Source organism: Sorex fumeus, unplaced genomic scaffold, assembly GCF_029834395.1.
Source record: "Sorex fumeus unplaced genomic scaffold, SorFum_2.1 ptg000232l, whole genome shotgun sequence".
In the NCBI taxonomy this organism is placed as follows: domain Eukaryota; kingdom Metazoa; phylum Chordata; class Mammalia; order Eulipotyphla; family Soricidae; genus Sorex; species Sorex fumeus.
This window is the reverse complement of record NW_026606289.1, coordinates 119182-243410: the sequence shown is the minus strand read 5'-3', so window position 1 is coordinate 243410 and position 124229 is coordinate 119182. Positions and strand designations below refer to the sequence as shown.

The window sequence follows — 124229 nt, the reverse complement described above, 5'->3', positions numbered from 1 at the left end:
AGGCCTCCTTTGTAAAGCCTGAGCTTAGCCCGTTGAGCGCTCTCCTATTCGAATGGCGTCTAATAATCTTCCATAAAAGCTAATGTTGCTTCAATAAAAAGGAGATTAATAGTATATTTAACAACAACGGTATAATGTAACCTAAGCCTGGGGAGAGCAAAAGGAGAGATAGAGGAAACAGCCACTTCACCTCAGCGTTGGACAAAAGGGCTACGCGGAACAAATTGGAAATAAAAGACCTCTAGTCAGACAGAAAGCAATCAAATTGGTCTATTTAGAAGGCATCGTCTGGCTCCTGTGAGCTGAGTGATCCGCTCAAGCCCACTGAGTGCGTCCACGAAGTCCAGGTGGAGAGGGCAACGCGCAAGAGCCGCCTGTGTTTCTCCAACGCAGAATTCTGCAGGCCGGAAAAATGGTGCAGCGGGGAGGGCATCTACCTCGAAGGCAGCCGACCTGGGTTCGATCTCTGCCGCTCTAGCTGCTTCCCAAGCCCTGCCAGGAATGACTCCTGAGCACAAAGCCAGGAGGAAGCCCTGAGCCGTGAGCACCACCAGGTGTGGACTAACCTCCTCTCCCCAGAATGAACAAGTTCTGCTGAAAAGATAAGGATGTTTAGGGATAGAATTCACACACAAAAGTGTAAGACTTGGGCCCGAGAGATAGCACAGGGGCGAAAGGGCTTGCGTTGTGCACAGCTGACCCTGGCTTGATCCTCAGCACCACTAGAAGTGACCCATGAGCGCAGAGCCGTGAGGAAGCCCCGCAGTCCACCATGCCTAGCCCCCTCCTCAAGAAGAAGTGTGAGCCTTGTACATGGAAAACTACAGGAAGCAGTGAAAGGAGAAGTGGGATCAATCTTCAGCACTGCAGGAGGAGAGAGAGAGAGGGCTGGAGAAAAAGCACAGTGGGTGGGGCATTTGCCTTGCAAGCCCCTGGCTGAACTTTGATCCCCAGCACCCCATATGGTCCCCCAAGCCCACCAGGAATATTCCCTGAGTATAGAACCAGGAGTAAGCCCTGAGCACTGCCAGGTGTGACCCAACAAATCGGAGAGAGAGCGAGAGAGTCCTAAGGACTGAGCAGAGGTCCAGGTTCTAGCCTGTCCCTGAATGGTCCCCTGAGTACTTACCAGAAGCGACCCCAGTAACAGAGCTGGGAGTAGCCCCTGAGCACTGCTGGGTATGGCCCTCAAACCAAGAAATTAGTGGCGCTCTATAGAAATTGAAAAACATTTTTCGTTTATTCTGGGGGCCACACCTGGTGGTGCTGGGCCGATCCCTGGCAACATGTTCGGGGGCCATTCCCTGTGGTGTGTAGGGATCCGAACCTGCAGCTCCTGCAGCAAAGTGTATGCTCGGGCTTTAAGCCTTTCCTTGTCCCAGAAAGATGTCCTTCCTTGCCAGACGAATTTTTCAAACTAATTTCTAATTTAGGTAGCACTAAAGTGTTCATTTATAACACTATGGTTATAACAGTGTTACCATTTATGACTTCCTGGCTCTGTGCTCAGGGCTTATTCCTGGTGGGCTCAGGGGACCACACACGGTGCTAGGGATTGAACCTGGGTCAGCCATGTGCATTCTGATGTACAAAGGTACGGAGACACCACGAATAACAAAGAATCCACAACCCTCTGCCTCTGTCACTATCACCCCTAGTCTGCCTGTTCCTCCCTCCCTCCTCCCCTGCTGCTCGCATCTCAGATATTTTGGTGGTGCTCAGGACTCACTCCTATCTCTGCGCTCAGGGATCGCAGTCCTTGGGGACCCCTATGGGATACCGGGAATCAAAGCAGCATTGGCTGCATGTAAAGCAAGTGTCTTTCCTGCTGTATTATCTCTTTGGTGCCTCCGTTTGGATTTTTTGGGGGATGGGGACACACCTGGCTGGGTTCCTGGCTTACTCCTGGATCTGCGCTCATGAGTCACTTCTGATGGTACTTGGGGGACCCTATGTGGTGCTGGGGGGTTGAACTTGTGTGTGCAAGGCAAGTGCTTGAAGCCCTACATTAAGTAAGCTCCATTTTGTAATCATCATTTGCTGTGTGGAAAGACATCTTTTTAATCAGAGAGAAACACAACAGGACTCTCTCTCTTTCTCGCTCTCTCACAATTTATTTTAGGGAATTAGCTCATGTGATTGTGGGGGCTGACAAATTGGCAAGTCCAAACTTTGTAGGACAGGAGACACGGACAAGATTTTTCTGGTCTAGTCTTGGAGAATTCCTACTTGGCTGGAAACTTTCATTTCTGAGCTTAAGGACTTCGACGGAGCGACCAAGACCCTTACCCCCCTCCACAAATTATGGAGCGTCGCCTTTATTAAAGCTCAACTACTTGTAAATGCTGACACACCTGAAAAAATGCCTTCCCAGAAACACCACTTTCAGTGTCTGATGAAATCAGTGCAACTATAGGAACGTAGACCCAGAAGCTCACCTCTTGTATTTCTCCTTTTCCATGGACTCTGATTTCATATTTGTCCATCAGCAAACTGCCTCATTTTCTCAGGAAGAACCTCTGGCCTGTTTCTTAGCTTCTTATGCACATGTGCTCGTCTCTTGTGTCGCGTGCCCTGACAAGGACACCCTCATAAGGCCTGAAGAGCCAAGAGCCTTGGAAAGAAAGAGGAGAGATGTGGAGGATGGGTCTTTTCCCCGAGTCTACACTGTGACCACATCGCTGAGGACGGGTTTGCACCCTGGCACACCGCCGTGGTAGCGTCATGAGGGTGGCCATACTGAGCAAGGGCACCAGCTCCCAGTGCAGGTTCTTGTCTGGTGATTTTGTGGAGTATTTGTGGGGAAAGAATCGTCTTGTCAGTAAACATGGGGGACAGCTGTACTGTCATCATGGGCAAAGTAATGAAGTTGCAGGGTGGGAAGAGGGCTCGTGGCACGTGCCAGGCCCTGAGTTTGATCCCCAGCCCCAAAAGGCCCCCAAAGTATCAGTCACTGGTCCAGGTTCTGCCGGGCATGGCCCCAGGCCTATTTACAAAAACAAACGAAGTTGGGTCCCTAACTTACATTGCAAACAAAAACTAACGCTGGGGCTGGAGCCACAGTCCAGGAGAGCACTCGCCTTCGTCTGACAGTCCTGGGTTCAATCCTCACCACCTGTTACTGTACTCCAAGCCTGCCAGGAGGGATCCCTGAGTGCAAAGGACCGCTGGGTGTGGCCCCCTCTCCTCACGAAAACCTAATGCAAAAGTCATCAGAGACCTAAATTTAAGAGGGAGAACTTTAAAGCCCTTATAATGAAATTTAGTGGTGAATAATTATAACCCTGGTTTTAGCAGCGACTTTTTTATTTCTTTATTATTATTTTTGGATTTGGGGACTACACCACAAGATGCCCAGGGTTTACTCCAGGTTCTGTGCTCAGGCATCACTCCTGGTAGGTTCAGGGGACCATCTGGGGTGCTGGGATGGAATCTGGGTGGTCCGCATGCGAGACAAGTATCCTGCCCACTGGACTACCGCTCCAGTCCCTAGCAAGGTGGGCCATTCTCCATTTAAATGGAGAACACAAGAAAGGCAAATTAGACATCAGCATTTGAAATCTGTGCCCAAGCCAGCAAAGCTGCTCAAAGACGTTGCTAGCAGGAGGCCCAGGGTTGAGCCTTGGTACTGCTCGAAAATCCAGGGCCAGAGCAATAGTCCAGTGGGGAGGTGTTTGCCCTGCACGCAGCAGATCTTGTTTCGATTCCTGGCATCCCATAGGGTCCCCTGAGCACCGTCCAGGAGTCATTCCTGAGTGCAGAGCCAGGAAGCTACCCCTGAGCATCACTGGGTATGACCAAAAAGTAAAAAAATATTGTGCGCCTGAAGATACCATCCATAAAGTAAAGAGACTAGCCACAGAATGAGAGAAAATATTTGCAAATCATTTCTGATGAGAAATTTATATTTAGGACATATAAAAGGTACGATTCAGCAACAACTGAACAAAACTTCAATTGAAAATGGGGTAAAGATCTTGATTAGACATTACAGCTAATTACATTACATTACATTTTTATTAAGATACCCTGATTTACGAAGTTATTCATAGAATTTCAGCAATACAATGTTCCAACATCAAACCCAGCACCAATGTCCACTTTTCTCCATCAATGCTCCCAGCCTGACTTCTTGGCAGGCGCATGTATTTTTGTTTTGGGCCACACGGCCCAGGGCTTATCCCCAGCTCTGCACCTGCGAAGCACTCTTGGTGGGCTCTGGGGGCCATATGAGGTGCCAGGGATTGAACCCAACTCAGCTGAGTGCTCTCTCTTGCCCTGGCAGGCACATTTTTTTAGTTTGGCTCTTGTAGTTGGGATCTTATGCTTACAGTGTAGTGGTTTTTGTGGTTTAGAAATACATATATATCTATATATATCCCATATACCACACCTCTCCTCCCCCATGTACCTGGTTACTCCCCCTTCAATTTCTTTGCTTCCTGGTCCTCATTTCTATACTCTGGATTCATGGTATTCTATACTCTTGACATCCCATCCTGATACCTTGCATTCCTTCATTACTCTAAATACCACATATGGGGCTGGTGAGGTAGCACAGCGGGGAGGGTGTCTGCCTTGCACACAGCTGACCCAGGTTTGATCCTCGGCATCCCATATGGTCCCCTGAGCACTGCCACGAGTAACGCCTGAGTGCAGAGCCAGGAGCACCCCCTGAGCATTGCCGGGTGTGCGCCCCCTCAAATGCAGATAAGTGAGATCATTTGGAATTTTGGAGCTGCATGGTATTCCACTGCGTATATACGTCACAGCATGATCCACTCAGATGAAGCTATCTTTTATCAGTAAAGACAGACCGATGACCAACAAGCTCCTGAAAGTAAGTTCCACCTCATTGGCCATAAGGGAAATACAAATTGGGGCTAGAGAGCGACTAGGGCATTGCGTTGCACGGGTTCCATCCCTGCCATCCCATATGGTCCCCTGAGCCCCTCCGGGAGTAATTCCTGAATGAAGAACTAGAAGTAACCCCTGAGCATTGTGAGGTGTGGCCCCAAAACCAAGAAAAGGGGGAATGCCAATCATCACAGGAGAACCCTACACTTCTGCCATAGCTCTGGGAAGGCTGAAAGAAGCCAGGGCCCGGGCACTGCTGAAATTCAGGGCTGCAGGTGCTTGGGGCTCTGGGTTCTGTCCTCAGCAGCGGCAGAAAAAAGTCACTGGTGACTTTCACGGAGGTGATGGAAGTACTGGAGCCCTCACGCACTGTCGATGGGCATGAGATCTGGTGCCGTTTTGGGAAAGAGGTGCCTGTTGCCTGCCTTTCTTTAGTCCGTGAGGGCAAGTGGAAGTGAAGCCGCATGAACCAAACCATGGCAGAGCTGAGACAGCCACCACTAGATTACCTGTCGGTTTCCCTGCTTGACAAGGGGTTTACTGTGTGTGTTAGGGGTTAGGCTGGGACCCGTGGCTCTGCATGAAGGTGTTAGCGTTTGGGGGCTGTCCTGGACTTTATGTGAACAAAATGGGCACTTGGTCTAAGAGTGGGGGGACTGTTTGAACATCACTTGTTCAGCTTTCAGATTCTCGTGTGCTGGTGTGGGCCATGCATGTCACCATGGTCAGCTCTGTGTTCTGGGTGCCGCTGTGGGGGGCCTAGTGCAGATGAATATCCAAGTTCCGCAGTTACAGGGGCTCCCCACACATCTGCACACAGCAGACAGTTTCCCAGGAACACTTCATCCTTGCCAGCTGAGACAGGCAGTTGTGTGGCGGTTTGGGTGTTAGCGGTGGGCAGACAGCAGCCCGCCACCTGATCCCTGCGCACTCGGCACCACGCACAAGAGGAAATGGCTTTTAAAAGTGGCAGATGGGGCTGGAGACAAAGGACAGGGGTCACAGTGCTTGCCTTGCACCAGCTGATGGGGTTCGATCCCTGGCACCCCATATGGCTCCCTGAGCCCCACCGGGAGCGATCCTTGAGAGAAGCCAGAAGTAAGCCCTGAGCACCTCTGGGTGTGGCCCCAGCTTGGTTCCCCACCCCAAGTGGCAGATCTTGGTAGTGGACCTTCTTTGGCCGTTGGGTGATACAGTGGTGCTGGAGGAAGTGGTGGGCAGTGGAGGCGGCTGCAGTGCCCAGAGCGGGCCAGCCTTCCTCCCAGAGGTCGTGGCCCCGTCCAGGAGCAAGTGCGGGGTGCTGGAAGTGGCCAGGGTTTTGATCCTGTGGCTGCTTCTCCGACGTGCGAAAACGCCCTGACTGGTCCAGGAGACACAAGAGACGGGCGTGCCAGGTGGGTTCCAGACCAGGCAATCAAGCCGTTGACCAGGGAGAAAGCGAGGCCAGGCGAAGCCGGGGTCGAGGTCAAGGGCCTGGGTAGCCTCGCGTCCCCGTGCAGTTCCGGCGCGCCATCCGTCAGGAGAGGGACTCGGGACGTGGGTTCGGGGGCGGCGGCGCCCCGCAGCAGGTGGCCCCGGGCGCGCCCCCGAGGGCGGGGCGGGGCGGGCACGCGCGCCGCCGCCCGAGGGGGTGTGGCGCGGGCGCGCGCGGGCGGGGCGGGCAGGGGGAGGCGCGGGCGCGGGCACGGCGCGGGCCGGGGTGGGGGGCTGCGCGGGGGCCCGGGGCGGCGCGCGGGCGGGGGGTGTGCGGGCCCCGACGCGCCCCCGGCCGGCGTGCCCGGCGCCCCCGCCCCGCGCGGTGGTACGGTCCGGGTTTAAAAGGCCCCGGCGGCCGCGGGCCGGCCCAGTGTGTGGGCGGCGGCGGCGGCGGCGGCGCGCGGGGCGCGGGGCGCGGCGGCGGGGGCGCGCGAGCCGGGCAGGTGTGGGGCTCGGGGGCGCGTCCACGTGGCCGGCGGGCGGCCTCCCGGAGCCAGCGGCGGCGCAGGGACAGGTAAGCTGGCCGCCAACGCCTGCCGCCCCGCGGGTGCGCGGCCCCGGGCTCGGCGGGCGGGGACGGGGGCCGAGCGCGACGTGGCCGGGGTCGGGCCCCGCTCCGGCCCCCGGCGCCGGCCGGCCGCGGGGGCGCCTTTGTGGCGGCGGCGGAGGGGTGCCCCGCGGGGGGCAGGGCCCACCCGCGGGCAGCGCGAGCGGTGTCAGCGGGCGGCGGAGCAGCGAGGGGCCGGGGGCCGAGCCGGCGCGTGTGGGTGGCCCGCCCCACCTGTGCCCCGGCTCCAGCAGCCGTGGACCGGCCTTTCTTGCGTGGCGCTGGCCGTGGGGGTGCGGGAGGTGGGCCTGACAAAAGAGCCGGCAGATGCGGGCTGAGTGGAAACTTCGCGGCTTCCAGCCGGGCCTGCTCCTCCCCGGAGCACACGCTCCGTGGCCCCTGCCTGCCCTCCCCGCTGTGCTTCCCGCACCTTCGGAGCCGCGTCCCCTGGGCCCGGGAGTGACAGGAGCGTGCTGTGCCCTGCCTCGGTGGCCGCCTTTGCTGCCAGGGACCGGCTGGAGAGCCGGGTGTGGCCGGCCGCCGCTGTCTGGGCCCCCCTCCCCCTGCGCCCTGCCGCCCCAGCCTCGATTGTGTTTGGGGTCCGGGCTTGCCTTCCAGGGGCTCGGGGCACCCGTGCCCAGCCGGGCCGTCTGGCTGCTCGGGCTGACCGCCGTCGTCTGGGCGCGTGCCTGTGGGGGCAGGCGCCTCTGGGCTGGCTTTGTGTGGCGGCAGCAGCCCTGGACCAGTGCGCCGGAGGCTCCTGGGGCGAGGAGGCAGCTGAGCCGGGAGTCGGGTCGCCTGAGGCGCGGGTCCCTCCTGGGCTCAGACCCCAAGCCCCCCTCCTGTCACCCCCACCTATGATTGTTCTCTGGCCGCCTTTCCCCTCCCCCATCTGGGTTTGGGGGTCTCTGGCGCTCCCCGATGTGCTGCAGGGGCTCGTTATGCGCGTGGCTCTGCTGCCCCCTTGGGTGTGGCCCAGCTGACGCCAGGCCTCCTGGCTCCTTTCCAGCCGGCTGGGGGCTGGGGGGTGATTGATGGCCCCCAGACCACTTGCTTTCATTCCCCGCTCCCGGAGCCCAGCTCCCGCTCTGTGCCCCCCCGCAGAACGCCTGACTCGATGCCCTTTCTTCTCCGCCCGTGTCCCCAGGTGCAGCCTCCGGCCATGCCCCCGGGCTGCGTCCTCTCCGGGCTCCTCCTCATCCTCCTCACCATGGAGGGGACCCTGGGGAGCAGCAGGCCCTTCCCCGCCTTCTCAGTGACAGACACCACGCTCACCCACCTGGCCGTGCACCGGGTGACTGGGGAGGTGTTTGTGGGCGCCGTGAACCGCATCTTCAAGCTGGCCCCCAATCTGACCGAGCTGCGGGCGCACGTGACGGGGCCTGTGCAGGACAACGCGCGCTGCTACCCGCCTCCGAGCATGCGCGTGTGCACCCACCACCTGGCGCCGGTGGACAACGTGAACAAGCTGCTGCTCATCGACTACGCGGCCCGCCGTCTGGTGGCCTGCGGGAGCATCTGGCAGGGCATCTGCCAGTTCCTGCGCCTCGACGACCTCTTCAAGCTGGGCGAGCCCCACCACCGCAAGGAGCACTACCTGTCGGGAGCCCAGGAGCCTGACTCCATGGCGGGCGTGATCGTGGAGCAGGGCCAGGGCCCCAGCAAGCTGTTCGTGGGCACGGCCGTGGATGGCAAGTCCGAGTACTTCCCCACCCTGAGCTCCCGCAAGCTCATCGACGACGAGGACAGTGCCGACATGTTTAGTCTGGTGCGTGGCCAGTGTCGCCGCAGGAGCCCGCGGGTGGGAGGGCACGCTGGCCCACGGAGGCTGGCCGGCTGGGGATCCTGCCAGGGGCGATGAGGGAGGGGGCTCCCAGGGGCCTCATGCGGTGCATTCTGTCCCCTCAGGTGTACCAGGACGAGTTCGTCTCTTCTCAGATCAAGATCCCCTCCGACACGCTGAGCTTGTACCCCGCGTTTGACATCTACTACATCTACAGCTTCGTCAGCGCTTCCTTCGTCTACTTCCTGACTCTGCAGCTGGACACTCAACAGACGCTGCTGGACACAGCAGGCGAGAAGTTCTTCACGTCCAAGATCGTGCGCATGTGTGCAGGGGACTCAGAGTTCTACTCGTACGTGGAGTTCCCCATCGGCTGCTCCTGGCATGGCGTGGAGTACCGCCTGGTGCAGAGTGCCCACCTGGCCAAGCCCGGCGAGCTGCTGGCCCGGGCCCTAGGCGTGCCGGCCGACGAGGACGTCCTGTTCACCATCTTCTCTCAGGGCCAAAAGAACCGGGCTAGCCCACCGCGCCAGACCATCCTCTGCCTCTTCACCCTCAGCACCATCAATGCGCACATCCGCCGCCGGATCCAGTCATGCTACCGTGGCGAGGGCACGCTGGCCCTGCCCTGGCTGCTCAACAAGGAGCTGCCGTGCATCAACACGGTGAGCTCGGCCGTCCCCCTCCTTCCCCCCAGCCCCTCCCCTGCTTGCTCCTCTTCCCAGCACCACCCCGGTCTCCTGTGCGTCTTGTTCGGTGGAGGGCGAGTCCCGAGTCTTCCAGAATCAGCCGTTGGATCTGACTCTCACCCTCTCTTCAGCCAATGCAGATCAACGGCAACTTCTGTGGGCTACTGCTGAACCAGCCACTGGGCGGCCTGCACGTTATCGAGGGTGTGCCCCTGCTGGCCGACAGCAGCGACGGTATGGCCAGCGTGGCCGCCTACACCTACCGCCAGCACTCTGTGGTCTTCATTGGCACACGCAGCGGCAGTCTCAAGAAGGTGCCGTTCCCTGGCCCCCAGCCACCCTGGCTGCTGCCCATGTGGGGCTGATACTGCCGGGGTCTGGGGGACTAGATGAAGGGGCCAAGGTGGATGCATCCCTTATCATGTCCCTCTCTCCTGCTATGGGGACACAGGCTGGGAATGCGGAGTAGAGCTTTCTCGGATTGACAGCGTGGACGCGCTGTCCCTGTTTGGGGCCATGTGGCCACCAGTGCTGCTCCTGCCAGTCTCTCTTCATCACCCCAGCCCCACTTCCCTCTGCTGTGTCCCCGAGTGCCTCTGCCCTTCCTGGCAGGGGTCCCTCCTGGAGTGTGTGGGGTGGTCTGCAGGGTGCCACGGGGATGCCAGGCTGGCTGCCAACGCTCCCGGACTCACCCTCAGGTGCGTGTGGATGGCTCCCAGGATGCCCACCTGTACGAGACGGTGCCGGTGGTGGATGGCAGCCCCATCTTGCGGGACCTGCTCTTCAGCCCCGACCACCGGCACATCTACCTCCTGAGTGAGAAGCAGGTGGGACTGCGTGGCGGCTGGGTGTGGGTGGACACGGAGCCTGGCGCCAGCTGACAGCCCGACCCACAGGTGAGCCGGCTCCCGGTGGAGACCTGTGAGCAGTATGTGAGCTGCGCCGCCTGCCTGGGCTCGGGAGACCCGCACTGCGGCTGGTGTGTGCTGCAGCACAGGTGAGGGCATTGCTGGGGTGCTGTCCTGAGCCTCCACCCTGCTCATGAGCACAGCCTCGCCGGGAGGGCGTTGGTTGCCCTGGGACCCGCAGGGCCCACGCCCATACTTGCTGCTGGGCCTCCACCGCCCCCTCTGCTCTGGCCTGACCCCCACAGATGCTGCCGCCAGGGGGCCTGCCCTGGTGCGGCTGCCCCGCAGGGCTTTGCCGAGGAGCTGAGCAAGTGTGTCCAGGTGCGGGTGCGGCCCAACAACGTGTCAGTCACCTCGCCAGGGGTACAGGTGAGTGCATGGGTGGGGGGCACGTGTGTTGCGGGACCCAGCGGGCTCTGAACCCTCGGCCTCCTCCAGCTGACACTCGCCGTGCACAACGTCCCGGACCTCAGTGTGGGTGTGAGCTGTGCCTTCGAGGAGGTGACACAGAGTGACGCTGTCCTGCTGCCGTCGGGGGAGCTGCGCTGCCCAGCGCCATCCCAGCAGGAGCTGCGCGCGCTCACCAGGGGTCACGGTCAGTGGTGGGGGGCCCTGGGCCAGCTGGGCTGGGGGTCCTCTCTGGCCGCCCTCCTCCCTGGCTCATCCCACATCGCCACAGGAGCCACCCGCACGGTGCGGCTGCAGCTGGTCTCCAAGGAGACGGGCGTGAGGTTCGCAGGCGCCGACTTCGTCTTCTACAACTGCAGCGTCCTGCAGTCGTGAGTGCTGCCTCCCTGAGCCCAGGCCGCCCGCTGGGCCCCATGAGCGGATGGCAGCAGCTGGCCTTCTCCCACAGGTGCATGGCGTGTGTGGGCAGCCCCTACCCCTGCCACTGGTGTAAGTACCGCCATGTGTGCAGCAGCCACCCCCACGAGTGCTCCTTCCAGGAGGGCAGAGTCCGCAGCCCCGAGGTGAGATGGGTGGGCAGTGTGCGGAGAGCGGGGGGCTGCCGCTTGGCTGCTCGGGGGCGGGCTGATGGTCCTTTGCCCTCCAGGGCTGCCCCGAGATCCTGCCCAGCGGGGACCTCCTGATCCCCGTTGGCGTCATGCAGCCGCTCACCCTGCGTGCCAAGAACTTGCCGCAGCCGCAGTCGGGCCAGAAGAACTATGAGTGCGTGGTGCGGGTGCAGGGCCGGCGGCAGCGGGTGCCCGCCGTGCGCTTCAACAGCAGCAGCGTGCAGTGCCAGAACGCCTCGGTGAGCCCCTGGGCCCCGCTTGTGCCAGCCCAGGCTCCCCACATCCGCCCCTCCATCACCCATCACCTCCCCCTCCCACAGTACTCCTACGACGGTGAGGACTACGGGGACACCGAGCTGGACTTCTCCGTGGTCTGGGATGGAGATTTCCCCATCGACAAGCCTCCCACCTTCCGAGGTGAGCAGTGCACATGGCCCAGAGGGCCCCTCACTGAGGCCAGCAGGCAAGCTTGCGTCAGGGCCCTCGGTGCCATGCTCTCTGTGCCCACAGCCCTCCTGTACAAGTGCTGGGCCCAGCGGCCCAGCTGCGGCCTCTGCCTCAAGGCTGACCCCCGCTTCAACTGCGGCTGGTGCATCTCCGAGCAGAGGTGCCAGCTGCGGGCGCACTGTCCCATGCCCAAGGCCAACTGGATGCACCCAAGCCAGAAGGGCGCCCGATGCAGTCACCCTCGCATCACCCAGGTCAGTCCCCGCTCCCCAGTCACCGCCCACAGCCACCCGACTCCGGGCTCACCCTCTCGCCTCCGCCCTGCTCCGCAGGTCCATCCACTCATGGGCCCCAAAGAGGGAGGCACCCGGGTCACCATCATGGGCGAGAACCTGGGCCTCACCTCGCGAGAGCTGGGGGTGCGGGTGGCCGGCGTGCGCTGCAACCCCCTGCCCGCCGAGTACGTGAGTGCCGAGAGGTGAGTGCCCGCATCTGTCTGCCCGTCTGCCCGCCTGCCCACCTGCCAGCTGGCCCTGACTTTCTGTCCCCCAGGATCGTGTGTGAGATGGAGGAGTCACTGGTCCCCAGCCCGCTGCCAGGGCCCGTGGAGCTCTGTGTGGGTGACTGCTCGGCCGATTTCCGCACACAGTCCAAGCAGCTCTACAGCTTCGTGGTGTGTAGGCCCTGGGCCCCCATCTTTCGGGGGTGCTGCTCTCCCCTAGCCTCCTCCCCAGCCTCTGATCTCCCCTCATGCCTCATGTCTGCTTTTCTTGCAGACTCCAACCTTCCACCGGGTGAGCCCAGGCCGGGGCCCGGCCTCGGGGGGCACACGACTCACCATCTCTGGCACCTCCCTGGACGCTGGCAGCCGGGTGACAGTAGCTGTGAGAGATGGCGAGTGCCAGTTTGTGAGGTGGGCTGTGCCACGGGAGGGCCGGCAGGGCAGGGGCTGGTCTGGGCCCAGCAGCCCCAAGTGTCAGCTTGCCTCCCACTGACAGGAGAGATGCCGAGGCCATCGTGTGTATCTCACCTGTGTCTACCCTGGGCCCCAGTCAGGCCTCCATCACCCTGGCCATTGACCGCGCCAACATCTCCAGCCCTGATGTCCTCTACACCTACACGCAGGACCCCACCGTCACACGCCTGGAGCCCACTTGGAGCATCATCAAGTGAGCCCGTCCGCCGCTTCCCACGTGCCCCACTGGCAGGGCTGGGGTTGGGGTGGGAGGCCCTGGGCTCAGGCACTGGGGCCAGCTGGGATGCGGGAGGGTGCCTGCAGCCCCTCACCCTGTCCCCAGTGGCAGCACCGCCATCACCGTGAGTGGTACCCACCTGCTGACTGTCCAGGAGCCCCGGGTTCGGGCGAAGTACCGAGGCATTGAGACCACCAATGTGAGTGCCAGCTGCCTTGCCCTGCCCTGCCCCTTCTGCCCGAGGTCACAAGTGCCCAGCTACCCATCTTTGTCCCCCCAGACGTGTCAGGTAATCAACGACACTGCCATGCTGTGTAAGGCTCCAGGCATCTTCCTGGGCCGGCCACAGCCACAGGCCCAGGGCGAACACCCAGACGAGTTTGGCTTCGTGTTGGACCACGTGCAGACAGCCCGTTCTCTCAACCGCTCCTCCTTCACCTACTACCCCGACCCCAGCTTCGAGCCCCTCGGGCCCTCGGGTGTCCTGGATGTCAAGCCCGGCTCCCACGTGGTGCTGAAGGTGCCAGCGGGCCTGACCCCAGGGGTGAGGGGCTGGAGAGCTGGGACCGCTTGGCTGAATGACCCCCTACTCCTGCCAGGGAAAGAATCTGATCCCTGAGGCTGCGGGCAGCTCCCGCCTCAACTACACGGTGCTCATTGGTGGCCAGCCCTGTGCGCTTACTGTGTCCGACACGCAGCTCCTGTGCGACTCGCCCAGCCAGACTGGCCGGCAGCCCGTGATGGTCAGCGGCGGGAAGGGAGGTCAGTGTGGGGCGGAGGTGGGGACGGGGATCCCCTCATGCTCGCCTGTGCCCACAGGTACTGGTGGGGGGCCTGGAGTTCTGGCTGGGCACGTTGCACATCACAGCCGAGCGCGCACTGCCACTGCCCGCCATGGTGGGGCTGGCGGCAGGGGGTGGCCTCCTGCTGCTGGCCATCATGGCCGTGCTGGTGGCCTACAAGCGCAAGACGCAGGACGCCGACCGCACACTCAGGCGGCTCCAGCTGCAGATGGACAACCTGGAGTCCCGGGTGGCGCTGGAGTGCAAGGAAGGTACCTTCCGGGGTGTGGCAGGCGGCGGGGGCGGGGGAGGGGCCTCCATAGGCACAGCTCACGCCAGCACCCCCCTCGCAGCTTTCGCCGAGCTGCAGACGGACATCAACGAGTTGACGAACCACATGGACGGAGTGCAGATCCCCTTCCTAGACTACCGGACCTACGCCGTTCGGGTGCTCTTCCCGGGCATCGAGGCCCACCCCGTGCTCAAGGAGCTGGAGGTGGGCCCCCCGCCTGCCTGCCTAGTCTCTGTCCCCCTCCCCCAGGCCACATTTCCCCAAACCTCGCTGTTCCCCCAGACGCCCCCCAACGTCGAGAAGGCCCTGCGCCTCTTTGGGCAGCTGCTGCACAGCCGTGCTTTTGTGCTGACCTTCATCCATACCCTGGAGGCCCAGAGCAGCTTCTCCATGCGCGACCGTGGCACTGTGGCGTCCCTCACCATGGTGGCCCTGCAGAGCCGCCTGGACTATGCTACGGGCCTGCTGAAGCAGCTGCTGGCCGATCTCATTGAGAAGAACTTGGAGAGTAAGAACCACCCGAAGCTGCTTCTGCGCAGGTATGCCCGCCCCCGGGCCCCGGTTCTGCCTTGGCCTGGCACTGCAGGCCCCAGCACTCTTGTCATCCTAGGACCGAGTCGGTGGCTGAGAAGATGCTCACCAACTGGTTCACGTTCCTGCTGCATAAGTTCCTGAAGGTGGGTGGGTGGGGCATGGCACGGGCGCGGGTGTGGGCACGGGCACCGGGGCAGACAGCCACTGTGCCCGTGTGCCAGCAGGAGTGTGCGGGGGAGCCGCTTTTCCTGCTGTACTGCGCCATTAAGCAGCAGATGGAGAAGGGCCCCATTGATGCCATCACGGGTGAGGCACGCTACTCACTGAGTGAGGACAAGCTCATCCGGCAGCAGATCGACTACAAGACGCTGGTGAGGGGACGCCGGGGCTGGGTCGGGCAGCGGGGCTGCAGGGGTTGCTCGGGCCCACTATATGCTGTGATCGCCCTCAGACCCTGCACTGTGTGTGTCCGGAGAGTGAGGGCAGCACCCAGGTCCCGGTGAAGGTTCTCAACTGCGACAGCATCACCCAGACCAAAGACAAGCTGCTGGACGCCGTGTACAAGGGCATCCCCTACTCCCAGCGCCCCAAGGCCGAAGACATGGACCTGGGTGAGGCCCCGTGTTCATTTGGGCTCTGGTTTGTGCAGAGGGAGTACAGGCTCTAAGGGACACTTGTGTGTGACCCGCAGAGTGGCGGCAGGGACGCATGGCCCGCATCATGCTACAGGACGATGATGTCACCACCAAGGTCGACTGTGACTGGAAGAGGGTCAACTCGTTGGCCCACTACCAGGTAAGCGACGGGGGCCCTCCACCCAGAGCCTGCTTGGCAGCTGGCCGGCTCGGCCCCCTGTGCTGCCCTCTGTGCTGTTGGGTATCCAGGTGACCGACGGTTCTTTGGTGGCACTGGTGCCCAAACAAGTGTCTGCCTACAACATGGCCAGCTCGTTCACCTTTACCCGCTCGCTCAGCCGCTACGGTAGGTGTCTGGGCCACAGCGCCCCGAGCCCTGGCCAGGTGGGGCAGCGGGCATCGGGGGGCACCCTGCCTAATGGGCACCACTGCCCTCCGCCCCAGAGAGTTTGCTGCGCACGGCCAGCAGCCCTGACAGCCTCCGCTCGCGTGCGCCCATGATCACGCCCGATCAAGAGACGGGAACCAAACTGTGGCACCTGGTGAAGAATCATGAGCACGCGGACCACCGAGAGGGGGACCGGGGCAGCAAGATGGTCTCCGAGATCTATCTGACACGCCTGTTGGCCACCAAGGTGAGGGTGTGCCCCACACTGCCGTAGCCTCAGCCCACTACCAGGGCCGTCCCTCCCACTCTCCTTCGCTGCTCTCTGGCAGGGCACGCTGCAGAAGTTCGTGGACGACCTCTTCGAGACCGTGTTCAGCACAGCACACCGGGGCTCAGCCCTGCCGCTGGCCATCAAGTACATGTTTGACTTCCTGGACGAGCAGGCCGACCAGCGGCAGATCAGCGACCCCGATGTGCGCCATACCTGGAAGAGCAACTGGTACCCTCCTCTGGGGACACATAGGGGCAAGAGTTTGGGGTGTCCGAGGCAATAACCTGGCCTGAGGCTGCCATTGACCACGCCGCAGTGCTGATGTTGTGGGTGCGGGGCTCGGCTGCCTGGCTGCGTTGGGGGCGGGGCGCGCGGGCTGTCTGCTCACGCATCACTGCGGAAAGCCTCCTGGAGGCACGCCCTTTAGTTTCGTGCGTGGGGCCAGGCTCAGAGCTGGGGGCTGCTCGTTCGAGCCACAGCCTGGACCAGAGCGGCACTTCCAAGCTAATGACCACCTGCCACCTGTCAGTCTGGCCACCTCTGGGCAGAAGTACAGAGGGGAAGGGGGCAGCTGCTCACTGGGTGTCGGGCGTGTCCCTCCGCCTAGCCTGCCTCTGCGCTTCTGGGTGAACGTGATCAAGAACCCGCAGTTCGTGTTCGACATCCACAAAAGCAGCATCACGGACGCCTGCCTGTCGGTGGTGGCACAGACCTTCATGGACTCCTGCTCCACGTCCGAGCACCGGCTGGGCAAGGACTCGCCCTCCAACAAGCTGCTCTACGCCAAGGACATCCCCAGCTACAAGAGCTGGGTGGAGAGGTGGGTGCACGCCCCACCCAGGCTGGGACATGGCCGCCCTGAGGCTTTGCTGGCCTGTGTGTGACCTACTCAGGGTGCTGCAGGTACTACCGAGACATCGCCAAGATGGCCTCCATCAGCGACCAGGACATGGACGCCTACCTGGTGGAGCAGTCCCGCCTGCACGCCAGTGACTTCAACGTTCTGAGCGCGCTCAGTGAGCTCTACTTCTATGTCACCAAGTACCGCCAGGAGGTGCGTCTTGGCCACGGGTCTGCCAGTGGCAAGGGTGGGGAGTGAGCTGGGCTCAGCTCGTGTGTCCCTGGAGGGGGCAGAGGGGACATGGAGCCTGTGTTTTGGGAACTTGCCGGCAGGCCTCAGGCAGCGGGGATCCCAGGACACGACCCAGGTGGGCTGGGAAGCAGAGATGGGAATGAGCGGTTTGGCAGCTGTGGGCAGTGTCAGTGACCTTACTGACTGCAGATGCAGGTGTCTGGGTTAGACCCAAAGTGGGAGCCTGGGGTTGGCAGAGAAGGGGGGCCCTTTAGGGAGCAGGGCGTGGTCAAACGTGGGGTGCTGCTGGGAATAGTCCCAGCTCATGGGGGCCAGATCCCGGAGGCCTGCGGAGAGGTGGGGGTGAGGAGGGCCGGGCTCAGGGAGTGGACGCCGCAGGCGTGCAGGGCACGGAGGACGGGGCTGGGCGCAGGGAGCCCCGGGACAGTGCCCCCACCCTGCGCACCCCAGGTTCTCAGTGCCCTGGACCGGGATCCCTCTTGCCGGAAGCATAAACTGCGCCAGAAGCTGGAGCACATCATCAGCCTCGTGTCCAGCACCAGCTGAGGGCGCGGTGAGGGGGCGGCCTCTCGCCGGGGCCCCGGGGTGGGTGGCACGGAGGGTGGGGGCGCTGAGCCCTGGGGGGCCCTTCGTTAGTGCCTTGCTTGGGGGCCCGCGGGGAGGAGGGGAGCGGTCCCAGCCGGGGCCCCCACGGCAGCAATAGCCCCTCCCGCCCCGCCCACCGCCTATTTATTGACGCTCCCCCACCCCCAGCACGGCTGCCTCCCCGCCCCCGCCTCTCCCTGGGGCACCGTCCTCCTCCTCGGAGATGCCCCCCAGCCCACAGACGGGCGGGGCCACTGGGGCTCGACCGGGCCACAGCACCCCCTCTTTCTCCGGCATTGGCCTCCCCCCACCCAGGGCCCCGTCTCTGAGCCAGGGAGCACCAGCCGGGGGCTCGAGCACCAGCCCCCTCCGGCCCTCCTGCCAAACCCTCGTTGTGCTCTGCAGCCCCGGGGCCTCGTCCTCACCCCCGAGTGGCCCCAGGGGCCGAGGCGGCAGTGCCTTACTCTCCGTCCCTCCGCCTCCCACGGACCCACTTCTCGCCTCTTCTGTTGCATGAGTTTGTCTGTTTGTGCCGTTGGTTTCCTAATTAAATGTGGGGAAAGTGACCGGGCTGTGTGTGGCGTGGTTCTTGGGGCGGGCGGGAGGCCGACCTGTGGGATTCCCAGCCCCCGCCCCCCAACTCCCGGCCAGGGCCAGACCACCTGTGCCACCTACCGGCAGATCTGGGTATTGCCCCTTCCAGAAACATCAGGAGCCCAGGGTGGAGCCCTGTGGCTTCTTGCACTGGAGGTGAGAGGAACTTGCTCCCTAGGTGGGGTCAGCCTTCCCACTCTCAGGCTTTCCTCAGAACCATCCAGTGCTTCCGAAGGCATCCCCCCACTCCTGCTAACACCGGGGACGGGGAAACACCACAGGGGCTGAGGACCACAGAGAGGGAGGGGCAGAGACGCCCAGCAGGGCCACACTGGCCCATACATGCATACATGCAGGCGAGCAAGGTCAGGACATAAGGCCCCAGAATGCAAAGGACCCTGAGCCCAGAGTTCTGGCAGGATGTGAGGTGCGCCCCCCCAGTGGCATCCACTAGAGATAGGGGTCTCCGGTGGGGCCGTCCGACCTCACTAAACAAAATACAAGTGACTTGGGGTGGGGATGGAGAATAGTCACACCACACTGGGTGGGGCTCAGCCCCCACTGCTTCCTGGACAGAGTAAGAGCTGAAAAACACGCTTCAGGGGTTGGAGTGTAAGGCACACGCCTTGCACATGGCATATGGCCAATCTCAGTTCGATCCTCAACACCACACGTGAGCAGCATCGGGAGTTGCCCAAGCAGAGAGCCAGGAGCAAGCCCTGAGGACTGACAGGTGTGACTAAAGACAGAAAAAGCATTCATTTCCAGATGTATTACCTTTTTTTGTCTTTAGGTCATACCGTGATGTTCAGGGGGTTACTCCTGGCTCTGTGCTCAGGAATTATTCCTGGCTGTGCCTGGGGCGCCATAGGGGATGCTGGTGATGGAAAGCGAGGTCAGCCACATGCAAGGGAAACACCCGAACAGCTGTGCTATCACTCTGGCCTCGACCAATTTTTAACTGAGATAGTTTGAATTCGGAATTTGCAGCATTTGTCGTGGATTTCATTGAATATTTTGCCTATAGTAAACAAAAATCGCAAAGAAATCACATTAAATGTTATTTTAACATATTCATGCTTTGAAGAAATTGAGGGGGACACTCCTGGTTCTATGCTCAGGGTGTTTGAACCATATTCATGGTCACAGCTGTACAAAAGACAAAAGACATGTGCCTTTACTTCTGTACTCTCTCTGGCACCCCCCAAATTTATTTTTATTTTTTTGGCTTTTGGGGTCACACCCAGCGATGCTCAGGGGTTACTCCTGGCTCTGCACTTAGGAATTACTCCTGGCGGTGCTCAGGAGACCATATGGGATGCTGGGAATCGAACCCGGGTCGGCCGTGTCAAGGCAAACGCCCTACCCGCTGTGCTATATTGCTCCAGCCCCCCCCCAATTACTTTAGAGGCCAGAGTGGTAGTACAGTGGTTAGGGTGCTTGCCTTGCACATGCCAACCCAGGCTCGATCTCTGGCACCCTGGATGGTGCCCTGAGCACTTCCAGGTGTAAATCATTAGTGCAGAGCCAGAAATGTCCTCTGAGCACCAGTGGGTGCAGTCCCAAAACCAACAAAAAATTGCTTTAAAAGAAAAAGGGTTTGGGAGGAGGTTTGGGCCACACCTGACTGCAGGGTACTATCAACACCTGTACTATCTTTTCAGCCCTGATTTTAAATTTTACCAAGAGGAAGATTAGTGTTGCATGAAAAACTGAATGCTAAAATCGTATATTAACTAAGTACAACAATAACACTGAGAAATTACTTTCAGGGGCTGGAGCAATAGCACAGCGGGGAGGCCATTTGCCTTGCACGTGGCCGACTCGGGTTCGATTCCCAGCATCCCATATGGTCCCCTGAGTACCGCCAGGAGTGTAATTCCTGAGTGCAGAGCCAGGAGTAACCCCTGTGCATCGCCGGGTGTGGCCCAAAAAGCAAAAAAAAAAAATTACTTTCAAACGTCGAACCAACTGGTATTGTTCTCCTTTTGGAAACGACGTGGCGACCTCTATTACCTACCTGCATATTCGCATCCCAGAGCCTCCCCTTCACCTGAGGACAAAGCCGAGACGATTCGGAGGTGCTAGTAAGTAGGAAAGAACCTCAGACACCCAGTGGCCAGTCAGTTTTATTTCCCAGAGTTGTTAAAAGTCAAGCACCATGTATAGAGCCAAGTGCCCAGGAAGCAAATCGAGTCATTGGAAGACGAAAGTCCAGCGCTGCACACTGAGAGTCTCTGCCGAAAATCGTCGTTTCAACGATGCCCGCTTTCAGGGAGGGGGGCCGCTGGACCAAAGCGCTGCAGAGTCCGCAGGACCAGGCACAGCTGGTCCAGAAAAGTAAGAATGGACACCTTCAGGACGCGCGTGCTCCCTGCTCTCCAGCGGCTGAAGGTGAAGACGGCAGGGCCGAGTTTGAAGGGCTCCCCTGCGCGGTCCGCATCTAGGCAGCCAGCCCGCCATCCACCCACGGCTGCCCCGGCTCCCGCGGGGCACTTACACCGTCAGCACGCTCCCCTCGACGTGAAGGTCCTTCTCCACCGCGAGGCGGTGCGGCTCTCCGTCGGGCGCCAGCGCGCCCAGGGCAATCTGGGCGTCGAGCGGCGCCGGGAACGGGACCCGCAGGACGCTGGGCGCACTCCGTTAAGGCGGCAAGCGCCCGCCCTGGGGTGGCCGGCGCGCCCCTCGCGACGCGAGGCCGCCTTGGCAACGGCGGCGCCCCCCCCGCCCGCCCCGCTGCCCCCACGGGCCCCGCCAGTCCCCGCCCGCTTTCCCCGGAGCCAGCCACCCGCCCGCCATTCGGGTCCCCGAGCCTCACGGTCCCCGGGGCAGGATACAAGGTGTGCCGGTGATCTCTCGGGCCGTCCGCAGCAGGCTCGGCGTCTCCGCTGGGCCGCGCGTGCTGCGGCATGAGAGCGTCGGCAAACGGCCCGTCCGCCGACTCGCCGGCGCCGCCCGGGTCGCTTTCCGCGGCCCGAGCGTGCATGGCCGCAGCGCCCCTCCCCGCCCGGCCGGCCGGCGCGCGCCCACGGACAGCGCAGGCGCGAGCGCGCCCTGCGGCCCCGCCCCCGGGGCGGGACCCGCCCGCCGCACCTGCGCGCTGCGGCCCTGGCGGCGGCCTCCTCCCTGCTCGGCGCCCGAGTGACTCGAGTACCTGTCCCCAGCCAGGACTCCGAGAGAGTCGTGGCCGCCTGCCCTTCCGTGGTCTGCGGGGGAGGTGGGTGCGGGCCGGGACCCCACCGCCGACCTGGGCGGGACGAGGGTGCTCCTTGAGCACCTGGCCAGGCACCTGGAGACTTGGCGGCCCCGGGCGCACGAGCCGGAGGGGCAGTGACTCCAGCGGCACGCGGCCGACCCTGGCATAAGGCGCCCAGAGGAGGGCAGCCTGGGAGGCTCTGGTAGTGGCAGGTATCGGCACAGGTGACGGGGAAGGAAGAGCCGAACCTGGCCACAGGCTGCTCACCCGGGGACTGCACCCTCGGAACACGTCGTTGGGCCCAGAAGCGCCCCTCACACACTGCACTCAGTGCACTGCAGACTAGGGCTGTGTGGGGCCACAGAGAAAGGCGGAGACACAGCAACCGAAGTGCCGCTAGTGGCCCAGTGGCTGAAAAGTCGCAGCCCAGACCACGGCCAGGAATGACTCCTTGAGCCCCTCCCACCCGAAACCCTGCTCCCGTCTCTACGCATGCGCCCTCGGGCCCTGAACTCCTCTCTGTTCTTTGCCCTCACTTCCACGGTGGCCTTGCATGTTTATCATGATTAAAAAGAGGTTTTGAGCTGATAGTCCCAGTATCCCGTGTGAGGTTCCGGTTCTACTTTCCATCTGCACCTTCAGCAACAAGAGCTTCGTTAGCTGGTCTGAGAGGAAGGAGCAGAGTTCCCACACAGCATGCGGTGGTGGTGGTGGGACCCTGACCGCCACCAGGGGTCACTCATGAGCACCTCCAGCTATAACCAGCCTCCCAAGTTGGATAACATTGGGTTGTCCTTGCTCCGCCCGCAGGGAGCTTAAGTTTCTTGAGCCACTCCCACAACAGTGCAACTGAGACACACCCAATTCCATCAAGCGCTAATAATCCTATATTGCTTTTCTCTTCCCTTTATATCGTTTAGCAATGTCCTTTTTGTATAGAAACAGGGAGACAATTGTTGCTATGCTATGTAACATGGGAGTTAACTGACTCCAAAATATTTACTCCTGGGCATCCGGATTTACTTAAGCCTCAGTTAACCACAGTTCCAAGCACTCTAGAGAAGGGTCCCAACAAGGGACTGGATGGACCCAGAGCAAGCTGTAAGCTACCCTGGTATCGAAATGGGACAGGTCAAGCACCATAATACTTAAATGTAAATTAAGAGCACGGTCATGAACAAACTCTGTCATGACCCAAAAAAAGTAACTGAATAAGAATCCTGCTGGGGTTAGGAAAGACTAACCTGGCCTGAGGACTATCACAGATCACAGATCATCCTGTTATTCGTCGATTGCCTCGAGCAGGCCCCAGTAACTCTCCTTCATCCTAGCCCTGTGATTTTTAAGAAAGTGCTATATTCAAGGCTCTTTAGGAGAATGAGACCCATTATTGTTACTGGTATTTGGCGTATTGGGTACGCCACGGGGAGTTTGCCAGACTCTGCCGTGTGGGCAGGCTACATTCAGAGACTGAGGACTATGGTCTGGAATATATAGCAAGATGTCCCCAGGGAGAGCCAACCTTTAAGCTTTAATATATCTCTTACTGTGTTCATGGGCTGGAGCGATAGCACAGCAGGTAGGGTGTTCGTCTTGCATGCCCGCAACGTGGCCGGCCTGAGTTCGATTCCTCCACCCCTCTCGGAGACCCCGGCAATATACCGAGAGTATCTCGCCTGCACGGCAAAGCCTGGCAAGCTACCCGTGACGTATTCAATATGCCAAACACAGTAACAAGTCTCACGATGGAGATGTTACTGGGTCCGCTCGAGCAAAATCGATGAACAACGGGAGGACAGTGACAGTGACTGTGTTCATAAAAATGACATTGCTAGACATATTATAAGAAGTAAATTTACTATGACTGTTTAAATGGATTACTAGCTGAGGAAATAAGCAATACACCCTGGATGGAATCCCACCCTTCAGCGGATCTCCTAGTAATCTGGAGTATTCTCCTCAAATGAGATTTTGTCCTTGAGTTAATCTCCTGAAGGAGTCCCCTTACCTTTCTTTGTGGTTATGATAATGTTCAACCCTACCTTTGTTTCTCCACCCTTCATGATTTCTATAAAACTATGCTTCATGATTTCTATAAAACTATGCCAAACACAGTAACAACAAAGTCTCCAATGGAGACGTTACTGGGCCCGCTCGAGCAAATCGACGAACAACGGGAGGGCCTTTACCTTTACCTATGCTGTAAGGGGTAGGAGGATGAGATGAAAATTAGATGTTGGGAAGGAGATGTTGAAGACTAGATGTTGGGGACAAGAAAGTCGAGACTGGCCGAGGAGGATGAGATGTTGAAGATGTTAGGGACTAGACGCTGAGGACTAGACATTGAGGACAAGACACTGAGGACAAGAAGGTCGACAATGAGACTTTGAAGACAAGGAGAACTGGGACTTTGGGACTAGAAGTAGAACCAGATAATGACAATGACTGGAAGTAGAGGACTATGAGACTACATCAAGATGAGGAAGAGGATCTAATGAATGAGAGGACTTTGAGGTCTACTGGATACTAGGATGATGGAACTTCGATGACTAGGACTACGACCAAAACTACTGCTGACTGCTAAGAGAGAGATTAATGACACCAGGGAAGAGAGAGAAATAAACTGATTTACCGACCAGCCCAGCAAGCTACCAAGAGTATCTCGCCTGCACAGCAAAGCCCGGCAAGCTACCCGTAATGTATTCGATATGTCAAAAACAATAACAAGTCTCACAATTTGTTGTGAGATGTTACTGGTGCCCGCATCGAGCAAATTGATGAACAATGGGAGGACAGTGCTACGGTGCTACAGACCAGCCTGGGGCCTGGTTCCTCGGCCACCAAATGTTCAAATCCCCTGGGTGGGCCCACCGCACCCTCTTTTCTTTTGGAAATTTACACTCCCCCCTGAAAAAAAAAACAAACCTCAAAAGTCAAATACTTTTTACAAACTCCTCTAAATCCATTCCAGCTCAGCGCTGGAGAGATAGTCCCAGCAGGTAAAACTTGCCTTGTACACGGCTAACCCTGAGTCAACCCCTGGTACCCCACATGGTTCCCCCAGCAGTGGCAGTAGTGATCCTGAACACAGAGCCAGAAGCAAGCCCTGAACACCACTGGGTACATCCCCCCGCCCCCCCACCAATAAAAGGTCACTGGTCACTGTCCTCCCGTTGTTCATCGATTTGCTCGAGCGGGCCCAGTAACATCTCCATCGTGAGACTTTGTTGTTACTGTGTCTGGCATATCGAATACGTCACGGGGAGCTTGCCAGGCTCTTCCGTGTGGGTGAGATCCTCTCGGTAGCTTGCCGGGCTCTCCGAGAGGGGCGGAGGAATCGAACTCGGGTCGGCCATGTTGGCTGCATGCAAGGCAAACGCCTTACCCACTGTGCTATAGCGAACAAAATCTTTTTAAAATTCCCCAAACTTTTTTACAGTCCATCTTAGCTCCCTGATTGCTCTGCTTCTCTCCCGTTGTCAATGCTTGGCCCAACAGCCCCTCCCCCAGGCTTCAGGAGCTTCTTCCTTGGATTTTCTCCCCACCCGCCTCCCAAAGTCTATCCCTTCTAAGGGCCCAGATCCGCCACGAGTATCCCATTTCATGTCAAACTCCCAAACCCTGGCCCTTCCAGCTGGGCAAACAGGTTAGGTCGTGGAGTCTTCAGTCCCCTTCCCTCGGCCTTCTGCACTCTTCTCCGAGCACCTGGGACTGCCCTGGTGATCCCTGCGCTGTGCTGTGCTGAAATGCCAGGCCAAGCATGGTTGGGGACTGACTCCCTTGTGATCCAACCCAGCTCCTTCCTCTGCCTTCTATAAGCACTGTGTGATGTGACCCCTCGCTGTCTCTCCTCTGTCCACATACCCGCTCTCCTCTTCTCTGCAGCCTCTGTGACTGTCGCCATTCCTGACCAAGAGTGGCCCGCACGAACCCATGTATAGAAAAGACGACAACCAAACTTTTCTGTAACCAGCTACTGGCCTTTCGGTTCGTGGCTCCAGCGTCACATCTGAGACCTTTCTGTTTTTTTTGTTTTTGGGACACACCCAGTGATGCACAAGGGTTACCCCTGGCTCATGCATTCAGGAATTACTCCTGGCGGTGCTCGGGGGACCATATGGGATGCTGGGAATCGAATCCGGGGTCAGCTGCATGCAAGGCAAACACCCTACCCGCTTTGCTATCGCTCCAGCCCCCTTGTTTGTTTTTTCTGGTGGGGGGCCACATCCTGGAATGCTCAGGGATTACTTCTGGTGGTGCTCTGGGGACCATATAGGGCACTGGGGATCAAACCTGGGTTGGCCACGTGCAAGGCAAAGAGCCCACTCACGATACTATGGTTCTGGGCCTTGAGAGGCCTTGGGAATTGTTGTTCCAGTCCCAGGCACACCTGCACACTGCCCAATCAGGCATCTAATCGCCTGAATTACAACCTTGTTTGCTTCTCTTCCATCTGGACCATCTGTCTGCTTTGGTGCCTTTGCCTGTGCTCCGTGCAGATTTTGCACCAGCACCTATTGATTGCAAGGGACAAAATGTGAAAGACGAGACTCTCAATGATCCCAAGCAGCAGAACTGAAAAAAAAACGATTTGAAGGCTCAGAGGACGAGAACATGAGCCTGCGTTGCAAGCTGATGGGCATGAGGTCAAGTCCCCAGTTCCCACCTGTGCCAAATGCAAACCTGCTGGCAGCTCTGCTGTCTGTGGTCACTAGCACCGCAGGCCATTTCCTGTTGCACAGAGGCCAGATGTAAGTAAGTACCACAAACAGGTGTACAACCCAGAGACAGTGCCCCCTAAAGTGTACCAGCACCATGACCAGGAAGTGTCACCCCTGGCAAGGATGTGTGTGAGCACCACAGCAATCCCTGGTGAGAAACCCCACCATAACTAATGTGCCGCAAGTGAGAATAACCCCCAGTGAGCACCCAAACAGAGGAGGGCCAACCCCAAGCGTACCACGACCCAGTGAACCCCACAGCCAGCAAGTTTGTGGCCCCGTCATCCACAAAAGGAAGGCCAGCTGGAATGGGGGCCAGTGGGTCAGCACTTGCCTTGCAGGGGTGGACCCTGGGTTCTAGTTCCAGCACCACCAAGGGGTAAGAAAACTTCTTTCCAGGATGCGTCACTATGTGACCAAGGCAGAGTACGAAGGACAAACAAGTGCACAAGTATTGGAGACAGTGCGGAGTTCTGAGGCATGCACTTTATTTGCTTTCTGATGTGGAGTCACAGAGACACGTTTTTGTGTGCAGAGGAGAGGGTGCCTGGTAGGGAGCAGAGCACGTGCCTACCACAACCCACCAAGAGCTGTGGTGTGGCTCCGCCACTACCCCTGACCTCATAAAGCCAAGGAGCAGCAGCACTGGGGGTGGCCCCCATACAAAAGTCCCAACAGATACTTATAGAGCGATTTAAAAAAATCAAGAGCTCAAATTTATCATTTCTGTTTTTGAGACACACCTGGCAGTGCTCAGGCTTTACTCCTGACTCTGAACTCAGGGGTCACTCCTGATGGGCCTAGGGGGACCCCATGGGATGCCGGGGACTGAACCTGAGTTGGCCGCATGCAAGCAAGCGCCCTCCCCACTGAGCTATGTTTCCAGTTTGAACTGATCTATTTTTAATTTGGGGCCAGTGCTCAGGAGCTACTCCTGGCTTGCAACTCAGAGACTCCTGGCAGCACACAGGGACTATGCAATACTGGGGTTCAAGTCTAGACCTCCTGAATACAGAGCACGTGCTCAGACCATTAGGCTATCTCTCTGGCCCCCAAATAGAATAAAACAAGAACAGTGACCTTCCGAGCACCTCCACTGTCGCCCTGGTGGCCCCCAGAACTGCTGGGGTGGCCCCCAAACCAACCACCCAAACAACAACCGAGAACAAATGACTCACTGGAGGGCCCTTGGGAAGGCAGGCGCACAGAAAAGAACGCCGGGAAACTTTGGAAGTGGCTCAGCTCCGTGTAGCTTCTCCCGGCAGACTCCACTCCAAGGACAAAGCTCCTCTCCACTGGAGTGTGCCTGCTGTTGGCAGTGAGGTGACAAGCCATTTTGCTTTGGGATTTGGAGCCACACTAGGCAGTACTCAGGGGTCACTCCTGGAGGGCCGAGGAGGAACATACGCAGTACCAGGAACTGAATCTGGGTCAGCTGTGTGCAAGGCAAGGACCTTACCCCTGTATTATCTCTCTGGCCCCCAGGGTACAATTTTTCTTTCTTTCTTTTAGTGCAGCAATATAGCTGGGTTTTTGTTTTTAAGTTTTGGGGCAACACCTGGCATGCTCAAGGGTTATTCCTGGCTCTGCACACCAGACCCATTTCTGGGGGCTGGAGCGATAGTATAGTGGGTAGGGCGTTTTCCTTGCACACACCCGTCCCAAGTTCCATCCCTGGCATCCCATATGGTCCCCTGAGTACCACCACGAATAATTCCTGAGTGCAGAGCGAGGAGGAACCCCTGAGCATCGCCAAATGTGACTTAAAAAGCAACTAACTACAACATAAAGAGTAAAATAAGAAGCCGGAGAGATAGTGCATCCTGTGGGGATCTCAGGCTGATTTGGGCTTGATCCCTAGCACTCAACAGGGTGCCCCAAACGCCACCAGGAATGATCCCTGAGCAAAGAGCCAGCAGTAATCCCTGAGCTCCAAACTAAGCACAAAAACTGAAAGGAGTGGCTGTAATGCTATTGTGTGTCACTAGGTCCTTTTGAAAGAGGAGCTTCCTGGACTGACCTGTTTTACCCCCCAGAGGCCCCCAAGCATTGCTGAGGTGGCCCAGGGAATCCTTGGCACCACAGGGTCAGAGTGGCAGTGCCACCCCAGACAGGAAGCACTCAGAGGTCCCTGAGCACCTCCTGGTAAAGGTGTATTTCCTAGCTGACCTAGTCAAACATTCAGGCACTGTGCTCATCCCTGCCGAAGGAATCAGAGTGCCTTGGAAAGACTCAGTGTAGACTGAGTCAGGAAAATGTAAGGTGTCCGCCAGGAGGGCCAGAGGAGCAGGGCATAATGCCCAAGGGCCAATGGGCGCCAGAGCCAGGAGAGCTGGAGCATCTGAGGGTCCGAGTGCTAGTCCTGGCATGGGTCAGACCTGGAGGGGACAGGTAGGTGGCTGCTCACATTCAGGTCCCACTGATCTGCAAGCTTACGATTTAGGAACCTTTCAGTCTGCGGAACATCTCATCCACTCTTACAAGTCTACCTCAAAAATCAAGAGGCGTGTGGGGTCTCAGAGGTAAAGCAGACCATGCCTGATGGAGGCCCTAGGAACCCTCCTCAGCACCTCCCCAAAAAGCAGGGGAGGGAGGAGCTCCTTATAGCGAATTGCCACCTCATAATCATTACAGAACAAAAGACTTAGAGAGGATATTCTGCAGCTGGGCAAGGGGGAAGGTTGGGGTGGAAGTATCTGGGATCACGGGGTGGGGCCGGCCAGTTTCTCCAGGCACCACCTCAAAAGACCTGAGCATTAGGAAGGGAAAATGGGAGGGCAGAGTGATAGCGTCATGTGTAGAGTCACCTACGTTCAGTACCCGGCACCCCATATGGTCCCCTGAGCCTTGCCAGGCGTGATCTCTGAGCACTGCCATGCATAGCCAAAAAACAAAAAAGGAAGGGAGAATGGGGGAGATAGAGAAACAGTCTGGCGGGTGGGGGGCCTTGTGTTGCACACAGCTGATGTGGGTTTGATCCTAGGCACTGCACAGGGTCCTCTGGGAAACTGCCAGGAGTGATTCCTACGCACAGAGCCGGGAGGACACCCTAAGCAAAGCTGAACAGGAAAGGGAAAATTTGGGCCGCAAAGATGGCTCAATCCATTCTACAAGAGGTCTGGGCCTGATTCCTGGTACTATATGGTCATCCGGGTATGCTGGGCAGAGCTACTGACCACCACTGGGAATGCTTCTGCCCAAAGAGAAAACGCACCAGGACAATGGAGAGGTCTGGAAGCCACCAGCGTGGCCAGTAACACTGTTCCCTCAACAACGGGACAACCTCTTGATCGGGGAGCTGCAGGGGAGTGTCCTTTCCGTAGACTCACACCAAACTGTCCAGCCTAGGGGCCAGAGCCAGAGGACAGTGGGGAAGGCGATACCCCTTCACCCCATATGTCCCCCCGAGCCCCACCAGGAGTGTTCCTGAGCACAGAGCCAGGAATCCCTGGGCATCACTGGGTGTAGCCCCAAACAAAAGTGCAGTGCCTCAATCCAGAGGAAGGGATCAGGCAAACCCAGACACGGGAACATTCTACAAGGCACCTGCTCTGCTTCACCTCATTGCCTGTGAAGGGAGAACTGGGAGAGGGGAAGGGGGCTCTCTGCTTTCTGAGCTGAAGTCTGGCTGCTAAAGGCTGGCGAAGTAGCACAGTGGGCAAAGCACTTGCCTTGCACGCGCCCAACCCAGGTTGGATCCCTGGTACCACCTAGGGTTTCGGGAAACACCAGGCGCCAGGGCCAGGTGTGAAGTCCTGAGCACTGCCGGGTGTGGCCTCAAGACAAGGCTGGCTGAGTGGTCCTGACACCCTGTGGGCAGCAGGGTGTGTCTGAGGGGCTGCTTGGTGTGGCATGGGCATGCTGCTAGCACTGTCTGCTCTGGGGAAAGAGGGCAGTTGCCAACGTGTGTGTGAGGATCCCAGGGAAGGTTTCCTGTAGGTGCGCGTGGTGCCAGCCCACTCTCTGGGCAAAGATGGGGTGCCACCACTGGTTCCTCCCTCCTCACAGCAATTCCATCTCCTGCCACCATGGCCCGGTACATGTCCTCGCTGCCTGGCCCTTGCTGGTCTGGGCACGGATGCCACCGGCCACCTTGCTCTTCTTACTGTGGGTACTGCTGGCCACCCCTTTCTGGAAACGTGTTCTCGTGGATGCTTGCTCTCTCTCCCTGTTCCTCCCTGTGGCTGGCTGGGCCTCGGCCTCTAGCGCCTCCTGCCCTTGCCACAGTATGCACAAGTGGGTCCTGACTGTGGTCCCTAATGACCCCCAGCATCCTGGAATGGGCCGACCAGGAACCAGCCACTACTCCTGTCTCCCCATCTAACTGGCGCTAGCCCCCAATTTCTGACCCCCAGGATCCACTGCCTTGCTAACTGCTTCCCAAGGCACGTCAGTTACCCCCAAGCTGGGTGGCTCTGGCATGAGGGACTCGGTGACCATGTCTGAGGTTTGCGCCGTGAGGGTAGGTGTGTCTGTCCCTCTCACAGCCCGGGGGTGCCCGGAAGTGATCTCCCGCCTCCTGCCACATCCCTGGTCAAAGTGACTGGAAACCCAAGCCAGTTCTGAGGCGTGCAGGGATGACGGGGCCTTGCTGGCTGCACCTGAGAACAAAGCGACAAAAACCAGGCAGGAGGCTCCCAAGCCACGGCTGAACGAAGCTGCGCTGCTGAATGGGGGTGAGGGGAGCAATGCCAACTGTTGGGTGATGACTGGAAAGCAGCCACGGGCTGGCTGGGGAGAGACACAGAGGCACTCTCAGGGCGTGCGGAGAAGGCTCCGAGGGCTGAGCTCACGCTCCGCAGGGTCCCCGGGGCAAAAACCCAAACCCAAAGACTAACACTCACCTTTAGTGCTACTTAAGATTCGGGTGCGAGTTTCCTGGTGGAAAATCTGGGAGGGCCTCGGGGACCACTGCCTGAGGTTCAGCATCCCTGCGGGCCAAAGTGGGCGCTGCTGTCTGTAGGGCAGGGCTTGCCCCTGCTCCCCCCACCTCCTCCCGGGGCCCTCTGCCGAGGAGGGGTGACCAGATGACACCCAGCGCCCCCAGTGCCACTCAGCCCTGGCTTGACTCCCCCCTCCCCACACCCCGAGCTTTCCTCAGGCAGCGAGGAGGGCACGGACATGGGGGGAGCCCTCTCTTAAGGGGGAGGAGCCTGGGGTTCAGGGTCACATCACCTGTCACCGCAAGGCCAGCACAGGGGCTCCCCCAAGAAGAGCTGGGGTACAGAGAGCCATGAAACCCCATCTCTGCAACGCCAGGCTGGTGCTCTGCTTTTGGCCTGCTTGTGTAGGTGACTCAAGGGGACACTGGCTGTCACCGGGGCTGCAGGAAAGGAAACAGGTTGAGCAAGGGTCCACATGGGGCAGGGCCGAGAGCTGGGGGGCCTACGTGGCAAAGGTGGCGCCTGAGGTGACCCGGGGCACTGACCCACGTGCCTCCAACTCCCACTGGCCGCCGCACTCCAGGGGGCCCGGGTGGACTGTCCGCGGCCAGAGGCCAGGGGACAGGAGTGGGCAGCACTCCTGGGTCCCGGGAACCCCTGTGCCGAGGCCCGGGTTCCTGCCTGGCGGGCGGGGTGTGGCACTCCCGGCACCCCCGTCCCGCCCCATGGCAGAGCTAGGTGCAGGGGCTGGCCGTGGGATCAAGCACTGGCACAAAGAAGCACACTGCCAGGGAAGAACACATTTAATGCTACATGCAGCCGGCCTGGAGGCGCGCCTCCTCACAGCCTGAGAACCCTATTTGGGGAGCCCCTTCTCCACACTCTCAGTCACATCGGGGTGCAGGAAGCGGGTGGCCAGACGTTCAATGTCATCGAGGGTCAGGCGGCTGAGGGACTTCTCGTAGTCCTGGGGAGAGAAGGGCAGGAGTCGGGGAGGGGTGCGGGCTGGGCCTCTGGGTGCCTGGGCACCCCTTCTCACCCTCTGGAGCTGATCCAGGACCCGGCTGGCATCGGCGGCGCTGAAGTGGCGAGCCAGGATCTGGGAGACGAGCTGCCAGGCTGCGGGTGTCGCGGGCGGGCCCTCGGCCACTTTCTCCTCGCGCAGCACCTTCTCCAGAGGCTTGACCACGAGGTTGAGCTTGGAGTTGGGCCCGATGCTGTAATCGGAGAGTCGCTTCCCATCTGCCGGGAGACGCAGGAGGCGCTGCCCCGCGGCCCTCCCGAGGGCCCGTCCGCCGAGCACGCCGCGCCCCCACCGCCGCCCGCGGAGGTCCGGGCGGCGCCCCTCCCCGGTACCTGCCAGGGCCTTGCCCTTAAAGAGCAGCCGCTGCTGGCGCACCGGGACGTTCAGCGTCTGGGACACCCGCTCCTTCAGCGTGGACACCGGCTCGTCCTCTGACACCTGGCGGGGCGCAGGGGGCGCCCGGGGTCAGCCGGCGCCCCCCTCCCCCCGCCCTCGCCTCCTCCCGGCCGGCCGGTCCGCGCAGCGCGGGGGCGAGCGGCGGCCCGCGGCCCTACCTGCAGGCTACACTCGCGGCCCTGGAGCGCCTTCACTGTCAGCTGCATGGCGGTCGCCGCGGCGTCCACTCAGGCCGGCGCGCACCCTCAAGGACCCCCGAAGCGAGCCGCCGTCCCGGCGCGCGCCGGAACCGCCCGCCGCCGCCGGAAGCCGCGAGAGGGCGCGCCTGCTCCCCGCAGGCCCCGCCCCGCCCCGCCCCCGGCCCCACCCCCGCTCCCGCCCCGGCCAGCCCCGCCCTTCCGAGGGTGCCCGGAGCGCCCCCTCCCCCGGCCCGGCCCGCTTCTCACCCGCTGGCCGGCCGCCGGCCGCGACGCTGTGTCCCCTCCTGTGGTCCACCCTGGCTCACAGCCACCCCGCCCCCGGGCCACGCAGGGCAAAGGCAAGAGGCTCCCGGCTTGCTTCTCTCTTTTATTGAAATACACGTTCTGGGCAGGGCCACCTTGCTTTGCTCGCTCAGCATTGCCTCTTTGGCACCGAAAGCTGGAGAATACAAAACCCATACAAAAAATAAGAAGCCCGGATATCTTCTGAGTGCAAAGTGCGTGAGAACTGAAGGCCTTTGGTACACAAGAAGTGTGCACACAGTGGGTGCAGTGAGGGGCTCAGGGGGCGGAAGCTTGGCCCAGCGGCCTCAGGGGACCGGGAACAGGCTGGTATAGACCAGGTGGCCAATGACCCAGACCAGCATCTCCGAGGTGCCGCTCAGAGCCACAATGAAGGGCGCCTGGGAGGCATAGTCAGCCTGGAGGCGGCGCAGGGACAGTTGCAGCATGGCCAAGGCCAGGAGGCTGTTCTGCATCCCCACCTCGATGCTGACAGTCCGCCGCTGGGCCACCGGCAGCTTCAGGCACATGGCCAGGCAATAGCCCACTAAGAGGCCAACCAGAGGCACCGTGAGGCCCACCAGCACAATGGGCAGCTGGACACCTGCCAGGAGGAAGACGCCCATGCGGTAGGCGAGGAAGAGGCCACCGAGGAGCAGCACAAAGCTGAAGGGCTTGAGGAGCTGCAGTAGCACCTGGGAGAACTTGGGCAGCTTGGACCTGATGAGCACGCCAGCGGCGATGGGGATGGCGATGAACAGCAGGGTCCCCAGGATCTTGGAGATGGGCACGTGCAGTGTCTCGTGGGTGCTGAGCAGGTGGCTGTAAAGAGCTGAAGACAGCGGCAGGAATGCGGTGGCCGCCACTGTGGAGATGAACGTCATAGAGATGGCCAGCGTGACGTCCCCTCCGAGGAAGAGGCTGAAGAGGTAGCTCCCCCCGCCGCCAGGTGATGAGCAGGTGATGATGAGGCCTAGTGCCAGGGCCTTGGGCAGCATGAACGCCTTGGCCATCAGGAATGCATAGAAGGGCATGATCAGGAACTGGCCCAGGAGGCCCAGCAGCACGGGCTGGGGGCTCTGCAGGAGCCCCCTGAGAACGTCCAGCTCCACTTTGCACCCAAAGGAGCACTTGTTGACAAAGATGAGAGGTAGGAGCAGGTACAGGATCGGGTTCTCAGAGAAGTGCAGCACACTGGTGCCCAGGGCGGCCGCGGGGTCTTCGGCAGGAGACACCTTGATGAAGAAATCGGTCCGCTCCTCGATCAGCCTTGGCGGGGCCTGGTGGGGGTCCAGGAGCTGGATGTGCAGCGGGACGAGCCCGGGCAGGCCCGAGCGGATGTTCACCAAGAAGCTGCCCCCACTGGCCCAGCTCATGGCACTCACGTTCTGGACGCTTAGCACCTCAGTGTCCAGGGAGAGGACTTTCAGTGTGGGGCCAGGCCCCGTGATGTTGGGGCCTGCGTACCTGCAGGAGATCACGATGATGCCCTCGCTCTCCTCGGGGAACTCGAACTCCATGACAGAGCCATCCCCGATGCTCAGGTAGGGCCCCCCACTGAATGGCACAGCCTGGCCCCAATCCACACTGAGGTTGGAGACAGCCATTCCTTGGGCCCCCCACGGCAGGCTGCCGAGCAGCAGGGCTGTGATCATGAGAGGGCCAGGCCATGGCCGGGAGCTGCCTCGGCCCTGCCTCCACATCATAGCTCCAGCCCAAAGCTGCTGTGCCCTAGGAGGGCGACACTGCTGATGCCTTCTGACGGTCCTCCAAAGGGTCCATGAGCAGGGCTGGGTCCGCTGCAGCTGTCTGAGCCGGCGCAGCTCCTCCTGCAGAGAGATGGGATGCGCAAAGCTGCTGGTGAGCTTGAGCCTGTGGGAGCCAGAAGTGGAGCCCCCCTCCTCCCGTCTCAGTGGCCTTGAGTGCCCCCTGCCTGTCGCTTCCCCAGCACCCCCAGGGGCTGTCTCCAGAGGGGAAGTCCACTCGGTTGGTCTGTCTGTCTGTTGAGTCACTGGGTGAGCCAGTGTCATTTAGCCATGCCCTGAGGCCAGGGACTCAGGAGAGTACCCTGCATGCCCTGCTTCAGGGTGTAGACAGGACAACATGGTCCCAGGAGCGGGGGAGGGGGACTGGGCACCACCCAGTAGGCCAAAAGCTGCTGGCGGTGTTGGACAGTGGACAGACATGGGGCTGACTGTGGTGCTGTCACCCCTACCTGCTGCGTGCAGTGAGACAGGGGCTGTGGTGTGGTGCAGGTGCCCGCTCCCCGGGGAAGGTGCTGGAAGGGAGCGCAGGAGGGGCCATGACAGGGCCCCATGCTGGCCGAAGCTCTCGGTGGCAGTCCAAGAAATGGAGCTTTGGGAGCTGCTGTGTCACCTCTACAGGGCGTCGATGGCCCTCCCCACACCCACATGCACCCCAACAAGAGCCTGGAACTCCAGTGGGGCTGTTTGTGGGGCGGGGCAAGAGGAGGAGGTTCGCTTCCTTCTGCTTCTCAACCTGGGCGGCCACCAACCTGTTATCACATCAACCGAGTGAAACTAGGCCAGCCAGGTTGGGGACCCAGGCGGGTGCAGAGGTAGCGCCTGGCTGGCCCCCGGCAGTGGGCTGCTTCCTGGAGATCCTATCGGCCTCTGCCTGTCTGTCTGGGCCTGTGGCCCGGTGGGCTGAGTCGTGGCTCCATCCTGGGACTGATCCCCCAGGCTAGTGGGGGCGGTTCGGGTCACTTACCCAGGAGTCCTCTGCCCAGCCTGTGTCCCACAGCCGTAGGAGGTAGGCCACCCCCGAGCCGGTGTAAGCCACAGGGTTGGCAGGGTCATGAGAAGGTGAAGGCACCGGGGCAGAAGGCAGCTGGGGTGTGCAGGCTAAGAGCCAGCTGCACAGGGCTGGCCCTGGGGGGTCCCTCCCTACTAGAGGGGCGGGTCCTGATCCCACAGCATTCCTGGTGCGGGGCCGGCCCAGTGTGAGCAGTGGAGCGAGGCGGGGGATCGATCAACGTCCCGTGCTCGAGGCTCGGGCTCCTCCCTACTGGGAGTCCGGAAGCGGCCGGGAGGTCGGAGCGGAGCCGGGGCTCGAACCCGGGAGGATGGCGCGAGGGGTGTCCGGCCGGCGGGGTCCCGGGGGCCGGGCCCGACGCAGCCTCCAGGGCGCGCAGTCGCGGCGGCCCCTGCGCCCGTCCCGTCGGCGCCCACCCGCGCGCAGCGCCCCGGAGCCTCCTTGCCCCGCCCCTTTCGGGCGCCAGGGCTCCGCCAGACCGGCGGCCCCGCCCCACCCCGCCCGCCGCGGCGGCCCGGAAGGTTCCCACCGGATGTGACGTCCGGAGAGAGGCGGGGGCCGGGCGGCGGGGTGGCCGGACCTACCCATCTCCCGGGGCTCGGCGGCGACTCCCGGGGCCGCTGGGGCGACGGGGCGGGTCCCCGGGGGTTCGGCCGCCTTCTGCCTGGGGGCCCCCGAGGGCTGGGCCCCTATTTCGCCCGTTGCATCTTCCTGCCAAGCTCCCACCGAGCGCCTGGTGCCACACTAGGGAAGCTTTGCCGACGACTGACGTCGGCGCTCCCAGGGACTTTGGGAAAAGAAATCCGAGTCCGCAGGGGCGGCGGCTGCTGGAGGGGCTCGGTGTAGAGGGCGTCGCAGACAGCGAAGCAGCGCGAGTTTGGGGGAGTTCCAAAGGCAGCCGCAACACCGGAATCAGCTTGCTTGCCGTGGACAGAACCTGTGGTCTGGAGGGCCCGGCTGCTCCACTGCAACCAAGTGCAGTGAATGTGCCCTCCCCGTGCAACCAACAGAATCCAGGCTCTCCGTTAATTTCGGTTCAAGTATGTTATTTTGCCGCTCCACGGAGAACCCTTACACATGCAAGTGCTCTAAGGCTGACCCACGGCACCATCCTGATAAATAAACCTTTTTTTGGTTTTTGGGCACGCCTAGCTGGCTCAGGGCTTTCAGCATTCAGGAATCACTCCTACCCGTACTTGGGGGGCCATATGGGATGCCAGGGATCAAACGTGGGTCAGCCGCTTGCAAGGCAAGGAGATTGTACAGTGAAGGCCTTGCATCTGACTGACTGGGTTTGATGGGCACCACTAGCTATGTGTCCCAAACCCCGCAAAGGTATGAAGAGCTTCTTTGAATGTATATTTTTAAAAACCTTCGGAGCCTGGGATGTGACTTGGGGGTTGATTCGTGCCTTGCATGTGAGAGGCCCTGGTTTGATCTCTGCACTGAGTGATCCCTGGAGCATAACTGGGTGTTGGCCGAGGGACCTCTGAACTCCCCATAGATCATGTAAAGCTTAGATAACATGTAAGCAGATACACATGTTGGTATGTGTGCAGAAAGAAATGACCCAAACCGAGCCACAGCTCTGAGCTCCTTCATGGTGGGAGAGTTCAGGGGCTGCTCTGGGCTCTGTGCTTTAGGGTCACTCCTGACAGTGCGTCGGGAGCAGATGCGGTACTAGGGATGGAACCATGGCTGCCACATGTGCTGCAAATGTTCTAATCATAACTGTGTCTCAGGTTCCCACTAGCAGAGCGGAGAGAGCGGATGCACACATGGAACTGAAGGCAGATGATATCATAGAACATGGGCCAAATATGGAGCTGCGTCAGGCCCAGAGAAAGGGGAGTGAGTGAGCATGCCAAGCTGCATAGCAACCCTTCAGAGGCGTGCCTTACCCCCACCAAAGCCGACTTTAGTTTTCTTCTCCCCCCACCCAGTGGTTCTTGACCAACCTGGCACAAACCTCACCCCACGGGCTCAATGTACAGTCCACGCTTCCAGTCTGCACTCTCTGGTGCCAGATGTGTGCTTAATGTCCCCGGGATGGCACCCGCACTCTCCAAGAGCTGACTCTGTGCTGGGGGTCACGCCTGGCAGGGCTTGAATCCCAGCCTGTGTGTGCAGAGTCTTCACTCCAAGGCTACTCCCTATTTCTCCGTCACCTCAGTTTCCCCCAAAAAACCTGGTGGGCAGAAAGCTCCTGTGGACACTGCTGCAAAAGTAAAGGGGTGACTAGAGCCAAGGTAAGAGAATGGGGGTTAAGAACTGATACCCCAGCACCATATGGTCCTCTGGGCAACCCCGAGCAAAGAGCTGGGACTAGCCCTCAAGGACCGCCCCATGTGTCCCCCAAACCAAAATCAGCATAATTGACCCCCAGCAGAAGAGGGGAGCTTTATAGATGAGTTAAGGTGTAGTTCCAGTGCTGCAGGGTAGCTCAGCAGCAGAGCAGTGACTGCATGTGTAAGACCAGGGTTCGATTCCCAACAACTCCCTGCCAAAATCAGTAAGATAAAGTCTCCACCAGAGAGGTAGTTCAGCAGGTAGATCACTTGCCTTGTGCACATCTGACCCGGGTTTGATCCTTGACACCCCATAGGGTTCTGAGCCTGCCAGGAGTGATTCTTGAGTGCAGAATCAGAAATATCCCCTGAGCACTGCCAGGTGAGGCCCCAAAACAAAGAAGGTGGAAGTTGGCAAAGGGGAGTGAAGAGGACTAGATCAGCGGTAGGACCCCTGTGTCTTGTGCATGGGGCTCAGGGGTTGAACCTTGGCAGACGGGACAGAGGGACAGAGGCAGAGGCATGTTGTTATGCTCTGTGACACAGTCACAGTGCCCCTGCCAGGCGCTGTCTGCACAAAGCTGTTGACAGGAGCGTGGGAAGACAGCAGGGACAGCTTGCAGGTCACAGTTCCTCTTGCTCTTCGGGGAACCATCCCTTCTTGCCATTGATGGGTTTTGTTGATACCAGTTTGGCAGTTCTGTCACCTGTCACCAGGGATACCCTGAGCTCCCGTAGAGTCGTAGGACAGAGCACCCCAGAGGTGGGAAAGCTCGCATGTGGCTGGCCCTGGTTCGATTCCTGGCACCATATGTAGTCCCCGGAGCCCCACCAGGAGTGATCACTGAACAGTGTCAGTGAACACTTCCGGACATAGCCCCCAAATCCCCAAACCAGAAAAGCAGAAACCAATCTCTAAAGTATGTTCCCGAAGTTCACACTCATCTCAAGCACCTGGTCAGCTGAGGTCAGGCTGTTCTTCTGCTGCAACTCCCACCAAGCTCGTTGACTCGAAGCCCTGAAGGCCGAGGTGTGGGACGCTGGACCTGAGCTCTGCTGGCCCCACTCCTCATCTCTGAAGTTCCTACCGCCTTGGAATACCCTCTCCTTAGGTGCTGGCTGATTCTTGCCCCATCGAGGCAATGTGCCCCATCGAGCTGGATGGAATGTGCAGGCAGCCCCAGGCTGGCCAAGCGCCTGCCTTGCTAGCTTCAGGTCATGGACCCAACGTGCTGAGGGGAGCCTGGCAGCCTCGCGGTGTGGCACCCGCGAGCCTCGTGAGGGAAAACATGGCGCTCCTGGTGAGCACGGCGCTGTGTGCCTCAAGTGCGAGTAGACCCCCGACAAAGGGGAGCAAACCTGGGGAAGGGTACCGAGGAGGCAGCAACAAAACAATGACTGGGAGTGAGTGAGTGAGGAAGGGACACAAGAGCATCCCTCGAATCCACAGCAGGAGTGGGCGAGCATCCTGACACCACCGCCTGCGGAGGGCCCGTTCTGGGGACAGGGATCCTGCCCTGAGGCTCCCTCACCCTGCCCACTCGCCACAGAACACGTGCTGCTGTACTTGAGGCCACCACTTTATTAGGGAGCTGCTTAAGACACCCAGCACCCACTGCGTTTCCTTGCTGGTCGGTGAGCCCGGTGCCGGGGGGCCCCTCTCGCTGGGCCTATAGGGGCAGCACAGCTCTGACAGTGCCTCCGGCCACGCCTCCTGCAGCCCGAGGGCATGGGGTGCTGGGTCCTGGCTGCGATTCCCCAGAAAATGACCCAAGGGCCAGCCCTGCGGGCCCCTGCCCCTGAAGGCGTCCTCAGGGCCCCTGTGCACCTGCGGAGGGTGCTGCCTGCCAGGATGCCGGGGTGGCACACAGCCCTAGTCGGCCACGCTCCTCCGGGGGATGCATCCTTCCATGTCCAGCGCCTCGGGCCAGCCCTCGTACTTGTTGCTGCGCTTGCTGTTCTTCACGTGCTGTGGGAGGGAATGTGGGTCAGTCCTGGGCACAGACCAGCAGAGCCCTGAAAAATGGCCATGCTGCAGGGCTCTGTGGGCCTTTGAGGGTGGGTCCCCCGCCAGGGGTCAGCAGAGTGTATGGGGCTGGCTGCTCTGGGATGGTGACTCGGGCGGGGGAGATGTTCCTTCTCCCGGGTTGAGTTGTTCTGGGCAGCCACAAGCTTCCAGAAAGCACCTTGTCCTGCTGACTTAAGAGAGGGCTGAGGGACTGGCATAGGTGACACTGGTCCCTGAAGTGTGCCCAAGGGGACAGGACGAACTTTGGGAGGCTGGGTCTGAGCTTTGAGTTCTACCATTCGAGTTTAGGCCCTTGGGGGGCTGAATGCAGGGGCAAAGAGAACGAGGACTTGGGGTGGAAGGGCTGGGCCCCCCACTCTACCTGCTCAAAGGGACTCTTGTTCTGCACTCCCTTGGCGCCCACAAACACCCAGCTGTCCCGGAAGGCCAGATCCCTGACGTTCTTGCTGCCCAGCTCGCTGAAAAGCTTCCTGGTCTCATCGTTCATCCTGCCACCCAAAAGAAAGGGAGAAACGGGGTAAGGCGTTGTTGGGAAGCAGGGCGACAGAGGCTTGGCGCGCACTTACTTGGTGGCTGGGTCATCATAGGAGGCCACAAACACCAAGGTGCCCTCATGCAGTGGCCGGATGAACTTGAGTAGGTCGTTGACGTCTGGAACCACGTGATGCACAATATGAGGCCTGCCCCCCACAAGCCCCTGTTCTCCACACAGGAAAACCCACTGGTGCGGCCCCGCGGTAGGGAGTAAGTGGTCTGAGGGGCCCCCACTCACCTCCAGCCCACATGTCGAAGGCTCGGGCCTCGATGAGCTCCCCGCTGACGCCTAGGGGCAAGGGGCAGGGCAGAGTGGGGCTGTGGGTGCAGCCGTGGGCCCGATTCTCTCCTCCAAGCTGTGGGGCTTCTGCCTGGACTTGGGGTGCTTCAAGGACTCCTCATGCAGCCCGCTCGGAATTCTTGGGAGCTTCTAGAATTTGTTGCTATACCCAGCTGTGCCCAGGGCTTACTCCTGGTACTGCAGCCAGAGCTTACTTCTGGCGGGCCTTGGGGCTCCTATGAGGTGCTGGGGAGTAACCCTGAGTTGGCTGTGTGCCAGGCGACTGAGGCCTGAAACTTCTAGTTCTTTTCCTGGTCACTGGAGTCTTGAGCTCGCACAGACCCTTCCCAGGGGTCCCCGTGTCTCGAGTGGGTGCGTGGGGGCTCACCGTTGACCAGGGCGATGTTCAGTCCGCGGCCCACGTTGTCCTTGATGCTGCTCATGAGCCTGTCAAGGAGACGCGGCCACGGCCCTCAGCGCCCAGCTGCCCCGTCCAGGCTGCACACGTGGCTGCCCACCCCTCCCGCGCCCCAGCTCACATCTTGTCTTCGAGGCAGATCTTGGGTCCGATGACGTTGGCAGCGCCGCTGACCATGCGGAAGGCCAGGTGCTCCTCAGGACATGGCTGGGGCAGGCCACACTTATACTTGCGGGCCCGGGGCTCTGGGAAGGGACAGTCCGGAGTGAGGGATGAGTGAGCACAGGGCAGGGCACGGAGACGAAGGGGAGAAGCTCCTGGAGGGCAGGCAGCGCACCCCACAGAGGCTCAGTGTAAGTCCCAACTCACAGTAGCCCGAATGGAAAGAGGGGCTTTGATAGTGCTATGCGTTCACGGGAGCTCGTGGCGGAGATGCCCCAGCCAATGGCTGTATCCTTCCAAGTGAAGAGAAGCAACACAGGCATGTAGAAAGCACGTGCACGTGGAAGATGAGACTGAGCCAGAGGCTAGAGGAGGCAGGGACCCCCAGGTCCTGTGTGTGCACCCCCAACCCCTAGCTTGTCACCACCAGCTTCCAGAGCTGGGCAAGAGTCTATTACTGGTGGGAAAGCACTGTGGGAAAGCCACAGGAAGGCACGTGTACACTGCGCTGCCAGGGAGTGCGTCTTGCCAGTCAGGAAGATGGCTTTGGGACTGGCTCTCGAAGGGCCACACGAGGTCGGGACACGTGCAAACTGTGGCACAGAGGTTTCGTGAACTGCGAAGGCAGATACACGCCCTATTCCATGCCAGGAGGACATCTACAGGTCAACAAATGTGTCCTCGGAGCTAGAGCAGCTGCACCAGGCAGGTTTGGCCTGGCTGGGAGCCATGGCGCCACTAGCCTCAAACGGGTGCAACGACCTGGTTGCCGCTGGCGTTTCTGCTCGAGGCTCAGAAACAGGCGAGACAGAGCATGGAGAAAGCGTCTGTCTCCTGGCAAACACAATGTCTCCGGAACGGAATGTACTAGAAGCTTCAATGTCAGAGGTGCGTCTGGCCAGACAGAAAGGAGGAAGCTGTTCCAGAGTCTGGATACCCGGCGGGCGCATTGGCTCCTACCCGTCATGTCCAGTCTGGGGCAGGCTGACCTTGCCGCCGCCTGTTCTGAGCACAGATGGAGGTTGTTTGCAGATGGCGCTCCACAGCCCGCCAGGGGTGAGGCAGGTAGTGGGGAGTGTGAAGTGGGAGTGTGCAGCGGAGGGCTGCCTCACAGACCGGAGAGGAGACTGCATTTGGGGGGCTGCTCCTGGCAGTGCTAGAGGGTCTGGGGGTGCCGGCTATGGAACCCGGGGCTCTGGCCGTACAGGAGGTGCTCATTTCAGTCACTGCAGAGATACTGACACCCTGGGATGGAGAAGGTTCTGGGGCAACATGGGTCAGGGGTTGGAGTGGCAGCGTGTGAGGACAGAAGGGGCCCAGCTCGGTGAGGTGGGGTGCATAGCAGGGTCTGGCACACTTCCCTGCAGCCTCCGGATGAAGTTGGGGCTGGCAGCCCCTGGATTCCTTCCTAGCCTCCACGGTTGGGAATAGGGATGCCAGTTCGGGGGCGGAACCCTGCCAAGCACACGGACATCAGGGGACGAGGGCGGAGGGGAGGCTTACCTGCAGTCACCAAGTTCTCAGGGTCTGTGGGGACAGAGTGTCGTGTCACACGTCAAGTCCACATCCCAACCAGCGTTTCTTTATTTTCTCCCGACCTCATTTCCTTCCCGTGGTGCCTGCTGGTGTGGTGGCCCACCCCAGGGTACGGTTTTCACCCCTGACCCTCTTGGAAACGCTGGGGGTTTCCCGCATACAAAGCACCTTGTTCCCTCTGCCGGCTGTCAGCACCCCACCGTGTACCCCACCTCCCAGCGCAGGCCAAGGGGACAGGCTGGTCTGGAGGGGACCCCGGCCCCGCGGCCCGTGCCCTGTACTCACTGCTGAAGAGCTGCTGGAGGCGCGGAAAGGCTGTCCCAGGCCCACCCAGTAGGGTGCTGACCAGGATCCACGTGAGGCCCACGGTGACGAGCAGGACCACGATGCGCAGGGGGCCTACAGCAGGACAGTCCCGGTCCCGGCCCGTCAGTCCGGTCAGTGGGCCCCGGCCCTGCCCCTGGAAGCGCTTCTCCATTCAGCTCGCTGCCCCCCAAGCTCTCAGGATGCCCATCTAGTCCCCCGCCCCCGCCAGGGCTTCTGTTCCGCACCCCCCGCCCCCACGGTCCCGGTGCGTCCCCCGTCTCCGGCCACGCCCCCCGCGTCGCCGAGGAGGGAGCCGGGGGCGGGGAAGGCAGTGGGCTCCCGGCACGGTGCAAGCACCCACCTGCCAGACGCATGTCCGCGTCCGGCCGCCCGGGCCACCTCCTCCCTCGGTCACGGAGTCTCCTCCGCGGTGGGAAGCGGGACGGCGCCGGACCACGGAGGCCCCAGGCTCGCGACCTCGCGGGGCGGGCGAGGGGACGCGAGGCAGCTGCGCAGGCCGCCCCGGCAATGGCGTCCGGGGGCGGGGCCTGAGACCCGGACTCGGCCCCGCCCCCGGCCCCGCCCCGGAAGCCAGGGGCTGGCGGACTCGGACCGTGTGTGCTTGGACTCTGGTTCCTGGCGCCGGAGCGCTCGATCGGGCTCCAGCCAACTGACAAAGGGTCCGAATAATGACGGGCGTGGCCCGAGGGAGCATTGAGGGCAGATCTGAAGAGCTTACGGCGCCGACCGCGAGATGCCGCGAGACGCACCCAGACCACGGGGGGCACTGCTCAAGGAAGCCGGGGGCTGCCGAGACAGACAGCACAGCGAGCGGGTCAGGCGCTTGCTTCGCACGTGGCCCCCGGGCTCGGTTCCTGGCACCACACACGCTCCTCTGAGCTCCGTCAGGAATGAGCCCTGAACGCAGAACCGGGCCGATTCCAAAGAAAAAGGATCCCATCAAGGAGTGGCTCCCCGGGAAGGGGCCCTGACTTACACCCCGCGACCTCTGCGGTCACACAGCCCGGCCGCCGCCTTTTTACCAACTCCCCCTTTGACCCACTGATGCAGTGAGAGAACGCAGGTTAGATTCAGAAGCTTCCGAGAGGGTAGACAGAGGTCCCTCTACCTCCCTACCAAGTCAGACAACCAGTGTGAGGGCTTATGATGGTGACGTCGTGGATCTTGGGCTCAGCCCACCTTCATCTGCCGAAGCCTCTGGTATTGTGGGATTCTGGGGTGAAGATCCCCACTCCAGGCTTGCTGTGCCCAGTCCAGGAAGCTCCCTGTCCCAGGGCTCCCAGTGAAGCCCTCACAGTTCTGGGGTGCAGCCTGCACCCCGAGACAGTGGCAGGCGGGGAGATTTACTTCCAGGCCCTACGATCGAGGGGCAGCCTTACAAGCTCATTTCCCCGCTGCGTTCCCACTGGGCCCCTAACAGATGGAGAAAGTTTCCTGTGAGCACGTCACACTCAGGTACCAATGGTCACTTCTCCCGGGAGGACAAGTGACAACTCCACTGGCTACTTATTGCAGCCACGACAGCTGTCATTTTGTGCTGCTCACAGGGCCTGACACCTGTGCTTCTGGCCCACATGAGCCGCAAGTGTTGTCAGTCATGGCACCTCAGTCTGGTGCAGTCTCCACTTGAGGGCTGAGGTGCGACAGGTTACACTGACTGGTGGTCCAGACCAGGGTGACCCAGGGGACCATGGTGTCCTAGCTAGGAAATGTTTCCTAACCTGTGTTCCTGGCAGCTCCGGGGGGCCCCTACGTGATTCGTGCCATTTGTGCTTCGTGTCCCTTCTGGATGAGCAGAGCTTTTGGCATAGTGCTGCTTGGGGGAGCGTGTGGTGTCAGGACCAGAACCCGGGCGTCCCACAGATGAAGTGTGTGCTTGGACCTTGCTAACACTGCTGTGGTCAGACCCCCCTCTTCCCACCGTGCCAGGTGGCAGGGCAGGCTCTGCTGTTTCGGCTTTTTTCACCCGTGTTCTGTTGTGCCAAGGTTCGGGTGGGAACTGCATCTCCCTCTTCTACTCGGGGCGCTTTGTCTCACAATTCTGACTTGGTGATCCCTGACCAGGGATCTTAGGAGTTGAGTCCCCAGGGGTGGCATTTTCCAACGCCGTGGCTCTCCTTGGGCCAGGCAGATGGCACCATCTGGTGCCGAGCACAGAGAGGTGCAGCCACCGTGAGCAGGTAGGGGTTCAGAATCCCCAGGGCTGCAGGAAGTCACCACTGAAGGTTGGGTGTGTCCTGATGACCGGGTTATGTCCCATCTCCCGCAGCTGGGAGAGTCGCCAGAGAAGATGGGTGGGCAGGAAGGGAGGTGGCACAGAGGCTGGGTGACAGGCAGCCCCTTTCCCCCCACCTCGAAGGTATAGACTGGGGGTATCAAGCTGGGGTAAGGCCAGCTGACCGGGGGAGCCATCACCACAGCCTGGCTTGCACTCAGGTGCTCTGGCTGCCAGTCTGGGGGCGTCCCCACCTCCCCATGACAGGAAGTGTCTGCACTCTCCCTGCTCACCGGTCACTCCCCTGCCCAATCCCAAGTCTGTGTCCTGGAATCTCCCAGGTCACCTGCTTTAGAGACCCTGGGGTACCCCTTGGTCCATGAGCTACCGTGTTTGGTGTGGGCCCCTGGGGGAAAGCCTATGCAAGGGAGGGAGGCAAGGGCCAAAGCTTCTGGGGGTGTCTTGGCCACAGCCAGCTGTGCGCAGGGGCCACTCAGGGACGGAAGCGGGATCGCCCCTGCGCACCAGGGCAGCGCCTTCCGCGGCCCATCCCTTCAATCCCAGATGGGGGCTAGCTCTCCCTGTGTCCTTGACTGGGTGAAGAGACTCAGGCGGAGCAGGCATGTGGCTGGAATGGGTTTAATGGCTGGCGGCCCTGGGGGTGGCCATGGAGTGCAGAGTTGAGCTGGGCAGCGAGGCGCCCCGGGGCCCTGCCAGCGGACGGTTAGGAATGTCAAGTGGCACCAAGGGGGCTGTTCAGCGGGGCTCGGGGGACGACGGTGCCCGTAGCTCTGGTGGGTAGGAGGCGTCGAGGCTGCAGCCGCGGGGGGATGGGCTGCTGGGTTTACAGCTTGTGGGGGTTCACCCACTTGTAGGTGCCCTCATACTGGAAGCCAACTCTCTTCATCAGCTCGTCTGCTTCCGTGGGGCCGCGGCTGCCACACAACAGCATGGGTGTGAGGCTGTGGCCCTCCCCACGGTGCCCACCCCCCCTCAGGGCCGTCCGCCCCACCTGCCATAGACGTAGGGGATTGGCGGCGCCTTCTCATGCTCGATCCGGTGCAGCAGCGGCGTGAAGATCCGCCAGGCCTCACGCAGCTCGTCGCTACAGGGAAGTTCGGGCCATGAGGGCGTGGGCCGTGAGGGCGCGGGGCTGTGTGTGTGTGGGGGGGGGGGCAGCCTCACCTGCGCACGAAGTGCATCTGGCTCCCGCAGAACACGTCCAGGATGAGGCGCTCGTAGGCGTCGGGCAGCTTCACGTTCTTGTAGCGGCTGCCGTAGGTGAGGTCCAGCTCGGACTCCTCGGGGCTGAAGAACATGCCGGGCTTCTTGGTCATCATCTTGGTGTACACTGCCTCGTTGGGCTGCACGCGGATGACTAGCTCATTGCGCTTGCACTGCTGCTGGAAAATGTCACCTGCCACGTCGCGGAACTGCAGCCGCACCTCGGCCTTGCGCTCATTCAGGGCTTTGCCGCAGCGCAGGATGAACGGCACCCCTGGGGCAGATGACAGGTGAGGTGGACTGTGCTGGGCGGACCTGGGCCCCCCTTCCCAGGCAGCCCCGGCACCTACCTTCCCACCTCTCGTTCTGCACGTACAGGACGACGGTCGCAAAGGTAGCAGTGGTGGAGCCTGCGGGCACTGTGGGGTCATCCAAGTATCCCTTGGTGGCCTCTCCCTCTGCGTCTGGGTTCCCCACGTACTGGCCCAGCACCACGTTGTCTGCCTGCACCCCTGAGATGCACTGCAGCACCTTGACCTGCACGTAGTGGGAGATAAGCCTCAGGACCCCCGCAGCTGCAGTGCCCACATGGTGGGAGGAGCCTGAGGGTCCCACCCCACCTTCTCGTTGCGGACGTCGTCCGAACTGGTGGAGGCGGGCTTTTCCATGGCCACCAGGCACAGCATCTGCAGCAGGTGGTTCTGCATCACGTCCCTGGCTCACGGGGAGTGGGGGACATGGCTTAGTTCCAGGGACCCTCTGGCAATAAGACATCTTCCTGACCCCCCTCCGGGAGTGCCCCCAGGAGCCTAGGGTCCCAGTGTTCTGGGCCTCACCGGATAATCCCAAATTCGTCGAAATAGCCCCCGCGGCCCTCGGTGCCAAAGGGCTCCTTGAAGGTGAGGATCACACAGGCAATGTTGTCTCGGTTCCAGATGGGGCCAAAGATCCTGTTGGCGAACCTGCAGAGGGGCGGCTGAGGGCTGCAGCCACATTCCCTGGCACCCTGCCCTCCCCTGCGCCCCACGTCCTGGCAGGCCAGCCCCACCTCAGCACCATCAGGTTCTGCACCATCTCCTTGCCCAGGTAGTGGTCGATACGGTAGATCTGTTCCTCGTGGAACAGTGATGAGATGTGGTCTGACAGCCGGTTGGAGCTCTGCAGGTCCCTCCCAAACGGCTTCTCCACGATGACGCGGGTCCAGCCTCTGCGGGGAGGCCACAGCTGCTGCCCTCGGGACCCCCAGCTTTCCCCCCACTTCCTACATGCCAGCCCCCACAAATGGGGTGGGGAGTCTTCAGGGGCGTGGCTTAGAGGTGGGAGGGAGCCCACAGGGAGAAGGCCCGGCTGGGGCTCCAGGATGCTCAGGGAGCCACACTGCCACCTGGTGGCTGTGACGGGGATCCTGCGAAGCCGCGAGAGGCTGTTTCATGGCGCAACACTGCCATCTCGTGGTGCAGGCTGAGACTGCAGGCAGGCTAGCGCTGGAGGAACTGGGAGGGCGGGCAAGGGTTCCCACTTTCCCGTAGGATTCACCTAGGGGACGTCCAGCGGATCCTGTCCCCTTAACGTTCTGAGGAGAGCTGGCAGGGCAGAGGGGCCTTACGTGGGGCTCATGCAGCTCTCTCGGATGTGCTTGGTCACCGCCTCGTAGACTGTGGGCGGCAAGGCCAGGTAGAAGAGGCGGTTGGATGGTGGCCCCCGATGGAGGCTACTCATGTGCTGGTTGAGGCGTTCATAGGAGGCGCTGTCGTCGTACTGGCCGGCCACATAGGAGTTGCGGGCAAAGAAGTCATCCAGCTTGGCCTTCTCCTCCGGGGTGGCCTGCAGACATGGACGGAGGCACGCCAGTCCCTCCTGGCTCACCTGCTCACCTCCCTTGGGGCTGCTTCCCCATCCCGTCCGCTCTGCAGCTTGGGGGAAGCCTCGGAGAGCGGGCTGCAAACGCAGGGCCTGACTCTGGGCTGACACCCCGCTGCTCTAGATGGGTGCCAAGAGCCTGTAGCCGAGCCCCGAGAGCTGCAGCGAGGGCCTGGCATGCACGTGGCCCGAGGCTGGCTCTCCAAGCACCAGTGTGCTGCTGAGTGAAAATGAGCCCAGGAGCTTCTGCGGTGGTGAAACGGGGGACTCGGCGTGGAGTGGGGTGGCCGCTCACCTTTAAGTAGGGCTCACTCTGCTGGCGGATGGCGGCCACCGTGAGTGGGGAGCGCGCATAGCCCACAATAAAGGTGTCTTCGGGCAGGAGACCGTCCCGGAAGAGCCACCTGAGGGGCAGAGCAGGCACCGGTGGAGAGCAGGACTCGGGGGCCGGCATGCGGGGAGGGAGGGCGGTGCTGGGGGATCTGGGGGGAGGTGGGCAGGCTTACCAGAGAGTGGGGTAGATCTTTTTCTTTGCCAGGTCACCCTGCGGCAGGCGAATAGCATGGTCAGAAGCAGCTACGGGCCAACCTAGACCCCACCCCGCCTCGCTGGCCCTGGCTCAGGGTCACTGTCCGGCCACCTGCAGACCTGTCTTGGCCCGTCTGCCAAGGAGGAGCTTGAACTTGGGCCTGGCCCAACCTTGTATCCCAGCCCCCGCCCCCCGGTTCCAGGGCAAGCAAGTGGAACCAGAGGCTCGTGTTCCCAGCAGGCAGCAGCCGACGGGAGGCCGCTCCTTCAGCGCTGGAATGAGCGGACACGCCGTGCGAGCGAACGCTGAGGTTAGCACACTCGGAGCAGCCGGAGCCCACGCGCGGGGCACTCCGTGGCACAAGTTAGAGAGAGGAGCAGCTACTGGGAAGGGCAGACACAGGACAAGGCAGCGAGTACTGCAAAGTCAAACTTCACACACAGAAACCAACCCAAACAGAGCGACACAGGCACAGCTGGTGTTTGAAAAAGACTCGGACAGCCCACCTGTGGCCACGTGGCTTTTTTCAAAGGCACCAAGAATTAGAGTGCGGCAAGCACACGCAGGGACCACAGAAGCAGGGTGTGCACAACCTGATCCCCCGTCTGACAACGGAGACCAACGGGCAACCGTCTGGGCCAATCAGACCTGCGGAAATGGAGCAAGGGGCCGAGTGAGTGCGGCCAGGGGCAAGGCAGAGCCCTAGAAGCTCTCCTGCCGGCTCCATGCTGCACGGAAGGGGCAAGGTGGGAAATGGAAGATGCGTTTCCTGCTCCACACTCATCCCCAGCGCCCCGCGGTCCGCCCAAGGAGGTGGCAAGAGAAAAAGCCGAATGGGTCTTCCCTATTGCTCTTCTTGAACCCAGCAATCTTGAGCTTCTCAGCAGAGGCAGATAAAGAGCTCCAGGAGAATTCAATCACACAGCCGGGCCAAGAGGGTTATCAACCGGGAAGTCAGAGGGAACTCCCTTCCCTTGATAAGGGATCCCTGGGGAAAGTCCTCCACACTGACACGAAGGGGAAGTGTCCCCACCACCCTCTGAAGCAATCGGAAGAGGAAAACGCGGTAGGGGACAGGAAGGAAGCAGGCCTGTGGGTGGGGGCTGGACACTCAGTCCCTGACCACACTGCCCAGTGGGAAGGCGCGGGCCTGGCATCCGGCTGACCCTGGTTCAATCCTGGGCGCCTGAGTGAGGTGACCCACCCAAAGAGCCAAGTAAGCCACCGGGGCCAGTGAGGGGGGGAGACCTGGAGTTCATCCACGACGTGTACACCACCAGGTATGCCCCCCAAACACGGCAAACCCAAAGCCCACTGCCGACAGGGACTGGGACTGTGGGAGACCCTGCCAGCAGCCACGCTACAGAGATGACTACAGCACATGGGGTGCAGCAAGGCTGCCTGCCGAGAAAAGCTGGTGGCTCCCTGCAAAAAAAAAGACCCCCCCCGGGGGCTGGAGCAATAGTACAGCGGGTAGGGCATTTGCCTTGCATGCAGCCGACCCGGGTTCAATTCCCAGCATCCCATTATGGTTTCCCGAGCATCGCCAGGGTAATTCCTGAGTGCAGAGCTAGGAGTAACCCCTGGGCATTGCTGGGTGTGACCCAAAAGGCAAAAAGAAAGAGAAAGAAACCCCCCAAAGCAGCTTTTGTGTTCACTCAGAGGAAAGGAGCCGAGGCGCACCCCACTAGTAAACGCCCCCTCCCTACACCCTGCGTTTCAACAGAAGAAGAAACTCCTGATGCAGTTCACAGATGGTTTCCAGGTGGATGCCAGGGACTGGGTCTCTCACAAAGCAAGACAGACCCTGAGTCCATCTCGGGGAAGCGTCTTGAACAGACCAAATGGCCGTTGCGGTGAAACGAGACTGGGCCATGACTGGAGCAGGGCTAAGGCGTGAGGCCCACTGTCCCGAGTGTTTGTGGGCAGGTGGCCGCTGGGCGTGGCTCCTCCCCACAGCATTAGGGGCTCTGCAGTGCCTGTGTGTGAGACTCATGCAAGGCAACACACCAAGTTCTGGCCAAGATCAGGCTCAGCCTGAATTTAATAAGCTGGCAAAAGAACAGTCTCCACGGCAGGTGGAAGAGCCGGGAGTAAGCCCGGTCACGGCCCTTGGCAAGCAGTGCAGGGCGCTGTGGCTGGACGCCAAGTGTCAGCGCACGCTCAGCCCAAGGGGTTAAGGAGCTGACCATTCAGCACCCAATGGCCTTCACCGCGGCTCTCAGCAGAGGGTTGATGGGGGACAGGAAGTGAAGCCCCTGGAGCCGGCGGGGAATTCAGGCGCAGGCCTGCTGGAAGGCGGTGGGCTCCCCTAGCCTCTGCTGCCTGCTTGCTCCTGGGCAAGTGCTCGCAGCAGGTGTCCTGAGCTCCCGTGGTCCTGCCCGGAAGTGCCACCTCCTAGGGGAGCCACTGTCCTCTCCACGCCCCAGGGGCCTTCCTGGGCACAGTCAGGCTGTGTTTGCTCAGGACAGATCTCGCTGGGCAGTGATCAGGTGCTGAGTCACGGCGCCGCACAGCCCTGTTTGTTCTCGCCTTCCCTTTGGGATTAACTCGTCTGAGAACCTGCTCGCCTTGTTTGGGCTCAGCCCCTGGACCTGCAAGTCCCTGGAGACACTGCAAGGTAGGCCCGGACCAGCGAGGCCGCGGGAGCCTCCTGCCAGCCTCCCGTCCTTCCCTGCCCCTTCATTTGGCCCCAGGGGACTCAGGGTGACTGAGCAGGAGTAGCCGGTCCCAGGGAGGTGGCAGCGGGATATAGGTCCTTGGTGGCCCGGGCCAAGGGTCCTCCTGGCTTCTCGGCACGAAGCCCTGCTCTGGCTAGCACCCAGCTGGCGGCAGGCCATCGGCCGGGAGACCGGGGGCTGCCGAGTTAAGCTGCTGTGAAGCAGGGGCCTCCGTCTTGCACCCCAGCGCCAGTGAGTCACTTGGCCTTTGGGGGAGAGCCAACGTCATCATGACACAGCAGGAATCTTATCGGCCCTGGGGGCAGGTGGCCCGGCCAGGTCTGAGGGGAGGGAGGGGCTGGGCCACCCAGTCACCCCTTCCAAGCATGGGCTGTGCGGCAGGGAGGGACCGAGCGCCCTGGGGTCCCGTGGGCAGGCAGAGGCCGCAGGGGGCCTTCCTGCCCTTCTGCCCTGCCCTGGCTCCACGCAGGTGAAGCCTGCTCTGGCCCAGGGAAAGTGAGTACCGAGAGTGGCTCACCTGTGGCGGGGAACGGGGCAGAAAGCTCCGCTGGAAGGAAGCTGGGCAGGTGGGCAGGGATTGGGCAAGCAGGTGCCGGCAGAAGGGCAGCGGGAGGGGCAAGTCGTGGCTGGGGGCTGGCATGGCTCCTCCCCAGGCTGCACAGGTGGCCGTGCATGCCCTGGGGCCAGGGCACAGCGTCCTTAGCATCTCCCATTGCTTGTGCCCAGCCGCCCATGGCGCACAGAGGCCGTCTGGCTCGGGTTCAGACGCCCGGAAAGCTCGCGCGTGGCAAATTCTGGAAACTGTTTCACTGCCTGCTGGGAGGCACATGGTGGGAAGTGTTCCAGGTGCCGGCGTGCCAAAGCCTGGCAGGGCGGCAGGGCGCCCCGCCCACGGGAATCTTGGGGGGCACTACCTCCCCCCCACCCTGCCAGTGGGTACTTCCTATTTTGGCTGCAGAAACAAAGGGGAACCTGCACTGTTGCAACCGCAGCTGGGACCCAAGGCCTGTGGGGGTGCCCCAGAGCCTCGAGTCCCTTAGCGCTCCACAGCCATGGGGAGGTCCAGCGAGGGCACACGGCTGGCACCCCATCCTGAGCTGGGCGGCCCTGGCGCCTCTCCTCCTGCATGCTGCTGCGCCCCTTCGGCGTCTGCTCAGAACGACACAGCTGGCAGGGAGCGGGTGAGCCCCCTGTGCCCACGAACAAAGGCGCGATTCCTGAAGAAGCCCACACGGCCACCCTCCCCGGCGGATGGGACACAGGCGGGCGTGCCAAGGGCCTCTCTGCCTGCCCCCACCCTGCCCGGGTCACCCCAGCCCTGCCCGGGCCGGCTTCTCCTTGGCCTTTCCCATCAATACCCAGTGGCGGACCCACTGGCTAGACAACAGGGCTGGCAGCTCAAGCAGCGTCAGAAGTCGCGGCCAAGTAATGGTGGGTAGTGCAAGAGGAGGTGTGGCTCCCCACGGCAAAGGACAGGGCTGGGAAGAGCCCTGCTGGGCGACATCTGTGAACTACTAAAGAGGTCTGAAAAAGGAGCAGTGCCAGACAGTCCCCATGGGCCTCTGGGCCGCAGGACAGGGCTGCAGGCCGCAGCTGGGCAGATCCCAGACACCTGCATGTGTGCAAACTGTGCTGGGGGGTCGGCACTGGGCAGGAGTGGCAAGGAGGGGACGGGAAGGGGGTCCTGACGCCCAGCCGCGCTCTGAACGGGCTCTTCTGACTCACCGAAGCCCCCATGATGATGAAAACATGTGTGTCCGACGGGTGGAAGGCGTGATCCTGGTACAGCTCTTCCCGCAGGATCCCACACACCTGGGTACGGCTCAGGGCCACCTGCTGTGCCATGATGCTCACTGGCAGCATGAGAACAGGACAGCGTGAGAAACTGGTCCCTCACCCGCCGCCACTCTGGCCTCTCTCATCCGGCTGATGGCCGATTAGATTATTGAAAGCAGGCGCGGGCAAGCAGGGAGGGGCCAGGATCGGTGGGGTGGAGGGGGATTGTGACACAGTGGCCGCTCTGGGCGTTATGGACTCCAGGTGGGGGAGCGCCTCGACTCTGCAGGCGCACCACATGCCCGGCCGGCCATCCCAGCGTGAGCCTGTGCAGGTGATGGAGTGCAGACTGGCGGGAGAGCCGGCCGGTGTCTGACCCTCCTTGGAGGGCGGGGGGCTCAGTCTCCCCAGGGGTCCACGGTGGAGGGGGGAATGCAAGGGACCAGGGAGCAGGCTACGACCCTCTGGATCCTGGCCCGCGCCAGAGCACGGCCGCCGAAGGGCCTCCTGGGGCCGCGCGGCGCCCGCCCGCCCCCTTACCTAAGCCTCACTGCTGTCGGTGGCGCCCGCAGCCCCGGAGTTCACGGCAGTTTCCGGGGGCTGCGTCCCGCCGGCCCATTTAACTGGTGGGGGCGGGCGCCTAGGCTGAGCTGACCGGCCTCAGGCGAGGCTCGCGGGCGGGGCCACGGAGCGCCCCGCCCACCGGGGCCGGGGCGGGGCTAAGGCGCGGCCAGGTGCGCGCGCACCCCCGGCGCCCGCCCGCGCGCGCCCCCGCCCAGAGCGCCTGCGTCGGGGGCACCGGGGCGGCTCGCTGCCCGTGCCCTCCCGTGCGCCTCGCCCGCGACCCTCTCCGAGGCCCCCCGCAGCCGGGCGCCGCCGCCCTCGCGGAGGGCTCCACTTCCGCCGCTATGTGGCCCCGCCCCCGGCCGTGCGGGCTACGGCGAGCCCCGCCCCCGCCTGAACGGTGGCCGGCTGCGGGTCGGCGTGGGCCGCCAGCCCGCCCCGTCGCGGCTCCTCCCCCGGCCGGGACGGCTCGGCCTGGCACGCGGCGGCCAGACGCCCCAGAAGGAAACGCGCGGGCGGGGCATGTCACTGGGCTGCGGCCCGCGGGCCGGATGCGGCTCCGAGGCGCGGGCTTCCCGCCGGAGCAGCCTTCCTCGCACCTCGCACCCCGGGGCGGGGCGGGGCTTGTGCGTTCTACTTCCGGATCCCACCGCGATGACACCGGAAGCAGGAAGTGGGGATTTCTGTCACCGGACGAGGGCAGGGCGGCCTCGGAGCCGGGACTTTCTCGGAGCCCCGGGGCCCTAGGAGCGCTCGCGGCCCGCCGCTGCCGCCTTTCTCACTCCAGTCCGACTCTGCTGACAGGTTGGTCCCCTTGCCAGAAGGCACGGTGCTGTCGGTGGCAGTTCCACTGTCTCCGAGACGCCCCCAGACGTCAGGCTCCGCGTCTGTTGGGCCCCTGCCCGCTTCTGCCCTGCGCTTCTACAGCCCCGTCCTGCGAGGGCTGAACCCACGACCCCGTAGGCTCCAGTGGCCAGCGGGGGAGTTTCCGCGGCCGCTAAGTCTGGCCACGCCCCCAGGTCGGAGTGACGGTTCCAGTTCTGGGATGTTTTCGGTTCATCAGTTTGACTTCGCTCGGGGTGATTAGATTCCCCTAGGAGGTGTCACATGCAGTCCGACGGAGTTGTATCGCACCGCGGGTGCTTCCGAGTGCTCGCTTGGCAGAGCAGGTCACGATGATCGACCCGGTGTCAAATTATTTCTGTAACCTGCAGATCAAAGGGCCATCCTCTCACCTTCGAGGAACAACCAGGAGGCCACTGTAGCAAGGGCAACGTTCTGGGAGAGGAAGCCAGTGGGGACCTGATGGTCCGAGAGATTGGTTGAGCGATGCTGGCGTTCATGTAGAGAGCCAAGAGGCCGGTGCTGATCTGAGAAGGGACTCGATTACTTACCTTGCAGTTTACCTTGGAGGCTTCTTGTGCCCCCGTAGGGGAGCACAGAAGGTGGCTGCAGAGGTAGCAACAGGGAACCGACTACGAGGTTATAGCTCTCTTTGGGGTGAGAGAAAGTGGCGTTTGGAGCGGCCTGACAGATGTGCTGGGTGTACTGGGTAAAGGGGTGTACTGGAATCCGTCTCCGGCTTCTGCAGAGATCAGTGGGAGTTGATTTCCGATGGCTGTTTTCACTATTAGTTCATTGTGATAGAAGTTACCTACCATACAGTTCAATGTGTTTGGGACTTTGTGGGACTTTGTGTGGCTTTGTCCAGGGAGTTTGGCCCAGGGCCTCAGATGTGCAACCCATGGCGACACTGAACCACCAAGTTAATCATATTTGTTCAGTCTTCACTTTTCGGCATCCCAGAAAGAACCCTCCTGGCCCTTTCCCAGTCACTTCTATGGTCCCTCTCTTCCCATCCCAAGAGTACTGAGTTTTCTGTCTCCACATGTTTATTCCTGCCATATCTTATATATGGAATAATGCACGTGGTGTTTTGCGACTTGTCTCCTTTTTAGCATAACGTTTGAAAAATTCATCTGTTTGGGGGGGTAGGCAGGCCACACCCAGCAAGGCTCAGAGATCAGTCTTGGGGATGCTCAGGGAATCTTATGGGTACTGGGGATTTTGCTGGGGCTCAGCACCTGATCCCCTGTCCTATCTCTGGCCTCCATCCATGTTTCAGTCTGCGGATATGCTCTGTTTTGGTGGTTCTTCAGGGGATGGTGTTTGGGTCGTTTCCGCCCTGGCTGCTGCGAGGAATGCTGCTATGAGCATTCGAGTGTAGACATGCCTTTGTGTTGCTCGGGGGTAGATGCCTCAGAGTTTCCTCCACTATTTTCAAGTGCACTTCAGCTGCCATCTGTCAGGATAAGAACATGCACATCTAAGAAAAGGTTTGGGAGACAAATGCAGCCAGAAGGCTCAGCCCTGGAATGGCCATGGGAGTGGCTGAATGTTGCCTGGGCCGCTCACTGCCATACCTCCTGCCAGCCTTCCTGGGCTTACCGTCCTGGCCACTAAAGGCCAGAAAGTTGGGGACTCTGGGGAGGGCAGTGTTTTGGGTTGTTTTGGAGCCACACCCAGCAATGTGCAGGGCTTATTTGTGACTCTGCATGCAGGCATCACTCCCGGTGGGCTGGGGAACCCTATGGGGTCCTGAGGATGGAACCTAGCTGCTGTGCTGTGCCTCCGGCTTCAGGGAAGGGCAGTTTTGGGGAGATTGCTTTGCTGAGGCCGGGGCACACATTGAGTTGGTCTGGGAGTCTGGAGTCAATAACAGAGGTCAGTGTTAAGTTAGAGGTTCAGGTTGAGAGGCCACATGGAGAGAAGAGAGGGAACCTTGCCCCACTGAAGATTATAGGCAGAAACTGGGTGGGGGCAGCCGCTGGTCAGGTGCCCAGGCCAAACTGGGTGTCCCTTCACATTGATTCCCGCTCCACCACCTGTCGTCTCCTTTCCCCACTCCTACATCCTGATAGGGTCCTTGGGTTTGCCTGCTATTCCTCTAGGTTTTCCTGGCCCCCTCCATGACACTGAAATGCAGCCCCTATGGCAGGCTCCAGGCGCTCCCCAGAAAGTGCCCTTTCCTAGGTGTGCTGAGACAGATGACCCTGGATGCAGGTCTTGGACGGGCAGTTTCTGGGACACTGGAGGTGGGTATGGGACTCAGGGCTACAGCTCTTTCATGTATAGGGTGCTGAGTTCCATCCTCAGCACCATGTCAGGTAAAATCCGGTCTATGTGGTGGGCCAGGGAGCACCTGTCAGGCACTGCCTCTGGGTGCCAACCCTGGTACCATTTGGCCACCTAGGGGTAGCCCTGCCGGCCCCCAGTGCTGCTCAGAGGCTCTGCTCATCCTTCCTCGTGGCCGCCTCACACTGATCTCTGGGGTCTTTCTTGTGGCTTTGCCCACTCTCTCAGCTCCTACTTGGAAGTGTGTACTGGTGGTGAGTCTTATACCCAGATACTACACTTCCCTCCCAAAGTGGTGCCTCCCAAGCCCACCTCTGGGTGAAATTTCTGGCTATTCGGGGGACCCACGGTCACTCCTGGTGAGAATCACTGTGCTGATATATGGTGCCACCCTAAGGGCTGGTGGTACCTGGGGGCACCTAGGACTCGAGAGCGGTTGTGCAGTGCGGGGTTCTCCATCTGGGTCCATGTGCAGGCCAGACACGCACCCCTGGTCCCTGAGCCATCTCCTGAGGTGGAGGTGGTGCTGGCTGTCCTTCCCTGGACCCCTGATAGCCCTGCCTGTGTCTTGCAGCCGCCGGTGTGTTGGATGAGCAGACTGCCCCGCAAGAGCCCACCTTGCGAGATGGTGCAGCCGAGTGGTGGCCCGGCTGGGGAGCAGGACGGGCTGGGTGGTGACACTTCCGTGGGAAAGCCGGCCATGCCACACGTACCCACGGAGCACGCTGGCCCTGACACCTTCCAGCGCTGCCTGGAGGAGAACCAGGAACTCCGAGGTGAGCAGCCTCCGGCACTCTGGAGAGGGGAGCCTGAAGTGGCCAGGCTGGGCTCTGGGCACCATTCCATCCCTCCACCTGTCCCTCCTCACCCCATCTTCTAATCTGAATTTCTGTCTCCTGCTGGTGTCGGCTTCCTCACCTTTCTGTGTGCCGCCCTCAGTGCTGCTACAGTTATGACAGCTGACTGTCCCCAGCTGTTGGCACAGGGTTGGCTAGGCATTGGCAGCCAGGTGGGCAGAGACAGATTGTGTGGGGTCCCCATCTCAGGCTCTAGCTCCTTGTCTGGCCTGTGTTTGGCTCCCCGAAGCCTGGGTTCTGGAGTGAGCTCCAGGTTCAGGAGTCGGGCTGAGCACGATGGTTGGTGGCAGTCTCAGGCTTCCCCTACCGGGCCCCATGCTAAGGTGTGACTCCCATGAACAAAAGGTGTGGCAGTGACACTTGGAGCTGGTTGCTTGGGCCTTGGGTCCCTCCACCTCATGTCTGGGACAGAGGGCGGTCTGGGGACAGCTCCATCGGGCACCAGGCCAGGACAGATGGGACTCGAGTGCTCTTTGCGTTCATGAAAGCCACTACCCCCACCGGCTTCAGTGGGCTGCAAGAAGCTGAGGCACCCTCAGCCGTGCTGGATGGTGGGCCCCAAAGTCTCTGCAGGGGAGGAGTCCCAGGAGGGCAGACTGCAGCCACATTCAGTTGCCATCCTGGGACCCTCCTGGCTAGTTTCCAGCTCGTGCTCATGTGCTCTGCGGCTTGCTGACGTGGGGCACCCTCCTCGTTTTGACTAGGGTGCTGCCTCCTACAAGCTTTTTGGCACAGGCACATCTGTCTGAACGTATTTCCAGCTCTCCCCATGGCTGGGGTCCCTGGGGCAGGCAGGCCGCCCGGTGCTCACCCCTTACCCCTGCTGTCTGCCATGGTCAGATGCCATCCGTCAGAGCAACCAGATGCTGCGGGAGCGCTGCGAGGAGCTGCAGAGGGTGCAGGGCGGCCAGCGGGAAGAGAAGGACTTCCTGTTGCACAAATTCCGGGCGGCTCGCGCGCTTGTGGAGAGGCTGCGCGCGTGCACACTGGAGCTGCGGCAGCAGCGCGCGCAGGCACTGCAGGAGCTGGAGCACCTCAAGAGATGCCAGCAGGTAGGGGCCCCTGGAGCCCCGGGCGCTACCATCCCACTCCTGTGCCAGCCAGAGGGCTGGAGTCACGGCTCTGTACCGTCTAGTAGAGCCCTGGGATGGAAGTGGGAACAGGCCGCATGGAGTCTCGGAGGGTGGGGAGGGGGGGCAGGATTCTTGGTGGATGGTGATGGGCCTGGGGTAGCACCTACGGGGAACTGGTCAAGTTGGAACTGTCCAGACCCTGACTCCAGCGAAGGCCTGTGCTCTCTTCTGGGGCGAGGACATTTGTGTCAGCCCCAGAGAACTCAGGTACAGTCACAGCCAGTGACTAAAGAAGCCTGGCATTAGCTCCGTCTGTTTGCTGGACCTTTTGAAGCAGTGGCCCTCGGGGCCTGGTGCGGTGTGTCCAGGCTGGCCCCACCAGACCTTGGCGCTGTTCTCGGAAGGAGGCCTCTCTACTTTCCCTTTGCCTCAGGCTGTTGGTGCAGGCTTGGTTTCTCACGGGGAGGCCGTTGGAGCACCAAAGCAGTTGGAACACCATCCTTTCATCTGGATGAACCCAGCTCCCCTTCCCGAAAGGGCTTCTGGGAACTAGGCAGCCACCCCCACCCCCATTGTTGCTCAGTGGTGCCTGTGGCTGCTGGGGTGTGGGGACCTAAGAGATGGGACCACAGACTTTGAGCTGTGTGCTGGAATGAGGTTTGCGGCTGGAGCTGCCTTTGTGGACTTCCCGGAGAGCACTTTGGAGAAGCTCTCCCAGGGCACAAGTTGCCCCAGCAGGATGTGGGGACAAGGAGCATGGAGGCTACTCACACGGGGCACTCGGAATGCTGAGCTGCCCCTGACACAGTGTGTGGGGGACCATCTTTGGCCCTTGAATCCAGGGTCGCCCCTCCCCCCAGAGGCAGGGGAACATGCACTGCCCTCACCCACACTCACCTCCCTGACCACCTGCGCCCGCCCCAGAACCTAGAGAGCAGCACTGCTGCCAAAGCTGAGGGTGTGCTCAGCGGCACCCCCAGGGGTCCCGGCTTGATCAGTACACCCCAACCAGGGGCTCTGAGCCAGTGAGTTGAGGGGTGCTCGGGCCAGCAGGGGCCAGGTACGGCGGAGAGACCACACTTGGGGTTCGGTAGGGAAGATCGGCGCATGTGTGAGTTTGGCAGCTGCTGGCCCTGAAGGCTTTGTGTGTGGGGACTGCACAGGGGTCCCCGTTGTTGGGGGTTACGCATGCGTTGCCCTTAGCACCTCTTGGGTGGGAGGTGCAGAGCGGCACTAACAGGTGGCAGTGGCATCTCATCCTGCAGCAGATGGCTGAAGACAAGGCGTCCGTGAAGGCACAGGTCACATCCCTGCTGGGGGAGCTGCAGGAGAGCCAGAGTCGTCTGGAGGTTGCCACCCAGGAGCGACAGGCGTTGGAGAGCAAGTGAGTGGGGGCAGGCTCTCCAGACTGTGGGCGAGGTATATTTCGGGGTTGCAGGGGTCCTCCAAACACACTGTTGAGGTACCGCCTGGAATCCCGAGAGGCACAAGATACAGACTGGGTGGGGGCAGCCCAGATCCACCCTCGCTTCTTTGACGGGGCCCAGGGAGCTCAGCTTCTGGTGTTTGTATTGGCCACTGGGCAGTGGTTTCCTCCAGACCCTCAGCTCCCTGAATCCTAGATGAGAGTAGGTGCTTGGCCAAGGCACCTCCAGCCCCACACAGAGCACTCCGCCACACGAAACTCTTCTCCACTCAGCAAAGCACCATGTGTCATGTGGAGCACCCCACTCTGGAGTACCGTGTCTGCCAGGCATGGGCCCCTGCACAGAGCCCCCCGGCTGTGGCCACAGGGATGGAAGGACAGCAGCTGTCACCCCACTGGCCACTTAGCCTTCTCAGGGGTGGGGGCCTTTCAGTGGGGGTCCAAGCTCCAAGTTGGGGCTCATGCCTGCGCTGCCCTCCACACAGATGCTTGGAGTGGGCAGTGGGGCATGTGCGCCGGCTGGGTCCCCAGTGCCCTGGCTCCCCGAGCGAGCCCGGCTCTTCCCTCTGTAGATTCGTCTGTGTTGTCTGAGCTTCCCATGCCCGTGCCTGGGCACCGCCTCCTGCCCAGAAGCCCCCTTGCCCACTGCCTGTAAAGTGGAGTGGGAAGATTGGGGGGCTGTGTGGAGGGACCCAGGACCAAGACTGGCTGTGAGGGCATACAGAAGAGTTCCCTGACTTATGTCGGTGGGCTCTGAGATGCCCGTGGAGCTGCGAGGGGCGTTCTGCTCCCGCAGACTCCTCTGCCCAGCCTGAGCACGCTCAGCTACCGGTACTGCTTCTCCTGGGACCCTCGACTGGCTGTCCTGCCAGCTCGCACGGCGTTCCCCTTGGGTGGGCTGTGCTGTGACTGCCCCTTCACCCCTGCCAGGGTACGGGCGGCCAGCGAGCAGGCCCGGCTGCTGGAGAGCGAGCGGGAGGCACTGGAGCAGCAGCACTGCGTGCAGTTGGACCAGCTGCGCATGCAGAACCATAGCATGGAGGCGGCGCTGCGCATGGAGCGCCAGGTCGTCTCCGAGGAGAAGTAAGTGTCTGGGAACCGCCTTCCGTTTTCTGCGCCCCGTGCTCAGTCCAGCCATCTCCTGACTCCCTCTGTCTGACACGGAGACCGGCCTCTCTGCAGAGGGGGCACACTTGGGCCGCAAATGTTTCTTTCCACCCTCTGTAACATGGTGGCTTTCAGGAAAACACTGCTTGCAAAGTGCCGCCCACCCTAGCAGAGACCCCAAAAGGTTCAGAGTGCCCCAGAAAGCCCCCTGTACTCGGGGCCTGAGCCATTGCTCTCTTGCAGGCGGAAGCTGGCCCAGCTGCAGGTGGCCTATCGTCAGCTCTTCCAGGACTATGACAACCACATCAAGAACAGCATGGGGAGCAGTGAGCGGAACCGGGTAAGCTGAGCAGGGCCTCCTCTGCTGTCTGCCAGGAGACCTGTCTGAGCCGTGTCGGGCTGCTATGTGCCCGCGGGCCCTCCTGCCCACCAGCATTGACCGCGCTCCTGGCTCAGTGCCTGCTGGCCCAGGGAAAGCCCAGAGATGTAAATTTCCCAGCGTCCGCAGGCCGCGGGGAGCCCTTGTCTACTCTCGGCTTGTCAGACCTGTCCTGGGTGCAGTTTCGAGCAGTCCCGGGTCACCAAGGGGGTTATTAAGCATGAAGAGGCCCTGGGCAGGCCATGCCGAGGCAGGCCTCCGGCCGGGCCCCACGAGGAGGAGCTTGGAGTGTGGCTTTGATCTCATGGAAGTGGCTGCGGGGGTGGGAGGCTGAGTGTTTGTCAGGGCGATGCCTCTGGGGCTGCGAGTCTCTGGGGCTCAAGGTGCAAGTTTGCGGGGGGTGGCACTCACGAGGGACTGGCAGAACTGGGCATCTTGTCACGTGCTGGGCTATGTGCCTCGAGGAAGGAATTGTCGGGTGAGCTCAGAGCTTGCGACCCCCAGCAGCCTGCCTCTCTGGGGCTTCGTCCTCCCCCTGGGTGCCTCCCCCCACCTCCGTCAGCCCCTGCGCATCCCCAGGGAACGCAGCTGGAAGACCTGAAGCAGCAGCTGCAGCAGGCTGAGGAGGCACTGGTGGCCAAGCAGGAGGTGATTGACAAGCTGAAGGAGGAGGCGGAGCAGCACAAGATTGTGATGGAGACAGTGCCGGTGCTGAAGGCCCAGGTGAGGCCCTCCCTGCTCCGGTGCTCGGGAAGGGAAGGGCCCACGAGGGCCACGGACCCTGCCACTGCCCCTGTTTCCTTGGCCAGGCGGACATCTACAAGGCTGACTTCCAGGCCGAGAGGCAGGCCCGGGAGAAGCTGGCCGAGAAGAAGGAGCTGCTTCAGGAGCAGCTGGAGCAGCTGCAGCGGGAGTATGGGCGCCTGAAGGTCAGCTGCCAAGAGTTGGCCAGGTGAGCCTTGGCCAGCCCCGGGGCTGCTCCCTTTGTTCAGCGCCCCTGACTTCTCGTGGCTTCATTTTCAAAGGATCGAAGATTTGCGGAAGCGGCACACGGAGGCCTCACAGCCCCCCTTACCTTCAGTGCTCGGTGAGTGCTGGGGCCCAGGCGGTCTTTGGGGCATCCCGGTCCCTGTAGGGCTGGCCTCCGTCACTCACAGGCACCCTGCCCCCGCTGTCTCCCCAGATCACCCCTTTCACCAGGTCCTGCCCAACGCCAGGAGCCCCCCTGAGGAGCCGCCTGACTTCTGTTGCCCCAAGTGCCAGTACCAGGCCCCCGACATGGACACGCTGCAGATCCACGTGATGGAGTGCATCGAATAGGCCTGGCTGGCCGCGGGTGCTGCCCTGTCCCGGCCCCCTCTGGGTGGTGTGCTGCTGTGCCCACCTGCTGCAGTCCCTTCCGGGCGCGCGTGCTGTCTGTTGCCCGCCCCGGCGCACTCTGAGCTGCAGCTCTGCACCTGGCCTGACTCTGCTCATTTCCTCCCTTGGCTTAACCACTTTCCTCAGTGCCTCTACTGCGCGCACAGCTGCTGGGGCTGTCAGGCCTTGCGGCAGGGCCCCTTTGGGGACCAGTTCCCCAGGCCACTGGCCGCTTCGTCACACCCTTGTCACTGGCTCGCATTGCCCAGTGTCTCTGACTGTCTCCAAAGCCGCACTGTTTCCACCATGTCCTTCCCCAGTGGGCTGGAGCCATGCTCTGAGGAGAGGACCCCACAGTGGCCTTTTGGATTTTGCTTGGACGGGCTGCTGTGTCCCTGACGCTCCTATTCTCCCTGTTTCTTCTTTGGTTGTCACATGCTCAGTCCCTCCACCTGCTCTGGGGCTGGGGCTGACATGTGGCTTCGCTTCCTGCACCTGGGCCCACTGTTCACAGCGTGCTGCCTGCCTAGCCCAGCGGAGCTCCCGGGAGGCCCTGTCACACTGGCTTGGCCGTGCCTGCCGTCTGCACCGGGCTGCACCCTACCCTGGCTGTTCTGGACTCGGTTCGGTGCTGCCAAGTGCAGACTGGCCGGCACTGCTCTTCCCCTTGGCCTCTGCAGCCCAGGAGACCTATGGGGCCACCTTGCGGGACTGCATCGCAGGCATATGTGCTGTCCCTCTGGTGGCCACAGCAGCGACCGTCATTGTGTTGTTTTCTTGCAAGGCTTTGGGACCACCTGTGTGTTTCCTGTGCTGTGCTAACAACCATGAATCTGGTGGCCTTAGACTGTGCTGTGCTTTGTCCCTGTTCTGGAGCCCAGAAGCTGGATGGTCTGGGATGGTCGGGTGGGTCTGTTCCGGGGGGGGGGGGGAGTGGCTCCCTGGGACAGCCTCATTCTTGGTGGCTGGGTGCACCTCTCTAGTAGCTGCCTAAGGTTCCATGGCCCCCACTCTTCACTGCTGGTTTCAGCTTCTCGGGACTCAGCACCCAAGCATCAAAGCTGACATTGACCTTCGCCGTCTGCCAACACCTTTGCCAAGGAAGGTCATAGTCACCTGCAGTTTGGGAGGTGCCTACTGGAACAGCTCTGTTAGGCAACAGTGGTGGGGTCTTGGGACGCAGAGGCACTCGGGGAAGGTGCTTGCATGGGCATGTGCTCACCTTTACTGAGTCAGGCTCCTGAAAGGGGTTCGGCAGGCACCCTACATGCTTGTGAAGCTTATCTGTGTACAAAGCTGGAACTGGGGGCCAGAGCGATAGTATAGTAGGAGTAAGGTGCTTGCCTTCCAGTGTCCCCAAGAATCCCTGAGCGCAGAGCCAGGAATAAGCCTGGGGCAACAGGTGTGGCCCCAAAACAACTTTGACAAAGCCTGAAGATAACCATGATGTCCTCGCCCCTGCTCCCCCGCCAGTGACCCTGAGCTAGGCACCAAGGTCTCCAAGCCTTGCCACATTCCCCCAAAGTGGGGGGCTGCTTAGCTGTAGCCCCTCGGCTTTCGTGGGCCTGGGTTTGGAGGTGAACCCCCAGCGGCAGGCACCTGCATTCCCTCTGCTGCCCCTGGCCCACAAAACATTCCCAGTCCTGGAGAGGTCTCCCATTGGGCTCAGAACCAACCTGGGCTCAGCCAAGTGTGCAATGTGACTGGGGACCTTTCCCCTTGCTGGGGAAGCTCTGGACTCGAGAGTCACTGTGTGCCCAGGCGTGGGCAGACCAGCCCCACTCTGGGCCCTGTCTCTGGGGTCCTCACTCACTTGCTCCTGAGGGGTGCTGGGCTGAGGGTAGCGGGCTGCGGCAGAGAGGTCAGGCTGCAAGTGTGCACCTGCTCACCGGTGGGCGGGCGGGTGGGTGGCTCAGCAGTGAAGCTGCTGCTGTGTTTCGGGAGCATTTTCTAAGGCCTGTAATTTGCTCGGATTACTTTGATGCCCGGAAATACATGTTGCTGTGAAGTTGGCCTGCTCTGAGCTTTGGCTGGGAAGACTGCTCAGGCAACTGCCCTGCCCGCAGGCTCTCTGCACCCGGATACCCGTGACCTTGCTGCTGGGTCGTCTCCAAATAAGCCTCATTCTCGGGCCCCATATCTTATTTTGGAGGGAGAGCACAGATTGGGCCTTTGACATGTGGGACACCTCCCCCCCAGTACCCTTAGGAACATGGGGTCGGCCAAGAACATTCTTTGCATGTGGTGCTCAGGAGTCTATCCCCGATGCTTCATAGGACACCCCCAAGACATGAACAGCATATGGGCCATGTGCTGGGTAGGTGGGAAGCCTTGGTCACATCACAACTCATATTCCTTGAGCACCGGGCGGGGTGGGGGTGACCCCTGAATGAGTGAAAAATAAAAGCCCAGCCCAGCCTTGGATTTCTGGGAAGCGGTGGTTTGCCAGCTGGCTCCTGACGCCGGAGGAGTGACAGCCGCAGAACCTAAGAACCAGGCCTGGCTGCCAGGACCCCAGGTTCTAAGTGCTGTCTGATGGAGCTTCCTGTGAGGTCTGGTGGGGACCTGTGCAGGTGGTGTTCAGCCTCAGCCTGTGCCCCCGCACGGTACCTGGCAGGGATTGTTCCTTTGATCTCTCCCTGGAACGCAGAACTGGAATACCAGGGTCTCCCACCAAACCTGGGCAGCAAATTCCAGAATGTAGCTGTGCTTCTGTCCCTCATCCTCACTTCCCCCGGGCTGTGGAGCTCTGGCCTGCAGATAGCTCAGGAACCCTGGCTGGTGCTGGTGCTCTGGTTACAAAGCAGAAAGTGCCTCCACAGCAGCTGCCAGGCTCCGGACACCCCAGTTTGCAGCGGGCTGTTCCTGGTGGGATCATCTGGGTCTGGGATGGTGGGGCAAGCTGATCCCACCTTTCTTCACGGAGGACTATGCAGAAGGGATAGCGTGTGGCGTCAAGGCAGGATTTAGGTGAGCATCCCCTCTGGGCCTGGTCACTGCAAGCAAACCGCCACTATGCGAGCACATACATGGCCCAGCCATTCACTGTTCCTCCCGAGCTGGCCCAAGTGAAGCCCACGTGTCTTTCTGGCCCTGCTGCGGGATGAGCAGGCCTTGGAGTTCCTGAATCAAGTGCCAGAATGATGTGACTCATGGAAATCTGCAAGTCATTCCACGTTGGTAATGTGTTTTGGGGGGGTGTCCTAACCACACCTAGCATTGCTCAGGGCTTCCTCTTGGCTCTGTGCTTGGGAATCACTTTTGGTGGTCCTTAAGTGCCATATGGGGTGCCAGGGACGCAGACTGGGGCCAGTCACATACAAGGAAAGCACTGGATCTTTTCTACTGCCTCTGGCCCTGCGTTTAAAACACATCCTGGAGAGGTTCTCCACTGTGGAGCTGCCTTCCCACCCCCTTAAGCTGCTTCAAAATTTTGTTTTCCAAGCTGCTGTGTGAATAGTGGCTGATGTGGGGAGTGTCTAAGCCCCTTGGAGGTGACTCCTTGTGTGTGTGTGTGTGTGAGCTCTCTCGTTTTGGGGGCATCAGCAAGTATGCAGCTGCACTCACCAGCCACCCCCAGAACTTAGCACAGAGCAATGTCCCCATTAAAGCATGTATTTTCGGGGGGGTTGTGGGGCGCTCTCTCTAGAAGAGCACAGGCCCTGAGTTAGGTTCTAGCACTGCTGGGAAGTGAGGGACCCCCTCCCAGGTGTGGCTCTGCCCTGCCCAGAGCCAGCCTGAGCATGCACGGCCTCCAAGGCCAGAGCAGCAGGCTGTCAGACCTGCTCTGCCGGCTGTGGCCCTGCTGGGAGCATCTCTTAAAGGCTCTGGTTTGTTGGCAGTGGGGTGCTCGGACATACACTGTCCCTGAGAGTACTACCTCAGGCCCACATCCCTGTGCCCTGTGCCCTGGAGAGCACTGGATTCTGACTAGGCGGTGGAGGGAGCCCATGGAATGTATAGGGGCCAGTCACAAGTAGAAGTAGGGGCTCTGCAGTCCACCTGGACTGGCTCTGTGCTCCCCAAAGAGTCCTTGGCACAGCAGCAGTCGGACCCATGGGAAAGCTGTCCCACGGCTAGGTAGGGGTAGGAGGGTGGAAATGGGGCAACGGATTTCCCTTGGGGATTGGGAACAGACCTTATTCTCCGGATGACATGGAGCCTTGGAGGCCGGGGACGGCCAAGCCTGGGAGTGGGGGCCACTAGGTCCCCTTCCCCATCTTCAACTGGGCTTGCTGGCTCATGTCTGAAGCCTTTGTCGCTATGGCCTGCCCCATGTGGAATCCTTCCTTCCCTTCCTTCCCTCCCTCCCTTCCTCCCTCCCTTCCTCCCTCCCTCCCTCCCTCCTTCCCTCCCTCCCTCCCTCCCTCCCTCCCTCCCTCCCTTTCTTCCTTTCTCTCTCAGGTTTTTGATAATAATACAGATGCTATAGTACAGTACTGTAATAGTACTATGCTAGTACACAATAGGTGATGCTCAGGGCTTACTCCTGGCTTTTTGCTCAGGAATTAGAGCTTGGGGGACCATATGGGATGTTGGGAATTGAACCTGGTCATACACAATAGGTGATGCTCAGGGCTCACTCCTGGCTTTTTGCTCAGGAACTAGAGCTTGGGGGACCATATGGGATGTTGGGAATTGAACCCGGTCATACACAATAGGTGATGCTCAGGGCTCACTCCTGGCATTTTGCTCAGGAACTAGAGCTTGGGGGACCATATAGGATGTCGGGAACTGAACCTGGTCAGTCATGTGCAAAGCAAAAGTCCTACCCTCTGTACTATCACTCTGACACCCCCCATTTTTTCGAGGGGCCACACCTGGTTGTGCTCAGGTCTTCCTCCTGTCTCTGAACTCAGGGATGGCGCTTGATGGGGCTTGGAAGACCACATGGATTGAACCCACGTCAGCCGCATGCCAGACAAGCGGCCTGCTTGCTGTGTACTATGGCCCCATCCCCTTTCCCAGAGCTTTGCACAAGCTCGCCTCTCTCTCAAGAGCCCTGGGCAGTGCAATGCTCTCAGGGAGGTGGGAGGGGAATCGGGGGTGGGGTGGACAGCTGTTTGGGTTGTCCACTAGACGGCAGCCTACCCCCCACATTGCTCAACTCTGAGTTCTTTCCTGGGGCACAAGCTGCCTGGAAGGCTCTGCCTGGACTTCCTCTCGCCAGTCATGCAGATGTCCCCGTGACACTGTGGGGTGACAATCAAGAAAGGCCACATTGCTGGCTCAGATATTTTTTTAGACAGTCGCCAGGAGGCATGGCAAGTAGCTTGAGAGCACCATTTTTAAAAAAATTTTTATTAGTGAGACACCATGAGGTACAGTTGTAGACTTACAAATTTTGTGCTTGGGTTTCAATTATACAATGATCAAATACCCATCCCTCCACCAGTGCCCATTTCCCACCACCACGGATCCCAGTATCCCTCCCACCCCCCATCCCCCCCATCCCATCCTGCCTCTGTGGCAGGGCATTCCCCTCTGTTCTCTCTCTCCTTTTGGGGAGAGCACCATTTTGAGGATGGCTTTTTTTTCTGGGCCACACCTGGTGTGGTTTAGGGACTATTCTGAGCTCAGGGCTCAGTACTCAGGGGTCAATCCTGGTGCGACATCAAACTGGGAAGCCTCCATGTGAAGCCTGGGCTCTAGTTGGTTGAGCTCTCTCTCCCTTGAGGAACTTATTATGAGCATCTGTACTTGATCACTTGATCACTTGACATCCCGTTACTCATTGATTTGCTCGAGCAGGCGCCAGTAATGTCTCCATCCGTCCCTGTCACGTGCTAGTGTAGCCCAATGGCGTCTGCTCGCTCCAGGAACACGAAAAGCCTCAAACCAATCGTTCAGGGTCTTGACGAAGAAGTCTGACCATCTCCTAGGTGGGCGGCTATGCGATCTTTCGATGTTCTGTGGAATCCAGTCAGTAACGGCTCTAGTCCAGCAGTCGTCTCCAAATTGCATTATGTGTCTAGCCCATCTGATTTTCGACGTCTGGGCAAATGAGACAACCTCCCTGATTCTTGATCATCGACGGAGGTCGGAACTCCGGATTCTTTCTCTCATTTGAGTGAAGCGTGATACTCCAAGCATAGCTCTTTCGATTCCTCTTTGGGAGACCTGAATAGCATTCTCATCCTGTTTTCTAGGGCCCAGGTCTCTGAGGTGTATGTTAGTGCAGGAAGAATGGACACCACCAGGGGTCACTCCTGAACACAGCTAGGAATAGCCCTCGAGCAGAGCACAGTGTGGACCTCAAACCCCAAACACCAACGATAAAGTAACACAGGCAGAGAGCCGAGCCTGCTTTGTCACCAAGCTGAGGCTAGTTTGGGGCTCCCTGAGAAGGAAGGTCGGGGCCTGCAACCCGCCCCACTTGTCTGGGGTTCTGAAGGCAACTCCTAGGGTGAAGGCATGCCTACCAGCTCTGAGGGGAACCCTCGTGCTACATGGCTCTGGGCAGTACGGCAGCTCCGGGTCTCAGGGCTGGGCGGGGGAGGGGGGCACGCTGGCTCCTCCCAGGTTTTGTCCTGCCCTCAGGGGCTTGGCAGTCCTTGGCTCCTGGATTGGCAGACTCTTCCAGTCCAGCACTGTGTCCTGTACCCCCACAGACTCCAGGTCTCCGTAGCCGTCACTGGCCCAGCTGCAAGCTTGTGGGGCTTAGGCCTTCACCAGATCTACTTCGGGGGACACAGACTGTCAGTCTGCTAAGCCAAGATCTGGTGGTGTCTCCCTGAGCCATCACTGTTTGTCTTCCTGGAGGAAGAGAGCCTCATGCATGCCAGGCGTGCACTCCGCTCTGGTTCCGGGCTCTCTATTAGACGCGCACAGGGCTTCACACCCCCAAAATTCCCTTTCTTCGGACCATTGCTTTATGGGGAGGCACACAATCACTCTAGAATGACACATCCCATAATAGTGCCATGAATTGGCTGACAAAGGCCAAAATAATTACGAAAGGTTTCCCTTGCTGGGACCCAGGCAAGACGAGAATATTTTCGATCACTGTGGTACGTGCGGTGCGTGTGTGGACTTCACTCTTCCTTGGGTGCCACCTGAGCCACTGAGCCGCGTTCTGGCCCTTTCTCCTGGGGATGCCTAACCGCAGGGCTGTCAGCATTGCCTTGGTGTGTGCAGGCAGCACCGGGGATCACAGACACTCTAGCTGGGGTCTGAACTCACAACCTTGGCCTTTCTGGGCAGGTTCTGGGCCATCCTCTGGATCCCCAAACAAACTGAGCTCTTTAGACAACATAATGGAGTGACTGTCTCTGCCACTGGCCTTTCTTTATTAACACAGTACACGTGGTGGCTGTGGGGTTTTGAATCATGAGCTTAGTCTCAGAGCTAAGGGCTGTAGGTCACTGGGTCATAAAACAAAACTATTCCTGTGGGTAAAATAATGCAATCTCTTCCTATCCAATCCTCTCCTTCCCTTGCCCCTAATTTAACACAGTGCATGTGTTAGCACCAGGGTTTAAACTCATGACCTAGAGGTTCTCAGGCAAGAACTTCACTTGATCACTTGATCACTTGACTTCCCGTTAATTGTCGATTTGCTCGAGCGGGCGTCAGTAACGTCTCCGTTAGCACAGCGGGTAGGGCGTTCGCCTTACAAGCGGCCAACATGGCCGACCCGAGTTCGATTCCTCCGCCCCTCTCGGAGAGCCCAGCAAGCTACCGAGAGTATTCGATATGCCAGACACAGTAACAACAAAGTCTCCAATGGAGACGTTACTGGGCCCGCTCGAGCAAATCGACGATCAACGGGAGGGCCTTTACTTTACTTACTTTACTTGCTCGAGCGGGCGTCAGTAACGTCTCCGTTTGTCCCTGTCGCGTGCTAGTGTAGCCCAATGGCATCCGTTCGCTCTAGGAACACGAAGAGCCTCAAACCGATCGTTCATGATCTTGATGAAGAAGTCTGACTATCTTGTAGGTGGGCGGCCACGTGATCTTTTGACATCCCGTGGAATCCAGTCGGTAACAGCTCTAGTCCAGCGGTCGTCTTTAAATCTCATTCCGTGACCAGCCCATCTGAACTTGTGATCACAAAATGGGTCTGTTCTTTCAGCGGACAACAACATTGCGTTCTGAAGAAAAGAATGATATGCCAGAGTTTCTGTTCCATGTATTTTCCTATCTCCACAGTGCATGTGGTGACACCAGGGTTTTAATTCATGCCTCATTTTGACAGGAAAATACTACAGGTCACATAGACATCTTCTAGATTCCAAGGCACACAGAAATGATTCGTAGATGAAAGTATGGAAAACATGTCAACTGATCTTGAATTTCCTTGGTGTTCATTTCTTTTCCTTAGTAGCACAGTACCTTGGTATCCCCAGGGCTCCAAGGCAGGATCTTAGGCATGCAGGAATGGGTTCAGTTCACAGAGTTGTCTTCTGGATACCATAGCAACACATAGTCAAATTGAGAGAAGAGTGGAACGCTGGTCTTTTTCCCTTTCCTTTTTTCTTGCTTTTTTTTTCTTTTTGGGTCACACCCGGTGATGCACAGGGGTTACTCCTGGCTCATGTACTCAGGAATAACTCCTGGAGGTGCTCAGGGGACCATATGGGATGCTTGGAAGCGAACCTGGGTTGGCTGTGTTCGAGGCAACTGCCCTATCTGCTGTGTTATTACTACAGTCCCTTTTCTTGCTTTTTTTTCTTTTGGGGTCACACCCACTGATGCATAGGGGTTACTCCTGGCTTTGCACTCAGGAATTACTCCAGGCTCCAGGTGGTGCTTGGGGGACCGTATGGGATGCTGGGAATTAAACCTGGGTTGGTCGAGTGCAAGGCAAACACCCTACCTACTGTACTATTGTTCCAGCCCCTTTTCTTGCTTTTAAAGATAAAGCAAGATACATTTTTATTGAAACTTATTTAGAAAGACGTGAGGGGAGAGAAAGGGAGAAGTGTGTATTCAAGAGAGAACACGGGCTCCTCCAGAGTGGAAATAGACAACAGAGACAAGCAAGAGAGATGCATGTTCAAGGGAGAACACAGGATTGAAGAGTGAACTTCCTTTTTTTCTCTTTTCCTTTCCTTTCGGTTTTTTGTCTTTCTGGGTCACACTCGGCAATGCTCAGGGATTACTCCTGGCTCTGAACTCAGGAATTACTCCTGGCGGTGCTCAGGGGACCATATGGGATGCCGGAGATTGAACCCAGGTCAGCGTGTGCAAGGCAAATGCCCTACCCATTGTACTATTCCTCTGGACTCTCTTTTTCCTTTTTCCCCCTTTTCCCTTTGCTTCCCTTTCCATTTTGACATTTCCTTTCTTTACCTTTCCCTTTATTTTCTTTCTCTTCCTTTTCTTTCATGTTGTTTCCTTTTCTTGCCTCTCCTGTCCTTTCCTATACTTTCCTTTTATTTCCCTTCTTTCCATTTTTTTCTGGCTCAACACAGCGCATATTCTGGCACCAGGTTTAGACTCAGGGTTATGAGCTTAAGAGGCAAGGCATTGTGGTCACTGATAAACCTTTGTCCACTAGGCACCACCACTGTGTACGAGAAATAATTGCCGAGTTTTTAGTATATTTTCCTGTTGCATACTGCATGTGATGAGACTAGGGTTTCAACTCATTTCCATCCTCTTTTCAAGCTTTTTTGGTTTGATTTTGGGCCACACCCAGCAGTACTCAGGGCTTTCTCCTGGTTCTGTGCTCAGGAACCACTCCTAGCGGGCTTGGGGGACCATATGGGGTTCTGGGGATCAAACACAGGTTGGCTGCATGCAAAGCAAATGCCCTATCCATTGTACAGTCACTCTGGTACCCTCATTACCTTACTCTTACAAGAAAATATCGATCCTGTGGATCAAAGGCACACAAAATTCCTCGATCCCGGGCATCTCATATCCAGATGAGAGCCAGGAGTAATCCCCGAGCATTGCTGGGTGTGGCCCCCCAAACCAAACCAAGACAAAAAATAAGTAAAAAATACAAACTTCTAGAAACTCTTCTTGACTTTTAGTGTTCGTTAGTTATGGAGGTGTGAGTGAATAAAGGAAAATGTCACCGTCACTGTTACTGTCCTCCTGTTGTTCATCAATTTGCTTGAGCGGGCCCAGTAACATTGTGAGACTTGTTGTTACTGTGTTTGGCATAACCAATACATCACGGGTAGCTTGCCAGGCTTTGCTGTGCGGGCAAGATACTCTTGGTAGCTTGCCAGGCTCTCCGAGAGGGGTGGAGGAATCGAACTTGGGTCGACCAGGTCAGTCGCGTGCAAGGCAAATGCCCTACCCGCTGTGCTATCGCTCCAGCCCAAGGAAAATGTATGTATATTAAAAATTGTAAGAAAAATAGAAAGATAAATAGCATGTGGTGTGTTTTCAAGTTATTTTTATTTTTAAAATAATTTTTTGGTTTTGGGACCACTCCTGGCAGTGCTCAGAGCTTACTCTTGGCTATGCACACAGGGATCACTCCTGGAGGTGCTCAGGGTACCATATGAGGTCCTGGGGATGGAATACGTGTTAGCTGCGTGTAAGGCAAGTGCCCTACCTGCTGTATTATTGCTCTGATCTCATATATATATATATATATATATATATATATATATATATATTGCTTTTTCAGTCACACCCGGCGATGCACAGGGGTTACTCCTGGCTCTGCACTCAGGAATTACTCCTGGCAGTGCTCAAGGGACCATATGGGATGTTGGAAATCGAACCCGGGTCTGCCGCGTGCAAGGTATACACCCTACCAGCTGTGCTATCACTCCAGCCCCATGATCTCTAAAATATTTTTAAAAATTTAATCACGATGAATTAAGAGTTCCAAAGTTATTCACTATTAAGTTTAGGCATACAATGTTTCAACATCAGTCACTTCCCTCTACCAATGTCCCCAGTTTCCCTTCTGTCTCGAGCCTTCCTTCTAGATCAGGCACTTCCCTCTCCACCATTGTCCTGTATTTCCTTCTTTAATTTATTCCCCCACTCTTGCTCAAGTGGCATGCTTTCTATTGAAGAACAGTTCTCCCACTCTTCTTTTCTTTCTTTTTGTTTTTGGGTCATACCCGGTGACTTTTTTTTTCTGCTTTTTGGGTCACACCCAGCAATGCTCAGGGGTTACTCCTGGCTCTGCACTCAGGAATTACTCCTGGCGGTGCTTGGGGGACCATATGGGATGCCGGGGATTGAACCCGGGTCAGCCGCATGCAAGGCAAATGTCCTACCTGCTGTACTATCGCTCCGGCCCCAATACCTGGTGATTCTTAGGGGTTGCTCTTGGCTCTGCACTCAGGAATCATTCCTGGTGGTGGTTCTTGGGGTACCATATGGGACTCGAGGGATCGAACCTGAGTCAACCGGGTGAAAGGCAAGCTGTGTGAAAGGGTGAAAGGGGATAGTACTATCCCCTGTTCTATCTATCACTCTAGCCCTCTTTTTTCTATTGCTTTTGGGATTTTGTTATTCCCTTGTGAAATTTCTTTATAGCCCACATATTAGAGACCATTCTGTGTCTGTCCCTCTCCCTCTGACTAACTTCACTCAATATGATTCTTTTCAGATCCATTCACATAGCTGCAAATCGCATAACTTTATCTTTTCTTACTGCCCAGTACTATTCCATTATGTATATGTACCATAGTTTCTTTATCCACTCATCTGTTCTTGGACACTTGGGTTGCTACCAGATGTTGGCTATTATGATTAGTGCTGAAATGAACATGGGAGTGCAGATGTCTTTTATGGATTATGCTTTTTTACCTTTGGTGTATATTCTGAGAAGTGGCATTGCTGGATAGTATGGAAGCTCAATTGCTGTTTATTGAGTAATAATGACCATATTGACTTCCAAAAAGGCTGGATCAATTGATATTCCCACCAGCAGTGAATGAGGGTCCCTTTTCCCCCATGTCCTCTCCAGCAGTGGTTGTTGTTCTTCTTTGTGATGAATGCCAGTCTCTCTGGTATGTGAGGCGGTATCTCATTGTTTTGATTTTCATTTTCCTCATGATTAGTGATGTAGAGAATTCTTTCATATGCCTTTATGCTATTTATATTTATTCTTTGAGGAAGCTTCTGTTCATCTCTTCTCCCCATTTTTAAAAAACAAACTTTTGTTTGTTAATGTCACATAAGAAATGTAAGCAAGTTACACTATCTTAAAAAACACAACTAATACATTTTAAGAAAGACCTCACCCTCATCCCACAACTTTCCCACATGAATTAAGAATCTAAGAGAAGTAACCATAAAACAGAGTTTTGAGGAATTCTTCATCTGAGTGCTTACATGGTGATTAGCTTGATGTTACTTTCTTACAAAATTTCTCTTTTCAACTTAAAAAATTTGTAGCTTTTATTGTTTATTACAAAAATGTACAAAAGTCCTATATGTTGAAATTTGCTTCCCCTTCTCTCACAGCACTGTAATATAGAGCAGAGAATAATCAAGAACATCTTGCTAACCTAGATGAAGCAATCTTCAAATTATATCCAGACACACAGTGGTTCATTGTTCCTCCCCTCCCTTTCTTGTAAGAACTTAAAAAATAAGAATAAACAAATACACAATCACAATCAATCACAAATCATCCTGTTATTCGTCGATTGCCTCGAGCAGGCCCCAGTAACGTCTCCTTCATCCTAGCCCTGAGATTGTATTCAAGGCTCTTTAGGAGAATGAGACCCATCATTGTTACTGGTATTTGGCATATTGGGTACGCCACGGGGAGTTTGCCAGACTCTGCCGTGTGGGCAGGCTACATTCGGTAGCCTGCCAGTTTGTCCAAAGTAGGAATGAGATAATAAGATGTCATAATAAGATGTCGCACGGCCGCGCGGTTCCGGGAGCTGGTTTTTATAGTCTCTGAGATCTCCAAGCCTACTCAGATTGGGGCCGAACATCCTCCTCAACAAATACACATACATACAAAAAACGTCAAAAATTTGAGGGACCCTTTCCCAAAAATATAATTGGTTCAGTGTCAATAATTCACATCTTACAATAAAACGTATGTATATGATGTTCTTTTAAGAAACTTTCAGTGTCAAAAAAGGAAAGTAAGTCCATCAATTCACAGCTTTAAAATTCACATAACGGAACATAAAAATATTCTGTGCTTCTGAGAAGGCTCTGCACTGTATGTAGGTAAGGATTATCATACCTCTTTAATGCTGAGGACGACAGTGGACTTGAGAAGTTTCCATAATCGCACAGCTTTTATTAGATGCTCTTGAGGATCCTGGCTGGTGGAGAAATTCGTCCTCAACAAACACTTCAGCTGCCTCTTCCACCTCCTCTTTAGATATTTTTTTAAAAACTGTACTTTGCAGTTTTTATAATCTCCTCATTGGCCACCCTCCAGAACTCACGGTTGCTCCTCCCAGATGGGAGTATAAAATGAGACCCCCATAGCCATGCCACCGGACTCCGAGCCAGGCTTTTTCACTTGGGGCGCCCCAGAGTGGGGCAGGTGAGAGCCTTCCCCGCCCCAAGGGACCCAGCCCCAGCAGCTGACCTCCACTACCCAACTGCTGCCACACTCCAGGCCATTTTTCAGACTGTGCAGCCACTTTGTGGCCACGCGACACATTATAGGACAATTTCTACCCGTTTTCCTTAATTGCCACACCATATTTGATGGGGTTCAGACAGTAGGCAACAAATCATAGAGAGAAATATATAAATATATGCCTCTTGGAGAGCCTGGCAAGCTACTGAGAGTGTCCCGCCCCCACTGGCAGAGCCTGCCTGGCAAGCTCCCCGTGGCATATTCGATATGCCAAAACCAGTAATGACAACAGATCTCATTCCCTTGACCCTTAAAGAGCCTCCAGTTGTTGGAAAAAGACGAGTAAGAAGAGGCTGCTAAAATCTCAGGGCTGGGAGGAATAGAGACGTTACTGGTGCCTGAGTAAACAGGATGACAATGATACAGTGATACTTCTTTGAGCAACCTGCTCTCTCTGAGAATTTCTCAATATAATCTTAACGTCTTCACCAGTGCCCTAGAGTTCTGGTTCTTCCAGATGAGGTCTGTGGGAGGGCTGGATATGACCCCAGCATTTGTGGTGCAGATTGTAACAGTCTGGCCTGCTTTCAGCATGCATCTTGAGGTGTATTTATAGCTGATTGATGCATCTCCAGTTTTTCAGAGCACCTCCCAACCTCCCATTGGTTGACTCTGCTCGAAAGTGTTCTTCCGGTGGCAGATGCAGAATGGGATGAGATGCTGCTCACCTGTGACTCCTCCACATCGACTTTCTTCTGCTTCCTTCATGGTCTGCATGCTGCAGCTGGAGGACTCTCAGGACACGGTCACCCAGGACAGGCTCGGAGAGATCTCTAATCTCTCTTCCTTGCCTTCTAGTTAAGAGTTTCCTGTCAGCACTGATCTCCATGTCCAGGACTAACTTCACATCAAGAAGCTGCTGTTGCATCTGATCCCGGATGTCTGCCATCTGTCAGTCAGTGTGTGCAGAGAGCTGTATTTCTCTAGCAAGCATGAGTTCCAGCTCCTGAATTCGCTCAGACATGCTCTAGAAGCTTTCGGAAGCTTAGAGAGCTCCGTTCTCATTCGGAGAGCCTTTCCATCAGTTCTCCTTGGGCACTGTTGACCAAAGTGTCCGTCTCTGCAGACAGTCTGTATTCTCAAGTTTGGCATGGTAGGTCTGCTCCAGCTCCTCCTTGTACGGCTTCACTTGGGCATCATGCTGCTCTCTCATCCCCTGAAGGGCCTGAGTCAGCTTGTACTCGTACTCAATCTGACTCCCAGAATCAACTTCCACCAGTTGAGTTTCATGCTTTGTTCTGGTTTGATTGATCTCCTCCTCATACATGCTTTTATAGAACTCCAGGTCCTCAGTAAGGCTCTGCCAGTGATTCTGCAAATCCACTTTAAGTCATTTCATCTGCTAACTGATTTTTGGTAGCAGCTCAGGAGGCTTCCAACTGTGCCATCTCATCCTTCAGATCATCCAAATCTCCCAATAAGCTTTTTTTTGGGGGGGGGGGGTCATCAAGCACAGTAGCCAGAGTGCTGATTCGTATTCTCAAAGCTGGCACTGGGCTCCATGAAGGTCAAATTCTTTCCTAGCATAACGTAGTAGAAGCTGGTCGTGCTCGACTAAACTTGCCAGCTCAATCTGCAGTCTGGAGCGCTCTTCTCTCCAGGCTGTGTACCGTGGCCATGCACACTGCCAGCCGGTCATGGGTTTCAGTGGCAGCACGGGGGGTCGTGGTCGCTGTGGCGGACCTTTGGGGGCGATTGCTGGGGAGAAAGTGGAGCAGGGAAGAGAGACAGGGAGGAGGATGCTGAACCAGGAATCCGTGCTCGCAGAAACACCGGCGGAGGGAGGAAGGGACAAGTTCCTGGGTGTAAAAAACTCCGCTCGCTGAAGGGTGTGTGTTCGCGGGCTCTCTGGGCGGCTCTATCTCACCGCCGGCCTTCGGTGTTCTACAGCCACTGTGCGTGGACTGGATTGGGACGGCTGTTGGAAAAAGGCAGGCGAAGGAAGGAACAAGAGCCAGGTTGGTTGGTCTCAGTTGCAGTTATTCCAATCTCCTCTCCAATCTCTGATTCTTCTCCTACTTCTTCCTCCCCCGCGCTACTTCATTCTCCTCCTCCATCCCCCTTCATTCTCCTTGCTCTGGAACTGGATCTTGATCCCCCAGCATACTCTTACAGTCTAGTTAAATTCCAAAACCATGAGGGGTTGGGCTTACACATAGGTGTGGTCACAATCAATAGAGTTAAAGTTCTTTCCCTCAGGGGATGCTGCTTCTAGGACAGATTCTCTCTCTCTCTCTCTCTCTCTCTCTCTCTCTCTCTCTCTCTTAAATTTTATTGGATCCCCGTGAGATAGTTACAAGCTTTCATGTTTGGGTTACAATCATACAATGATCAAACACCCATCCTTCCACCAGTGCACATTCCCCACCACCAATGTCCCCAGTATACCCCCCCTTTCCCACCCTCCCCCTGCCTCCATGGCAGACAATATTCCCCATACTCTCTACTTTGGGGCATTATGGTGTGCAATACAGACCCTGAGAGGTTATCATGTTTGGTCCTTTATCTACTTTCTGCACACATCTCCCATCTGGACCAGTTCCTTAAGCCATCATTTTCTTAGTGATCCCTTCTCTATTCCAGCTGCCTTCTCCCCTTTGCTTTTAGGCAGGCTTCCAGCTATGGAGAAATCTACCTGTAGGACAGATTTTCTTTCAGCAGGACGATCCACGTAAGGGTGGAATCCCATGGGTGTGTTTCTCCTTTCCTTGTCCAACAAACATATCACTTAATCACTTAACTTCCCGTTAGTCGTCGATTTGTTCGAGCGGGCGCCAGTAACGTCTCCATTCGTCCCTGTCGCGTGCCAGTGTAGCCCAATGGCATCTGTTCGCTCCGGGAACATGAAGGGCCTCAAACCAATCGTTCATGATCTTGACGAAGAAGTCTGACCATCTGGTAGGTGGGCGGCCATGCGGTCTTTTGACATCCCGTGGAATCCAGTTGGTAACAGCTCTAGTCCAGCGGTCGTCTTTAAATCTCATTACGTGACCAGCCCATCTGATTTTCGACACCTTGGCAAATGAGACAGCGTCCCTGATCCTTGATCGTCGACGGATGTCAGAACTCCGGATTCGTTCTCTCATTTGAGTGAAACGTGATATTCCAAGCATAGCTCTTTCTATTCTTCTTTGGGAGACCTGAATGGCGTTCTCATCTTGTTTGCGTAGGACCCAGGTCTCTGAGGCATATGTTAATGCAGGAAGAACAGTGGAATCAAAGAGATGTGCCCGGAGCCAGAGGTTCTTCGTCCTCTTAGCTATTTCTTCGACGTTCTTGAAGGCGTTCCAAGCCACTCTCTTCCTCTTGCGCAGCTCGGGTGCCAGGTCATTTGTCATATTGACCTCTCGACCTAGGTACACATAGCTGTTGCATTCGGAGATGCTCGTTCCATTGAGAGCGAATGGGGCGTCAGGAACTAGGCTGTTTCTCATAAACATTGTCTTCGTAAGATTCAGCTGTAGTCCTACCTTTCCACACTCACGGTCAAAGTCGGCCAGCATTTGTGCCGCTTGGCTGATGTTTGGTGTTATTAAAACAATGTCATCAGCAAAGCGGAGGTGGTGTAATTGCCGACCATCTATCTTCACTCCCATTCCTTCCCATTCTAGTTGTCGCATGATGTTCTCGAGGGTGGCACTGAAGAGTTTCGGTGAAATGGTATCACCCTGCCGCACCCCTCTCTTGACATCAACGATCACTTCTTTGTAGAATGGTGAGATCCTGGTAGTGAATCCGCAATACAGCTCACGGAGGATCCTGATGTATTGGGCTTGAATGCCCTGATTGGCTAGGGCTTCAATGACCGCTTCCGTCTCAACAGAATCAAAGGCCTTCTTTAAATCAATGAACGTTAAACAGAGCGGCATATTGAACTCCTGAGAAACCTCAATGAGCTTGGTTATTGTGTGGATATGGTCGACGGTGCTGAATCCTTTGCGGAACCCGGCTTGCTCGCATGGTTGTCCTTCATCTAGTGTTCTGCCAATCCTATTTAGGATGACTCGAGTGAACAACTTGTAGATGCCAGACAATAGGCAGATCGGGCGATAGTTGCCAATGTCATGGATGTCTCCCTTCTTGAACAGTAGTACGGTCCTGCTGGTTTTCCATTGGGACGGAACCTTGCATTCAGACAGGTAGCGAGTGAAGAGCCGAGCCAGTGTATTGATGAGTACTGATGGCAGGTTCTTCAGGTGTTCAGGTCTGACCTTGTCTGGGCCGGGTGGTGTTTGTTTCTTTACCAACGAAATGGCGTGTCGGATTTCGGAAGGGAGAACGTTGGGAACGACATATCCATCCTGTGGAATTTAGTATGTCGGCAAGTGGACATGGCTATCGAAGAGATTTGAGTAGAAGTCATGGATAATCTTCTCCATTGCCGTTCTGGAGGATGTGATGGATCCATCAGGACGTCTGAGGGCAGTCATCTTGGTCTTGTAGTTGGCGAAGGACAGGCGGGCGTTACGAATACTTTTCCCAGCTTCTGCCGCATCTACCAGTACTTCTGCTCTTCTCTCTTTGAGGTCTTCCTTGATCGCATCTCTGCACTGCTTTGCGAGCTCGGACGTTAGCTTGCGGTCTGAGGCATGCGCCAAACCACGCTGACGAATTAGCTCAAGAGTTTTCGAAGATAGGCGATTTTTTGTGGCTATCTCTCTCTTGGCGTTCCTCGCACTTTCATGGAGGTGCTGAACCAGTCGATCGTATTCCTCGTCAATGTTGTCAACAATGGCATCTTCCCATGTTGCCGCAATAGTACCAAAGAGTTCCCAGTTGGTGGTCATTCTGGGAGTTCTCTTTTTGAACTTTGCAGCCCCTTCTCCCCGCTCTGTGAAGTAGAATTTTGCACGAAGGAGACGGTGGTCCGATCCCGTTCGAAATTTTGGGACAACAGCGACATCAGTCAGGCAAAACCGTCGATTGAATATGATGTGGTCTATTTCGTTGTGGAATCGTCCACCGGGAGACTCCCATGTCCATCGTTTAGATTCTGCCTTCTGGAACTGTGAGTTACCATGAATGGTCTTGGTCGACATGATGAACTCAGACAGTCTCTCACCCTGTTCGTTCCATTCTAGGCCATGGGTTCCGATGTGAAGTTCTTCAGCTGATCTTCTAGGTCCTATCTTGGCATTAAAATCACCCACAATGATCTTGTAGAAGGTGTGGTCTTCTTTATAGAACTTCTCTAGCTCCATGTAGAACTTCTCGATTTCTCCTTCATCATAATGAGATGTTGGTGCGTAGACAACGAAGATAGAAACTGCAGGCAGTGAGCCACATCTATTCAAATGTAAACGTCCGATTCAGGTTGTTAGGCATTCGAATGAATCAATGCTCTTGGCCAAGTTTGTGTTGACAAGGACACTGACGCCTCCAACACCTCTTTTATCGCATGTTCTGAGGAACAATTCTTCTCCAGTGTCGAAAACAGCATGGTGAGATTCGTGTCTTCTTGTCTCGGTCAGACCAATGATGTCGTACTTGATCATTCGCGCTTGTACCATCAGGTCCTCAATGGATGCATCTGATGCTAGCGTACGTGCATTGAAAGTACAGACGATCATTTTTGTCTTCCTTCGTTGTGGCAGCCTAGGTCGGCCTTGAGATTTTGTCGGCCTCTCCTTTCTCGTCCTTCTCAGTGCTGCCATGTTGGTGAAGCCTTCAGGGTCAGGTGAATGAGACCAGTTGTAGTTACTGGTTTTGGCATATCGAATACACAACGGATAGCCTGCCAGGCTCTTCTGTTGCGGGCGGAATACTCTCGGTAACTTGCCAGTCTTTCCGAGAGGGATAGAGGCTTTGGGGTGACCTCTAATCACCCTTGTAGGTGTTACCATATTTGAACCCTATCAAATACGGTATGACAATTCCGGAAGATGGGTATTTAGTGTCTTATGATGTGTCGTGCGGCCGCTTTGCGGCCGCGCAGGTCCAGAAAGCATCCTGGAGTGTGGCGACGGCTGGGTAGTGGGTAGCATTCATAATATTAATCATTTTGTATGGACACAATAAGAGATGCATTAAGCTTACAGAATAGCTCTCCGAGGGTCTCTCCTGGGGTCATCCAGATCTCAGACTACAGTGCTTGGCCAGATTAGCTTTTCCTATCTCTAGTAGGGTCCTAGTCTCCCCATTACTTTTGTATCATGACAGTATTTGTCCATGATCAAGCTCTTATAGTTAAGAACTGTGGCACCCCCTCCCCGCCCCCTCGCACAAGGGAAAAATGGGGCAGGGTGATCTGGAGGGCCCCTGTGAGGTCGCCTGCCACCAACTCTCTCCAACCGCAGCATTTTCTTTCCTTTATTTTCCCCAATTTTGATGTGGTTTGATTTTTTCTTGTAGAGCTCTGCCTGTGCTTCAAATATTTTGGATATTAACCCTTTATTGGATGAGTGGTGGGCAAAAAGTTTTTTTTCAATCTTTGGGCAGTCTTTGTATTCTGGGCATCATTACTTTTGAGGTGCAGAAGCTTCTTAATTTAAAGTAGTCCCTTTTGGAATGCTCTGCCACAGAGGCAGGGTGGAATGGGGGATGGGGGGTGGGGGGATACTGGGATCCGTGGTGGTGGGAAATGGGCACTGGTGGAGGGATGGGTATTTGATCATGGCATAATTGAAACCCAAGAACAAAAATTTGTAAGTCTACAACTGTACCTCATGGTGTCTCACTAATAAAAATTAAAAAAAATAAAGTAGTCCCTTTAGGGGGTATGGTGCTGCCAGCAGGTCAATCTGTACCTGTGAGGCGAGTGCATCAGCAGCCTGATGGCGCCTTCAGACTTCCAGATACCTCAAAATTGCTGCTGTGCCTTTGGCCAGACCCCAAAAACTTGGGGCAAAGTTTACCAAGAAAGTAAACGGCCAAAAGTTAGGTATGTGGGAAACACACCCACAAACCACCTCCGGCTCAGCTATATAATTGGAGGCATGGCCTCTCTGGTTCCTGATTGAAGTACTTAATGGCCATGATCCCAGGGACTCAGAAACAAATCTCAAAACCCAGTGGCTTTTGGCAGAAATGTGTTTGGTCCCTGCAGTAGGTTACCGGTGCTGGACCAACCCAGGTGGGAATAGGTTTCGTGCCTTGGCCTGTTCCCCTTGGTGGCCCGGTGGCCGCCATCCTCCAGAGGCCACTGGACAGTCAGGTTTGGGCCCCCAGTGACGAGACATTTTGGGCCTCACAGGATGGGGGTGGAGCCGGGCCTGTCCTCCCAACCCCAACGAGACCCCAAGTCATCACCCACAAATGGCCTCTCTGGCTCCTGATCAAGTTGTTTAATGGCCTTGATCCCAGAGACTCAGAAACAAATCTCGAAACCCAGTGGCTTTTGGCAGAAATGCATCCGGACCCCGCAGTAGGTTATTGTCGCTGGGCCACCCCAGGGGGGAAAGCGTGTTGTCCCCCCGCCTGCTCCCCCTTGGCAGCTCGGTGGCCGTCATCCTCCAGAGGCCATTGGACAGTCAAGTCTGGGCCCACAGTGATGAAACTTGTTGGGCCTCAAAGGATGGGGGTGAAGCTGGTCCTGGTCTCCCTGTCCCAACGAGACCCCAAGTCATCACCTACGAACGGCTTCTCTGGCTCCTGATCAACCTGCTCAATGGCCATGATCCCAGAGACTCAGAAACAAATCTCAAAAACCCAGTGGCTTTTGGCAGAAATCCCTCCAGATTTAAGTGTTAAAATTTCGGAATTTCAAAATCGCATTGCCCTACTGCAGCCACGCGACATCATATCATATTCATAACCAGCAATAGAACACAAATTGTCTACTGTTGGCTTTTCAGCAGATCTGAGTGTTGGGGTAAAATCTCAAATAATAATGGTGGGTCTGGTGTCGAAATATTGAATGTGATCAAAGTAGAGAGAGAGTAATGTGGAAATCATCTGCCCCACAGGTGGAGGGAGGGTGTGGGATGGGGGTATACTGGGGTTGTTTGGGGTGGAGAATGGGCACTGGTGAAGGTACGGGTGTTTCATTGTATGACTGAGACTTAGACCTGAAAGCTTTGTAACTGCTGTCATGGTGATTCAATAAATAAAATTATAAAAAATTAAAAAACAAGTAAAGTGGAGTTCACGCACAATTCAATCAGCTAATCAGTGACTGAATAAATAGCAGTACTCCTACATAAAAAAATAAAGTAGTTCCTTTGTTTATCACTGATTCCACTTGCTTGGTCAGTGGTGTTTCATCCTTAAGCCTCTAGCATCAATATCATAGAGTTCTGCCAATATTTTTCTCTAGATACATAATTGATAAGGTCTGATATTGAGGTCTTTGATGCATTTTAATTTGACTTTTGTGTATGGTGCTTGAAAGATGTCTGACTTAATTTTTTACACGTGGCCAACAGATTTCCCAGAACCACTTGTTGAAGACTTTCTTGCTCCACTTCACATTTTTGCTCTTTAATCAAAGATTAACTGACTATATGCCTGCAGACCCATCTCTGGATTTGCAATTATATTCCATTGATATGAGGGCCTGTTCTTGTTCCAGTACCATGCTCTTTTAATTACTACTGCTTTGTTGTATAGTTAGATTTTGAGGAAAGTGATGCTGCCCATCTTCTTTTTTTCCTGAGAATTAATTTGGTTATTGGAGTGGTGGCGTGTCGGGTTTTGGAAGGGAGAACATTGGGAACGACATATCCATCCTGTGGAATTTGGTATGTGGGCAGGTGGATGTGGCTATCGAAGAGATTTGTGTAGAAGTCATGGATAATCTTCTCCATTGCCGTTCTGGAGGATGTGATGGATCCATCAGGATGTCGGAGGGCAGTCATCTTGGTCTTGTAGTTGGCGAAGGACAGGCAGGTGTTATGAATGCTTTCCCCAGCTTCTGCCGCATCTACCAGTACTTCTGCTCTTCTCTCTTTGACGTCTTCCTTGATCTCATCTCTGCACTGCTTTGCGAGCTTGGACGTTTGCTTGTGGTTGCCTGAGGCATGCGCCAAACCACGTTGGCAAATAAGCTCAAGATTTTTCGAAGACAGGCTTTTTTTGTGTGGCTATCTCTCTCTTGGCGTTCCTCGCACAATCATGGAGGTGCTGAACCAGTCGATCGTATTCCTTGTCAATGTTGTCAACAACGACATCTTCCTATGTTGCAGCATTAGTGCCAAAGAGCTCCCAGTTGGTGGTCGTTCTGGGAGTTCTCTTCTTAAACTTTGCAGGCCTTTCTCCCCCCTCTGTGAAGTAGAATTTTGCATGAAGGAGATGGTGGTTCGATTCCATTTGGAATTTTGGGACAACAGCGACATCAGTCAGGCAAAACCATCGATTGAATATGATGTGGTCTGTTTCATTGTGGAACCGTCCACCGGGAGACTCCCATGACCAACGTTTAGATTCTTGCCTTCTGGAACTGTGAGTTACCATGGATGGTCTTGGTCGACATGATGAACTCAGACAGTCTCTCACCCTGTTGGTTCCATTCTAGGCCACGGGTCCCGATGTGGAGTTCTTTGGCTGATCTTCTTGGCCCTACTTGGCATTAAAATCACCGACAGTGATCTTGTAGAAGGTGTGGTCTTCTTTATAGAACTTCTCCAGCTCCATGTAAAACTTCTCAATTTCTCCTTCATCATAATTGGATGTTGGTGTGTAGACAATGAAGATAGAAACTGCTGGCAATGAGCCACATCTATTCAAGTGTAAATGTCCGATTAGGGTTGTTAGGCATTTGAATGAATCAATGCTCTTGGCCAAGTTCGTGTTGACAAGGACATCGATGCCTCCCACGCCTCTTTTATCGCATGTTCCAAGAAAAAATTCTTCTCCAGTGTCGAAAACAGCATGATGTGTTTGATGCCTTCTCGTCTCGGTCAGACCAATGATATCGTACTTGATCTTTCGCACTTGTACCATCAGGTCCTCCATGGATGTTATGTGTTCCTAGGTTGAGAATTCAACATGATGAACGACCTGGCACCTGAGTTGCGCAGGAGGAAGAGAGTGGCTTGGAAGGCCTTCAAGAGCATTGAAGAAATAGCTAAGGGGACGAAGAACCTCTGGCTCCAGGCACATCTCTTTGATTCCACTGTTCTTCCTGCATTAACATACGCCTCAGCGAACTGGGCCCTACGCAAACAGGATGAGAATGCTATTTGGGTCTGACAAAGAAGAATCAAAAGAACTATGCTTGGAGTATCATGTTTAACTCAAATGAGAGAAAGAATCCGGAGTTCTGACCTCCATAGACGACCAAGAATCAGGGACGCTGTTTCCTTTGCCAAGGCGTCAACGGATGTGGCGAGAAAGGAACCCTCCTTCACTGCTGGTGGGAATGCCGACTGGCTCAACACTTTTGAAAAACAGTATGGACAATTCTCAAAAAATTAGAATTTGAGCTCCCATTTGACCCAGCAATACCACTCCTGGGAGTATATCCCAGAGAGGCAAAAAAGTATAGTCGAAGTGACATCTGCACTTGTTTGTTCATTGCAGCACTCTTTGCAATAGCCAGAATCTGGAAAAAACCTGAGTTCCCGAGAACAGATGACTGGTTAAAGAAACTTTGGTGCACTTACACAATGTACTATTTAGCTGTCAGAAAAGACGAAGTCATCAAATTTACATACAGGTGGTACTACATGGAAAGTATCATGTTAAGCGAAATGAGTCAGAAAGAGTGGGATAGACACAGAAATATTGCATTCATCTGGGGAACATAAAGTAACATAATGGGAGACTAACACCCAGGAGTGGCCGAGACTAGTACCAGGACTTTTGCTCCATGACTTGGAGGCCAGCCACAAGTGCTAGGGGAAAAGGAAGCTCAGATAGAGAAGGGAGCACCAAATAAAGGGTGTTGGGGAGGATCCTCCCAGGATGGGAGAAGCATGCTGAAAGTAGACTATAGACCAAACATGATTGCCACTCAATGCCTATCTTGCAAACCACAGAACCCAAAAGGAGAGAGAGAGAACAAAAGGGAATGCCCTGCCACAGAGGCAGGGTGGGATGGGGGGGATGGGGGGTGGGAGGGATGCTGGGACCTGTGGTGGTGGAGGATGGGCGCTGGTGGAAGGATGGGTACTTGATCATTGTATAACTGAAACCCAAGCACAAAAATTTGTAAGTCTATAACTGTACCTCGTGGTGTTTCACTAATAAAAAAAAGAAAAAAAGAAAAAAATCAGATGGGCTGGTCATGTAATGAGATTTAGAGACGACCACTGGACTAGAGCTGTTACCAACTGGATTCCATGGGACGTCAAAAGGCCGCGTGGCCGTCCACCTACCAGATGGTCAGACTTCATCAAGATCCTGAGCGATCGGTTTGAGGCTCTTCGTGTTCCTAGAATGAACAGATGCCATTGGGCTATACAAGCACGCGACAGGGACAAGTGGAGACGTTACTGGCGCCCGCTCAAGCAAATCGACAATTAGCGGGAAGTCAAGTGATCAAGTGATTGGAGTGGTGGGCATAGTACCGTTTCATATTAAATTCAGTAGTATTTTGATCTATTTCTTTGAAAAATGTCACAGGCATCTTTATAGAGACTTCATTGTATCTGTATAATGCTTTGCAGAGAAACACAATTTTGATGATGTTAATTCTTCCAATCCATGAGCAGAGGATGTGTTTTGATTTCTTTCTTTTTTTTTCTTTTTGGGTCACACCCGGCGATGCTCAGGGGTTACTCCTGGCTCATGCACTCAGGAATCACTCCTGGCGGTGCTTGGGGGACCATATGGGATGCTGGGAATCGAACCTGTATCGGCCATGTTGGCTGCGTGCAAGGCAAACGCCCTACCCGCTGTGCTATCGCTCCAGCCCCTGTGTTTCGATTTCTAATGTCTTCTTTCATTTCTTTAAGAAATGCTTTGTAGTTTTCTCTGTATAGGTCTTCCACCTCTTTAGTTAAATTGATTTCTTACTTAAAAATTATTTTTTTGAATCACTGTGAGATACAGTTACAAGCTTTCATGTTTGAGTTTCAGTCATACAATGATAGAACACCCATCCCTCCACCAGTGCACATTTTTCACCACCAATGTTCCCAGTATACCCCCACCCTCTGACACATCCCAACCCTCCCACTGCATTTATGGCAGACAATTTCTCCCATACTCTCTACTTTTGGGCGTTATGATTTGCAATCTAGATACTGAGAGGCTATCATGCTTTGTCCTTTATCTACTTTCAGCACACATCACCCACCCCAAACTATCCCTCCAACCATCATTGACTTAGTGATCCCTTGTCTATTCCAGCTGCCTTGTCCCCCAGCTCATGAGGCAGGCTACCAACCATGGAGCAATATTCCTATCCCTTGTCTCTACTGTCCTTGGGTGTCAGTCTCATATAATGTTATTTTATATTCCACAAATGAGTACAGTCATTCTATGTCTGTCTCTCTCTTTCTGACTCATTTTACATAGCACGATACTCTCCATGACCATGCACTTACAAGCAAATTTCATGATTAAGTTGATTTCTAACTAGGTACTTGATTTTCTGAGGCACAATCATGAATGGGATTGATTTTTAAATATCGCTCTCTTCTATTTTATTATTTATGTATAAGAAAGCCATGGACTTTTGTGTGTTAATTTTGTAGCCCGCAATTTTATTATACAGATCTATTTTTTCTAGGAGGCTTTTTGGAGAGCCCTAAGGGTTTTCTAAATATAGTGTCATGTCATGCACAAAGAGTGAAATCTTGACTTCTTCCTTTCCTATGTGGATAACCTTGAGCATCATAGGGAAAATTTTTGCTGTGGGCTTGTGGTAAATGGATTTGACTATGTTGAGGAAAGTTCAGTTCTTTCCATTCCCATTTAATTGAGAATTTTTAAAATCATGAACTGCACTGGATCTTGTCAAATGCGTTCTCTGCACCTATTGATAGGATCACATGATTTTAATTTTAGCACAGCGGTAGGGCATTTGCCTTGCATGCAGCCAACATGGCCGACCCGAGTTTGATTCCTCCGCCCCTCTCGGAGAGCCCGGCAAGCTACCGAGAGTATCTTGCCCGCACGGCAGAGCCTGGCAAGCCACCCGTGATGTATTCGATATGCCAAACACAGTAACAACAAAGTCTCCAATGGAGACGTTACTGGGCCCGCTCGAGCAAATCGACGAACAATGGGAGGGCCTTTACCTTTACCTTTACCTTGTACTTATATGGTGATTGATTTGCATGTGTTAAACCATCCTTTGCATTCCAGGGACAAATCCCCCTTGGTCATGGTGTATGATCTTTTTTTTTTTTTTTTCTTTTTGGGTCACACCCGGCGATGCTCAGGAGTTACTCCTGGCTCATGCACTCAGGAATCACTCCTGGCGGTGCTCAGGGGACCATATGGGATGCTGGGAATCGAACCTGGGTCCGCCATGTTGGCTGCGTGCAAGGCAAACGCCCTACCCGCTCTGCTATTGCTCCAGCCCCGGTGTATGATCTTTTTTGATGAAATGTTGGATTTGACTTGCTAATATTTTGTGGTGGATTTTTGCATCTTTCTTTTTCAGGGATATTGGTCTATAATTCTCTTTTTTTGTACTGTCTCTGTCTGCTTTTGATATCAGGGTAATGTTTGCTTCACAAAATCTGTTTAGGAGTGTTTTTATTTCTTCAATTTCCTGGAAGAGCCTTTATAGGATTGGTAGTAGGTCCTCTTTTAAAGGTCTGAAAGAAGTCACTAGTGAATACATCTGTGATGTTCAGACTTAAAACTGAAAACATGAGATCCAGGCTGCAATCACGGAAATTTTGTGCCTGTGAAGTTGACAGGTGGAGATGGTGCAGGGGGTGGGTGCAGATAGGAATAGGGAAGCATTGGTGGAGGGAAGTTGACACTGGTGGTGGGGTTGGTGCTGAAATTTTATAAGTCAACTATCATTCATTTTGACAGTTCTTCATCCAAAAAGAAAGTAAGGTGTTCAGATAGTCTAGCTTAACTAGTTAACAAACAGCACGGGTTGAGTTGTCTGGAGACCCAAGCAATGGCCATAGTCGTTGGGCGGAGGAGGGGTCTGAGAAGTGTCAATCTTAGTGCTGAGGGATCCCCTTAGATACGAAAGTTTGGTGAGTTTTCCTACTGACCATAAGATCCCTCCCCAGTCTCCAACATCTTTGGGAAAAATCAGCTGGCTCTCTTTCAGCTTCCTTTCAGAGGCATTATTTTCAGCATCTTTCCATTGTGCCCGTTTCATCTGGTCTATGTGGTATGAGCTTGACTTTTAGGTTTTTCTGTGAGTTTAAAGATCTGGGGAAGTTTCCTGCAATGTCTGCTGCAAAGTTTTATGTCTTGGGGAGTCTTGTGTTTTCTGTTGTTACAAGAATAAAGTTCTGAAGACCAAAAAACTGCACATGGTTATTGTGAGAAGCCCTCAGATCCTCTTCCTTGTCCCAGGAAGACATCCTGATTCCATTGCTTCTCCTCATTGCACAAATGCCAAGGGACTGAGAGCAGGGAGGAAGAAAAGTGGTGATAAGTGGACATATCATCAAAAATAAAATGTTCTGCAGGTCAGATTGCAGATTCTTACAAAGGTGCCATCATGTGCTCAGGTAAGCACCTTCCCATCTCTAGCTCATTTCCCTGTCAGTGAAAGGGAGATGCTGCTTACCTCACAGGGGACTCGCATTTGTTTGATGGGGCAGAACACTCTCCGGAGAAGCAGTGATTCGGGTCACGTGGGCAGAAGAAAAACTGATTGGTGTAGGATCGTTAGGCTGAGAACCTGGAGAGGGAAGAGGGATGATGCTGGTCAAAACTCTTTCCTTTTCCATAGTGCGTTTGCCTTGCACGCAGCTGACCCAATTCAGTCACCTGAAAATTTCATGTTATTAAAAAAATTACTGTCATTAAGAACATGGCTTTGCATGGCACATGGTTGATGTGTCTCTAGAAGTGTGTGGATGGAGATCTGAATCCATAAAAGAAAATCCGTGGAGGAAGATGTAGCAGAACCCTCCACGACATTGAAGCTGAAAGCATTTTTAAGGATGAAACAACACTGACCAAGCGAGTGGAAACAAGCATAAACAAACGGCACTACATTAAACTAAGAAGCTTCTGCACCTCAAAAGAAACAGTGACCAAAATACAGAGAGAGCCCATGGAATGGGAAAGAATATTTACCCAATACCCATCTGATAAGGGATTTATATCCAGGATATACAAGACATTAGTAGAATTGTACAAGAAAAAAACCTCCAACCCTGGGGCTGTAGAGATAGGACAGCTTGTAGGGCGTTTTCCTTGCATGCGGACGACCCGGGTTTGATTCCCAGAATCCCATATGGTCCCCCAAGCACCACCAGATGTAATTCTTGAGTGCATGAGCCAGGAGTAACCCCTGTGCATCGCTGGGTCTGACCCAAAAAAAGCAAAAAAAAAAAAAAACCCCAAAAAACCTCCAACCTCATAAAAAATGAGGAGGAGAAATGAACAGAAGCTTCCTTAAAAAAGAAATATAGATGGCCAAAAGACATATGAAATAATGCTCCAAAATCGCTAATCATCATGGAGGTGAAAATCAAAACAATGGATATCATCTCACACCACAGAGACTGGTACACATTGAAAAAACCAAGAACAAATAGTGCTAGCACGGATGTTGGGAGAAAGGGATTCTCTTTCATTGTTGGTGAGAATGCCGACTGATCCAGTCATTTCGGAAAACAATATGGGCATTACTTCAAAAACTAGAAATTGAGCTTCCATATGACCCCGCAATACCACTTCTGGGAATATATTGCGAGGGTGCAAAAGAGCACAGTAGAAATGACATCTGCACCTGTATCTTCACTGCAGCACTGTTCACAATCGCCAGAATCTGGAAATAACCCTAGTGTCTGAGAACAGATGACTGGTTAAAGAAACATTGGTACAGCTACACAATGGAATTCTCAGCAGCTGTTAGGCAAGATAAAGATAAAGTCATGCAGTTTGCTTATCAGTGGCTGGTCATGGAGAGTATCATGCTAAGTGAAATGAGTCAGAAAGAGAGGGACAGACAAATAATTACTGCACTAATTTGTGGCACATAAAATAGCATAATATGATACTGACACCCAAGGACAGTAGAGACAGGGCCAGGAATATTGCTCCATGGTTGGTAAGCTGCCTCATGAGCTGGGGAGAGGGTAGCTGGAATAGAGAAGCGATCACTAAGTCAGTGATGGTTGGAGGGATAGTTCGGGATGGGAAATGTGTACTGAGAGTAGATAAAGGACCAAACATGATTGCCTCTCAGTATCTGGATTGCAAACCATAATGCCCAAGAGTAGGGAGTATGGGAGTCTGCCATGGAGGCAGGGGGAGGGTTTGGATGGGGGGCAATACTGGGAACATTGGTGGTGGAAAATGTGCACTGGTGGAGGGTATTAGAACATTGTATGACTGAAACTCAAACATGAAAGCTTTGTAACTGTAACTCAGAGTGAATGAATATATATATATATATATATATATATATATATATATATATATATATCCAGTTTTTGCTTCCTAACTACCTGGAGTCACTTTCTACTTTCCAATTTACCTGAAAATTTTCAAGCCTTTGTTTCTTTAGGCCTGGTTTTTTTGGGGGAGCTCCCGGGGATGGAGCCCAGGACACAACAAACACATGTAAAGCCCACACTCCAGCCCCTAAAGCCTTACTGTTACCAGCTATTTCAGTGTCATCATTCTGTGTGAGATGGGCTTTGGTCTCGGCGTGTGTAATATGCCTGCATTGGCATGTACTGTGCTGCCTTCAAGCATTCTTGGCATCCGGGCCAGAGAAATCATAGAGTGGAGAAAGCACTTGATTTGCATGCAGCCGACCCTGATTCAATCCCCACCACTGTCAGGAGTGATCCTGTAGCAAAGGGCCAGGAATAAGCCCTGAGCAAGTAGGGCATAACCTCAAAACCAATATATATATAATTTATTTATTATTTTGCTTTTGGGTCACACCCAGCAATGCTCAGGGGTTACTCCTAACTATTCACTCAGAAATTACTCCTGGCGGTGCTCGGGGGACCATATGGGATGCCAAGGATCAAAACCTGGTTGGCCATGTGCAAGGCAAATGCCTTACCAGCTGTACTATTGCTCTGGCTCAAGATCACTTGGACACTTGACATCCTGTTTCTCATTGATTTCCTCGAATGGGCATCAGTAACGTCTCCATTTGTCCCTGTCGCGTGCTAGTGTAGCCCAATGGCGTCTGCATGTTCTAGGAACACAAAGAGCCTCAAACCTATCCTTCAGGGTCTTGAAAAGGAAGTCTGACCATCTTGTATGTGGGCGGCCATGAGGTCTTTTGACATCCCGTGGAATCCAGTCGGTAATGGCTCTAGTCCAGCAGTCATCTCCACATCTCATTACGTGTCCAGCCCATCTGATTTTCGACGCCTGGGCAAACGAGACAGTGTTCCTGATTCTTGATCGTCGACGGAGGTCGGAACTCCGGATTCTTTCTCTCATTTGAGTGAAACGTGATACTCCAAGCATAGCTCTTTCAATTCCTCTTTGGGAGACCCGAATAGCATTCTCATCCTGTTTGTGTAGGACCCAGGTCTCTGAGGCATATGTTAATGCAGGAGGAACAGTGGAATCGAAGAGATGTGCCCAGAGCTGGAGGTTCTTCATCCTCTTAGTGACTTCTTCAATGCTCTTGAAGGCGTTCCAAGCTGCTCTCTTCCTCTTGCACAACAAAGGTGCCAGGTTATTCGTCATGTTGACTCCTTGACCTAGGTACACATAACTGTTGCATTCGGAGATGTTCATTCCGTTGAGAGTGAATGGAACGTCAGGAACGAGACCATTTCTCATAAACATTGTCTTTGTGAGATTCAGCTGTAGTCCGACCTTTCCATACTCATGGTTGAAATCGACCAGCATTTGTGCCATTTGCCTAATGTTTGATCTTATTAGAACGATGTCATCAGCAAAGCAGAGGTGGTGCAGTTGCCGACCATCTATCTTCACTCCCATCTCTTCCTATTCCAGTTGGCATGACGTTCTCGAGGGTGGCACTGAAGAGTTTCGGTGAAATGGTATCACCCTGCTGAACCCTTCTCTTGACATGGATGCTCACTTCCTCGTAGAATAATGAGATCCTGGTAGTGAATTCGTAATACAGCTCACGGAGGATCCTGATGTATTGAGTTTGAACGCCCTTTCTGGCTAGGGCTTCAATGACCGCTTCAGTCTCAACAGAATCAAAGTCCTTCTTTGAATCAATGAACGTTAGTCAGAGTGGCATCTTGAACTCCCGAGAAACCTCAATGAGCTTGGTTATTATGTGGATATGGTCAATCATGCTGAATCCTTTTCGGAACCCAGCTTGCTCGCATGGTTGTCCTTCATCTAGTGTTCTGCCAATCCTATTCAGGATGACTCTAGTGAACAGATTGTAGACGACAGACAACAGGCAGATTGGGCGATAGTTGCCAGTGTCATGGATGTCTTCCTTCTTGTACAGTAGCACAGTCCTGCTGGTTTTCCATTGGGACGGAACCTTGCATTCAGACAGGTAGCATGTGAAGAGCCGAAACAGTGTATTGATGAGTACTGACGGCAGGTTCTTCAGGTGTTCGGGTCTGATTTGTCTGGGCCAGGTGCTGTTTGCTTCTTTACAGACAAAATGGCGTGTCAGATTTCAGAAGGGAGAATGTTGGGAACAACATATCCATCCTGCGGAATTATATATATATATTATTATATATATATTTTATATATTCTTGGGCCTGAGCAATGAGATCCAGTAAATACAATGGGTCTCATTGCTCTGGCCCAAGAATATATGTTTTTAAAATGCATGGGATGGCTCAGTGCCTAAAGCATCTGCCTACTAAGAAGAAGGCCGAGAGTTGGAGTCCCAGTGCCACCCAGGTGTGCTGAGCCTGATGCCAGCTACTCTGGCCCCTGAGATCCCTAGTACTACAAATGAGTGACTCCACAGCCAGGTGTGTGCAGGCACAGCTAAATAATGACCTCTGCTTGTAAGGGATCATTGCAACAAAAGAGAAGTGCAAGCACCACAAGCAATATTGCAGACCCCACAGAGTGTGGTGAGTAACTAGGAGAGCCAGAGTAACCCCTGAACACAGCCAGGTGTGGCCTCAAAACCAAACCAAATCCCCCCAAAAGCAACACACTGGGAATCAGGAAAAATATTGTGTATAAGTCAGATAGCAAATAAAGCAAGATGTAAAAATTAGTGAGCAAAGGCATTCGTTCCATGTCTAGTTGCAAAAATCTTTACAACTTTTTGAAAAAAATGCATAAAAGTAACAAAAAGGAAAATCAGTAAGCCAAGGAATAAACTAGTTTAATTTAGAAATAACTTTGAAATCAATGCATCAAAGACAAACACATAGTGGAAAATGTATAAATATCAGGAACGTGGAATACATGGGATAAGAATTAAAATCAAGTATTTGCATGGTATAATTCTCTCTGCACAATCTGTTCTAAGTGAAGATACTGTGTCCTATGTGACAGTATGAAAGAACGCAACAAAAGTGTTCGTAGTCACTGGAGCCGGACTGCCTGTGAAAAATGTTTATTTTTATGCAGCTTATGTAGAGCATGAATGATTCACAGCAAGCATATATATTAGAATCTTTCAAAATAAGCATACAGAATTATAAATGCATTAGGGCTCCAATCAGTTTCCCTACTTTATGATTTTTATTTAGAAATCATTGACCTATAACATGATACAACTTTCAGGTATACAAAATCATTCTTTAATATTTGTATATATTGAGAAATGGCCGGCACCCTTAGTCTATTAAGCATCTAGTATCACATAGTTTATAAATATTTTTACTATAATGGAAATACTTAAGATCTACTGTCTCATCATCTTTCAGGCACATAATCATACATTGCTTAACTCTAGTTCCGTGCTGTATAGTAAGACTATGCCTAGGATCGGTGGATGGATGTTCATTTCCAGTTCATTTTTCACATTGTAGCCTCCCCCCTTGCCCACCTCTCAAAACCTCCCAACTGCTCTCTGTATCTTTCAGCTCAGTTTGTCTTTGTTTAGAAGTGTTTTTCTTTTTGTGGTTTTATTTGGTGATTGGGATTTCACATCTGAGTGAGATCCGAGGTTATTTATTTCCGAGGTTATTTATGAGGCATTTCATTTAGAGTAATGCCTTGACAGTCCATCCACATTGCTGAAAATTCCAAGATCACCTTCTTTGGGTGACTGAATAATATTCTGTTGTACACAAGCATATATTTTTTACCATGTGTCTGTTGATGAGCACTTTAGTTTTTTTCTCTATCTTAGCTATGTATCTTAGTTTTTTCTCTATCTTAGCTATATCTTCCCACAGGGGGTCATTAGGATTCCAATCTAGTTTCAAGTTAGTGTTTTTATTTGCTTTACACAGATACCACTTAAGGAGAACTGTTGACTCATGGGCTTGTTTTTTTGTTTTTGTTTTTTTTTTTGCTTTTTGGATCACACTGGCAAAGCATAAGTGTTACTCCTGGCTCATGAACTCAGGAACTCAGGAACTACTCCTGGAGATGCTCAGGGTACCATATGGGATGCTGGGAATTGAACCCGGATCGGCCCCGTGCATGGCAAACACCCTACCTGCTGTACTATCGCTCCAGCCCCTCATGGGCTTGTTTTCATTTTCATTATTTTAGGATCCTACTGTTTTCTGTAGTGGTTGCCACCAACTTACTTTGCTACCAGAGCACACACGGTCCCTTCTCTCCAAGTCTTCGCTAACAGCCTTTTTGGTAGTGACATTTCAACAGGTTTGAGGTGATGACTCGTATTTGCTTTCCCTTTCCTTCATTTTGTCGATGTTGAAGGAAGGGCCCTTGTTTCCTACGTTTGACTGCAGTTGATTGTGGTGTTTCCATACTGGGTTATGGTGTGCGGGGACTCACACCCACAGCTCAGAGATCACATCAGCAGCTCCAGAAATCACACTCAGGCACTGAAGATTGAACGTGAGGGCTCACACATGCAAAGCAGGTACTTCACCACTGAGTCATAACCCTAAATACCCCTCATGCTGATCTTAATTTGCATTCACCTGAAGACTGCTAATGATGACTTGTCTTTAGCTTTTGGCCATTTATATATTGATTGGAAATTGTTTTCTATTCTAAATATGCATGCACAACCAGAGAGATAGTTGCCCTAAGGCACTTGCTCTGCACGTGGCTGACTCCAGTTTGATCCAATTCCCACCTCCACATATAGTCCTAAACCTGCCAGGAGTGACCCATGAGCACAGAGGGATGTTGTAATATTTTGACACTCTATATGAAAATATTTTTAAATTATTTTAAGAGGATATGCAATAAGATAAGAAGAATGTTAGGTATCCTAGCTCTAAGAATAAGTTAAGTGGAGATGAAGTGAATTGTAAAAATTAACTCTAATGGAGTAATTAAAGAGGGGAAAAGAGAACATAGAATTCATGAAACAACAGAAAATAGTAGGATGGTCGATTTAAAGTCAACCATAATCACTAATCACATTATAATCATTAGAAATGGTTTAAAAACTCCAATAAAAAGGTAAAAGTGTCCACTTTGATTTTTAACAACTATGTGTAGTAAAGGTAAAGTGTAGTGAGGCCAGGAACGTGTCTCAGAGGTAGACTGCATACCTTAAATGTGTGAGAAACACGCTCCATCCTAGGGACAAGAAAAAGACATATTGTCACAGAAATACACTTTCATGTGCATAGGTGCTGTAAAAGTGAAAATATGGATTAAGATGTGCCATGCAGGGACGTGCAGATGAGCCAACGGGCTAGTGCAAATGTTTTGCATACAAGAGGTTCCAGCCTTCATGACCCCCAAAACACCACCGAGCCTGACCCCCAGCACTATGCCAGAAATAGCCTTGAACACCTCCAGGTGTGAACCCAAAATAGAAATGGGGGGGGGGGGAGTTTTCAAGTACATATATTTTTGTTTAAAAACAATCTTGAAGGAAGCCAACAAATTTTCACAGTGGTTCTCCCTGGTGAGTGGTGAGTTTGAGGATAGTTTTATTGTTTGCCATCTTTACAAGTTTCTGTAATTGCACAAATTAACAATCACAGGGACTTGAGTCTCCTCTCCTTCTCTGTTGGTGTTATAGTGAGTAGGTGTTGCACATACACCCATTTGCTGGTGGTGTTTGCTGAGGTTTCACTCGCTTACTTGCAGTGCTTACACACATGCTCACCAGCAGCCACCCTCATACAGTTGTGACACTAGAACTCACCTGGCTGCAGTGAAGCTGCAAATCACTTTCAAAATGGAGGGTTACTACAACAGAGCTATCAGGTACAAACACCAGAGGTACAGGAACTAGATCAGTGTATGTGGTAGCACCAGAGACAGAACCTGGGACCTGATGCTTGGAAAGCAAGAATTTCTCTCCAGATCAAACTTCTGACCCCTAACTACAGTCTACTTTGCTATAACAGAATGAGTTAGACAAGAAATATACAAGAGAAACATTTGGTCATTGCTAGACTAGGGAAAAGCAAAATTCATAAAATGGATCACATACATGAAATTTTAGACTCTCTATAATTGGATTCAGCCCAAAGGTATGTGTGGGCCCCAGCACAAAATGGGACTCTAAGAGGTACTTTCTTTCCCAAGGGCCTTGAGCAAAGCCTTCTTCACGTCTTTGTTCCGCATACTATAGACAATGGGGTTTAGCATGGGAGTGAGGACGACAAAGAGCACGGACAGCACCCGGTCACGCAGGCGGGAGTATGCAGAGCTGGGTAAGATGTAGCAGAGGACTGAAGTGATGTAGAAAATACAGACCATGGTGAGGTGAGAGCCACAGGTGGAAAAGGCTTTCCTTCGGCCTTCAGCAGAACGAATCCTGAGAACAGCAACCACAACATGAATATAAGAGATCACAACCAGGGCACAGGGTGCCAGAGCCACCAGGAAACTGAAGTAGAACATTGCAAGCTCATTAACATGTGTGCTGGAACAAGAGAGTTTGAGCAGTGGAGGAACGTCACAGAAGAAGTGGGTGATAAAGTGAGACCTACAGAACTTGAGTAAAGACGTAAGGATGGTGTGAGTGAGACCAGTGGTTAAGGCAAGCAGAAAGGAGAGTGAACCCAGTAGCAGTCGGGTCTGTCGGCCCATAAGAACTAGGTAGTGCAGGGGCTGGCAGATGGCTGCATAGCGGTCATAGGCCATGGCTGTGAGCAGGAAGCACTCCCAGGGAGCCAGGAAGTGGTGGAAGAATATCTGGGTAAGACAAGATCTATAGGGAATGGTCCGCACTGACACCAGCAGATGTGCCAGCACCTGGGGCACCGTGTTGGAGATATACGCTGAGTCCAGCAGTGACAGGTTGGCCAAGAAGAAGTACATGGGCGTGTGGAGTCGTGAGTCAATGAGAATCAGGCCAACAATGCCGAGGTTCCCAACCATGGCCACTAGGTAGATCAGCAGAAAGATGATGAAAAGTAAGGGTTTCAATTCCTCTGCATCAGTCAGTCCTTCCAGAACAAACTGGGTCGATGAGGTCTCATTCCCAAGCTGCATGGAGCCACGCACAGAAATCTGCACCTGTAGGACCCAACTCAAAATCAGATTAGGGTGTGAGCTTGGAGTTCCAACTTGCAGAAAGAAATGGGATGGAGGAATGTGCAGAGGCCAAAATCTCAGGTTGGGGGGCAAGACAGGAGGTAAGGCACTTGCCTTGTACATGGCTGCCTCAGCCACAATCATAGTTCAAATCCCTGGCACCTCATATGGTCCCCCAAGCATCATCAAGGATCTCTTCTCAGCAAAGAGCCAGAAATAGCCCCTGTTCACTGCCAGATATGGCACCAAACAAAAAACAACATCATGAGTAAAAATTATAAGATTATACAAATTATAATTATAAGAATCAGTAAGTGTAAAATATTATAATTATTATAAATTTTATATAGCACTAACACTGATTCACTAATACAATAAAACCCAGCTCCCAGAAGCGTGCGACCGCATTTGCGGCCACGCGAAATCTTATTATCTTATTCTTCATTTGGAGAGCCTGGCAGGCTGCCAAAAATATCCTGCCCTCACCGCAGAGTCTGGCAAACTTCCGTGTCGTACTCAATATGCCAAATACCAGTAACAATGATGGTTCTCATTCTCCTAGTCCTGAAAGAGCATTGAAATGGCTCTTTTAGAATCTCAGGGCTAGGAAGAAGGAGACGTTGCTGGTGCCTGCTCGAGGAAATCGACGAACAACAGGATGATCATGATCGTAATACTGATTCTTAATTATAAATCATTGTTAAATTATAATTATCCAATTATAAAAGTTATAACCCTGTCTGTATGTCCTCTGAAGCTTTTTCAAACATGCACAAAACAATACTCACAGGTCAGAAAAAAAGAAGAACTAGATAAATTAACAAAGATCTACGGTTTAACATCTCCCATTAAGAGCATCAGAGCTGAGGCTGGAGAAATAGTACAGGTAACAAGGCACTAGCCTTGCATGTGGCCAACTCTGGTTCAATTCCAGACACTGCATATGGTCCTTTGAGCACTGCTGAGTGATTCCCGAGCACAAGGCAGGAGTAAGACCTGAATGCCACCAGTTATGACTCCCCCCAAAAAATAGAAGAGCTAAAAATAGAACACAATTTTAACCATGTTGCCTAACTACAATTTCTGGGATTTGGGGGCTGTGCTCAGGGTTGACTCCTAGCTCTGCAATCGAGGATCACTCCTGGTGCACTTGAGGGACAATATGAGGTGCTGGGATGGAACCCGGATCAGCCACATGCAAGACAAGCACCCTACCATCTGTACTATCTCTGCCCTCAACTATAAATTTTGAAGGGGGGATTGAGGGGGCCACACCGGGCTGTGCTCAGGACTGACACCTAACTCTGTGCTCAGGGACCACTTCTGGCAGGGCTTGAGGGACATATGGGCTGCTGGGGATTGAATCCAGGTGGACCTTGTGCAATGCAAACACCCTAACTTCTGCACTATCACTCCAGGCCTCCCTAAAGTATAGCACTGTAGCACTGTCCTCCCATTGTTCATAGATTTTCTCGAGCGGGCACCATAAGGTCTCCACTGTGAGACTTGTTACTGTTTTTGGCATATCAAATACGCCAAGTGGAGTTTGCCAGGCTCTGCCATGAGAGCGGGATGCTCACGGGAGCTTGCTGGGATCTCGGAGAGGGATGGAGGAAGTGGACCCGGGTCAGCCCCATGCAAGGCAAACGCCCTACCTGCTGTACTATCACTCCAGGCCCCCCCAAACTCTAGTGTTTTTTGATAAAGGAAAAGAAAATGATAAAGAAACAATGAAGAAAATCAAATAAAACACAAATTAAAATCTATGTAGTAGCAAATGAATAATGAAAATGAGACCAGATATGAATAAAATATAAACTAGGTCAATACAGAAGATTCATATAACAAAAATGTTAATACCAATAAAATAGACCTAAAGAGTAACCATACATATAAGGTTAATTTGTGAATGAATTTGCCAATTTAGACTAAGTAGACAAATTCCTTGAAGGACACCAATTACCATGACTAACACAAGCAGAATAAGAAGTAAAATCTATGACATGAGTGGAACAGAAAGCATAGGTGCATGGTGATATTCTAGAGAAAACTGTCTAATATAGGGGGCTTGGAGCAATAGAACAGTGGGTAGGGTGTTTGCCTTGCATGCGGCCGACCGGGGTTTGATTCCCAGCATCCCATATGGTCCCCGGAGCACCGCCAGGAGTGATTCCCGAGTGCAAAGCCAGGAGTAACCCCTGAGCATCGCCGAGTGTGACCCAAAAAGCAAAAAAAACCCTGTCGAATCTACCTGAGAGAAACAGCACCAATCCCATACCAATCTTTACAGAAAGGTAGATAAGGGGAATACTTCCCAAAGCATTCTGTGAAGACAGCATTACATAATACCAAAACCAGATGACGACACTGAATAAAAGAAAATGAGACCAATTTAATTCATGCAGTTACAAGTACAAAAATAAAATTTTAGAAAATTGAATGCAGCGATATCTAATGCATGATATAATATTTGCTTGAGCGGGCCCAGTAACGTCTCCATTGGAGACTTTGTTGTTACTGTGTTTGGCATATCGAATACGTCACGGGGAGCTTGCCAGGCTCTGCCGTGTGGGCGAGATACACTCGGTAGCTTGCCAGCTTGCCGGGCTCTCCGAGAGGGGTGGAGGAATCGACCTCGGGTCTGCCATGTTGGCTGCGTGCAAGGCAAAGGCCCTACCGCTGTGCTATCGCTCCAGTGCATATATAACCATGATGGAAAGAATATATTTCCCAAGAATGAAAAATTGGTTTCATATTAAAAAACCAATCAGTGTCTTTCCTTAGGTTAATAAAAACAAAGACAAAAACCAGGTTCATTTCAACAGATTCTGGAAAAAGCATGGAGGGGGCTGGAGCCATGGAGAGCAGGTAGGGTGCTTGCCCTCCACGAAGCTGACCCGGACTCGGTCCTCGGCATCCGCTTTGGCCCTCGACCACCGCCAGGAGTAATTCCTGAGTGCAGAGACCAGAGTAACCTTAGAATTTGGGGGGTCTAAAACTCAAAAGAACTGAAAAATAAAAGCTTTCCTTAAAAAGAAAAGAAAAGGCACTGTTAATATTTAACAACCAGTCGTTATTAACTGGATATTTTCTATCGCTCATTGTAATGAATTAAAATCATTCTTGAATAGTTGTTAATAGCAGCTTCCAGATACAAGGTACACAAAGGAGAAAACAGTAGCTATGAAGTAGAAGCGCTGTCTTGATGTGTAAGAGATATTCATAATGCTCTCGCTTAAAAATGTCTTAACGTTCCGAAGTATAAGAAGGCACGCTAAGTGACATCTCGATTCCTTCCTAATAAAGACCGAAGGTTCACTCTGGATGGATTATCACAGACTGGTTTCTGTTTATTTTTTGGAGGGGCATAGGGCCACACCTGGTGGTCGTCAGGGCTTACTCCGGGCCCTTTACTATTGGGGGGTGCCAGGGATGAAAACGGGGTCAGATATGTGAAAGGCAAGCCACCAGTCACGTGGAGGGCAAGCCCTCTCTCTGCCTGCTGTACTATCTCTCCAGCCCTTCATGGACTAGTTTCAAGCAGTGCTTTGGACCGGATCTGCTGGAGCATCTGTCCAGGGAGCCTGTGAAAGTTTTTTTCGTTTTTCCGGGAAGACGTTCTTAAAGGGTATTCTGTTTAAAATCCGATATTCTTTGTCGAGAGAGTTAGATGTGCATAAGGCACTTGCCCTGCATGTGGCATACCCAAGTTCGAGCCCCAGCATCACAGACAGTCCCTCACGTAGCACATAGCCAGAAGGGCTGAGCGCAGCTGGTTGAGGCCCAAAACCAAAGAAGAAGGAAAAAAGGAAACCCTAAACAATCTACCGAAAAGAGTAAAGTAAAAATTCTAAAACTCTAGCCAGAATCTGGAAAAAACCTGAGTGCCCGAAAACATATGATTGGTTAAAGAAACTTTGGTACATCTACACAATGGAGTACTATGGAGCTATTAGAAAAGATGAAGTCACGAAATTTACATACAAGTGCTACTACATGGAAAGTATCATGTTAAGCGAAATGAGTCAGAAAGAGAGGGATAGACATAGAAAGATTGCATTCCTCTGGGGAACACAAAGCAACAAAATAGGAGACTAACACCCAAGAGTGGCCGAGATTAGTACCAGGAGGTTTGCTCCATGGCTTGGAGGCCAGCCACACATGCTAGGGAAAAAGGGAGCTCAGATAGAGAAGGGAGCATTAAATAAAGGGTGTTGGGAGGATCCTCCCAGGATGGGAGAAGCATGCTGAAAGTAGACTATAGACCAAACATGATTGCCACTCAATGCCTCTTTTGCAAACCACAACACCCAAAAGGAGAGAGAGAACGAAAGGGAATGCCCTGCCACAGAGGGCATGGGGGGTATGGGGGGTGGGAGGGATACTGGGACCCGTGGTGGTGGTGGAAAGTGGGTACTGGTGGAGGGATGGGTATTTGATCATTGTATAATTGAAACCCAAGCACAAAAATTTGTAAGTCTACAACTGTACCTTATGGTGTTTCACTAATAAAAATTTGTAAAATATTCTAAAACTCGCCATCCCATACAATAGTATCAGAAAACATGAAATACCTGGGGCCAGGGAGATAGCACAGCGGGTAGGGTGTTTGCCTTGCACATGGCCGACCGGGTTTGATCCCCAGCATCCCATATGTTCCCTTGAGCACTGCCAGGCGTAATTCCTGGGTGCAAAGCCAGGAGTAATTCCTGGGTGCAAAACCCTAAGCATTGCCAGGTGTGCCCCCCTCAACAAAACATGACCTATCCAAAGTGATCCATGTAATAAAATAGGTGCAAATATTTACATGGAGAAATGAAACCCACTCATAAGAGATCTAAGAAAGTCTATGAAAATGGAGAAATAGACTCTTATCATGGATTGAAAGGCCTTATTTTTGGGAGTTGTGGGGCCACGCAGTGGTGCTCTGGGCAGAGAAATGACCCAGCTCCACAGCTGATCTTGAGAAGTACAAGATGCCACCAAACCTTCCCAGGTAGACCGCACCGGGTTAACAAATCTCAGAACTTCTCCGAGTGGGGATGGGCAGATTCCCTCTTTCTTCCCAAAGGTGCAGCAGCATGAAGACACAGTCGACACCCTTTGGTTTAGACCCAGCTCCACAACTGAACCACACCAAGCTGCCAAGCCACCAAATCATTAGAGCTCTGTAGCTCCTGGGTCATGTGATGCAGCTCCATAACACCTGCAACATTCAGGGTACCGTCAGCCCAGTAGGATCACAGCATATCCGATGGGAAAATGGCACAGAACAGCCAGCTCACAGAAGGCTCAGCTAGCACCAATCAGCCCAGGAAGCCCCAGAAAATGACTTTAGTACTGTCATTGTGAGACTAGACAATGATCATAAATAGACGTTTACTGATCTAAGACCTGATCATTTCATTTTCCTTTGTGTAGTCACTTGATCCTTTCTCATCCTTCTTAGTGCTGCCATGTCGGTGAAGCCTTCAGGGTCAGGTGAATGAGACCAGTTGTAGTTACTGGTTTTGGCATATCGAATACACAGCGGATAGCTTGCCAGGCTCTTCCGTGCGGGCGGAATACTCTCGGTAGCTTGCCAGTCTTTCCGAGAGGTATAGAGGCTTTTGGGGTGACCTCTAATCACCCTTGTAGGTGTTACCATATTTGAACCCTATCAAATATGGTACGACAATTCCAGAAGATGGGTATTTAGTGTCTTATGATGTGTCCGGAAAGCGTCCTGGAGTGTGGCGACGGCTGGGTAGTGGAAGTGAAGATCAAGTGATCAAGTGACTTAATCACTTAATCACTTAACTTCCCGTTAGTCGTCGATTTGCTCGAGCGGGCGCCAGTAACGTCTCCATTTGTCCCTGTCGCGTGCTAGTGTAGCCCAATGGCATCTCTTCGCTCCGGGAACATGGAGGGCCTCAAACCGATCGTTCATGATCTTGACAAAGAAGTCTGACCATCTGGTAGGTGGGCGGCCACGCGGTCTCTTGACATCCCGTGGAATCCAATCAGTAACAGCTCTAGTCCAACGGTCGTCTTTAAATCTCATTACGTGACCAGCCCATCTGATTTTCGACACCTTGGCATATGAGACAGCGTCCCTGATCCTTGATCGTCGACGGATGTCAGAACTCCGGATTCGTTCTCTCATTTGAGTGAAACGTGATATTCCAAGCATAGCTCTTTCTATTCTTCTTTGGGAGACCTGAATGGCGTTCTGATCTTGTTTGCGTAGGGACCAGGTCTCTGAGGCATATGTTAATGCAGGAAGAACAGTGGAATCAAAGAGATGTGCCCGGAGCCGGAGGTTCTTCGTCCTCTTAGCTATTTCTTCGACGCTCTTGAAGGCGTTCCAAGCCGCTCTCTTCCTCCTGTGCAGCTCGGGTGCCAGGTCATTTGTCATGTTGACTTCTCGACCTAGGTTCACATAGCTGTTGCATTCGGAGATGGTTGTTCCGTTGAGAGTGAATGGGGCGTCAGGAACGAGGCTGTTTCTCATAAACATTGTCTTCATAAGATTCAGCTGTAGACCGACCTTTCCACACTCACGGTCGAAGTCGGTCAGCATTTGTGCCGCTTGGCTGATGTTTGGTGTTATTAAAACAATGTCATCAGCAAAGCGGAGGTGGTGGAGTTGCCGACCATCTATCTTCACTCCCATTCCTTCCCATTCCAGTCGTCGCATGATGTTCTCGAGGGTGGCACTGAAGAGTTTCGGTGAAATGGTATCACCCTGCCGCACCCCTCTCTTGACATCAACGATCACTTCTTTGTAGAATGGTGAGATCCTGGTAGTGAATCCGCAATACAGCTCACGGAGGATCCTGATGTATTGGGCTTGAATGCCCTGATTGGCTAGGGCTTCAATGACCGCTTCTGTCTCAACAGAATCAAAGGCCTTCTTTAAATCAATGAACGTTAGACAGAGCGGCATCTTGAACTCCCGAGAAACCTCAATGAGCTTGGTTATCGTGTGGATATGGTCGATCGTGCTGAATCCTTTGCGGAACCCGGCTTGCTTGCATGGTTGTCCTTCATCTAGTGTTCTGCCAATCCTATTTAGGATGACTCGAGTGAACAGCTTGTAGATGACAGACAATAGGCAGTTCGGGCGATAGTTGCCAATGTCATGGATGTCTCCCTTCTTGAACAGTAGTACGGTCCTGCTGGTTTTCCATTGTGATGGAACCTTGCATTCAGACAGGTAGCGTGTGAAGAGCCGAGCCAGTGTATTGATGAGTACTGACGGCAAGTTCTTCAGGTGTTCAGGTCTGATCTTGTCTGGGCCGGGTGCTGTTCGTTTCTTCACTGATGAAATGGCGTGTCGGAGAATGGAGCTGGAGAAGTTCTATAAAGAAGACCACACCTTCTATAAGATCATTGTGGGTGATTTTAATGCCAAGATAGGACCGAGAAGATCAGCTGAAGAACTTCACATCGGGTCCCATGGCCTAGAATGGAATGAACAGGGTAAGAGACTGTCTGAGTTCATCATGTCGACCAAGACCATCCATGGTAACTCACAGTTCCAGAAGGCCGAATCTAAACGTTGGACATGGGAGTCTCCTGGTGGATGATTCCACAACGAAGTAGACCACATCATATTCAATCGACGGTTTTGCCTGACCGATGTCGCTGTTGTCCCAAAATTCCAAATGGGATCGGACCACCGTCTCCTTCGTGCAAAATTCTATTTCACAGAGCGGAGAGAAAGGGCTGCAAAGCTTAAAAAGAGAACTCCCAGAACGACCACCAACTGGGAGCTATTTGGCACTATTATGGCAACATGGGAAGATGCCATTGTTGACAACATTGACGAGGAATACAATCGACTGCTTCAGCACCTCCATGATTGTGCGAGGAATGCCAAGAGAGAGATAGCCATAAAAAACTGCCTGTCTTCAAAAACTCTTGAGCTTATTCGCCAACATGTTTTGGCGCATGCCTCAGGCAACTGCAAGCTAAAGTCTGAGCTTGCAAAGCAGTGCAGAGATGCGATCAAGGAAGATCTCAAAGAGAGAAGAGCAGAAGTACTGGTAGATGCGACAGAAGTTGGGAAAAGTATTCGTGACACCCGCCTGTCCTTCGCCAACTACAAGACCAAGATGACTGCCCTCCGACGTCCTGATGGATCTATCACATCCTCCAGAAGATTATTCATGACTTCTACTCAAATCTCTTTGACAGCCATGTGCACTTGCCGACATACCAAATTCCACAGGATGGATATGTCGTTCCCAATGTTCTCCTTTGTGTAGTAACAAGCAAAAACAAGGTTTTTGTTTTCCCTGCTGTGGCTATAACAGGAGAGTAGGTATTTGCCACCTTCCATGACATCTCTGCGTAGACCATCTTTCTGTTGAATCCAGACAAAGGCGGTGTGTGTGTGTGTGTGTGTGTGTGTGTGTGTGTGTGTGTGTCTGTGTCTGTGTCTATGTCTGTGTGTTTTTTCTATTATCTTCCTTTCCCAGAGGCAGAAGAGTCCATCCGAGGGGGTGACTCAGAGAAGCAGAGGCCCCCGCCCTCCCCACGGCGCTCCCTCGGCTCCAGGCTGTGGAGTGATTTCTCAGCCGAGCATTTTGTGTCTATTTGTGAAATAATTGCAATCAAAGCTGTGATTGCAGGTTAGGGGTTTTCAGGGTGACTTTTTTCCTCGAGTGATCGATTTTTTTTTCATTTTTTTTTAAATCTCCAGACGCAGATCTTTGAAAATAGCGCTGTTTAACCTGCCCCTGACTAAAACTCAGCAACACGTTTGTCTGATTTGTCTCATTTGTCTCATCCCGAAGGCCACCAGAGGGCACCTTGGGGGCCTGGGAGCCCTGAGTTTGCCCTACCCACCCCTCCTGTCCTGTCTGGGTGTGGGCTGCCCTCCCAGTCACTGGCCACCTGAAACCATTTCCCTTCTCAGTTCCTTCACCTTTGTGTTCCAAGCTCAGGATTTCCTGGGCAGGTTCTATTTCCTAAACACTCGTGCTCTTCATAGAGGATTTTGAAACATATATTCAGAAAAAAATGCACTTGTGACTTAATTTGGAGGGAAAGGTGTAGACTTGGAGAACTTTAGCAAAGATACAGTGTTTTTTGAAGAATGTTCCAAGTAATGGTTGGCCTGCAGGGAAGAGGCAACTGTCACTAATGACACTCTAAATGTCTGTTAACCAAGAGTGAACACATCGGTGATATTAACACGTTCCTTCATTTCATTTTATATATATGTGTATATATATTTGAGATAGAGCACAACCTTCTTATATTGAGGAGCTGGCCTTCAGGCTCTTGGCTGAAGATGTTTCTATTTTCACTAAAGGGTTTTCATATGCTGCAGCAGGGCCGTGCAGGATTGGAAAGACGTCTGGTCTGTTCCCTGCCTGGGTTTTAATGAAATATTTGCATTGAAATGGGAAGGAGGGTGGTAATAATTCACCTAGCAAGTTCATTAGAACTGGATAAGAGTGGCACGCTGGTATTTTTGTTTGTTTGTTTGCTTTTTTTATGAACTGGAAGTGCTTTAAGAATCTTCCAGTGAGGGGAACTGGAGCGATCGTACAGCGGGTAAGGCTTAGTCCCAATTTAATCCGAGCACCCCACAAGGCACCCCCAAACATCACCAGGAGTGATCCCTGAGTTCAGAGCATGGCACCAATCAAGCAAACAGTTCATCTCGTGGGACCAAATCACAATATCCTGGCAATACAGGAAGTGAAATGCGGCTGCATGCGATCAGGCAACGTGTGTCCAGACCCCATGCCTTGCTGGTGGTTCGGACTCTGCCCTTTGTGTTTTCTGCTCTGTTTTAGCTTCTGGGAGCTTGGGCTCATGAGAAAAGTTTATTCTTTAAATTCTAGTTTGGATCTTTTTTCCCCTTAAGGACCAAACTCCAATGAGGGACACTGCTGGCTTTCTCCAGGAAATTGTTTCTAGTCATTGGCCCCTGTGGCTTCATTTGGTGGCCTTCCTTGCTCTTGAAAAAGTTTTACAATCTTTTTATAGTGGTAGGGCGTTTGCCTTGCATGCAGCAGGCCCGGCCGAGCCGGGTTCGATTCCTCCACCCCTCTCGGAGAGCCTGGCAAGCTCCCGAGAGTATCTCGCCTGCAGGGCAAAGCCGAGCAAGCCCCCCGTGATGTATTTGATATGCCAAACACAGTAACAACAAGTCTCACGATGGAGACGTTACTGGGCCCGCTCGAGCAAATCGATGAACAACGGGAGGACAGTGCTATAGTGCAGTAACAAGCAGTATGAAGTAAACCTGTTTGTGCCTGCAAGGGGGAAGGCTGGGGTATCGGGTGGGAAACTGGGGACATTGGTGGAGGGAAGGTGACTCTGGTGGTGGGATTGGTATTGGGATGTTGCATGCCTGAAACAACTGTATTTTGAACAAATTGGTAAATCACGGTGTTGTAATAATGCAAAACAATAAAGATAGGTGGTTTTAAAGTTGCTAACAGCATGCCAACAAATAAGTTTTTTGAGCAAGTGCCTTTTCAAAGCTAGGATTTGCTGAGAAGATTTCATCCTATTAGCCAGTGGAGGGTCTGAAAAAATTAGAATGAGTACTGCCTATGTTGGATATGAAAAATAAATTAATCCCTACTCTGCTTCCCATAAAAAAATAAACCCTGGTCAGTCAGGTGCAAGGCAAGTGCTTTACCCATTGTACTGTTTCTGCAGCCCCAGTAAATTCAATTGTTTTAGTTTTGGTGCCACACCTGGTGGTGCTCAGGTATCACTCCAGGCCGGTGATCAAACCCAGCTTGGCCCCCAGCCAGGCAAGTGCCCTAACCGTTGTACTAACACTCCGGCCCCAATAACTGAGATTTTTAGCAATGCGGAAGACAGCTCTGAGGAGTAGAGCACACATCTACCATGCATGAGGTCCTGAACCGTCATGAGGTCCTGAACCTGCCCCCAGTACTGAGTGGCCCCATAGCACCGCCATTGGTGTGACATTTTCTAGATTCATATAAGTTAGAGAGCATTCCCTCCTTATTTTTTGAAGTTTGAGAAGGCTTGCATTGAGTAAAATTGGTTTTTCATAGATAGGATCTTATGTATGAGAAATCCTAAAGGCTCGACTAAAGGTCTGTTTGAACTAATCAATAAATTCAGCAAAGTTTCAGAATATAGATTTAACGCTCAGAAGTCAGAAGCTGGAGAGCGTACAGTGGGTGGGGTGCTTTGCCTTGCACACTACCAACCCGGTTTCGGTTCCTGGCATCCCATATGGTCCCCCAAGTCGACCAAGAGAGATTCCTGAGTAGCTCCTGAACATCACCAGGTGTGGCACAAAAATCAAACATCAGCATCATCGCCAAAACCACTATCATCATCATCATCATCGTCATCACTATCATCATCACCACCACCATCTTCATCATCATAATCACCATCATCACCACCATCTTCAGCAGCAGCAGCATCATCACCACCACCATCAACACCACCATCTTCATCATCATCACCACCACCAACTTCATCCTCATCATTATCATCACCATCATCATCATCATCTCACCACCATCATCATCACCATCATCATCATCACCACCACCATCTTCATCCTCATCATCTTCATCACGATCATCATCACCACCATCTTCATCATCATCATTATCATCATCATAATCACCATCTGCATCATCACGATCGCCATCATCATCATCATAACCATCATCACGGCCATCATCATCACGACCACCATCATCATCATCACCATCATCACAACCACCATGTTCATCATCATCATCAACACCATCACCATCTTCATTACCATCATCATCATCATCACCATCATCACCATCTTCATCATCATCATCACCACCACCATCATTATCATCCCCATCATCATCACCATCATCATCAGCACCATCACCATCATCATCACCACCACCATCATCATCGTCATCATCATCATCATCATCACCATACCATCATCATCACCACCACCTCTACCACCATCACCACCACCATTATCATCATCGTCATCATCATCGTCATCATCATCATCATCCCAAAAGACAGAAATTAATTACTTTAGAGAAGCTCCCAAGAAATGCCTAGAAGGCCTGGGGGTCCCAACAGCAATTCTCAATCAACCTTCCCAGAAGCTCAGTGCAAGGGCTGTGGACGCAATGCTGCCAAGCAGTCCTGGTGCCAGAAATGGAACCCCCACGGGATATAGACTAGGCAGAAGCCATTCTGGGCCGCCATGATCTCCCGGCACACATCAGTTACATTTTTAACTCAACAATCAAATATGTGATTTTTGAGGGGGTTTTGCACCAAACTTGACTGTACCCCACACTCAGGGCTCCGTACTAAGAGGTTACTGCAATGGTGCTTGGGGGACCATATATGGACTGGGGAACAAATCAGGGACTGTCACTTGCAAGCCAACCCCCTTAACACCCACCCCATCCCTCCATCCGAATACTGAAGGAAACTAAGGAACTACGCCACTCACAATAGTATCCAAACATTGCTTAGGAATAAAAGGAACCCAGGAAATGAAAGATTTGTAGAATAAAAACTACGAGACTATTTTGTGTGTATGGGCCACAGCTGGGGATGCTCAGGGGTTACTTCTGACTCTGCACTCAAGAGTCACTCCTGGTGGGCTCGGGGAAACATACGGGATGCCGGGGCACTGACCCAAGTCGACCTATGCAGGGAAGCGTCCCACCTACTGTACTATCGCTATGGCCCCAAGATACTGATTTTAAATGAGGAAGAAAGCAGAAATAAATGGTCTTCCGAGCACCTTTGGGAGTGCCCGTGAGCACAAGGGCAGGAATAGACACTGGGAACAGTAGGTGGCCAAACCTTCCCACCAAAAATTAAAGTGGGCACAGGAAATGAAGAGACGTTTTCCAAAGAAATCCAAATTGCCGTGGGAACAAGAAAAAATGCTTTGCATTACTAATCAGAGGAACACAAATCCAAACCACAGTGAGATATCACGGCACATCTCTTAGAGCGACATCGAGTGTTGGGGACAATGTGCAAGTATATGAACCCCTGAGACCCTTTGCTGCAAAGACAAATTGGTCCAGATTCTATGGAAAGTAGCATGGAGATGATAAAAAAATTGGGGGCTGGCAAATAGGGATAAAAGGATCCAGAAGTTGTGGCATATGTGCGCAGTGGAATACTATGGAGCTCTAGGGAAGAACACATTCATGCAAATTTCTGCAACACGGATGGAACTAGAGTATACCTGCCGAGTGAAGTCATTCAGAAAAAGAGGGATAGCTGCAGAATAATCTCTCTCATGTTTGGAACTTGAGGATGCATATCAAGGAAGCAAGAAAGGGATCTACTCAGATTGCCCGGAGGACCGTAAGTACTGCTTCCTACAGGCAATTTGAAAATAAGCTTCCAGAAAAGACAAAAGCTATTTTACCAGGATAATGGAATTCCAGTGCATCTAAAGGGTAGGGGGTGTGATGCCCACCTGTGATTCTTACAGTTGGTGAATCGGCATGTGCTATATATGAGCTGATTGTGGCTTCATTTCCCAAGAAACAGGATTGACTTCAATTAATTATCCCAGCCACCAACCGATTCAACGGCCCACTGATCTGAGTTCTTTGGGGATCAATGTTTATCAGTTTCTACTTACTTTCCACCGATAAAGCAGCCTTTCCCATGAAAATAAAGAAATGAACTATAGACCGAGCACGATTGCCACTCAATGCCTCCTTTGCAAACCACAGCATCCAAAAGGAGAGAGAGAACAAAAGGGAATGCCCTGCCACGGGGGTGAGGTGGGATGGCGGGGTGGGGGTGGGTGGGATGGATAGGGGGAGCATTGGAGGTGGGGAATGGGCACTGGTGGAGGGATGGGTACTCGATCATTGTAGAACTGAAACCCACGCACAAAATTTGTAAGTCTACAACTGTACCTCATGGTATTTCACGAACAAAAATTTCAAAATATATATTCATTACATAAAAAGAATGAAGAAATAAAATAAAAGATAAGCAACAACAAAAACAGACCCATGGCAAAGACTCTAACGAAATAGCCTCTGGCACAAAGTACATGCCTCACGACTATGGAATAAAGTGGTGAATGAGTTAAACTGATGAGCTAACTTTCATGCTGTGTGAAATGAGTTGGAAGGAGAGGGACAGACATAGAATGACTGCGCTCAATTCTGGAATATGAAAAAACAGAGTATGAGACTAATATCCAAGGAGAGAAAAACATGCGCCAAGTGGGATGGTCCACGGCTTGAAGCTTGCCACAAGAGAGTGGGGGCAGAGGGCAGTTAGGAGAGAGAACGGACCACTATGACAATAATGGATGGGAATGTTCTCTCTGGACAAGAATTGAGTGCTGAAAGTATAGAAAGATATATATATATATATATAATAACTTTTGAGTAACTATTGAAAACCACAACGCCCCAAAGGAAATACAGAAAAAGACAGAGAGACAGAGAGACGGAGAGAGACAGAGAGGGAAGGAAAGTGCCAGCCATTGAGTCAGGTGTGTGTGTGCGGGGGAGGGTGGTGCAGCAAGAGTGAAACTGGGGACACTGATGGTGAGAACTGTACAGTGGGGAAGGGATGCGTTTTGGAACATTGTATGAGTGAAACCAAATTATGAACAACTTTTGTAACTGTATATCTCAGAGTCTACGAATGGTTTAGTGTGTCGAGGGCTGACTTTCAATAGATCGCAGCGAGGGGGCTGCTCTGCTACGTACGAAACCCTGACCCAGAAGCAGGTCGTCTACTACGTTAAGTGATTAAGTGATATCTCACAGTGATTCAATTACAATCAATTTAAGATTAAGTAATGATAAAAAACTTGCAAATTAAACACAGAGTTTATAATTTATGATCATTAAGCAAATAAATTAGACATAAACTCTGGCATATCTTTTAAAACTTCAGAATTTATAGAAATTAAACAACACACTCCTTTTTCTTCTTTTGTTTTGCAGTGCCAGTGATTGAAGGAGTGTTCTAAGGCTGAACTACATCACCAACCCTTAAACAGCACACTTTCAAATAAGCAATGAGTCACAGAAGTCATTAAAATACAAATTAAAGTTGCTGGAGAGACAGTACAGTGATTAAGTCACTTGCTTTGCAAAGGGCTAATTAATCCCCAGCACCACATTTGGTCCCCTGAGCACCACCGGGAGTGATTCCTGAGTACAGAGCCAAGAGTAAGCCTTGAGCACTGCCAGTTGTGCCCTCCCAAACAAACAAACAAACACACACCAAGAGGAAAGAAGGAAGGAAGGAAGGAAGGAAGGAAGGAAGGAAGGAAGGAAAAAAGGAGGGAGGGAGGGAGGTAAAGAGGGAAGAAAGGAGGGAGGAAGGAAGGAGGGAATGAAGGAGAGACTGGCGTTGGATCTGGCACTTTCTTGCATGAGGCCAACTGGGGTTCAATCCCAAGTATCCCAGATGGTCTCCCGAGCACCATTAGTAGTAACCCCTGAACATTGATGGGGATGGCCCAAAAATATAAAGGATGAAAGGATGGAAGGAAGGAAGGAAGATGAAGAGCAAGAGATGTCTGATAAAGAAATCAAAGATATTCGACCTCATCAGTGCTCAAAAAAATGCATAGTACACAAAACATTAAGAATCCATTTTCTTGGAGGGATGGGTACTTGATCATTGTATAACTGAAACCCACGCACAAAAGTTGTAAGTCTATAACTGTACCTCGTGGTGTTTCACTAGTAAAAAAAATTAATTAATTAACTTTAAAAAAAGAATCCGTTTTCTGGGGCCAGAAAGATAGTACAGCATGCAGCTAAGCTGGATTTGATCCCAGGAATTCCATATGGTCCCCGAAACCCACCAGGAGTAATCGCTGTGTGCAGAGCCAGGAGTAATGCCAGAGCATCTCTGGATATGGCCCCCAAACAAAAAAAAATCCATTTCCTTCTCTCATGTCAGCCAGTTATGAAGACTGATAAAACCCATACCATTAATGAGAATAAATGTGAACATTTTTTGAACAAGGGATTGCTTATTAATGCATGAATTTGGCCCCAGAAACTCCTTCAATTCATTCTTTTTTTTTTTTTTTGCTTCTTGGGTCACACCCGGCAATGCACAGGGGTTACTCCCGGCTCTGCACTCAGGAATTACTCCTGGTGGTGCTCAGGGGACCATTTGGGATCCTGGGAATCGAACCCGGGTTGGCTGCGTGCGAGGCAAACGCCCTACCTGCTGTGCTATCACTCCAGCCCCCTCGATTCATTCTTAAGGTTTTACACAGCCACCAGTGTATGTGTACGTGAAATCTCATTGTAACACTAGCCAGAAATGCCTAAAACTCAAGAGCAGCATAGGAAGAATTGTCCGCTGTACCATGTTACTTTCATAGAATGGAATCCTGGCAGCACGACGTACATCTGTCTTGACGTGGATACTGAGCTATCCCTGTGTGTGGGTTTGCGCTCATGAACGGGAACTTTTCTCCGTGTCTTGTCCTCGTTACAGCGTTTGACTTCTTCGCTCAGGTAAAGATTGTCTTAGTGTGTTGGGGACATGACTCTGCCACAGAGCCCGTGCCTTTGCATGTGTGTGGCCTGGGTGGGATCCCTGACACCTCAAAAACCAAGAGTTGAATGAAATACAGCTGAAGGGACACTGAGCTGTCCTCCCCCTCAGCACAGCACTGACCTGGATCAAGGAAGCCTGCCTGTCAAGCTGACGCTTCTGAGCCATGATGCTTCTGATGCTGTGGGTGCCCCCTGCATGTGCCTGTGAGATCCGTGTCTGTTCCATCGAATGCGACAGAACTGACAGACAGAACCTGAGCCCCTGGGGCTGGGCTTGCTTTAGTGACTTTGCCACAGACATGCCACCTAAGCGCCAAGTCATTCTAGGCATCAGCCACCTTCTACTTTCCCACAGACAAGGCAGGGTTGCCTTCAGGTCCCTATTTCCTGGGGCAGACCTATCTGTGGACACATAGACAGGTAGCAATTCAGTTTCACAGTCTTAGACTCACTCTGTCAGCAGTGACACTCCCTCTGCTGCTCTGCTCCTCTCTGTCCCAGGGACTCACCTGTGCTGCTGCTTGCACTGGGGGCTCCTCACCACTCCGGGGCCCTGTGATCAGCCCCATCTTGCAAGGGAGCGCAGAGGTAGGTGGCTCGACTTCATCTCTACTCTCCTCCTCAGGGACCCTTGATGAGACTTCAGGGAAGAGCAAGGCAGCATGATCAACTAGAGACCCTTTGGAGAAGGGTGATGCAAGAGCACAGCAAAGGAGGCAGCTCCGGGCACCTCAGGGACTGAGGCCCCAGGTGGAAGGGGCATGTGCTTGGCGGGCCCACATCCCAGGTGAGCCAGGATTTCACACGAAGTGCTTTAGGGTCCAGCTCAGGAGGGTAGTAGGCAGCTCAAGTTAAGAAAGGGCTGCCGTCTGGAGACTGGCCCCAGAGCCGCTTCAGGGCCTCCCCGAAGAGCTGCTCGCTGCTCCAAAAAGCACATCTATATCAAATTCAGTCACTGATGGAAAACTGGTCTCTCTCACAGGTGACATTTGGGAAACTGGAGCACTATATACAGAAGAATAAAACGTTAGAGGCCAGATAGAACACAGGGCCTGAACTGACTGCCTTCCTTGCGGTCAAGCGCAGTTTGATCTCTGGCACTGCACATGATCCACCCAGCACCATCAGGAGTGATCCCCGAGCAAAGAAGTAGGCATAAGCTCTGAACACCTCCGGGAGTAGCCCAACGCCCTCCACATGAAAAAAGGGAAAAAAAGAACTGAGCTTCTGTAATTTACAATACCGTTAACAATGGTTTCCCATGCACATGATTCTAACACCAAACCCATCACCAGTGTACCCACCTCCATCCCCAAGGACCCAAATGCCCCTCCCCTTCCTTATAAAGCACTAACATTTGTTTTGGTGGGGGGTTGGCCAGGGGTTACTCCTGCTCTGCACTCAGCCAGGAATTACTCCCCGCAGTACTCAGGAGACCATATGGGATGCCAGGGATCGAAGCAGCTCAGTCGAGTGCAAGGCAAATGCCCCACCCGCTCTACTGTCGTTCTGGCCCTAGATCAACAGCATGCAATAGGACAAACTAGTTCGTGTCTGATTTCTTTTGCTCAAAATTATACTTGTGAATTTTATGCATATAGACATGAACAGAGACTTTCAACCAAAGACGTTAAAGGAAAGGGCTACCGTCTGGACACTGGCCCCCAGTTTCTGAGCCACACCTGCCTGTGCTCGGGGTTCACCCCTGGCTCTGCATTCAGGAGTCATTTTTTAGCAGGCTTGGGGGGGATCGTCTGGGGGACAGGGCATAGAATCTGGGTCAGCTTGTGCAAGGCAAACCCCTTTAATTCAGAGCTTCTTAGAATATGTGAGGTGGTCCTCTACAGAAAAGCCCTAGAAACAATAGATAGTTTTAATAAAGTGGTAAGCTCCAAAATCAACACCCTGGGAGTATGGTGCCGCCAGCAGGTCAATCTGTATCTGTGAGGCGAGTGCATCAGCAGCCTCATGGCGCCTTCAGACTTCCAGATACCCCCATATTGCTGCTGTGCCTTTGGCCAGACCCCAAAAACTTGGGGCAAAGTTTACCAAGAAAGTAAACGGCCAAAAGTTAGGTATGTGGGAAACACACCCACAAACCACCTCCGGCTCAGCTATATAATTGGAGGCATGGCCTCTCTGGTTCCTGATCGAACTGCTTAATGGCCATGATCCCAGAGACTCAGAAACAAATCTCAAAACCCAGTGGCTTTTGGCAGAAATGTATCCGGACTCCACAGTACGTTACTGTCGACGGGCCACCCCAGGGAGGAAAGGGTGTTGTCCCTCCGCCTGCTCCCTCTTGGCGACTTGGTGGCTGTCATCCTCCAGAGGCCATTGGACAGTCAGGCTTGGGCCCGCAGTAACGAAACTTGTTGTGTCTCACGGGATGGGAGGGAGGTGGAGCTGGGCCTGTCCTTCCCACCCTAACGAGACCCCAAGTCATCGCCCACAAACGGCCTCTCTGGCTCCTCATCAAGCTGCTCAACGGCCTTGATCCTAGAGACTCAGAAACAAATCTCGAAACCCAGCGGCTTTTGTCAGTAGTGTGTCCGGACCCCGCAGTAGGTTACTGTCGCCGGGCCACTCCAGGGGGGAATGGGTGCTGTCCCTCTGCCTGCTCCCTCTGGGCGACTTGGTGGCTGTCATCCTCCAGAGGCCATTGGACAGTCAGGCTTGGGCCCGCAGTGATGAAACTTGTTGTGTCTCACGGGATGGGGGGGGGGGGGAGGTGGAGCCGGGCCTGTCCTCCCCACCCTAACGAGACCCCAAGTCATCGCCCACAAACGGCCTCTCTGACTCCTCATCAAGCTGCTCAACGGCCTTGATCCCAGAGACTCAGAAACAGATCTCGAAACCCAGCGGCTTTTGTCAGAAATGTGTCCGGACCCCGCAGTAGGTTACTGTCACCGGGCCACCCCAGGGGGGAATGGGTGCTGTCCCTCCGCCTGCTCCCTCTTGGCAACTTGGTGGCTGTCATCCTCCAGAGGCCATTGGACAGTCAGGCTTGGGCCCGCAGTGACGAAACTTGTTGTGTCTCATGGGATGGGGGGAGAGGTGGAGCCGGGCCTGTCTTCTCCACCCCAATGAGACCCCAAGTCATCGCCCACGAATGGCCTCTTTGGCTCCTCATCAAGCTGCTCAACGGCCATGATCCCAGAGACTCAGGAGCAGATCTCTAAACCCAGTGGCTTTTGGCAGAAATCCCTCCAGATTTAAGTGTTAAAATTTCAGAACTTCAAAACCGCATGGCCCTACTCCAGCCACACGACATCATATGTTATTCATAATCAGCAATAGAACACAAATTGTCTATTGTTGCCTTTTCAGCAGATCTGAGTGTTGGGGTAAAATCTTAAATAATGGTGGGTCTGGTGTCGAAATAGTGAATGTGATCAAAGTAGAGAGAGAGTAATGTATAAATCACCTGCCCCACAGGCAGGGGGAGGGTTTGGGATGGGGGTATACTGGGATTTTTGGTGGTGGAGAATGGGCACTGGTGAAGGTACGGGTGTTTCATTGTATGACTGAGACTTAGACCCAAAAGCTTTGTAACTGCTGTCACGGTGATTCAATAAATAAAATTATAAAAAATGGAAAAAGAAAAAAAAAGTAAGGTGGAGTTCATGCACAATTCAATCAGCTAATCAGTGGCTGAATAAATAGCAGTACTCCTACAAAAAAAGAAGAAAAAAAAATCAACACCCAAAATTCCATGTCTTTCTTATATGCAAACAATGAAAGGGAAGGAAGAGGCTTTAAAAACCAATCCCGTTCACAATATTATGTCAGAAAATCAAGTACCTCGGAATCATTTTAATCAAAGAAGTGAAGGACCTATACAAGGAAAATTACAAAACACTATACCAAGGAATAAAAGAGGACATTAGGAAATGGAGACACTTCCCCTCCTCATGGATAGAGAGTATTAACATTATCAAAATGGCAATACTGCCAAAGAACTATACATATTTAATGTGGTTCCTATCAGGATACCCATGACATTTTTCAAAGAAATAGACAAAACACTCCTGAAATTCATATGGAACAATAAATCCCCACAAATAGCTAAAACAATCCTTGGGAAAAAGAAGATGGGTGGCATCACCCTCCCTAACTTCAAACTGTACTACGAAACAGTAGTAATTAAAACAATATGGTACTGGGTTAAAATCAGACCTGCAGACCAATGGAACAGAGTTGAATATTCTGTCACAGACCCCCAAATATATGACCACTTAATCTTTGACAAAAGAGCAAGAAATGTGAAGTGGAACAATGAAATCTTCAACAAGTGGTGCTGGGAAAACTGGATCGCTACCTGCAAAAAATGAACTCTGAGCTCTGTCTAATGCCAGGCACAAAAGTCAGATCAAAGTGGATTAAAGACCTAAATATCAGACATGAATCCATAAGGTACATAGAGGAAAATGTAGGCAGAACTCTCCACGACACTGAAGCTAAAAGCATCTTTAAGGATGAAACAGCACTGATCATGCAAGTGGAAGCAAACATAAACAGATGGGACTACATCAAACTAAGAAGCTTCTGCACTTCAAAAGAAACAGTGACAAAAATACAGAAAGAACCCACAGAATGGGAAAGAATATTTACCCTATACCCATCTGATGAGGGATTAATATTTAGGATATACAAGACACTAGTAGAATTGTAGGCGCCTATCTTCGAAAACTCTTGAGCTAATTCGCCAGCGTGGTTTGGCGCATGCCTCAGGCAACCACAAGCTAACGTCCGAGCTTGCAAAGCAGTGCAGAGATGCGATCAAGGAAGACCTCAAAGAGAGAAGAGCAGAAGTACTGGTAGATGCGGCAGAAGCTGGGAAAAGTATTCGAAATGCCCGCCTGTCCTTCGCCAACTATAAGACCAAGATGACTGCCCTCCGACGTCCTGATGGATCCATCACATCCTCCAGAACGGCAATGGAGAAGATTATCCATGACTTCTACTCAAATCTCTTCGATAGCCATGTCCACTTGCCGACATACCAAATTCCACAGGATGGGTATGTCGTTCCCAATGTTCTCCCTTCCGAAATCCTACACGCCATTTCGTCGGTAAAGAAACAAACAGCACCCGGCCCAGACAAGGTCAGACCTGAACACCTGAAGAACCTGCCATCAGTACTCATCAATACACTGGCTCGGCTCTTCACTCGCTACCTGTCTGAATGCAAGGTTCCGTCCCAATGGAAAACCAGCAGGACCGTACTACTGTTCAAGAAGGGAGACATCCATGACATTGGCAACTATCGCCCGATCTGCCTATTGTCTGTCATCTACAAGTTGTTCACTCGAGTCATCCTGAATAGGATTAGCAGAACACTAGATGAAGGACAACCAGGCGAGCAAGCAGGGTTCCGCAAAGGATTCAGCACCATCGACCATAGCCACACAATAACCAAGCTCATTGAGGTTTCTCGGGAGTTCAAGATGCCGCTCTGCTTAACGTTCATTGATTTAAAGAAGGCCTTTGATTCTGTTGAGACGGAAGCGGTCATTGAAGCCCTAGCCAATCAGGGCATTCAAGCCCAATACATCAGGATCCTCCGTGAGCTGTATTACGGATTCACTACCAGGATCTCACCATTCTACAAAGAAGTGATCGTTGATGTCAAGAGAGGGGTGCGGCAGGGTGATACCATTTCACCGAAACTCTTCAGTGCCACCCTCGAGAACATCATGCGACGACTGGAATGGGAAGGAATGGGAGTGAAGATAGATGGTCGGCAACTACACCACCTCCGCTTTGCTGATGACATTGTTTTAATAACACCAAACATAAGCCAAGCAGCACAAATGCTGGCCGACTTTGACCGTGAGTGTGGAAAGGTAGGACTACAGTTGAATCTTACGAAGACAATGTTTATGAGAAACAGCCTTGTTCCTGACGCCCCATTCGCTCTCAATGGAACGACCATCTCCGAATGCAACAGCTATGTGTACCTAGGTCGAGAAGTCAACATGACAAATGACCTGGCACCCGAGCTGCGCAGGAGGAAGAGAGCGGCTTGGAACGCCTTCAAGAACATCGAAGAAATAGCTAAGAGGACGAAGAACCTCCGGCTCCGGGCACATCTCTTTGATTCCACTGTTCTTCCTGCATTAACATATGCCTCAGAGACCTGGACCCTACGCAAACAGGATGAGAACGCTATTCAGGTCTCCCAAAGAAGAATAGAAAGAGCTATGCTTGGAATATCACGTTTCACTCAATTGAGAGAACGAATTCGGAGTTCTGACATCCGTCGACGATCAAGGATCAGGGACGCTGTCTCATTTGCCAAGGTTTCGAAAATCAGATGGGCTGGTCACGTAATGAGATTTAAAGACGACCGTTGGACTAGAGCTGTTACTGATTGGATTCCACGGGATGTCAAGAGACCGCGTGGCCGCCCACCTACCAGATGGTCAGACTTCTTCGTCAAGATCATGAACGATCGGTTTGAGGCCCTTCATGTTCCCGGAGCGAACAGATGCCATTGGGCTACACTAGCACGCGACAGGGACAAATGGAGACGTTACTGGCGCCCGCTCGAGCAAATCGACGACTAACGGGAAGTTAAGTGATTAAGTGATTAAGTATAATTGTACAAGAAAAAAAACCCTCCAACCCCATAAAAAATGGCGAGAAGAAATGAACAGAATTTTCCTCAGAAAAGAAATACAAATGGCCAAAAGGCACGGGAAAAAATGTTCCCCATTGCTAGTCATCAGGGAGGTTCAAATCAAAACAACAATGAGATATCATCTCACACCACAGAGACCTGCACACATTCAAGAAAACAAAAGCAACCGGTGCTGGCGTGGGTGTGGGGAAAAAGGGACACTCTTTCACTGTTGGTGGGAATGCCCACTAGTCCAGCCTTTCTGGAAAACAATATGGACAGTCCTTCAAAAACTAGAAATTGAACTTTCGTATGACCCCACAATACCACTTTTGGGAATATATCCCAAGGATGCAAAAAAGCATAGTAGAAATGATAAAGGTAAAGGTAAAGGCCCTCCCGTTGATCATCGATTTGCTCGAGCGGGCCCAGTAACGTCTCCATTGGAGACTTTGTTGTTACTGTGTCTGGCATATCGAATACTCTCGGTAGCTTGCCGGGCTCTCCAAGAGGGGCGGAGGAATCGAACTCGGGTCGGCCATGTTGGCTGCATGCAAGGCAGACGCCCTACCCGCTGTGCTATCGCTCCAGCCCTACTTTTTTTTATAAAGTAGAAATGATATCTGTACCTATATGTTCATTGC

At 54.2% G+C, this 124229-nt stretch overlaps 8 protein-coding genes and 2 pseudogenes across 13 annotated transcripts; 3 read left to right on the top strand and 7 right to left on the bottom strand.

Annotated features, from left to right (window-relative positions):
* The first annotated feature begins 6700 nt into the window (after positions 1-6700).
* Positions 6701-18056, top strand: PLXNA3 (plexin A3). 2 transcript variants are annotated; one of them, XM_056108752.1, is made up of 34 exons: positions 6701-6847; positions 8028-8648; positions 8789-9328; positions 9484-9666; positions 10051-10179; positions 10249-10349; positions 10506-10629; positions 10699-10855; positions 10940-11039; positions 11117-11231; positions 11315-11515; positions 11597-11693; positions 11787-11977; positions 12056-12201; positions 12276-12396; positions 12500-12636; positions 12722-12892; positions 13022-13115; positions 13197-13436; positions 13516-13659; positions 13736-13970; positions 14052-14194; positions 14273-14529; positions 14601-14667; positions 14749-14895; positions 14976-15135; positions 15216-15319; positions 15409-15505; positions 15604-15794; positions 15877-16046; positions 16426-16638; positions 16722-16872; positions 17362-17464; positions 17812-18056. In XM_056108752.1, exons 2-33 carry the CDS (start codon positions 8043-8045, stop codon positions 17455-17457), a joined length of 5628 nt encoding a protein of 1875 aa, XP_055964727.1. In that variant the 5' UTR covers positions 6701-6847; positions 8028-8042; the 3' UTR covers positions 17458-17464; positions 17812-18056. The 2 variants fall into 2 exon arrangements, with proteins under 2 accessions (XP_055964727.1, XP_055964725.1); XM_056108750.1 differs by lacking the exon at positions 17812-18056 and having other exon boundaries at positions 17362-17478.
* A 2145-nt stretch (positions 18057-20201) lies between these two features.
* LAGE3 (L antigen family member 3) lies at positions 20202-21106 on the bottom strand. Its single transcript, XM_056108749.1, has 3 exons — positions 20928-21106; positions 20591-20719; positions 20202-20478 (listed from the first exon to the last, which is right to left on the bottom strand). The coding sequence occupies exons 1-3, from the start codon at positions 21074-21076 to the stop codon at positions 20346-20348; spliced, it is 411 nt and encodes a 136-aa protein (XP_055964724.1). The 5' UTR covers positions 21077-21106; the 3' UTR covers positions 20202-20345.
* A 10569-nt stretch (positions 21107-31675) lies between these two features.
* UBL4A (ubiquitin like 4A) lies at positions 31676-32632 on the bottom strand. The gene is made up of 4 exons (XM_056108748.1): positions 32469-32632; positions 32247-32352; positions 31930-32132; positions 31676-31857 (listed from the first exon to the last, which is right to left on the bottom strand). Exons 1-4 carry the CDS (start codon positions 32514-32516, stop codon positions 31747-31749), a joined length of 468 nt encoding a protein of 155 aa, XP_055964723.1. The 5' UTR covers positions 32517-32632; the 3' UTR covers positions 31676-31746.
* A 255-nt stretch (positions 32633-32887) lies between these two features.
* Positions 32888-36369, bottom strand: SLC10A3 (solute carrier family 10 member 3). Of its 3 annotated transcripts, XM_056108745.1 has the most exons (3): positions 36152-36369; positions 35008-35147; positions 32888-34621 (listed from the first exon to the last, which is right to left on the bottom strand). In XM_056108745.1, the coding sequence occupies exons 1-3, from the start codon at positions 36153-36155 to the stop codon at positions 33101-33103; spliced, it is 1665 nt and encodes a 554-aa protein (XP_055964720.1). In that variant the 5' UTR covers positions 36156-36369; the 3' UTR covers positions 32888-33100. The 3 variants fall into 3 exon arrangements, with proteins under 3 accessions (XP_055964720.1, XP_055964722.1, XP_055964721.1); XM_056108747.1 differs by lacking the exons at positions 35008-35147; positions 36152-36369 and adding an exon at positions 35523-35890; XM_056108746.1 differs by lacking the exon at positions 36152-36369 and having other exon boundaries at positions 35008-35181.
* Positions 36370-39438: 3069 nt separating this feature from the next.
* FAM3A (FAM3 metabolism regulating signaling molecule A) lies at positions 39439-43620 on the bottom strand. The gene is made up of 9 exons (XM_056108719.1): positions 43482-43620; positions 43100-43213; positions 42782-42805; positions 41238-41361; positions 41087-41145; positions 40657-40707; positions 40451-40535; positions 40246-40372; positions 39439-39824 (listed from the first exon to the last, which is right to left on the bottom strand). Exons 1-9 carry the CDS (start codon positions 43492-43494, stop codon positions 39729-39731), a joined length of 693 nt encoding a protein of 230 aa, XP_055964694.1. The 5' UTR covers positions 43495-43620; the 3' UTR covers positions 39439-39728.
* A 2369-nt stretch (positions 43621-45989) lies between these two features.
* Positions 45990-54238, bottom strand: G6PD (glucose-6-phosphate dehydrogenase). The gene is made up of 12 exons (XM_056108722.1): positions 53967-54238; positions 53376-53503; positions 48947-48984; positions 48736-48844; positions 48187-48404; positions 47629-47787; positions 47417-47542; positions 47201-47294; positions 46931-47117; positions 46542-46854; positions 46369-46461; positions 45990-46291 (listed from the first exon to the last, which is right to left on the bottom strand). Exons 2-12 carry the CDS (start codon positions 53493-53495, stop codon positions 46201-46203), a joined length of 1548 nt encoding a protein of 515 aa, XP_055964697.1. The 5' UTR covers positions 53496-53503; positions 53967-54238; the 3' UTR covers positions 45990-46200.
* IKBKG (inhibitor of nuclear factor kappa B kinase regulatory subunit gamma) lies at positions 51353-64171 on the top strand. 3 transcript variants are annotated; one of them, XM_056108724.1, is made up of 10 exons: positions 51353-51589; positions 57700-57901; positions 58823-59034; positions 60321-60439; positions 61412-61564; positions 61832-61928; positions 62547-62690; positions 62777-62919; positions 62993-63054; positions 63151-64171. In XM_056108724.1, exons 2-10 carry the CDS (start codon positions 57715-57717, stop codon positions 63285-63287), a joined length of 1254 nt encoding a protein of 417 aa, XP_055964699.1. In that variant the 5' UTR covers positions 51353-51589; positions 57700-57714; the 3' UTR covers positions 63288-64171. The 3 variants fall into 3 exon arrangements, with proteins under 3 accessions (XP_055964699.1, XP_055964700.1, XP_055964698.1); XM_056108725.1 differs by lacking the exon at positions 51353-51589 and adding an exon at positions 54358-54794 and having other exon boundaries at positions 60324-60439; XM_056108723.1 differs by lacking the exon at positions 51353-51589 and adding an exon at positions 54361-54794.
* Positions 64172-76311: 12140 nt separating this feature from the next.
* LOC130017953 (lamin-B1-like) lies at positions 76312-78505 on the bottom strand (annotated as a pseudogene).
* Positions 78506-99450: 20945 nt separating this feature from the next.
* On the bottom strand, positions 99451-100272 carry LOC130017952 (olfactory receptor 3A1-like). Its single transcript, XM_056108732.1, has one exon. The coding sequence runs from the start codon at positions 100270-100272 to the stop codon at positions 99451-99453; it is 822 nt and encodes a 273-aa protein (XP_055964707.1).
* Positions 100273-110058: 9786 nt separating this feature from the next.
* Positions 110059-113958, top strand: LOC130017951 (cytochrome c oxidase subunit 7A2, mitochondrial-like; annotated as a pseudogene).
* The last annotated feature ends 10271 nt before the right edge of the window (positions 113959-124229 follow it).

What these genes read in the sequence shown, in the direction of transcription:
- PLXNA3 (XM_056108752.1), top strand. Translation starts at nt 8,043, where the DNA reads ATGCCCCCGGGCTGCGTCCTCTCCGGGCTCCTCCTCATCCTCCTCACC. An exon ending in GCTCCCACGTGGTGCTGAAG is followed by an intron (nt 13,437 to 13,515) that starts GTGCCAGCGGGC and finishes TACTCCTGCCAG; the next exon opens with GGAAAGAATCTGATCCCTGA. An exon ending in CCGCTCGCTCAGCCGCTACG is followed by an intron (nt 15,506 to 15,603) that starts GTAGGTGTCTGG and finishes CCTCCGCCCCAG; the next exon opens with AGAGTTTGCTGCGCACGGCC.
- LAGE3 (XM_056108749.1), bottom strand. Translation starts at nt 21,076, where the DNA reads ATGCACGCTCGGGCCGCGGAAAGCGACCCGGGCGGCGCCGGCGAGTCG. An exon ending in AGAGATCACCGGCACACCTT is followed by an intron (nt 20,720 to 20,927) that starts GTATCCTGCCCC and finishes GAGTGCGCCCAG; the next exon opens with CGTCCTGCGGGTCCCGTTCC. An exon ending in GAGGGGAGCGTGCTGACGGT is followed by an intron (nt 20,479 to 20,590) that starts GTAAGTGCCCCG and finishes CTTCACCTTCAG; the next exon opens with CCGCTGGAGAGCAGGGAGCA.
- UBL4A (XM_056108748.1), bottom strand. Translation starts at nt 32,516, where the DNA reads ATGCAGCTGACAGTGAAGGCGCTCCAGGGCCGCGAGTGTAGCCTGCAG. An exon ending in GCCGCGAGTGTAGCCTGCAG is followed by an intron (nt 32,353 to 32,468) that starts GTAGGGCCGCGG and finishes GCGCCCCGCCAG; the next exon opens with GTGTCAGAGGACGAGCCGGT. An exon ending in TAAGGGCAAGGCCCTGGCAG is followed by an intron (nt 32,133 to 32,246) that starts GTACCGGGGAGG and finishes GTCTCCCGGCAG; the next exon opens with ATGGGAAGCGACTCTCCGAT.
- SLC10A3 (XM_056108745.1), bottom strand. An exon ending in TGTCTCACTGCACGCAGCAG is followed by an intron (nt 34,622 to 35,007) that starts GTAGGGGTGACA and finishes ATCTCTCTGCAG; the next exon opens with GAGGAGCTGCGCCGGCTCAG.
- FAM3A (XM_056108719.1), bottom strand. An exon ending in ATCTGCCTCGAAGACAAGAT is followed by an intron (nt 41,146 to 41,237) that starts GTGAGCTGGGGC and finishes TCTCCTTGACAG; the next exon opens with GCTCATGAGCAGCATCAAGG. An exon ending in GAACATCGCCCTGGTCAACG is followed by an intron (nt 40,708 to 41,086) that starts GTGAGCCCCCAC and finishes CCTTGCCCCTAG; the next exon opens with GCGTCAGCGGGGAGCTCATC.
- G6PD (XM_056108722.1), bottom strand. Translation starts at nt 53,495, where the DNA reads ATGGCACAGCAGGTGGCCCTGAGCCGTACCCAGGTGTGTGGGATCCTG. An exon ending in CAGATGCACTTCGTGCGCAG is followed by an intron (nt 46,462 to 46,541) that starts GTGAGGCTGCCC and finishes ACTTCCCTGTAG; the next exon opens with CGACGAGCTGCGTGAGGCCT. An exon ending in ATCCCCTACGTCTATGGCAG is followed by an intron (nt 46,292 to 46,368) that starts GTGGGGCGGACG and finishes GTTGTGTGGCAG; the next exon opens with CCGCGGCCCCACGGAAGCAG.
- IKBKG (XM_056108724.1), top strand. Translation starts at nt 57,715, where the DNA reads ATGAGCAGACTGCCCCGCAAGAGCCCACCTTGCGAGATGGTGCAGCCG. An exon ending in ACCTCAAGAGATGCCAGCAG is followed by an intron (nt 59,035 to 60,320) that starts GTAGGGGCCCCT and finishes CTCATCCTGCAG; the next exon opens with CAGATGGCTGAAGACAAGGC. An exon ending in GGAGCAGTGAGCGGAACCGG is followed by an intron (nt 61,929 to 62,546) that starts GTAAGCTGAGCA and finishes GCGCATCCCCAG; the next exon opens with GGAACGCAGCTGGAAGACCT.
- LOC130017952 (XM_056108732.1), bottom strand. Translation starts at nt 100,272, where the DNA reads ATGGTTGGGAACCTCGGCATTGTTGGCCTGATTCTCATTGACTCACGA.